Source organism: Polyodon spathula, chromosome 13 (genome assembly GCF_017654505.1).
Source record: "Polyodon spathula isolate WHYD16114869_AA chromosome 13, ASM1765450v1, whole genome shotgun sequence".
NCBI classification, from domain to species: Eukaryota; Metazoa; Chordata; class Actinopteri; order Acipenseriformes; family Polyodontidae; genus Polyodon; species Polyodon spathula.
Window position 1 is genome coordinate 15,400,050 of NC_054546.1, and position 144,179 is coordinate 15,544,228.

Here is a 144,179-nt window from a genome sequence, read left to right on the forward strand (position 1 = left end):
ACGAACACTATAAATATTGCACTATGTGGTGAGAATCTGATTGGTTTAAAATGATGTAATGATGTATAATTTATTTAAAGTGTAGAATACTGCATGAACATTCTTAAAGACCTGGGTCAGTTTTGCTGGTGAATGTTGGTGAACAAACCACGTTCCATAATTTTGGAATAAACTGCAGAGTGCATTGAATTTTACAATATCAAAAGTTATTTAACTCCCTGTTATGATAAATACAGTATAAATACAGCATCCAGCACATGCTAAAAGAAGGAAGTGGAAAAATTGTAGCCATTACATTTAAATTATTATTTTTGTATGTGTTGTTTTTTCAGTTCATGCAAAGTTGGATTTGGCACAAACCTTGAATCCATTGTTTGAAAAGGGAAACAAACTGAGGTTAGGAAAGCATAACAACACTTGACATTTCAACCAGGTTAGAGAAGGTTCACAGGGTCATGACTGGGCCAGTTTATCAGTAACAGCATGTTAATATGCAGCTGTCTCTGATAACCTCACATTATCAAAACAATATTGTGTCTCATGTATTTTATTTGACTGTGCTGTTACAATGCTGCTGAGACTTTCATTGTGTCTTGTAGGAGGGATTGTCTTTACTGTCTATAGATCACACATCCAGTACATTTCCTGTGCACCAGTTTAGTTAGTCACATGTACAGTGTACAATCAGTTTCTGTCTGTGCATATAACACAGAGATCGAGAACTACCAGGATCATTATTTTGTGATATGAGCATTTCCATCTTTAATATTTACAGTGAGACACATTTGTAATCATTTACTATTTGGGAAATATTGTAGTTATGATTTTCTTGGGGCACGATGACATGTGGAATTATAGAACATGTGTGTGGTTCTTCATCAGTGTGCTTGTTATTCTAGTTTAATGAATCTGCTGCCGTGTGCCTTCATCCTTCTGCTTCCTGTGAGTGTTTGCAAAAGGACTGACATCAATAAATATTATTTTCTAGGGTGAAGGTAAACTGATTCTGGGCATGATAGAAATGTTCTGTGATTCAGTGCTTAATGTATGGATCACTAGCAACATTAATATAGTCTGACTTCACATTCGGGTGCAGTGGTGGTTCCTGGGTTCAAAGTAGGATAAGGAAAACATTTTCTAAAGTTGTGTTGTAGTGCAAATCCAATGCAGTTTACCCAGGTGCCCAAATTTGAATGGCTATTTCTGTGGGGAGTGCTTACTACAGTATCTCATGCAGAACAGTAGTATCAAATGCACCACATAATGTGTGATTGCAGTATGAACATATGAACTTTGTATTTATGTTCAAAAATATTTATTTCATTAATTTCCAGACAAACAACTTGTATAGCTTAAATAAGTTGTAGTAGAATACAAAAAAAGACAGTACATTTCTAATGTATATTTGTCTCAGCTTAAATAGAATAGTTAATTTATAAAGAAATGCATCTATGAATCACAAGGATCCACATTTATAGTGCTTAAAGGAATAGTACAGAGGTTGTGCACATGTAATTTTTTTTTTACAAAAATAATAAAAGGGCTTATATATATATATATATCTATATATAGATATATTGTATTACAAATATACAAGTTAAATATAAAATATTCAAGATAACATATCAGTTTTGTCTAAAATTATTTAAGGCGGCACTATTTACAATTTCATTTCTACCATAATAGTTAACATTTTTTGCATTAGTTTTTATGCAGATTTAGTTAAAATTATCAATAAAACTGCTGAATTTGGTGGGGAGATTGTCCACTGGATAAATGGTTGGGCCTGTTTTCATTGTCGGGGGTCCGTTCAGGAGTGTCCAGCTACATTTCTTTGTTAGCTCCACTAAGAATATCTTGAGGAGGATCTTGGCAAACTCCTTGCCCACACAGCTCCTGGAGCCCCCGCCGAATGGGATGTACTTAAACCGGGAAGAATCTTCTGGAGAGCCGGTCATGAAGCGCTCCGGGTTAAACTCCTCTTTGTCAGGGAAAATATCAGCTACGTCATGCGTGTCACAAATACTGTAAATGACATTCCATCCTTTGGGGATTTGATAGCCCTGTTGACAAAAACAACAAAAACACACACACACAAGTTAGAGATTTTCAATTATGATTCAGCTCTTTACAGGTTTATTGTTTAGTGTTGCTGCACAAGTCAGTTGGTTGTAGTGTTCACTTAAGGAATTAAGCTTTAACAGTGTACATCAAATGTAAAAAAACAGAGCAGACAGTCGCTTTACAGAAGTGTGAAGGGATGTTGGCTCCCTGTTTAAGACCAAATGCTAAATTATTAAATGACAAGCATGAAATTGCCTGCAAATTGTCAGAGGTTATTGACTGCTGTTGCGAGTGACCCTGTGGACCTTTTTTTTTTTTTTTTTTTTTTAGTGTGTATCTTGAATAAATCTTTCTAGTCGTTCAGACAGGAGCTTAGTACATTGACGGCTGTTTAATATGGCCTGGGTTTCTTGAGAATATTATAACATGTTCTAGGTCTTGTGACCTAAAACACTGTCTAGTGAGCAAATAATAAAGCTGTAAGTGAAGCTAATTGACAAGAAGCTTATTTCTTTACGCTATATAGTGTGGCATGCATTAGCTTCTTCGATGCCAAATAAAGAAAGCACAAAATGACCCTTGAAGGTGTCCAAGTTGAATCAGCCAGCTCATGTACCTGTCTGGAAACCAAACCCTTATGTTAAAAGGTCTGTGATTCTCTCTTCAGTTAGAAACTTTTTTTTTTTTTGTAAAACTATTTTTCACTATAGACCGCCAGCAATTTGAATACTTGCAAAGCTGTGTTTATTCTGACATGCTACGACATAAAATGCAAGCTATGGATGTGTGGGTTTTTGGGGGTTTTTTGGTAACAATGAACACACAAGCAAAATTACTTTTAAAGTTTCAACTTACGTTTAACGTGAAAGTCTTAAGAGCCACCCGGAAAGCTCCTGGGACAGGGGGGCTTAGCCGCAGAGTCTCTTTGATGACACATCCCGTGTACTTAAGCTGTCCCAGCATTTCAATGTCCATTTGTTTATCTTGAGAGTTGCTCCCCAAAATTCCCTGGAAAAAAAGGATGAAATATTGTTTTAATGTATACTGTAGGTTTTAACCAGAACACATTTATATTACTATTTCAGTACACACTAGAGCAATAGTGATACCCTGTACATGAATACTATTCTAACGTTACCTTTGCGTGAAGCTCTTTTCTCACATTTTCAACCACCTCCTGGTGCAGACCAAGGAACATCACCAGAGATGTGGCAGCGCTGGCTGTAGTTTCGTGACCTCCAAAAAGCAATTCAGTTGCAGACTCCTTCAGCTCCTGTTAAAAGACAACGTTACAATGTTAATAAAGGTCCTTGTTAGTAATGACCGGATCTGCTTGCACAGATAATTGCGGCTAAGAGAAACTGCGAACTCGTTTTAGAGAAAGTGGTCTCGCGTTTACCTGCATGCTGAGCGGCTCTCCGTTTTTCTCACAGTTCTCAATCAACAGCTGAAGCGCATCTTTGTATTGGCTTTCTTCGTGACGCTTGGAAATCTTTGCTCGGATGTTTTCTTCGATTTTTGAATGGATAAAATTGCGAGCCTTCAGACCCTGTGAGATTAAATATTGGTACAATGTTTACATCACAGCCTTGCTTTTTAACATCTTAAAAGAGTGCAGGCTAGCAGCCGACACCACTCAAAATGCATTCACTGTACAGCAGCAACCGTTTTATTGATCAAAATGAATTACTCTGTATAAGCCGCTGAAAGGGACGTCAATAGGAAGAGAGAATAGGTTCCTAATCATTTCCTCAAACGCATCCACCAACTCATGCTCGTCTCTCTTGATCTGTTCTGGCTCAAAGCCGAGGAGGATCCTCATAGCGATGCGGAACATCAGTCGCTTCACCTCGGGGTAGACCAGAACGCAGGAGCAGTTCTCCTGCCACTCTGAAACCGCGCTTCTCACTTCTTCCTCGATCACTGGGATGTAATGTTGAAAGGAATCCGTGGAGAATGCCTTCATTATTACCTACAGAAAAAAATAGCAAAAACTGTTAATTTATCTGAGTGAAACAATGGAGCAATGATTGGATTTCAAAGTTCTCCTCTTTCAATACCCTGTGTATGAACAGAGGATTTTCTACTTGGAAGTAAAAATAAATAAATAAATAATCACAGCTAACGTGTGTTTTACGCACTGGGTTAAGAGAAAATACATTTGCATTTGTCAGGATGATGCATCGCCAATGTTACAGCATTTACCGCAGGTTTGAATAATTCATATAATAAAGTCGATGAAGAAGCTTGTTCCGTTTACCTTTTTCCTGTTTTTGTGCTGGGAGTCGTGTAGATTGGAGAGAGAACCGGAGCCCAAAATGGTCCTTACAGAGGCTGGCCACTGAACAGCAACAAGTTTATGTTCCCCCATTAAAATCTGCCTGACATTTTCAGCTCCCATAACCCGCACAGTGGGATTACCGAAGAGATGGGTTTTGTAGATGAAACCGTATTTCTGGCGTTTCATCTGTAAAAATTTTCGTCTCTGGGAAAAAAAAAAAAAAAAAAAAAAAAAAATATATATATATATATATATATATATGATCCCCAACTAACTACTAGTTAACATCGTAGCAGTTAAAACAACAAAAAACACCCATAACGTTTCTGTTATCAACACAGAACTGCCTGAAAGCAACACAGTACGCGTAATCTATTCAATTTTGTGGCGCAAGTGTACTTCTTTAAAATGACACTCAGACATTCCTATAGGTAGCCTTTGCAGATAATTTGTGCATTTCACTTTAACATTTCACATTTTATTAAATCAATTTTAAAAAAATGAGATGCCTTTACCTGTAAGACCATTTGGAGAGTCTCGCCAAGGAATGGTAACCCCATAGTACCTGGCGGAAGGGGACTCTGGCATTTAGGGTCCCGTCCACTCACGATATACATTTCCCATAGCTTAACAGCAGCTAGAAACAGCAAAACTGGAAGCACAAGCGTACAAAGAAAAGTTGCAAACAGTGTGTACCAAACCATTTTTTAAATAGGCGTAAGCGACTGCTGCAAGACAATAATGCCTTCTCACCCCCCTTTGCAAAAAGAAAGATACTCAAAGTATGTGCTCTCGGCTAGTGTGTTAGACCCCAAGGTTTATTCCTCCTTTTATACCCGTTTGCAGGTCTCGGCCCTCCTGTTACCTTGGTCAGATAAATTAGTTCACACAAAGTTCATCTTTAATTGTAGATTGTGCCATTCCACTTGCTCCGCCCACTGGAGCGACGCTGCCCAAAATCCTTACCATTTGTTATAAACGCATTCTAATACCACCTCCCGTTGAACCAGACAATCCTTAGATTTAACTCTGAAAAGGTGTTAATTTCCAAACACAATAGGAAGCATCTAGGGTTCTTTGTAGCAAATATTTCTGCAGTTTGCACTCAGTTCTTCGGCTTAAGTGTTAGTTCTAATGCCTGGGGCGGGCTTAATTTGATCTACGTTTTAATTATTTTTTAAGTGCTCTGAGGATTTTTTTACATTTAAACGCAGATTTGTTGGCAGTTTTTAAACTTCATTTTAAATGTTGGTTTAATTATCCTACTTCTGTGATTGCCGTGGGAGTCGATATGTACAGTTTACGTGTGTCAATCCAATAATTAGTTTAATTACTTTGTATTTATTTTTTGTATGTTAGGGGTGTGTGGGGGTGTAATTTATATATATATATATTATATATTATATATATATATATATATATATATATATATATATTATATATATATATATATATATTATATAAAGTTAGAGAGTAATTACAGTGCCTATAATTCAGTTTTGGAGACCTGCATGAAACTAACCTGATTGCGGCGCACTCTTAAAATGTACCTATACTGTACTGTAAACAGTATACCTGAAAAAGAAAAGTTAAGTCGAGAACTTTTAAACATGGGGCGTGACATGATGAAGATCGTCAACAGCTCTAAAATTAGAGTTTGTCCTGGCGGTAACCCCGGATTGCAACGAATCCTATGTCCCGGATAAACCACTAAAAAGTCAGGCAGAAGTGAATTCCTAAAATTATGATATCGTGCTTCCTGCAGGTTCAAACTGGGGTCAGTTTGTAAACTAAGGGAACATAGCGCAAGGTTATAGCAGAAGAAGTAAGCACCCCTGTCATTGCCACCCACTGCATTTTTATAGGTACCCTTTAGTGCAGCTATAATGTGGGGAACGCATGCAATGTTGAAAATCAACATTGAGAACAAGTAGAGCAGATGGAACACCGATCCGGCTCCACTTCACAGCAGCTTCACCTTCTGTTTTTTTTTTTTTCCTCTTTGTTAGTCCGTCAGGCGATACTTTTCAGCATCTGCAGGACATTTTGCCCTGCAGTTTACCTTTGATTCTTCTGCGGCCAGTCTGCGACACCCAACTATTGTATCGCTATTCAAAACATATGTTGTCTATAGTATTAAATGACCTTTATACATTTTTACGACTATCGTTAATCATTCTTTTTGTTGTGTTGATGAGCATTGATAGAGATACCGAGCGTAGACTCTCAGTAGGGTTCTGGTTTATTTAGGGTACTAATTCGGCTCACGTGGGGTGATCTTAGATGGAATCCGTTGTTGTTATATTTCATATTATATGTCGTTATTTTTTTTCTCGAATAGCGTTATATATATATATATATATATATATATATATATATATATATATATAGATATTATATGGGATATTATCTTGCGCTATTAACGGATATAATGGTGCTAACTGAGTTGATGGTGCTACCTGAAGTTCAAGTATAGTTCACTACACCGTACAGTATAAAGAAGGTAATTAAAATATTGTTTTTTTATTGCAGTTGAGAAGGATGTGCACGTGTACATTGTTACTGAAGAAAAGCTTTTAATGATGGATATGATTTGAATTATCTATGTATTTTCATGGAATGAAAGATTATCCCGGCAAAGCTTTACATTGCAAGTTGATTTCGGCGTGTGGCGACGCACATAGCTACTCTGGAGGATAGGTGTGTAAACACTCTTTCAGTCCACAACGTTTTAAATTCTGTGTGTGTGTGTGTGTGCGCTCTCTCTTCAGAGTGTGGTGGTGTCTGCCCCCGAGTATTGTCAGCGATTAGCGTTGGAAAGCGCCGCGTTGCCCCCAGGGTTGTTCCCATTCCCGAGCGCTGACCTTCTTGTAACCTAACACGGACCGTGACATCTGGGTGAACTCTGGAGGAAACCTCACCAAGTTCACTGTCCATCAAATAACGAGATACGGGAGCCTGCGCACCAATAATTAGATGGAGACCTTTATTATCTCCACAGCGATCTGTTCTACTCCTGTCAATCACACAAATCGAGTAACGATCAGAATTAAACCCACTTACAGTAATCTTGTAAATTGGGTCAGGAGACAAACAGCTTTTTCACTGGTCTGCAGATACAATTTTTAATTGACTGTAGAAGCCATGGAACATGTTGTTTGGTAGTGGTGGATCTCTCGAAACTAGACGAATTTAAAATGGTTTTGCACGAAACCGATAGAAGAAAAACGTTCATTTTAACTCGTCATTGGATTCTTTAGACATTTATAAAATACATACATAGACCTACTCTTGTGACTTGTATGTCCTATACCAGTAGCCATAAATATATTTCTGTAGAATCAGGACCCACTTGGAAACAAGATGAATACACCGTGGTGCACCTTTCCTCTGCTGTATTTCAAACAAAAATAAAGTATTAATTTAGTTCTGTTGCGGAGCCGTCGCTTAATTGTATGCATAAAGGTCTGGATTATTTTGAAGCGGCTTTGGGGATGCACTAATTAAAGTTAGTCATTGACACTTATACCCGCCGCCTACTGATTTACCAATGTTGACAATAAAGATTCACCTTAACTGCAAGGTCAGGAGGGCGTAGTCTTATGGTTCACAAAAGGGTCATCCTGCCAACAGAAGTCGCATCACACTAAAGGTGTAACCCTTTAATGTTTCTCTTTGGGAGAATCATTATGTTTTAAAAAATTTGGGCGCACATTTTTAAATTTAAGTTTGATAAACAGACTCAGAAATGTAGACACGCCAAATATAGGTGAGAGATAATCGGGTTACTATAATGAAACAAGCGCCTTCACTCGTAAGTAATTGGATGTTGATACATGCCTATAATTTAAATAACATGTTAAAACACACACACACACACACACACACACACACACGTTTTACATTTATTGATGTTGTCATTAAACTATAGCTGCAGAATAATTTTAATTTTTTTAAAACCTGTTCCCTGCAACAAAAAAACGACGCACGATCTCTGTTAAATTTAGCACAAAACGTGCGCATTTAAACCAGTATTGAACAAACTGTGTTTTCCTAAATGACAGCATGTTGTGTTAATTACACCACTCTTCTATAAATAATAACACTGAACCACTTTGCATTTTTTTGTTTCTTTTCATTTTTAATATTCACAAATACATCACAAAAACAGTGTTGACAATATAAAGTATTTTGACACAAACACCGTTGAAAAGACAATAAAACACTGAAGGACTGTTTATGCGAACACTATAAATGATGCAAGATTAATGCACAGATTTTTTTTATCCATACTGTAAATATTAAAGTCATGCAGATTTCACAATAAACGCCACAAGGAGGTATAGTTCAAAGTGCTAGCCTGTATAAGGTAAATGTTTCTTCCCTTTATTTCACACTCTTACGGTTAGTCACATTCTTAACAAAAGCTTAATAAGTTAAGTCTAACGACTGGAGACGCTTTTTTTTTTCAAAGGCCTAAAGTAACTATAATTTTAGACTGTATTCTTTGATCCTGTCATAACAGTTGCTCTAAATAATAATAAAAAGCTTATACGACAAAATTCTACTTCATATTTTATAGTACAGTACTACAAACAGCATCCCATATTTCTCTAATTTAATATATAGCCTATTTATATAAAATAATTTAAATGCTAAATAATAACAAGTTAATTCTGATGCCTTGCGTTTAATATTTACAAACACCACATTCTCGCTATGGTTTCTGAGATGCATTGTTTTCCTCGTGAGAGTTTAAGTAATTGAAACAAACATGGAGCCCATTCACCGGATGCACAATGGGGACCGTTTGCATTTTGGGATAAGTTGGTGTGGCGAGCTCCCATCTCGCTGTATTGAGTAATTCGACAGCTAGAATTTTCAATATGATCTGTGCCAGTTTTCTGCCTATACAGCTTCTGACCCCTCCACCGAAAGGGATGTAGTTGAATCGACCCGCCTTGCCCTCTTCCCTCTCGGCTCCAAAGCGGTCCGGGTCAAACAGTTCTGGGCTCTGGTAAACGGCAGCTGTTTCGTGGGTATCTCGGATACTATACATGACACTCCATCCTTTTGGAATCTGATATCCCTGTAAATCACACACACACACACACACACACACAAAATCGTTAACAACATAAGTCTCTTCTCATTTTCAGTAATTGCATTTTTTTTTTTAAATGCAGCACATCTTGTAATTTTTCATAATGATACGAATGGGTTGGTATTTATAAGGTGAAATCCACGTGCTTGTAAAATGCAAATATTTACATTAACTATGCATTTAAGTGTTTTATTTCTGTACATTGTCAATAGGGGGCGACATTAGTCACATACCTTACTGTTAACCCAACTTTAATGCCATGAAATAGTTTTGATTTTAACTTCATAAAGAACAAGTACAGTGTAAATACCTACAGACAAGGATGCCTAATACTTGACACTGCCTGAAGTATGTAAACTGTAAATGAAATATGTAATAATTATTTTTAAAAAAAAGGTAAAGCTGCCGCATCAGTAACTCTGTCTTCCACATTGTGTATTTTTCTTTTTCATAGCGTTAATCTTATTCAACCATTTACCAGTTGCTATACGATCGGTAATGCAAACCGTTTTGTTAAAAAGTAGCCTACATCTGAAGTAAGCAAAGTTAATAAACTTTATAAATTGAATCCAAGCATATTTATGGCTAATACTTTTGTGGAGTTTTGCATTTTTAAGTTTTAAGAATATTGCAAATACATTGTTAACTTAAACATGTCCAAATTAATCATGATATTGCCACCCAGAATTAAAGAGGCCACCTCGTTCTAGCCACACAGTAATCGCTTTGTTAATTTAGACGATATAAGCCTATCTAACAAGTTATCTTTGTGCACAAGCGAAACGGCTTGTAGTGATTTTAAATGATGGTTAAAGCGTTCTGAAAGCGGCGTCTTGTTTAACTGTGGTACTGCAAACATATTATGCCACCATACATCAGCAACTGCTTTTGAATATCGCGCCTCGATAATCTCGGGTTCAGGCTAGCTGCCTTCCCCTATTAATGTAATGCATTGCTCCACAAACCGTTATACGCACATTTTCCTGAATTCTTTCTTTGAAAAGTAAGATTTATCAAAGTCCACTGGAAGCACCCGGTGTTCACAGTATGTTACCGTATGCAGTAAACGTGTTAATAAGGTTTGCAATAATATCCATCAGGTCACGATCAGACAATACTTACGTCTAGCTCAAAGGTTTGCAGGGCTGTTCTGTAACCCCCAGACACCGGCGGGAGAGTCCTAAGCACTTCTTTAACCACGCAGTCCAGATAGTGCAATTCACTCAGTTTCTCCAAACTTAAATACGGTTGAAGACGGCGAGAATAGTGTCCCTCTTCCGCGGTAGCTGGCATGGTATCCGGTGGCCCGGTGGTGGTTTCTTCAAAACCTTTCCGAGGTTTAGTTTCCGTTGTTGGATTACATTCTCCGTGTGTACCTCGTTTTTCTGTTGACCCTTTGGTGAAGACGACAGTCGGCAGTCTGTTTTCCGTCTTTGTAAACCGCGCACGGCGCCCGTTAAGTCCCTGTGAGACCAGCTCGTGCTTGGCTTTCTCAGCGACAGAGGGGTGCCTCGTGAGCTGCAGGATCAGAGAGGTGCTAGCGCTCGCGGTGGTAGAGTAGGCTGCAAAGATAAGTTCAACAGCAGACTCCTGGGGATAAACAGACACAGTCAGTCTCTTGTAAAATGCAGAGGTTGCAAACCACAACTCCAATAAGGTAGTAATTATGTTACTGAGCAACCCTTACTTGGAAATATTCCAGAATGTCTTTGAGTCATCCGTGTCGGTTTAAGCGCCACATTACTAATTTACATTACAAAGTTTGTTCAGAAAACACAAATTGACTTTTTTTTTTTTTTACCTTTAACTCCTTTATGTTTAATTCGTTGCCATTTTCCTTAGCACTGCTCAGCATGTAATCAATTGCGTCATTGTGTTCCCCTGGTTGCTGTAGTTTTTCCGCAATGATTTTCTCCATACATTCGTGGAGTATATCTCGAGCTTTGATACCCTTTAATGAAGGAAAAAAGCACGTAAACGCACATGGAATTTAGTTTTCCCTTAATTATAATAAATAACTAAGCCAAAAAGGGAGCTTCATGGAAAGACATACTGTAATATGTATTTATAGACTAATATTCGCAGATATGTATATTGCCAATCCAAGCATTTTTACAGATCACTAATGGATGTAATTTTATTTATTTATTTCTTAAAACGATTTTTGAGTCACCTTTTTCATTGAGAGTTCTGCAACAAATTAATTAACATTTTACAGACGAACTTGGACACAGTTAGGTTGTATATATATATCATTTTTATCAACACTGACTGCAGATGGCAGATGGACTCTGTGACATATCATTTTTTACCCCAACGAACAGAAGTCGTGTGTTGAATGAGGTGTTCAGTAAACATACAATGTTACACACAAGCACCTAGTTAAATCAAATGTGGGCAACACAGCTGGTGGGGTGGTATTAGGACAAAACGGTTTAGTGCGTTATTATTTTGGTAACACCTGTGTTTTTTTTTTTTTTTTTTTTTTTTTTTTTTTGCGTCTAAAGTATAATCTAGAACAAATAAAATAATGATTATAATGCGTTTATAATCTGTTCCGTAAGATCTGTGTTTTATTACTAGCATTTGGCTTTACAGAATTCAACTGTAAAAAATGCTTCATGTTTTGTACAGTTTTCGTAAGTATGCTCGTGTAAGCAGTGGACTCTGTACTCCTGTAATACACGAGTGCATTTGATGCGTTATTTTAAAGATGCAATGTGTAACAATGTAATGCAGTAAGATAGGGGAGGAAACAGCGTTTGCACTTACTTTACGAAGCCCACTAAATGGCACGTCAAGAGGAAGGGAGAACAGGTTATCCATAAGCTGCTCAAAAGTCTTGGAAAGGTAGTCCAGATGATCGTCTTCCACATTGAGCCCCAATAGGACGCGGACTGCGATGCGAAAAGTGAGGGCTTTGGCAGAAGGGTATACGTTGATGGAGCCCCGATTTGCACACCAGCTTTCAACCTCTGTCCTGACAACACCCTGAATGCGGGGGATATACGCCTCCAGAGCCGCGTGGCTAAACACTTTGGCTAAAATCTAGAAGCAGGAATGATTAATTTGTAGTTTAGCAGATACTTATCAGACAAACAACATCCATCTAACTAATACATAACCGAGGAAAAAACAACTACTCATACGTGTAGCCTAGCTAATCCTAGCGTTTTGTACAATGCTTTCTACCATGTGACTTTACTATAAAAGTTTACCTCACATTTTATATAAATGTTACTCTAGAAAACAGTAGTAGCCTTCAATTAAAAAAGGATAGGTTTGATCATTAGCATTACGTTAAAATGCAATACATGCCATGTTATTGTAACTCCCGGTTTACCATCTAATTACTTTTTAATAAAGGAAACTACAGTATCACCAGGACGTGTGCACAGAATGTTTGTCAGAGCGAGTAACTACGCTTCCCAGTCCCCTCCCAGTCGTGTTCTGCAGTTAACTGTTGCGATTTTTCTTTTATGGTATTTTACGCATTCACTTGAGGTAAGACCATTTTGTTCTAGCGATTGAAATAAACTGTGTATAAACAACTAAATGCCCAACAAAAAAAAAAAAAACTAAAACGTAAATGCATCCTCACCTTTCTTTTCTGTGTGTGGAGATCCCCAATAGAGTTAACCAAAGTGTTAGCGCCAAGGATGATCCGAGTACTTTGGGGCCATTGTGTGCTCACTAAGTTATGTTCTCCCAGTAATATTTTACGGATGTTCTCGGCTCCCGTCACTCGGATAACAGGTTTGCCTAAGAGATGTGTCCTAAAGACTTTTCCGTACTTCTCCCTCCTGGAGATGTGAAAACTGGAACCCTGCCATAAAAAAAAAATACAGTAGATGAAAGATGTGTTAAATTCACGCTTACGCTGCGAATGACGTTCAGCTCCAATCCACTTTGGTTTGACATCACTACATCCTGAAAGCGATACGCCTTAGCAGGCAATAGAACCCAGCCAAGCAGGGCAAGACCGGTCTGGGGTTCAATAAACCCCACTTTTACGGTAATGCTCGTTCATTATGTATTTGATACACAATACTTTAACAACCACTCTGTAGTCTGCTTACTATTAAAACTGGGAGAAAAAAAAAAAAAACATACACGGGAGTAGCGCATTATATTTATTTGTATATCCGATGTTCAGTGGTATATATTAGAGTATGATCATATTGTATTAGTAATACTTAAAATACAATTGTTATAATTTAAATACACATAAACGCATATGTGTGCTGGTAACTGTACCAATATATAACACCATTTAATATTACAACATGTCTATCTCCATAGTTGTGTGCGCAATATAGAACCATATTGTGCAACACAATAATAGTTAAGTGTCAAAATTGACTAGACAGTATTACTCTTGCAAACGTCACATTACCTGCAGCAGCCAGTGAAACGTTTCTCCGAACAGTGGCCAACCCATGGAACCCTTCGGAAGAGGCAGTTTACACGTCCTGTCCCTTGTCATGCGCCAGCGAAAGGCCCAGAGTTGACGGGATACGGCAAGTAACAGCAGCACGGAGATTATAGACGTGAAGGCAGTGCCCAGCACCATGAAATAACTGACCTCAAGCAGGAACATTTTCAGCATCCGATGGGGTTTTCCAAACGCCAACTTATTTAAATCATGAACAATACAATTTGAAATCTTCAGATACAACTTTTTTTTTTTTTTTTTTTTTAAACAAATGTATTGGACAGTTGGGTTGTGATGGGTGTTTGTCCACTCTTCTGTTTAGTTTTTTTTTTCTGAGTTATTCTAAGTCCCTTTGAAGTCTAGAAATTAAATGGAAAATTGTGTTAAAGACAACATACACATGGCATGTTTTCCATTTAGAAATGATTGTATCGCTCTCTGTGTTAATTCTCAGTCTCAAAATAATTCAATTGAAATGCATTTCCTAATTGTGTGGGTATAATAGAAACGTTTCAGAACCAGTACTCAAACATGTTAAGGTTAAGGTTTGTATTGGATATGCACGGGTTAATTGCGGTTCAGTATTACATAAAACACAAATAATAAAATATGATCGGCAAGGTTAAGCGTGGTTTAAATCAGTTACACAGAAAGAATATAATTTCTATGCTATAAACGTGGGTTTAAGCCGTTCGTGTAATTCAAAGTGGAACAGCCTGCACATTCTCTTGCATGCTGATTTATTTTTTAAAGAATGGTAATGCATAATATTAAAATATAACAAGAATATACGATTAGAATCAGTAACTCCTGACTTTACATAGCTTTAAAGGTTGTTAGGAACTGACATTATCTGATTTAATAATTCTATGCATGGTAAATATTACGTAATTCTATTTAATCAACGAGTTAAAAATAAACGTCAGATTCTTAAAAGTGAATGTGAAAAATTTAAGAGACTTACTCTGCTTTGCGTGTAGAACCGTATCACTTATGACAGCCAATACTGCAGTGAAAGTCTCATTCCAAAAATCTGATCTTTTACTGCTTTCTGTCTTCTAGAGTGAGCGTTATATATGATCCACCTTCACAAATGACGTGGTTTTTGAATATGTAAATAGGTTGATGGATTGTGAGGATTCGAGCCAAATTTGGTGATCATATGTACTGTGATTGAGAGCGCGGGATGGAGAGGTTTTTGAGACAGATCACAAGAGCGCACGGATCGAATGGCAGCTCATTGAGAATACAGGTAACCAGCCAATAGCAGGAAATCCACGGAGTTCACCGCGCATTGCCATTCCCTCAGCCTATAATCCGACCTCGGTTATTCTTCTAAACGGATCACTGGCCAAATATGTATACAATATAAACGACACAAGCCTGTTTCACCGTAATAGAAGTCTATCATTGTTTAGGTGTGATTTTAAAAGTTTTTTTGTGTGTATCTTGGCTACATTTCTTTCCGCAATAAAACAAACAAAAAACAACGTAATTGCTAATTTAACAAAAATATAAAATAGGCTATTCGAATTATGTATTTATACTTAAAAAGCACTGTGATATTATTATTATTATTATTATTATTATTATTATTATTATTATTATTAATTCACAAATACTAGACTTATAATGCGTAGTTAGAATGAAACATTTAGTGTATACATTTTCCAAGAATTAGAGCATTACTATAAACATCTAATATTATTTTTAAATATTCAGTTAAGTACTTTGAGAATGTTCAAAAATAATTTCAAATACGAGTGGTGTTAACTATTACAATATACCAGTGTGGACAATGTATATAGCCTACAGCTCTGACCAAACGATTTCCATCACCTACAATTTTAGAATTGAGACATCATTAAAACAAACAAAACACACACACACTACATAAACATAATTTTGATGTTAAGTTCATGTAATCAAAGAAACTACAAAATGATATCGCAAAAGTCCACCAGAAGCCATAATAGTAGTACAGTATTTCTTGTTAGATTTCAAAATGTTAAAGGTCACATTTTTCAAACTACAACGCGGTATATGTAATTCAATATGTTAACGTAACATTATTCAACAGGTTTTATTAGACTTTATGAAGCAACATGAGTTAATTATTTTGGGTTGATGCAAAACTTTTTGGCCAATATATATATATATATATATATATATATATATATATATATATATATATATATATATATATATATATATATATATATATATATATATATATATATGCGCGCTCGCTAACGGCTTTATACCTTATGAATACCAAATCTTTAAAAACAAAAATCATAACTGCGGATCACAGAAGATCAGGCAAAGCCATGCTTCCAGTGATGCACCCTACGCAGTAACACATCAAAGCCTTGATTTAAATGATTCTACAGTCGTCTTGTTTCTCTTTTGTGGAATAGTCTTTAAGAGAAGTATTTTCCAGTGTTTCTGTCCACCCCCTGTAATCCAGGTGTTATGTGTCCGTTTACATTTAGGGCGCAGTGCACACCTGTCAAAGGTTGTTTTTTTTTTTAATGCCAGTATTTGGATGTGTCACCTCCATAAAACCCAACACAAACTCCCCAGAGGACTGCCACTCGCGAGTCGGCTCCGTTTTCATTCAAACTTTTGGAAGCTAGGCAATTAAAAAGCAATTAAATTATTGCATCTACTTAGTTTAAACGCGCCTTGGCATTCTGTGCTGGGTAGGCAAAGAAAATGCGTTTGGTTTGCTTGGTTCTTCTTTTACATTTACACATGTACATGTTTTAGAATGATCTGGAAATGGGTATCTTAAAAACAAAGAACTGTTTAATATACAGAACATAAACCCGTAACTTCAGACTTTTTGTGTTGTTCATTTTTGGTACATCTCTCTATGGCAGATGGTCGTTGTTGTTTTTACAAAGTGCTTCTGTAGTGTAGGTAAAAAAAAAAAAAAAAAAAAAAAAAAAAAAAACAAGAAAAAAAACACAGACAGAGTGACGTTACATCCACAGGATTCTTGGCTTCTATTTCCTCTGTCCCTTTACTCATCATTCAGATGCTAAGATTGTATTTCCCCCCAGAAAAATGTGTTCCAGACATAGCGATGTACAAGGACGATTAGAACAAAGTGCATTATTGTGAAATAAATGTATTATTAGCGTTTAATCTGGACTTTTTTTATTTTAAGAAAATAATAATTCTTCAGACTGGTATATATTACATAAATCCAGCCTACTAAGCTATTGATTTGTGACGTTTATGAATACAAATACATTGGGGAGTTCCTATTGTTGACTGCTGAAATATTGCTTTTTATCACATTTAGCGTATAAGGGGCATACATGGTCTTGTTGATTCATTCCTTTCTTTTTGTTTGTAGTCATGTGAGAAAGTTTAAAGACAGACAATCCTGTAGGTTTTTTTTTTTTTTTTTTTTGTGGCAGCTGATGTTATCTAAACGCACGGCAACCAGTTGCAAAAAAAACAAAAAACAAAACAAACAAAAAAACAAAAACAAAACAAAACAAAAAAAAAAACAGCTTATCCATGGCAAACACTGTTCTACAAATACTTAAGGCAATTCTAAAAATCATCAGGCTTTTAAATTAATTGAAACACTATACCGGAAACTCTGATGAGACAATCAACAGGGAAACAACTTCCTTAAACGCTACAAACGTAATTTTATCTTCAGTTTCGATATTTTTTATGTTAAATTAAATTTTACCCTGGTGTCATTCTGTGTGGGTGGGAGTCGAGGCCGAAATCATTAATACTATCAATACCCCGAAAAGAAAAAAGTCACAGCATGTTACAAAAACAGTAAAATAAATAAATACATTGAATACCGCTCTGTATTTAATAGTTAAGAACGTCAGCGCACTGTATTTATCTGGACAGGATTTTATACATGGAAACACACATTAGAAAAGGGATGTTATGAGCTGTTGTTTTGGATTTTGTTTGTTTTTCACTAAACTGAAAAATCCCCGTGGAGACTTCTGTAGTACCTGAAATTAAGGCTCTGTTTAACGTATAACACTCTTCGTTTTAAATATGCTTGTTTCAGAAGCAAGATCATTTAAAACAACACCCACCTTTTTCATTTTCTCCCGTCTTCCCCAGTGAAGGTGCTTATTCCCTGCACTGTTGTCGGTTTGCTATTGTTAACATTTACACAATTTTAAATATGATTTATTTGAATAAATTAACAAATACACACACGAACAAATACATACATACAAAAAAAACAACAACTTTTAGTTGTGTTAAAGAACAGTAAGTACTCCAATACCGCTGGTCACTCTATACCCATGGAAGAAATGCACCTTGTGGTAATGACAAGGAGTTCTTGGAAAGCCAGACTCAAGTTCTTCAGGGACCCGGCATCTTTCAGTTGCTTGCGGATGCGTGTTTACTACTTATATAAACACCTATGCGTTAGGCATACTGTTCTTTTGTTCACCTGTGGCACCGAAGTTTAAAAGGAATGTATTTTTTTCAGTATAGAATACAGGGGCGAAAAATGCGCACTGTATTAGCTTAAATCCCAATTCATTAGCATTGCTTATTTATCTTTTGGGGAGTGTTTGGGTTAGCTGTCCTCCAAAGTCGCTTATGCGAATCAAACGTTATGTACTCAGTTAGGATTTAACCTCTCCGGAACAGTCGAGTCGGAGTATAAGATTTACATAGACCGGAGAGTGGCTATAAAACAGTTATAGCTGAAGCCACAGCTTAACACAGTGAAGTAATGGCCACAAATCCAGTTGAATTAAAGTGGAATTAATATTATTCCTATTATGTTGCACTGGAATGCATTCTGAAAATCTGACCTTTTTATTTTTATAACTACACTATTTTAGAACAGAATTAAACACCTACATTAAATAGTTTTTGCAGTATTTGCTGTCATTCATTTTTAAATGCTACCTGACTTCTCATTGACTTGTCTCATACCATTACCAAGTTTATTTTAGTAATGCTTAATTAAACTGATTTTTGAGTGTTTACTGGTACTTTTATATATCACATAGTTGACACAAGACTCAACTATGACCCCGGTTTAAGACCCAATTTAAATCTACATAACACATTTTCAAGTACTTACAAAAAAGTTTGTTTTACATTATACAGGAAACTCTGGTAGAGGGGATCCATTTAAATAGGTTAACAACCTTCTTAAAGGTAGCTTTTTTTTTAAAGGGTATGAGATACAAAACGGTATACATATGTAGATAGCTCATAGCTCAAAGTTTCTTACAGTCAAACTACTCTTCAAACTGAAATAACAGCCGTCACAAAGTAAGTGCATTTGTCCCTGAAAACGATCTCAGAAATCAAAAATTTACTGATTATGAATATATTGGTCAATACATTTATTTTCATAACTGAATTGATCAATTTTTTTATAACATTTTATTTATTTTCCAGTATAAAGTACTGGTTAATTATTAACAGTTAAAACTGAAAAATCAAATCATATAATAACATTTCACGTAAAAGTTGAGCTTATGGTGCTATGAATTACGACTTTCCAGTGCTGATACATCTATACAAATGAGCAGAACCATTACTTGAACTGTAATTTGCCTTTTATAGTGAAGTTGTGTGCAGAGAATTAGAAAATTTTTACTGTACTGTGAAAACATTAGGTCTTATAAGACCTTTATCTAACAATGCTAAATGCTACTGTGTGATCATAATAGCTGGAATTCAATATGAAACATTTTCCATTTACTGGTATAGTAATACTATTTTATTACATGGGAGTTTTGAAAGCAATGACAGAGATGTGCAGTGTGTCTTTCAGGTGCATTTTGGTGCACCACTCGTCGATAACGTAGCCACAACTACGACAACAACTTGGTTGAATATTTTAGGTAATAAGCTAACTGTCATTATATCCATGCTTTTTTAAAAAAATATATATTATATTTTTAATATATTTTGAGATATACTAGAATATACCTGCACATTTTTTTCTGCCCTATGTTACACAGCCCTGTCAGTACCCCTCCCAGGTCCATAAAATTATGGAGAGGGGTACGACAAGAAGGGGACTTTGACAAAAGTGAATGTGAAATTCACACAATAATGGGGTTCGTCCATTAAGTCCTCCTTGTAGCTTTATATGAACTTATACCGAATAGATATTTATAATTGTACATAATGTGTTACGTACGTAATAGATTTATTTTTCACAAACTGTTTTACAACTCTTGTAAAAATGGCAGTTAGTTTCAGAAACAATAAAGCCAATTAGAAAATAACTTTATATTACTTCTTCTGTATTTTCCTTCTAAGGGCTGCATATACTACTACTAGTCTGCTGGGCTTTTAAAAACAGTTATTTCTTTTTAAAATCAGAATGGGAAGACCTAAAACACATGCACCCCAAAGCTGTTAAATTGAAATGTAAAGGCCACAGCACATGCAATCTGTTTCTTTATCTGAATTTAACATACAACAAATATTTTACAAACATTACTTAAAAAAAAATAAAAATAATAAAAAAAAAAAAATTATATACTTTGCATACCAAGTCTGTAATTAATGTATGCAAGCGCTGGTTTTGATTTTGGAACTAAAATCATTTTAATCATCAGCATTAAAAATGACAGCCATGCAACGGATCTGGAGTGCAATGTGGAATAACACTTGGCATAATATATGTATGTATGTGCATATATATATATATATATATATATATATATATATATATTATATATATATATATATATATATAAAATTGTAACTTACATTCCCACAAATACAAAATTCTTATTAAAATATATAAAATAGTAAATCTATAAAACAGAAATAAATGTCAAACTTTGATTTTCAGTACAGTCTACTTGTGCAAGCAAATCAGTAGCCAATGAAATGTTCGCTGACCTAAAGCCATGCTGCCCTCAAACTAGAGCTGCGTGAAATGTTTATATATACAGGAACAACAAATCCAGTCATATTCTGTAGTTAAACCCTGAATGGAGTGTTTTTATAAATATTTATTGAGATATCAGTCTCCTTTGTGACGTCATTATCCACAGCCAATCTTTTTGAAGTTACATTCCCAGTTTGCTTTAAAAACACCCTTTTCACAGTGATTACAATCATTGCACATTCACAATATACAAAACATTTCTCATCCATTAAAAATACATACAAAACATTTTACATCTGACATGTCTGTCTTCATTAAATGTTCTTTGTTGTAATATTTACAATATATTCAACAGTATTTTTAACAAAAAAAAATGTATTTACTGGTTGAAATGCTGGAAAGTAATTGGACCACAAATATAGAGAGATCATCAGCCTAGGTGTGTTGGGACATCCCATTCACTAAACTCCTCAGCTGCTTCACCACTGTCTCTATTAACTTCTGCTTGTCACGGTCATTTTTTCTGAACTGGGAAAAAATGTTGTTCTTTTTACTAGTGTCCTTCATTCTGCAAGAAACAAATAATAATGAGTCAGAGTTTAAGTAATGTGATTCTGTTTAAGGCACAGCTTGGTTGAGCTTGACACACACTGAACCAAGGCTCATTGGACAATGCTGCTATAGAGTTTTTCCACTTTGATTGTTAAACTTTCGATTCACAAATTATAAAAAAGTTGTGATGAAAACCAAAAAAGGACATGGAGGTATGTATTGATACTGCATTTAGAACAGAAATGCACAGAAGATTATTTTATTGTTTTCATTTATTTTAACATTGCATGTTCAAGAACAACTCAATACCTTTTTGTTTAGAATCTCAAAATAGGAAAACCAATTGGCAATGTGAACAAAGTCATTTTGTTAATTTATCCAAATGCTGCTGTTCAGGAACCACGCTAAGAATCGAAAGGGCTAAAGATGTTTTTTTAACTGCTATACACATTACACAGTTTGGTCTAAGCACAAGGCACAATGCCAACATTATCATATATAAAGCTCTCTCAATAGGAACCTGAAGAACTGATTTGGTCACGTCGCATCAAACACAAGTTTGTATGCAAATCAGTATTTGTGCTGAGGTGTTTTTAAACAAGCATGTTGCCATTTAAATGAATTTAGATTCAATTTGAAATAGTCTATATACTGTGGAATCTTTTTGCAAATATACTATTGAGCACAACATTCCTTCCTTTCTTTAGACTACATGGAATTCATGCATATTTGTCATCAGGACACAGGGTAACTGTCCTGGCTAAAACAGATAAATCTACTAGAGACACATATACACAGATTTTAAGGGAGTGGGTCTGTAGATTTCTCGCATATAAACATGTTAAACAGGGTAATTATGCATCTTTATGTGTGTTTCTTCTGCAATGTTATGACTGAAAGCTGTTTTTTTTCCTACTTGGCTGTTTTCTCATCAAGTAATTTAATTTAAAAAGATAAAAAAAGTAGTTCACCAACAGCAGTTCTGAATAGGTAGGCAATACAGCTCTTGAGTGTTTTATATACTGCAGCAGGCATTATATGTTATTTTTGTGGCATATATGGATGCGTCTCTTGTAATGGTATTTTTGTATTAATTTTTTTTATAAATACATGCTGTTTTAGCCAGACACACGTTGAAGTGATTCAAGCACACATGTTCTGCAGGGTCCTGATGAGTGTTGTATATGGTATTAGTGTTTGAACTGCAACTGCAACCTACTTTCGCAAAAAATATCTCATTTATCTTACTGGACAATACCCATTAAAAAAAACATGAACTACAATACCCCCTATAGACTCTGTAAAGCATGAGTTTGACAAAGGGCAATAAAAAAGGAAACTAAGTGATTTGCAATAGATGTTTTTAAGAGAATTCGTCACAGACAATGAACTCCACAGTGAGGTATGGTTATAAAAATAACATTAAAAGTACTTTATTCTAAGAACTTTATACAGTGAAAGGCATAATAATGGGGTACAGTCATGGCTCCCATTTGCCCCACAATGCTATTGTACTAGCACTAGTATTCTCGTTATAAGGTGGCGCACAAATAGTACGGTCTCATAACTATAGCTCCCGACTACAGCATTATAAAGGGGAAGCACTGCCAATGTAATCTAGATTCAGTACATATTACCTCGCAATTCTCACTTTCACTGTTTGTAAAAGCTGACCTATAGATTACTAAATGTATACATTTAGAACGCTCACTTTTCCAGCAATGCAAGGGCTGTGGAAGGATTCACGCGGAGGTATTTGGAAGTGGGCTGTCCGTAGTCTGCCAGGTATGTTGACCAATCCCAAACCATAAACAGATCAAGAAGCTGTAGGGGAAACAGTTACAAATCTTAACACTTAATCAAACATAACATTTACAAAAAGGTTATATTAAAAAGGAAAAGCTCGATATGTGCACACTCCTCCCCCCCCCCCCCCCCCCCCCCCCCCCCCCCACCCCCCCCCCCCCCCCCCCCCATGGGTCCCATTGTTTGAGGGTAGAGTGCACAAAAGAAAAGTAATGGGTTTCTTTTTATTAACTTGGTATAACCGCACTTTAAAAACAGTTCCTTATTTGTCAAGGAAATAAAAACATTTATTTTCAAAAGCGTTTAACATTATCCTAGGTTGCAGTCTATGTTATGTTTTCTGAGAGGGGGAGGGGGAGGGGGGGGGGGAGGGTATCCCTTTCAAGCCCTGTCTCCACATATATGATCATAAAGTGATCATAAAGCTTGCTAGTATCAGCTTCACTTATTCCATATACATTAAAAAAAAAACCAAAAAACTAAAAACATAAGGAACGTAATACATTTTAATCATAAATGAGTAAATAAAATCATGACAAAAAACAGGAAGTTACAGAAACAGGAACGAATCTGTACAATGACAGGATCCCAATTCAAGGACATCAAGGACCTGTTTGTATTTAAATATAATCAACTGTAATACCTTAATGGATGACCTGGTTATCTAGTGTTACCCCTGGCAAAAAAAAAAGTATTCCCTTACTACTAATTCTTAAAAAGCAAGGTAAATTCCCAGGAACAATCCAGGTCTTTGTCAGCCTATCTTAAGCATTTTGATCTGAAGCAGCAAAAAACAACATTTCTGCAGCAATTACCAGTGAGTAAACTCTCTCAAACTCCTCCTCTCGCTCAATTTAGGTTTCTTTGTGCTAATCTGAAAGCAATTTCCGTCAAAGGTGAGTATCATAGTAGAAAATGATTCTTAAATGTCTGTGCAAACAATTCATAATCCTCAAACTCCACAATTTGTTAGAAGTCTCAAAATGTCACTTCTTTTCGATGCCATCCTGTTACAAAATTGTTTCTCTCACCTGAGTTTTATGAATCATTACATGAAGTTATCCCGACACTTAATTGGCTAGGCAGTTAAAAGCATTATATAAGAATCAAAACTTGTCTGGTTTTCATTAAGACACTGAGAAAGACTTCCAGTCGAAACCTTTCTCAATTAATTTCTTTTAGCATCAGTACGTGTTCTACCAATGAGTGGTTTATAGCAGACATTTGGAATGCTATTTGTTGCACTATTGAACCTGGAAATTATAAAAATATTGTTGTATACCCAAAACACTTGTTGCATAATAACTACAAGCTCTACACAAACAACAACTTGGATGACAGTAATCTCCTCACACTTGCACTGTATGGATATGGATAACGCATATTTATTAGAGGGCACAGCGTGAAATATTGGAAGGTTTATTTTATTTTTATGTCATAAGTGAGAAACTGGTCTATCTCAAGTCTTTATCTGTTATCCAAAAGAAATATTGTTATGCTTCCCATCACATCTGGGGTAGGGTTGGGGATGGTTAGCACAAAGAAAGGGAGAAGACAAGATAATCATAAAAGTATTATTATTAAGCTGTCACGAAAAAAAAAACAACATGACCGGTGTAATGCAATTTAATCTTTTAATTACAGCTGCGATGGGTTAATCATTAAAAACGTTTTTGTGCTTTTTTTTTTTTTTTTTTTTTGAGTTCCCAATATCAACCTGAATGACAGCAAATACATTTTTACATGACTTTCATGACTAATCCTTTAAGTTAGTCTATGGATTTAGAGATGTACAGGTGAACAGGGTATCTTCAAGAATCTATGCAGTAAACAAGCATTTTTATTTTGTCAAATAGGTCATAAGTGCAATTCAAATTTCAGCTCTCAAACACCACAGTTCAAAGCAGTTGGCACTTCACCATATACACCTTTTTTGTTGTTGTTTAAAGATCATTGTATTAATTGCGGAAGATGATAGATAGATAGATAGATAGATGAGGCTGGACCCTTTCACTTAAGTGAGTGTAGGGGAAAAAATAAAATTACAACATAACTTGTACAGCCTTTCCTCTATTAGTTTCAAGTCCACTACTCCGGCCTTCAGAAATACATTTCAAACAATGAATTAACCCTTAATCTCCCAGTCACTCCTAAACCTAATTGTATGTGTCATTACCTTTCTGTAGGGTTCAATTTGCCTGATAAACGTGTCAAGACACTTGCTTCTTTAGACTGTTTCAAAAGTTAAATGCTGTTTTTTCCACTGCCTGCAGGCATAATTAACTGAAAGGCTCTTATTAAAATACATAGGATCTGGTCCACTAAGGGGAGGGAAAGAAAAGAAATCCCTAACTGACCTCTGGATAACCCAAGTAGAAGATTAGCCCATTTCCAAGCAAGCAGACAATCACACTTTTAAGCCAATTGCTCTCTCCTCTGCTATGCAGAAAGATCTTACAAAGGGTTAAAAACACTGTCATTGCCACTTCTCTACCTTTACGCCTAAGCCTGGCATTTCAAATGGATTTTCAATTGGGCAAATAGAAACAAGAGACGACTGAAAGCTTAAACCCGCAAGTGTCAAAAGTTGAAATGTAAACCCTTTGTGCAAATAGACAAGGTAAGAAATACTTCATTACAGGACAGGTACAATGCCGAATCCAATTATTTAATTTAAACTCTTAAAAGAAGGAAAGTAATACATGTTTGTTTTTAAAGAAAACTGTAGTACATTTCTGATCCCTTTTTTTGTTTCTGAAAACAACAGTTTACATCATAAAGCATCAAACAGAACAATGTTCACACTTGGACCTTCTATTTGGGCACATCAGGATAATTATTTATCAGGAGTGGAGTTGGGTTATTTGCTGGTCCCTGTTAGTCGTGCCCTTCCCCTATTGTCCCCTACTGAGAGCAGCAGTTATCTCTGAAATCAATGCATACAAACTCTTCAAAATGAGATGTTATACATTTATAACAGCTAAATAGACTAGCAACAAAAAATAAATGTACTTTACAGATCTGTGTCAAATACTAGAAATCCAACTACATCTTTTTACCCCCTTCCTTTAGCCATGCCTTTGCTTTGATCATAGGTGCAAACATTTACAGGATATGAAAGCCACCTGCTGAGGATGGAAGGCCAGGGACTAATTGGTAAATTCTTACTATTGCGGCCAATAAATCTTTGCTTTTGTAAGTGAAAAACAAAATAATTTAAACAAAAATATAAGCCAATGAATCCATAAAAATAATATAACCAAAATGAATATACAAACAGAAACAAGTTTTTTTTTTTTTTTTAAAATGTATTCTCTGCTTTCAAAACCTTTTAACAGAAACTACTTAGTCAGTAATGCTGTAAATCCAAAGACTGGCACTTTTTATTACCTTGTTTGTAATACATACAACGAGAGTTTCAAAAAGCTTTTTTGAAATGAGCAAATCAACTGGTAATGCTAATTGGTGAAAAAGCACTTCTCAGGGACTGTTTACAGTGACGGTAGAAACATTCTAGTCTGAGATGTTTAGCAAATTCCATTATTAATTTTAACAGCCAAGGACACAGAATACCTAAGGAAACGCTATAAGCAACAGACATAAGCAAGCATAGGCTTGCAAGATATTTATAGAGCACAAGAACGCAATACACAGAAGAAATATAGAAGTACAAAGTTAAAACCCAACAGCTGCATTGCATGTACCATTTAAAATCACAGAACTATAAACTACAACATTATAAAATACTATACAGACATAATCTTCTTGCTAAAGACACATAAAAATATAAGTGTTTATGTAAATTCCAATTAGCCATTGAAAATATTCTCAGTATAATGCATTTGAGAAAACACATTTGTTTAACTGTATTATAAGATTTTGTGATATATGTATGAGTGTTTTTTCAATCAATCTAAGCTTACTTGCTGTAACCAATATAAAGATAAAGATGAGCAGATCTTTCAATTGAGTTGGTCATAAGGTGCAAGTCTACTGAATGTGTCATGCAGTATCAAATTAAATGTTGCAGATGCTTTGTTACAGGTAGGATTGTAACAGCCATGTGTATAGGAGTTACATTTTAAATCAGGCTTTACTAACAGACCTATAATTATGGCTGTTAAAAGCAATAGTGTTATTGCTAGTATGACACTACCAAATTTTTACAAGGGGAAATGTATGTATGTATTTATGCGTGCGTGTGTATATATATATATATATATATATATATATATATATATATATATATATATATATATATATATATATATATTAGACACACACACACACAGTGCCTTGCAAAAGTATTCAGACCCCTGACCAATTCTCTCATATTACTGAATTACAAATGGTACACTGAAATTTCGTTCTGTTTGATATTTTATTTTTAAACACTGAAACTCAGAATCAATTAATGTAAGGTGACAGTGGTTTTATGTTGGGAAATATTTTTAAGAAAAATAAAAAACAGAAAAAGTATTCAACCCCTGTGCTGTGGAAGCTCCCAGTTTGCACCGATGAAAGAAATTGCCCTAACGAGGACACAATTACCTTACCATTGGCCTCCACCTGTAAACCATTAAAGTTGCTGTCACATTTTCTGGATAAAAACCCCACTGTTGAAGGATCATTGGTAAGTCTGTGAATCTGAAGAAAAATGAAGACCAAAGAGCATTCTACAGAAGTTAGAGATAAAGTAATACAAATGCATAGATTAGGGAAAGGGTACAAAATAATATCCAAGTGTTTGGATATCCCAGTGAGCACAGTTGGCTCAATAATCAGGAAGTGGAAGCTGCATCACACCACCCAGGCACTGCCAAGGAAAGTCCGTCACTCAAAACTCTGCGCTCAAACACGAAGGAGACTTGTGAAAGAAGCCACAGAGAGGCCAGCAATCACTTTGAAGGAGCTACAGAGTTCAGTGGCTGGGAGTGGAGTAATGGTGCACCAGTCAACCATATCAAGAGCTCTGCACAACACTGGCCTGTATGGGAGGGTTGCAAGAAAGAAGCCATTACTCAAAAAGTACCATCTGAAAGCACGTCTGGAGTTTGCCAGAAAACATGAGAGTGACCCAGCTGCGATGTGGGAAAAGGTTTTATGGTCAGATGAGACCAAGATAGAGCTTTTTGGTCAAAACTCAAAGCGCTATGTGTGGCGCAAACCTAACACTGCCCAGCCTCAAGACACACCATCCCTACAGTGAAGTATGGTGGTGGCAGCATCATGCTGTGGGGATGCTTCTCATCAGCAGGGACTGGGCATCTTGTTACAATTGAAGGAAGAATGGATGGAGCAAAATACAGGAAAATACTGCAAGAGAATCTGCTTCAGTCCGCTAAAAAACTGAAGCTTGGGAGGAAATTCACCTTTCAGCAGGACAATGCGAAGGCAACATTGGAGTGGCTCAAGAACAAAAAGGTGAATGTCCTACAGTGGCCCAGTCAAAGACCTGATCTCAATCCCATTGAGAATCTGTGGCACTAATTGAAAATTGCGGTCCACAAGCATCGTCCAACCAACCTGAACAACCTGGAGCAAATCTGCCAAGAAAAATGGGCCAAAATCACTCCGACACTGTGTGCACAGCTGGTACATACTTACCCCAAAAGACTTAAAGCTGTTATTGCAGCGAAAGGTGGCTCTACCAAATATTAATGTGTGGGGGTTGAATACTTTTGCAAGCAAGAAATTTCAGTTTTTTATTTTTCTTAAAAATATTTCCCAACATAAAACCAATGTCACCTTACAGTAATTGATTTTGAGTTTAAGTGTTTTAAAATAAAATATCGAACAGAACGAAATTTCAGTGTACCATTTGTAATTCAGTAATATGAGAGAATTGGTCAGGGGTCTGAGTACTTTTGCAAGGCACTGTGTTTTTGTGTGTGTATGTGTGTGTGTATATATATATATATATTTTAAAACACTTAAACTCAAAATCAGTTATTGTAAGGTGACATTGGTTTTATGTTGGGAAATATTAAGAAAAATACCCCCCCCCCCCCCCCCAACAAATAAAACCACCCCCCCCCACAAATTAATATATGGGGTTTTTATCCAGAAAATGTGACAGCAACTTTAATGGTTCACAGGTGTAGGCCAATGGTAAGGTAATGCTACTAGCTTTGCACATCTGGACACTGCAATTTTTGCCCATTCTTTGCAAAAGTGTTGGATGGGGACCTTTGGTGAACAGCAATTTTCAACTCATTCCACATATTCTCAATTGGATTGAGGTCCAGGCTTTGATTGGGCCACTCCAAGACACTGACCTTTTTGTTTTTAAGCCACTCCAGTGTGGCTTTGGCAGTATGTCTGGGGTCATTTTCCTGCTGGAAGATGAATCCTCTCCCAAGTCCCAGGTCTATTGCAGACTTCAGCAGATTTTCTTCCAGGATTTCTCTGTACTTTGCTACATCCATTTTGCCCTCTATCTTCACAAGCTTTCCAGGCCCTGATGCAGAGAAGCATCCCCATAGCATGATGCTGCCACCACAGTGCTTCACGGTAGGGATGGTGTTCTCAGGATGATGTGCGGTGTTACGCTTGCGCCAAACATAGCGTTTGGCATTAAGGCCAAAAAGCTCTATTTTGGTCTCATCAGACCATAGAGTCTTCCACTTGGTCTCAAAGTCTCCCACATGAGTGGCAAACTCTGGCCGAGATTTGATGTGAGTTTTTTTTTTTTCCAACAATGGCCTTCTTTTTGCCACTCTCCCATAAAGGCCAGTTTTGTGAAGCACCCAGGCTATTGTTGCCATATGCACAGTGTCTCCCAGCTCAGCCATGGAAGACTGTAACTCCTTTAGAGTTGCCATAGGCCTCTTGGTGGCCTCCCTGACTAGTGCCCTTCCCACCCGGATACTCAGTTTTTGAGAACCTGTTCTAGACAGATTCACAGTTGTTCCATATTCTCTCCATTTCTTAATAATGAACTTTACTGGGCTCCGGGGGATATTCAATGCCTTGGAAATGTTCTTGTATCCTACCGCTGATTGGTGCTTTTGAAGAACCTTATTCCGGATTTGCTTTGAATGTTCCTTCGTCTTGATGATGTAGTTTTTGTTAGGAAATGTACTAACCAACTGTGGGACCTCCCAGAGACAGGTGTATTTAACCTGAAATCATGTGAAACACCTTAATTGCACACAGGTGGACTCCATTCAACTAATTATGTGACTTCTAAAGACAATTGGTTGCACCAGAGCTTATTTAGGTGTGTCATGGCAAAGGAGGTGAATTCTTATGCAATCAATTATTTTCTGTTTTAGAACAATTTGTAGATTTTATTTTTCACTTTGACATTAAGGACTTTTTTTGTGTTGATCAGTAGCAAAAACTCCTTAAATCCACTTTGTTCCATGTTGTAACACAGTAAAATGTGGAAAAGTCCAAGGGGGGTGAATACTTTTGAGAGCCACTGTGTGTGTGTGTGTGTATATATATATATATATTATATATATTATATATATATAGATATATATATATAATATATATATATATATAAACATGTAAACCATGTTACAAGAGATTTGTAGACCATTCAATAATTTAATTTTATGGTTTTTAGTTATTCATACGTTTTTTTTTATTTTCTAGTGTTGTGACATTAAAAGTTAGACGCATAATGAAAGTTCCCTCTGATCTTCAAAAGAAACTGAGTAAATTCCACTATTCAAATGCATCCTTGCCCAGACTCTTATACTAATCAAATGAATCACATCTAATGTTGCTGAGACACATTGTGTGTTATTGTCTCATCTGCTTGCCTGTGTGTTTACAAGCAAGCTGGCCTACGTGATGGATGCTGCCACACTTGTGTGTCTGGAAACAATGTATCGATTGGTTGTTATTAAGAGGCGTGAACCTCTGATTGGCTGGCTGGCCATTATCTCTCCTTCCAGAGTTACTTTATCCATGTGCATGCAAGTCCAGCCAGCTTTCTGACTCATAAGCTGTGATCTCACTATATGCAGTCAATTTATTAAAGAAATTAAATTAAATTGAGAAGGACTATGTCTGAATCAAGAACCTACGTCAAACAGCACTCTCTTCATGCACAACATGGGATACTTTTTTATTTGGACTGACACTTTTATGGACTGCCACATTAGCAGATAATGTCAATGTCATTACGACTGCACAAAATTAGTACAAAAGTTCACTCTAGAAAAGAATTGAAAAAAGTTGAATGGGCTTCCTGGCACCTGGGAATTGTTTGTCCAGAGTTGAAGGTTTAAATGATTTGGGCCACTGTAGAAAGTCTTCCTGCTTGTCACGGTAAATTGCAAGGATCTATCGGCTTGATCTGTCGTGTTCCACTTGCGACCAGAGTTGCGCTTTCTGATGACAGTTTTCTGCAATTGTTTCCATTCTAGGAATACCCGGGTCAATGCAGCCACTGCTTGGAGGCACAAACTGGTTGCACAGATACCCACGATCATGCCCTTTGTGAAAATTGAAAATGTATTCATGTCTAATGGATCAGAGGACATGATACAAGATGACATGAACTTGCATAGCTAGTAGACTTGTTTTTATTTTTTAAATTTTACTTACATTCTCCAATTATTTGTCCAGTTAGAGTTTTAAGGGTGAACATTTATTGTAATTAAGGTGGAGCTTAAAAGTACTACACTTTTTTTTAAATACAAAATAAAAAAAAATTGCTTACTAGCAAGCGCTTCACCTTAACTTCGGAAAGTCCTTCATGATTTTTAGATATTCATTTCCATCACAGCGTGTCTTCATTCAGATGGGAACCTTATGTTTAATCCAGACAATTCACACTGCAGCATTTAAATTGAATCTGGTGTGGAGAATACTTTAATGTTGAGTTATACTTTTATCTACATTAGCTGGAGGGCGGGAGCACAGAAGGATCTTGCTTGGGAAACAATGAGGTGTAGTCAGTCAGGCACTCCCTTCTCTGCCTATTTCACTCAAATAACAGCATGGATTTAAGACTGACAGACTACTGCAGCCAATAAGGTGAAGGCTACAAGAGCTATCATTCACCATCAAGTGGGCTGCAGTAACTATTACTATTTCAATGCTCGTAAGAATGAAGCATGTTCTGGGAGCTTGTGAGTAGAGTTAGAGCAGAAATCAATCACTGTCAAATTACTGACCGTTGTTAAGGTCTGGCGTTGAAAAGAAGCTATTGTCTTAACAAATCATTATTCATTCTTCTCATACCCATTAAAAGAATATACTTTAAATATAATACAAACTTTGTCACAGTCCTTTTTTAAAATATAAACTGATCTTTTAAAAATGTTCTGTATTCATCACTGCACATGCAATTTACTTTAAACTCTTTGCATGTCATGTCAAAAAATTCCCCTAAGTACCACAGATTACATACATTTCTTTTGTGCGATTGCTGCATATTAGTTCAAAAGGTGTATTTATACCCTTTTCTTGTGTAGTTTAAGAAGTTTAACTCAGTTTGATTTGACTTTATTATGTTGTCAGAATCTGTTCTGCCAAACTGTGGTTGATTTTTGGTTTTAAGGTTTATTAAAATGGCAATTATAACGAAGAAGTTTAACTCAACATTAAAAAGCAAGAAATACCAAATTACAGGTTATAGTCTAAAAATGACTCCAGAAAATGCCCTGCTTACATGGTAAGATTCAACAATCACGCTGATATAACTAACATATGGTCATACTTTATATAAAAATCTCAGTGGCACTGTGTATTCTTTTACACTGGCAGTAACCAATGTTTTACTAATTTGCCCATGCAGTACAGCCAGATTTAAAACATCTTTGTTGACCCAACCAATGGCACTGGAGGAGCACTATCACCACCGTTTGCACCCCTAGTTGATATGTCAAAGTACCTGTGTCAAGATTCTGCTACTTGTTTATATAAAGAGTAATGTGAGTTACAAAATACCAACAAACGCTGCCAGTAAACTGTTTCTCCTACTTGCCAATAAAATGTAATGATGTGACATTATTACATCCAGCAAGCGCTTGAGCAGTTAAAGGACAGGATTTCAGAGAAACAAACAAAAGAACAGTACACGTGCTGTGCATATAATAGGCCAGGAGAGCTTTGTTTAACTGATGAAATCCCCAGCATCTGCTCTTCACATCTTTTATAGCAGCCAGGAGCCCTAGTTCAGGTGGTGTGATTTGTTGAGCGGTCAGTTTGTAAGTGTCTTTACTACTGCAAGTAACAACAGCCTTACATAACAGCAAGTAGCTTTCACAGGTGGTGGAAGCTTATGACTGAGCAGCTAAAACTAAAATAAAACCGTTCTAGCTGGATGTTGTTGCCTGACCATACCTATCTCAAGTATATTTTTGCCCACTCAGTCAACACAGTAAGGCCACAAGCAGCAATTTACATGGAACAGCATAAACATAAATTACGTGATGGAGCGAGAGAGAGAGAGAGAGCGAGCGAGCACTGACAAGGGGTGACACTCAATACCGTTTGCATAATCAAGTATCAGTACTTTCACTGTATGGAAACAAATCTGCCAAAGATTTCTCCTACTGGAAAAGATTTATCAGTTGTATTAGCTGCATGTAAAATGACATAACTGTGTTGAACAAACTAACTATATATGATCCATTATTTAAAAGTACAGTCACATGAACTATGATCAAGCAAAGGCTCACGAGTCTACTTTTAAACTGAAACTTTACCAGTGTAATTTAAATTTCTACCAGGTTTTGTAATTTAAATTGGATTCTTCATTAGAAAGAGCTATATAAGTGCAAATTGAATTGAATGTTATTTTAACAAGAACATAAATATGCAGAACCACAAAACTTTACAAGAAGGCTGGTGATAGTATCTGATATGCCAAGGGACTGAAACTTAAAAACAGAATATTTTACAGATTCCTGTTATTTAAAAAAATAATAATTAAAACTTTAAAATGACCAAAGCTCCACTTTTCATGAATTTTAATGAACAAATTAATTGCTTTAATTAACTCAAGACCCTTTTGTTTAGTTATCTTTCCTTATATCACAGTTTTTGTTGGTGCTTATTGAACAGACCTAATTCCTTCAATTACAACCAATTCACATCCTTTAGTGATGCACAAAATAGTTCTTTTTTTTATTAGTTACTGTAAACAAAAGATTTAACAGAAAACAAAGTTTTACATAACACTGGATATGATAATGCTTATGTAAAGCAGTACCAAGGGAAAAGGCACAGATTGTATTTTTAAGTGGATGTTTAGTTTTGCTATGGCTACTGTGTTCTTCAGTCCATTTGTAGCATTTTATATTTTAATGGATTATATATTATATTGTATATTACTACAATGTTTAGAAGACTGTGCCTCCTGTGCAACTCCAGGAAGGAAGTGACTCTCCATTAAGGGATTAAAAAGAAAGTTGCTTAAATGTATAGCTTGATAAAAAAAAACAAATACACCCCCATAACTTTAAAAGGAACACTAGATTGTAACAGGATGTTGGGCAAAATAGTCTCTTGATTTTGGGGGCCTACAAACATGTAAAGATACAATGGAGGCTAATGCTTGTTTACCAGAAATAAGGGCAGGGGAATTCCACAAGTGACTGTTTGTTCAGAGTGGGACATGAACCAGGTCCTTCACCTGTGCAACTCGAAATCTCGTACAAACACTACAAAGCAAGTAATATGCTGTGATTAGCTGAAAAACAATTAGTCTCCTTTCAGAAATACACATATATTTATTTCTTAACAAAAAGGAGGGAATATGAATTTGTACTTGGAAAAGATTGGGCAATGTTGTTTTTATTTTTTTCCCCACTGAATATCCTCATGTGCACGAGCTGCAATTTAACTGTGACTATTTTTGCTATATAGAAGTTATTTGTGTTACATATTTTGGCAAAACACCACCTCATTGGCATTGTACATAATACAAGAAGACCTGGTATAAAAAAAGCCTCCTTAATGTCAATAGATTTGCTTAATAACACTGCAACACTCAAGTCTTATGGGATCTTAATATGCTTGCTGGCATCCTAAAGCAAAGCTACTGGAGATTACATCTATAAATCGACTTACAGCTTTTAGCCAAAAGTTTTGCATCCGTATACTTAACGAAAAACCGACATAAATTGAAAAATGTGGCATCAAAATTTTAACATGAAATACTGTACTACTGTTATGTCTTCCGGTAGACTTTTGCAATATCATTTTGTAGTTTCTTTGACTACATTGTTAAATAAAATATCAAACATTTATTTATTTATTATTCTCTCTCAATTCTAAAATTCTAGGCAATGCAAAACTTGTGGCCATAGCTGTATATGTTACACAAAATATTACAGACTGGCCTGCTCTGTGGGGGGTTTGTAAGGATTACATGTAAAGGAAGCATCTAAACTTCTGTCAACCCATACAGGAAAAGATTTATGTGATAACACAGCGTTAGACAGCAAAAATGTGTAAAAGGGCAAATCTCTCTCCCTACTTTAACCATTACCGAACCTGAAAAGGGAATACATATTTATTAAAAAAGAAAGAAAAACAATTTAAAATTTCATCTACTAATACCTAAGCAAAGACAGGATTAGTAAAATACTGGTCTAGCAACGGCAAACTGAAAACTAGTAAAACACTTCTTATTCTACTCTTTGCATTGAATGGCAGACTTTTCCATCAACGTCTTCATACTTCAAAGTGAAAAAAAAAAGGGGGGGAGGGGGGAGAAAGTTGTTTTATTTCAGGACACTATCCTACAAGGACACTGAAAGCAAGGATCAAGATGAAATGCACACTGTCCAACCCCAACCATCAAAAAGCTTTGCCAAGGGAATTTGGATCTACTCTAGGAATGCTGTAATGGTTTAACGAATTGCTGAAACCTTAATTAGGATTAATCATATCCCACATACAGAGGCTGGCAACAGTATCAGATATGAGCTCTAATTGCTAAGAAAAAGGTGACTAATGTCCCTGTTAACTGATACTTTATTAAGTATAGATAGAAAAAACACTCATACACTACTTGGTTAAAACATCAATATGTATAAATAACATGTTTTAAAAAACTAAAAGGCTATATATTTAGTTTCTCTCCATAAAACTAAGGAACACTGGCACCACGGTTAGGGGAAGCAGCACAAGAAAGGGGAAAAAAAACTGAACTATTGTTGAGATAACTGGCTTCCATTAGTGATCAGGTGATTGGCAGAAAGATTGCGATCTTTCAATCTCGGGTCAGCTCCTTTTCAAAAAAGGGCAATCCCACTGATCCATCTTTTAGCTAGTCTCTCATCGAATCCCAAGCCTCCTGCCTTTTAGCTTTGATTCTGCTCAAGCTTTCCCTTGTATCGGCCTCTACCTGTCATCAGCTATTCCGGAAAGAACTGCGAGGTATAGAGAGTTTGACCCCAGGGCACAACCACGGTGAGTAGGTAAAACCTGACCACTGGGCCTACTTCCTTATCTTTCATACGCTCCAATGTATAGAGAAGTATCATATTCAAACTAGAAAACAGCACTGTGACCCCCTAAGAGAGATTTCTGAAAAGGCACTGTTTCCTTTCAAGCACGCTTGAAAAGAAATGTCATCCACTCCATTAAAAAAAAAAAACAAATGGATCAAATAGTAAGAATGAACCCCCGCTGAAGGCAGATGACTATATTAGCAATACACAGATCCCAGAGTGTTTCCAAAACACTGTCACCCACTACATTCAGCAAGTTATGTTTTATGTTTTTAAAACACTGTTGATTAATGTGAAAAATTGCTTGACCAAAGCCAAGTCATACAAAGAGGATCTTTGGATGCCTGCATATAAAGGAGGATGAGTATGTGTTACATGACATGAACGCAGCTGTAGATATGTGATTATGTGCACTGAAAAACGGCACTCTCTCTCTCTCTCTCTCTCTCTCTCTCTCTCTCTCTCTCTCTCTCTCTCTCTCTCTCTCTTTCTCTCTCCTCTCTCTCTCTCTCTCTCTCTCTCTCTCTCTCTCTCTCTCTCTCTCTCTCTCTCCTCTCTCTCTCTCTCTCTCTCTCTCTCTCTCTCTCTCTCTCTCTCTCTCTCCTCTCTCTCTCTCTCTCTCTCTCTCTCTCTCTCTCTCTCTCTCTCTCTCTCTCTCTCTCCAACCCAAAAACTACATTAGGTGGCATTTAATTTACTTAAGTTCCTCTGTCCTTCTCTTTCCCAATAAGTATATGCCATTGCTTAACAATAATGGATTGTCCATGCAGAAGTAAAACAATGAACAGTTATGCCATTGGACCAGGTCTAAGGAAGTTTGATTGAATAGTGCCATAAAGCAGCACCCCATATTTTGATTGAATCAACCACTAATAGTAACATGCCTGCACACTAACTTGCAGACAAATCATAGATGTGATATGCAACATCCTGCACGCAGTTATAAAAAAAAAAGTTGCAGATTTCACATAGGTCTTAACTTACAAACACATGTTAGCATTCTGTCTCTCATAAGTGAAAGTGTTAACAGCTCAGTGTGTGATTGGATGGGGGTAAAGGAGCAGCTTTCACAAAAGGAGATGCAGTATGGTTCCTGTAATGGTACATTGCTGCACAGTGTCAGTGGTGGCTTCTTGTTTGTTGCATAGCCTGACTAAGTAAAGTGGACTTTAAATTAGGTAGAATATACTGTAATTATGATGTGTGAGACAAATCCAAACCTCCCATCAGCAAGTCCAGATCACTGTGAAAATCTATCAGCTCAGATAATGGCTAAGACTATTTCAGCACAGGAAAAGTGGATAACGTGTCCGATAAGGAGGGGAAAATGTGCAGCCTGCAATTTTGGAATTTCCTTGAAAACGTTTTTGTTTTGAAATTGAGGTACTGCAGTAGAACTTTTCGACACTGTTCACAAAACTATACTCCATTAAACCTATAAATGAACCAGCTTAAAAGAAGCTTTGGTGGTTTTGATGTTTTTTTTCCCACCACCAGCCTGCATCACTTATCTGTAAAAAGTTCAAATCCTTACTTGTCTGAGGTCGACAAATGCTAACTGCAGAGTGTCCCCTTGGAATCCTGGCACTGGCTCGGAGCTAGCAAACACTGCAAGAAAAGATCACAAAAATAGGCAAATAAACCACCAGAAACCTCAGTACATGCCACTGCAAATAAAGACTGTTATATTTACACTGAGCCATATCGACTCAAGGAATAAGGCGGGGCTATACACTCAACGAGGTGCAATTCTTCCTCTTAAGTATTATTCTGAACTCATGTTTAACTAGAGCGCACCTTCATTAAAATAAGTTCACCAAGATTAACCTGTATAAAGTTTACAAGTCGTGATATGTTACATTCATGTGGGCTACACATTCTTTCACTACATTTGCCCTGCAGGAGAATGAATACAAAAGTTTTTGGAGGACACCAATTCCATGGCTGTCAACATATTTTTAAACATCTGCTTTTGTTACAGCATCTGCTCAATAAAAATCCCACCTCTAGCCAAACAGCAATTAAAGACAGACAGAGGGGTGGGAGTAAGCTTAACATGCAGACAACAGGTGGAATGCTCTAAGCACCACAATCTCTGTTTGACTGGAATGTCTGTTCTTGCCTTTTAACACGTTTTTGATGATGGAATTTTGCTGCTTTCAGAAAGTTTAAAACAGGGTCATCAAAGCATGACACATGAGAAGTTCACACTGGAAAATAGCTATGACTCACACAAAGTCTTAATGATCTTCTTAATTTCAACTTACCTGGTTGATAAAATGTATAGGACAAACATGAAAAGTGTGAAATATATTTAAAGTTGGGTTATTGGCCTTTATGTGGATGCTTGGAAACAAAGCATACAACTTATTTTTCTCCTTAATCAATCTTTCCCCAAAAGACAAACTATATTTTTCAACCAATACATTTCTTTCTGCCTCCAACCTCTCGGCTCTGCTTAAAGTGAAGCAGTTTTGAATAACAAACTGAAGTGATAGTAATGACAACCTTGTTATATAGAAATTATAGGCCTGTTTCAAGTCAAAAATGAGAGTCGGAGAGATTGTAAAGGCATAAATTACCACTGCAGCCTCAGAGGATACAACCTCCAAGACTGTTAGGTTATTAACATAACCCTGGTTCCCTAAAATAGAAATGTAACCATTAGCATGTGGGTATTTACCTCTTAAAGACCTGAAATCTGAATAAGATATATCAAAGCTGCTGGATGTAACAAACAACAGGCTGTAGTGCACAAACATGCGTAATTAGTAAAACTAATAAAGCAATTATTTTTAATATCACATATCATTTGTATAAACCACAACAGATGCGAAATATATAGCAGAAAAAGTAACAAGTAATTATCTGAAACAGCTTTCCTGCCAGATCAGTTCTTGAAAGAAAAAATGGCATTGAGGTCTGTGACCGCTGTGTTTTTATGTCCTCGGGGGCGGGCCATGACTGTGTCACAGGCTCGTCGAGCAGCTTTGATATAATTCAGGTTTTGGGTCTTTAGGAGGTAAAAACCCATACGCTAATGGTTACATTTCGTAGTTGAAAGGGAAGTGAAACTGTTACCAAAAGTAGGAGGTGGCAAGGTTAGCCACCTCCTGATCTAAATCAATTGTTAAACCTAAATCAATTGTAAAACCTTCATTAAAGTTCCCAATCATTGGTGCAACAATACTTAACATTTTTACATAAGGCATCCATAGGATATGTAATAAGGAACAAGAAATGTAACCTTTTTTTTAAATTTATTCATGTTGAGGAGCCATAAAGACTTACAAATTCAGTCAAGTGTTTCTCACATAAATTTAATTTTGAGGAGACTTGCTACAAAATAGCCAGAGTGACCCTCCACTTAGACTAGCTGGCAAACGTATGCCGTTTTAAAAAGCGTGGCTATGGAATTGCATAGCTGTAAATAAACTGGATGTATTGACCTTGCAATCCTCAGTAACATCGCTGTGCTTATAATCCCCCTTATGTTACAGTTAATGGTATTTTTCCCCATTACATGCTGTACCTCAGGGCATAAGGAACTAACTAGAGATTCTTCAGTTGACATAAATGAAAGTGCATCAGTTTAAAGACAATGCAGGAATATGAAAAGTAACTCAGAAGATGCTGCACTGATTTGGCTATCTAGAAAATGGTTCAAAATAGTCACTAAAACAATGTATATATGTTGTACTGATCACACCTGCTGAACTATGAGGTCATAAATGATTAACATCTTCAATCAGCTATAAATCAGTTTTCCAAAAAACACGTTTTTTGCCTTTTCAGCAGATCTGTTGAGCTCATCACTGAACTCTATTTAACCCCCTATTATTAAACCTGCCTTGAGGCCCTATTGGGCTAGTCAGGTACGAGTAGATTAAAGAAAGGATACTGGTCCAAAAGGGCACTCTCGGTCGCTTCTGTGCAATCGTGCCGAAAGACTTCAATAAACAGACAAAAACAGAATGGAAACAAGACCCCCACCCCATTTATTGGTTAATATTCTGTTCTTTTAAAACAAAACAAAAATAAACACATAGCATTAGATTTAGATTCATACAAATTTGATTCCTAGATTTACCATTGATCCATTTAACAACAGAAGTAAACTTTTATTTGTATGACTTGGATGCATGTGATCTTCTTCTTTTGGGGCTCCTTGTGAAACATTCATTCTTCCCAACACCCGCCCATCAATGAAAACTCTTGGCAGTTGCTAGGTTACAGTAAAATCATAATGGGCTTCAACAAAATAAACTAAGTTACATTCATTTACATAAACTATGCCAGGATCCAGGATATGAGGTATGATATTTATCCTCTTAGTTGTGTCATCGCTGGCATACCACTCTTCCATGCTTCGCTTGCTTACATGACTTATTAGATAACTATCATATCCAGTAGACTTTCTATTAATGTTAATGGCCATTTGACATCACTGTCATATGCTTTGATAGATCTTATTCAGGTTCTTCCAGTAACAAGGTGGAAACAAAAATGTGCTTCTGTGGTAGAGTACAGAGCATTCAGAAAGCACATGGCTAATCTGAATATAACACAATATTCAGCTCATACTAACACTCTGATACTTCCACACTGCAGAATGATGCTGAGCATCTGATATTATGGTAATGAACAGGTAATGCAGTGTTATTCTGAGTTTTTATTTTATTTAAAAGCAGTTCCTGAGTACAATCTTTGTTTTTGTGATTTAAAAGTTAATATTTTGCACTGTTTGGGCAGCCAGAACCTTGCACAAACTGCATGAGACAACATATCATAGTAAGAGACACTCTAAACACAATATATCAACTTATAGCTTTCACTTCCCCTCCTTTTATTAGTTACTATATTATCTTATCTTACTATCTTACTATATTAACTTTTAATAGAAAAAACAAACAAACATGTGAACATCTGAATAAAAATCATTTCAGCTATTGACTTTCCCAGTTCTACAAGATCAACTTTATAGGCTCTTAAGTCAAGGTGTATAACTATAGATGGCAGAGGAGCTCTTTTTATTAGTCATAGAATTAGAATCTTGTGAACATCTGGTGAGGTTCTAATACTGCTTCTCCACCTTCCTGTGTATAAATACACCCTTTCTTATGGGTCATTATTTGCATCAAGACCTGTCATAACATGGAAGGCAGACCAATGACACGAGAGTTTAAAGTTCATTCCATTAGTTTAGTTCACCAGCAGCAGCCAGGACTTGTATATATTTAAATATACTGTAGACAATTAAGTATGGATTTCCATTATTTGTTTGATACAAAAAGAGGTAGAACACTTCTTTTTGGAAGGAAAAACCTTTTGTATATCAGATGACAGCTTTTGTATTTAAGATAAGTTTGAACACACCATCATTCTAAATTGAGTAAATCCCACAAATGCATTTATCAATTACAGTAGGAAGCTACCTGCCATTTGTGAGTTATTTGTACACCCTGAGTGCTAATGGAAATGTCACTGTTCTGACCATTAATCCCGAAATGTCATAGACAAAAAGCCGGAGGAGGGCGATGAGATGCAGCATAAATCACAGCTAAAAGAGTGATGTGTGGAATGGCTCTCTGACAGACCTTGTGAATGAAATCCTGACATCAAAGCAAGCTCCAGGTTACTGCTGTTTTAATTGATAATGCATGTTTAGGGGACCTGTCCCACAATAAAGACGGGACAAAGGATTTCACTTCCACCAAAGAACAGTGGAAATGTAATGCTTAGTCTCACGTAAGGCTCACAGCAGATTCCAGACCCAATGCTCAATAACAGGGTGTCTGTGGTGTGCATTGCTCTTTACATTACAGAAGTGAATTACCGGATCAAGTAAAATGTCAAAACTTAGTGTTCTGATGTATATCATGTTACAGTAACCAGAAATGCACCCTGTAGCCATAGACTTGCCCCTTGGAGGTACTGTATTTGTAAATCAAACCCTCCATTTGCATAGATGTTGAGCCAAAAACATTTATACTAATAATACTGTCTGTTACTGGATACAACACTAATCTACAATAACAAGACACACCTAAACCATTGTTAAGAGTTGGTCTGCTCATTTTTCATAAAAACAAACAAAAGAGACAAAGACAAGCTCAAAGTTTTAACAAAACAATGCTAAACATCTTGAAACCTATACAACACGATCATTCTCGTCTATATATTACAAGTAATTATGTTTATATGAGTTTTTTAGTACCTTGTCTGGGCAGTTTTAATATAATTATTACTCTTTGTAATGTGTAAACTACAGAGACGGAGTAATCGTCTGGTATAGTTTTCAAGACGGTTTGCATTAGTGCCCTGTCCAAGCAATTTAATTGTAGTGTGAAATTATAAATCACTTTTTTTATTTTTTATTTAGTAATCGGCAATTATTTTCTCCCATTTTGGCATAGGCAATTATTTTTAGGCTCAGCTCACCGCTACCACCCCCACGCTGACTTGGAAGCGGCGAAGACGAACACATGCTGTCCTCCGAAGCGTGTGCCGTCAGCCGACCGCTTTTTTTCACACTGCAGACCCCCCCCCCATGCGGCTACCTCCAGGCTAAAGGACTTAATCACTTTAACTAAATATCTCTAAACTAAATTTCTCTGTGCCACAACACACAAGAAAAAACTATGCTGTACTGGAGCTGTTACATGTGGCAATTTATTTGAAGGAAATAAGAAGGTAAGAGTCCCATCATGGTGAAATGAATTCTTATTGAGAGCTGATCAACTGGAACGTTCATGAATTACAGCGGAAGCAAGGAGCAAAGTTTGGAGGATTGACAATAAAACACCTCCAGTCTTAACTGGTGTGGAATTTTTTTTTTATTACTTTTTTTTTTTTTCAGGACTGCCTTTTTTTCTTCAGAAAGTACCAAAACCTTAAACTGAACACCTCAATTCCTGATAAATTGTGCTTGCCAAGTGTCAAACTTAGGCTTTAAGATTGTAGTTTACAAGGTTCACTTTCAATCCATAGGTCTGACTTCTGTAAGAGGTTAAGAGAGTTCAAGGCCATTAGACTTAATATACAGATTAACAAGTCACAACTGCAACTTGAATGGTGTATCAGACTGTGCTTTTTCATTTTTAGATTGTAGCAATTTATTTCATATCATTGAAAGCTATAATTACATAGTCTGGTGGAAACCCACTAATAGCTAACAAGGTATTTGAAATTGTACACCCTGCTATAATAAATCACAGGCTTTTTCAGACTAGCGGGTCAGATCAAATTCTTTGAACTATGCTATGCTGGTAAACCATAATGCAAAGTATTCTATTAAAATTCTTCCATTTATGAGAAACTTTAATTTGTTGTGTTTAGAAATCAAAGGCTTTTTTTGTTGTTCTTATCACAGCATGTTTACATTTCTAATTAAGTGTGAAACCCTCCAGGCACACAACCTGTCTTTTCAGGCATTGCTAATATTTATATAAAGCCACACAATACAATACAGTATAACTGGGACATAGTGTAAGGGGAATGGCATCTGTGAATGAATGATTTGTAAAGATGAAGAAATAGATAATGAAAGTGAGTGATCTGTATCACTGATACAGCCAGAGGGAAACATGACTTCAATATAGCAGCCATTCAGGTCAGAGATCAAGGCCAAAGTCACCAACATATTTACACGCAGTGTTTATATTGCCCTCAATCTGATCCCCTCAAGAAACTTACTCATACTGAGCAGATAACTTGGTACTGTAAAAAACCTGTAATAATGAAGACTAAAGGAAACAACAGTCAACTCTAATTAATACAAATTTCAAGGGACCAGCAAAATAATTTGTCCAATCAGTCTAAGCCAAATGCACACTGTCAGTTTTTATTGAAGTTATAGTAACACTGAAATCAAATTTAATTTACAGTACAATGAAAAGTATTATATGTTTAAAAGTACTGTGCATTTTACTGAAAATACAGTTGTAAGCAAACTTTTAAAAAGCATACATTACAAATGCGCTGGAAATCTGCGTGTCCCATTATGACCACAGGGATTTTTTAACCATAAAAGCAAGGTGTCCTCAACATCATGGTATTGGAATTGTTGACGACTTGCATTCGCAAGTTGTTGTTCAATAGCCTATATTATTGTATCCCGGTTTTTCAGAATGGTTAACAAAGAGTTCATGGGAATGTTAAAATCTGCAGTAACATCTTTCCTTTTTTTGTATGGTGATGCATTATCCACTGCTTTCAACACATCCACTTTTGTCTGCAAGGATAATGCAAGTTCTATACACTGCTTCATGGAAACGGCACTATGGCAACTCAGACTGTATCTATGGCAACTTGAAATGCATCATAGGATCAGTACACCCAAACCAGCACTATAATACAGTACAGCAGCACTAATCAGGACACAAGTTAATACATTTCCCAATATCCTTTACCCTCAGCTGTTGGAACTAGGGTAATTAGTTTAACTACAATTTTTCTTTGCATAAACAGGACATTCGTGTTAAGTGAATTTGTTTTATAAGTAGTAATTTACAATAAGCAACTGCTAAATTTGTCTGGAACCATGTAGAAAATTCACAGTATCAGGACATTTGTTTAATCTGAGTTTGTTTTAATGAGAATTGACTGTATTAACAGGACTCACCTAGTTATGCACCATTTGTGTATATGCTGTCCCTTGTCCCAGTTTAGTACCTTGACACTGGACTGCAATACTAATAAACGTTATGGAACTGAGCAGTACTTTTTGTGCAACCCTGTTGATAATATTTAAATACTGGTTTTCATAGTTTCATAAGTGGCTCTCTTTTTTATTCATACATTACTAGTACTGTACATACAGCTGAAACAAAGAAATTCGATTTTTAAGTCATTTTAGTAAGGTGTGCACCCCACACAAAAGCCAAAACAGACTAATGTAATGTCATAATGTAAAGGTTTTCTAGCCCCAATAACAGATTCAACACCAAATTAACTGAGGTTGAAATCCATGGCTGAATTCCCTTAGGCTTAGCAAGTCCTACTTACATTCACACTGCATGACATCCAGGTTGAACTGCTGGATAGCCCCCATGCTTATCTGTTTCAACTTGCTGTCAAGCAGCATCTGCATCAAGGATGTAGACAGGTGCTTACAGGCCGACATGCATGCTGTTTGAGCTACTTTCCCCTAAAGGAAGATAAAAAAATATATACATGTATATCAGCTAATGTTCGTATTGTGCAATAAGCAGGGTTAACAGAAAACAGTGGATAGCTTAGGTAAAATCTACCTATTGGACTCCTTGAATGGGTATCAGCTTTCCCCATTACTGCATATCTTCTAACAATCTTCTATATCCAAGTCACATCCACAACATGACCACACAAGCAGATTTACACAAAAGCCGACAGTTCATAGTTAACTTTAAAGAAGAAAAAACGAACAAGGCTTATTGCTGTACAACAACAACAAAAAAAGCATGCATAAATATTTTCCCAAAAGGGAATACAGTTATGATAAACGTATATATGTCTGACTGGTTTTCCTATTTCCAAAAGGAAAGTGATTTAATGGCAGATAAGCAGGGGTCTGTGCTAGATTACCTTATCTTACACCACTTTTATGTATGTACAGGCACCTCCATATATCAAAATATCAAATTCTGAGACTCTCAGTAGCTAATGCTAAATCATTTTCTTTAGTTTCAGTTTCATCACAGTTGGATAAGCAGTTCTGTAAGTATGATGTATGTATGGGCCCCGCCACTCCATATTGCTGGGCTTACATATCCCCTGCAATGGAGAACAGCCAGGAAAATTGCTTTATTTGAGCAACTTAAGCATTGCTAATCATTTTTAAAACTTGGATAATGTGTTTTTATTTACAGTAATTCTAGCACATCACCACTTAAGAAACTTGATTAGCTTAACAGCATCACTTACTGTGATGAAGACAGAGTATATGCTGTTTTAAGACAATATAGAGTGGATAAAATTGTAAATGATTATTTTACTGATGAAAAAATGAATAATAAAAAGTACCGATACATTAGACATTTTTTATGAATGGAACGGGGGGGGGGGTTAAATAAAGGTATCCTGCCATCTTAATCAAGGCATTGTTTATTAGATTGTAAAAATGATATGGTCATGATTACCAGAACTTAATGTCAAGCCCAAACATATGTACATTTTACATATTTAAACGTATTTGGTTAAATATTTGACATATTTAAACCTAAAAAAAGCTGCTACTGCTCTCACATTTGATTGTAATATCACAATCCAAACACAGCTCTGGGAACTCTGCAGAGTCTTATACCTAGATGAGATTTCAGTATCTATATAAAGAAAAGTGGTGGCAAAACCAAAATTGACAGGAATAGATGAACTGCTGAATAGGAATGCAAGAAACAATGGAAAACCAGCATGCCTAAGAATCACCCAATCTCAATGGTAATTACATTGGGAGACATGCAGCTCTACTCCCCAAGCAGGACAATATCAATATGAAAGGGGAAAGGAAGTAAGAAAGAAAGAAATGGGCCACAGTTCATTTAATTACAGTGTAATAGGTCTCAGATACTTAATGGAAATGTCATTTTAATTTAATGGAACAAGATTTGCATTTTTAGTGTAATGTACTGCTCCGTCAAATCAGCTCCATGCTCTATGTGTTCTGCTACCATAATGTAATAACAGCATAAAGCTGATTAATAGGTTGTCAAGCCAAATTCTAACCTTCAATTTGTTTAAATGCAGACGTATACAGATTCTGATCAAAATACAAGTTGGATTTTCGCCTTACCTCTTAAAATAATGTCTAGGTTGCAGCTAAATCTGGCATGTAGGTATAGTTCGGAAGCAATACAAGATGACATGTCCTGTGCACTGCTGTATTAGGCAATAAATGACACTCGTAATGGGAAGTGTAGAGGTTGTCTGGCTTAAAAGTACACAGTAATTGCTCAATTATTTTTCACCATGTACTGATCTACAGGCTTATTGTGTTAATAAACAGATACAGACTGAAGAGCAGGTGCAGCAGTAGAATAATAACCTGAAACATAACGATTTCCCAAAACAAATGCAGACTACGTGGCACTGAACACACTTTAAATTTTTTATTACAAACCTAAATTAGTGTAATTTATTATGCACCCAACACAAAAAATACCAATCCTTTCTACCCAACACAATAAACACACATATCCAACATAAAGCAGTTTCTGAAATGCACTTCACATAAATCTAACATAAAAAAAACCATGGCAACAAAATACCAGATATATTAGGTTGCACAGATCATTCAATTTTGTGTCTGTAGTTCAGGAATTAACTTGATGCTTGGAGAAGCTAAGAAAATCTGCAGAGACCCTTTTGGTTGCATGGTTTATATAGTCAAAAGATATATGCTATTAAAGATACCAATGGATCCATGGGTTTAAAACTGACAGACATACGACAACTAAACGTTTGCACAGAAAAAAAAAAAAAAAAAAACACTATTCCAGAGTAAAAACATGTCCACATAATTCTTAATGGCTCTTTTACAAAACAACTGTTTATCTAGCTGTGGAACCCTGTGTGTGTAACAATAGCACGCCAATTTCAATAGCGCTGACAAATGTAGTATGGTACGTTTGACTTGTACAACAGAGATGGGAAAAGAAAAAAAAAAAGCAGACTATTTATTGAACCAAGTCAAATATTACCAAATATAAAATCAATGGGAGAAATAAACGTGAATGCTTTTAGAGAATTGTTTATTTGAATTGTATATGCTTAAGAAAGAGTCAGGCTGAAATATTTTATAATTATAAATACATAAGAAAGTTTACAAACGAGACGAGGCCATTCGGCCCATCTTGCTCGTTTGGTTGTTAGTAGCTTATTGATCCCAGAATCTCATCAACCAGCTTCTTGAAGGATCCCAGTATGTCAGCTTCAACATAGTTGTTCTGAATTAGAAAACCACTGGCTTTGTTGTTTTAACAAAAGACTAACTTACTAATGAAAATACAAAACACTTTTACAGCACATTTCTTTGGATTGTCTCGGCTTTCATTTGATACACTACTTGGGGCTAACGTTCAATTATATACAGAGTCCAAGTAAAGAAATAGTGTAGAAGTGACCTCTCCATACACAAAACCACCTGCTAACATGCATCTGCTCTTTACCCCTGATACCAGAATAAGTGAAAAGAAGAAACCCCTTAGTAAACAACTTATATTTCAAAAGAGGATGTGCTGACATACAAAATCCTTTCTAGGAGTACCCAAAAGCTTTTTCAGTTTAAGAACAATTGCAACAAAGATACATTTAGCTCCCAGGAAATTCCTAAAGGGTCAACCATATGCATCCTTTCAGTTCACTTTTTTTGAAGCTGCTTTCTTAATCCACACTAGTTGCTTGAAAAGGAGCTTTCATCATTCAGGGGAATGTCAGTCAATATGATTTATGGACTGCATTCAACAAAGTCAAAGCTTACAGAATGAGAAATATGACTACAATCTGCTAATTTGTTTTGCATTGATCCACTTAAAAGAGTCAAAGACCTGCTGTCAGGCTGAGACCGGCAACACAATTAACCTGCTAGTGACAGATCCATCCATCCTCCCTACCAGGCTGTGCCAATCAAAGAGAGCATGATGTGACATTTGGTGGGATCACTAAGAGAGGCCGTTCTTTGACTAACCTATATGGACTTTTGATTGACATACTTTCAATATAGCTTGTGGAGATGAGTAGCCATTTGCCCACTAGTGCCTTACAGCCAGCTGTGAATTAAGACTTTTCCTGCCAATCACATGAACAATGAACTACAGTAACACCAATACCCGCCCCCCCCCCAGCTACAAGCAGGAGGAAAAAACTAAAAAAACACTAAGAAAATCCACTCCAGGTTACAATTAACCACCAATACAAAACCTAGACCTTGCTGAAACCTTTTATTTATCGATTTATTTTTGTGTTGAAGTTCTCAACATCACACCAAACGCAAGATTGTCCTAATTCATAGAATCCAATGTAACATATGATTAGGGCTTGAAGTTTTCGGGTTTTATTTTTGATCACGATTCTGTTTCCTAATTAAACTCAGAAAAAGCTGTTCATTACAATTTTACTGTCATATCTTGAGTGAGCCTGAGTCTGTTTCACTTAATTTTTTATTTTAAACATATGTGACAGTTACTTTAATTGCTCATCGCTGATCCTAATTGCATTTCATTCTCTCCTAGTTTATCGTTCTGCTTTTGTTATTTTCACTTGTTTAACAGAGTGGTCCTGACAGGTTTTCTTTTCAGCATAAAATACCCAGTACTGATATACTGTACACTGATAGCAAGTCGATCATTTAAAATCTCCTTGCTTTGTAGCAAATAAAAAAAATATCTTAAACCAAGTCTTTAACTAGTAGTTTTCTCTTTATTAGGATGCAGAGCTTAACTACTAAGTAACACTGAAAGGGTAGAGATTTGGAAAATAAAAACCAAAAAGCTCAAGCCCTACATATGATACATTTTTATGGAATAGTCGGCAAGTTAACAGCAGTAGCTCAGGGCTACAAAGCCATACAAATACTATGTTTGCTGAAAAAATGGACTTCCCCTAGCCATTTATTAATTAAAACTGACGTGGCTAGAGCAAAATAAAAAGTGGGGAGACAAAAAAGTTCTTATGACCCATTAGTTTTGTATAAACTCTTCAGCATCTAACCAAGGTTTTAGTGCTATGGAACATGTCTTAACTTGGGCTATCAGATTCCTTTGACTTTTAAGTTTATGTAAGTTGTAGCCCAATTGTGAGACTTAATGGCTGTAGTTAACAGCTTATCCTTTAAACCATTTCAACGTAAGTTTTCCAGTATCTGTCTTGTTATGTATAAAACCACAGTCCACTGCAGTTTCAAAGAGAAAAGGGGGTTTCAGTGAAATATACAAGTAGTCTGAAAACAATTCAAAGCTTTGCTAAACCAGAGATTTCTTCAACTAATACTCAACAGAAAGACAATGCAAATAGTTTGGCATTTGACAGTATACACTGTAAATCAGTTAATTGCACTTAGCATTTCAAAAGCTTACAATGCAATAAAAAAAACAATAAAATAAAATACAAGTCCCATTCTTAGTCAGACACTGTAATGCAAGCCAAATTAAATCATTTCTTCTGACACCACCACCTTCAATACAAGGATAGTAATTATTAAAACCCTAGCTACATAGAATTAAAATGATTCACACACTCATCTCTTTAACACTTTTTGGTGCACAGTATCTCACCTCTGTATTAGATAGCCTGCTGCATGTTGAATATGATTAGCCAAAGTGAACTACTGCTCTAATGAATATGCTGACCTATAACTGTGAAAAACCCTGCTGAATCCTTAACAAAGTGTGTCACTGCTGCACTGACCCACTCTCTGTTTGAACCTGGAATAGACAATAAGCCTGTAGGCAGTTCATAGTATTGAAAGGTGCATGCTTTGTTTGTGTTTTATTTGTTTTTATTTTTTATTTTTTATTTTAATTTTATTTTATTTGTAATAGTTACTTACCGACATTGCTGCATGGTCATTGTTGTTATTCTGAGTTGAACCCAAGCAAGGAAATCAAAAATCAAATGTAAACAGGGAAAGAAAGTACAGCAATAATAAATGGAAAGAAAGGAATTTAAGAACCAAAGACAGATTTTAAGTGCAAGTAAGCCTACATACTACTACCACGCACAATAATTTCAAACAGACAGGGGCTCATTTATCAAGGTTCTTTGCTCTCTTTTGTGAAAGGAAACCACTGTTAATGTTACAAAACTAGTTGTATTACACTTTGTATTTTCCCTTCCATTCACAACAAACGGTACAAATTGAACGTTATGACATAAAGACCTTGATAAACCTGTCTCCTTTGAGCCTAACCGTTATCAAGAAAACCCATCCTGTGGATAAGAACAGGAAGTATTTATTATGATAAGTAACAGAGGTCCATTTTTAAACATAAATATTTTCAAGATTAGGAGGTAGTTAACACTGCTTAATACTTTAAGACTTTCTTTCCTCTGCTTATCTAAGGAGTTACATCTGAAAATAGGATCAGAAGTATAGTGTAATGTAGTCTAAATAGAATAATTGTCTTTTTCCCCTGTTGGGGATTCTTTTAACTGGATTAAATGCCACCTATGCAGTTAATTGAAACACTCTGCTGGCTAGATAGCTTTGGATACCTTCCATTGGAATTAGAAATGGCTCACAGGGAAAACTACTGCTACTGTTGAACTCACTTTTTAATGGCAAACAAAACATTTAAAATCAGGAACAAGTAAAAGAAAGAGCAAGAAATGTTTTAAAGTAAAAGATATCAAGAAAGCTATTAAAAAGCAACAAAAGCAAAACAGGTTAATATTTTTTAGATGACAGTAAAAACTTTATATACTCACAGGCAAGTGTGTGAAAACTTGAAATGTGCTTCTAAGGAAATTTATGAGATCCATTAGATATCCACTTGCTCGTCCATCAGACTCTGACATGGTCCACTCATAGTCAGCTAGCTGAATAAACTCATCAATCTTTTGGTTCAATTTAGTATATATCTCTCCTTCTGCAGCATGCCTGGCATCCTAAATATAATTGGTATTTATTCACTAGTGCAATGTTGTGCATCATAGCAGGCTAAATGCATATTCTATCAAGAAGAAATCAAGATTAGTTGACCTGCCACCAAGCTCTATTACGAGCAGCAGGATGATTTATAATATCTGAATGGCAACCACAAACTCACAAACTCTGATTACAGAACTAATGAATAATAGGTCGTAAAAATTATAATATATATAATATATATATATATATATATATAATATATATATATATATAGTATATATATATATTATATATATATATATTTTAGTAAAATCATATATTTATATTCAGTGTACACAGTTATAGTGTACACTATTTGTAGTCAATCATTATTAAGTCATAATAGGGTAACCAAATGAAAAAGTTATATGTGGTCAATACCAATTGTTTGCGATATTGGTTAAACTGTCATGATCCTCATAAGTTACTTGATGAGGAGCATTTTTAAACATCCTTCAATTATTGAGGCTTTTTAGTAAAAGAAAAATACTGTAGTTTTCACCTAAAACCTAAAAATACAGCTAACTTTGATGCCACACTCCTTATACAGAATGCCATACTTTGTGTGTTGCTGTACAGTCTGGGTGAGCAGGACAATTTGTTATATAACTTTAGGTGAACACAAGAAAGCTTATTTTCTGCAAATGTAAGCGCTTGTCCAAAGGTGAAAACCAAGTCAAGGTAAGTGCTGCAGATCGTACTTGAATACCCAAGTACAAGGCTACTGAATATTAATCTTCCAGCTACAAGATTTCACACACAAATGGAGAATATTGTGGCCCTTCAGTTACGAGTATGGTACTATTATCTAAAATATTAATAGTAATACCAGACCAGAGAAATGTTCGCTTGCAATTGTTCATATTACGTGTAACCTTTACCAGCCGTACCCACTGTTGCACCCAAGAATGTTTCTTAAAGACTTTGGGTGATTGTTCCTTGCATACCTTGAATGTGGAAAGCCCATAAAGTCTTGTAGTGTGTATGGTTTCCGGTGAAACGTTTGTGATGTTTGTTATAAAGTCTTCCAGGTATTTACAGGCTTGCTCCAGGTGTGTTGTGTTTATGATGATCTGTACAAGCTACAAAACATTAAAAAACAACATCCCGTGAATCCCCCCTTCTTCCTTCCAGCCCTGATAGCTGGCTTTAAAGCCAACACCCACAGATTTACTTACAGAGATTAGCTGTATTGCAGGAAATGGCACTTAATGTTAATTGGTATCTGTAATGTGGTAGAAACAAACAATACTGTCAGATTGAAACCGGGAGTTAGAGAGGGGCTGAGATAGATGGGTTTTGTGGAAATGCATATATATATATATATATATATATATATATATATATATATATATATATATATATATATATATATATATATATATATATATATATATACACATACATACACACACACACACACAGTACTGTGCAAATGTTTTAGGCAGGTGTGATGCTGTAAAGTTAGAATGCTTTCAAAAATAGACATGTTAACAGTTTATATTTATCAATTAACAAAATGCAAAGTGAGTGAACAGAAGAAAAATCTACATCAAATCAATATTTAATGTGACCACCCTTTGCCTTCAAAACAGCATAAATTCTTCTAGGTACACTTGCACAAAGTTAGGGATTTTAGTCAGGTGTGTGATTAAACAATTATGCCAAACAGGTGCTAATGATCATCAATTCAATATGTAGGTTGAAATACAATCATTAACTGAAACCGAAACAGCTGTGTAGGAGGAATAAAACTGGATGAGGAACAGCCAAACTCAGCTAACAAGGTGAGGTTGCTGAAGATAGTTTACTGTCAAAAGTCATACACCATGGCAAGACTGAGCACAGCAACAAGACACAAGGTAGTTATACCGCATCAGCAAGGTCTCTCCCAGGCAGAAATTTCAAGGCCGATAGGGGTTTCCAGATGTGCTGTTCACGCTCTTTTGAAGAAGCACAAAGAAACGGGCAACGTTGAGGACCGTAGACGCAGTGGTCGGCCAAGGAAACTTACTGCAGCAGATGAAAGACACATCATGCTTACTTCCCTTCGCAATCGGAAGATGTCCAGCAATGCCATCAGCCCAGAATTGGCAGAAAACAGTGGGACCCTGGTACACCCATCTACTGTCCGGAGAAGTCTGGTAAGAAGTGGACTTCATGGAAGACTTGCGGCCAAAAAGCCATACCTCCGACGTGGAAAAAAGGCCAAGCGACTCAACTATGCACGAAAACACAGGAACTGGGGTGCAGAAAAATGGCAGCAGGTGCTCTGGACTGATGAGTCAAAATTTGAAATATCTGGCTGTAGCAGAAGGCAGTTTGTTCGCCGAAGGGCTGGACAGCGGTACACGCATGAGTGTCTACAGGCAACAGTGAAGCATGGTGGAGGTTCCTTGCAAGTTTGGGCTGCATTTCTGCAAATGAAGTTGGGGATTTGGTCAGAATTAATGGTCTCCTCAATGCTGAGAAGTACAGGCAGATACTTATCCATCATGCAATACCATCAGGGAGGCATCTGATTGGCCCCAAATTTATTCTGCAGTATGACAATGGCCCCAAACATACAGCCAAAGTCATTAAGAAATATCTTCTGCGTAAAGAAGAACAAGGAGTCCAGGAAGTGATGGTATGGCCCCCACAGAGCCCTGATCTCAACATCATTGAGTCTGTCTGGGATTACATGAAGAGAGAGAAGCAACTGAGGCTGCCTAAATCCACAGAAGAACTGTGGTTAGTTCTCCAAGATGTTTGGGCCAACCTACCTGCCGAGTTCTTTCAAAAACTGTGTGCAAGTGTACCTAGAAGACTTGATGCTGTTTTGAAGGCAAAGGGTAGTCACACCAAATACTGATTTGATGTAGAGTTTTCTTCTGTTCACTCACTTTGCATTTTGCAGCTTGCTGACCCATTTGTCTCAGTCTCTTTGCGTCTCATGCCGATGTCTACAGCCACCACGGAGCCTCAGATTTCACAGCATCTTGAGTTCAGCCACAGTTTAATGTTGGCACATTCAATCAAACAATCAACCTGGCTCAGCATGACTGACGTACAGTCCTAGCTGAGTCCTGTTTTTCTTTTTCTGTTATAAAATTAAACACCGGGCTTGTTCTGTTCACAATACTGTATTCACGCAGTGGGTTCCTTCTACGTTTCCAATATAGTTATTAGTCTGTAGTTGTGAATGAATGATTGCTAAACAGATCCAATTCAGAATACCACGATTGAAGTTGTTTTTACTACCCACGTGTTTATCATTTTATGCAAAATTAACAAATAGACATTATTCATCTGGTATCAAGACATTGTGTTGCTTAAATATATATAAACCCTAAGACCTACCACTGCAAATATAAAAGTAAAACATACCTCTGTCAAACCTATATGTGGCTTTTTAATCAGATTTTGCAAACAGCTACTTAAAGTCCTGGTCAACAGAAGATTTGTGGATTTCCGAAGCATGTCATCTATTTCAGTTGAACTGAAAATGAAAATACAAGTAAAATGTAGATAAGGTCTTTACTATTGTGTAAAAACTGTGAATACAAAATACAATATAACAGTTTTCAAAAATATAAAGCATAAACAATAAGCCTAGCAATCAAACAGCACAGCATTGAGTAACTTTTTCATATTCAACGCTACACAGTAATATTTACTTTTCTCTTTTCTCCATCTCACTTTAGAATCTTGCATTCATTCAAACAGATTTCATCAATGACAATTTAAATTCACACACACTAAATATACATTATATGGAATATTTAAAAAGGAATTAAACTGGCTACAATGCACCAGACACTTCACTACTTTAAACAGTTTATTGAATTTCAATATTTGTACTTTAATTCATTCTGACCACCACATAAAAGAAATGTTCTCAATAAAAATAACACTTATCTAAAAACAGTCAGAACATAGTCAATCTTAAGTGGTAAGTGTCCAAAATTCGGAAGAAAGTAATTGTTGCATGGTATATTTTTGTGACACTTGGAGTTACACAGGACTCCTGAAGCCTTACAATGGGCGAAAGCGAGACATTTAGTCATTAGCCAAAGGCACTTTACCGGTAAATGCCCGAAATAAAGCGTCATCATGTTTATTACATACATTTGCTGTTTTGCTTTGTAAATGTTGACATTTCAGACACTTACCGTAACATACATACATATCTTATATATATGTATGTATATACACACACACACACACACACACATATATATATATATATATATATATATATATATATATATATATATATATATATATATATATATATATATATATATATATATATATATATACACACACACACACATACATATATTCTTTAGCATCTCATCGATCAATATGAATTAATCATGCAGTCTTCCAGGAAAATGTATACAGGGAACAATTAATGCCCTTTCAAATAACCCATTAAAAAAGAATCTGATCCGGAGCCATATTCACCAATTATTTACCACTGCCCAAAGCCAAAAAAGAAAATAAGATGTTATGTATATTCACAATAGTTCTCGCTAGTTCTTTAACATGTAATGGTGCAAACTTAGCTTGGTGGTAAATGCTTTGTGAATATGGCCCCATAACTTTAAATGTTAAAGGAGTATGCAGCTTTAAATGTAACTTTCTTTTTTTCTTCGTATTGTCCTTCTATTCTATGATTCTTGTAGCGTTTACTCAAATGCTGGCTATGCTAAAGTGCTTTCACCTGAGTTCAAGAGCTCAAGTAAGAGCCAGGGCCATCTAGTGATCTGCCACTCTGGATGAAGTTTCACTTAGGTTTTTTTTTTTTTTTTTCTGGCAATACACTGCTCTGCACTAGATTGCTTAGATTACAGCTATAGCCAAGTGTTTACCATTACCTGGAATTTTAAGATCGAGACAATTAGAAAAATACATACATACATGTACACACACATAAATAAAACCTGTATTAAACATAAATTTGATATTGTATTTCAGTAGCACAGTATTTGATTTTCAAATGTTACATTTTTCAGTTTTTTCATTAAGTATATGGAAAACTGCAAAGCGGTATGCAATTTAATATGTTAACGTAAAATTATTCAGCAGGTTTCATTCGACTTTATGAAGCAAAATGTGTTTATTCCATAGGGTGATGCAAAATGTTTGGCCAAAACCTGTAGGTAGATTACAGATGTAATCTCCTGTAGTTTTTCTTTGTTTCATCAGGATGCCAACCAGCATATTAAGATTCCATAAGACTTTACTTGAGAGTTACAGTGTTAAGCAAATCTTTTGCCATTAAGAAGGCTTTTTTTATACCAAGTCTTCTTGTATTATGTGCCATGCCAGTGAGGTGGTGTTTTGCTAAAATATGCAACACAAATAGCTTCTATATAGGAAAATTAGTCCAAATTCACTTGCAGCTCACACATGAGAGGAAACTTTTGGCCACAGCTGTACATTATTAGATCTGTTTATGACAGGCAACTAGGCCGTAGAGCAGTTCCTGAACTCCTAGTCAAAGCACCTTAGTACAATAAATAAAAAAAATACATAAAATCACAATGAGTAATTGCAACAAGAACCAGACAGAATGAATGCAAATGTCATAAAAACAAAAAGGGAACAGTACAAATACAACTAAGAAAATGTGATTTGAAGCTACTTGCTCAAATTTAAACTTGTTTAGTTCCGCTTTTAATCTTTATAACGCTGGTTCTCTAGAGGTACAAGTACATTCTTTACGACGTATGCAAAGAGAGCACAACATACACCTATGATACAAAACAGCATTAAGAAGGACATTGTCTTGTCTTGAATTTCCTCTTGGGGGTATTGTGTATTTTTTTTAAATGTATAAGCTGACAGTTCTGTTAGTATTTGCATTATGATGCTGGCGTTTGTTGGTTTTGCAGATAGGAGTGGTGTGTGTGAAATCAGGTGTTTATTGGGGGAGGGGAGGGGCAGCTTTGGTAAACATTTAGATAGGAGGTCAAGAGGATAGTCATTATCAAGTGTAAATTGAACACAGAATCAATTAGGAACGTGTGAAGTAACAGTCATTTGCATTAATTAAAGGGTGGGCCCAGAACCAGGAGGTGTAAAAACCTTCCAGATTTTTTGCTAACAAGACTAAGCTCTAACTGCTCATTTATTTACACGGACGACTTCATTTGTAATGTATATCTTTACCTTGCAAGTAACTTAGTTATATAATGTATTTCATAATTCCAATTTAGTGATTTAAAAAGCAAAAACTGAAATACAAATTTGAACTCCAAAAAGCTTGTTCAAGAAGTAAAGATTTGCAAATTGTTGAAGTTTTCTTTCTTGATAACTTTAAGCATGTTGTGAATGTTCAGTTTTATACCTCTGGGTTCATAAATTATGATAAAATAACAAAACAATCTTTTTATACCCCCATGGTACATATGGTATAAAAAGTCGAAAATAAATATATTTTGGGAATTTACAAAAACATACATTTTTTTAGTTGCACTTTAATACAGACACAGTGGTAATAAATGGCAATAAATAAATAAATAAATAAATCTTGGTTGTGAGGTGACAAATACGACAAAATTACCTGGTTGTAAATGGGTAACACACACAGCAAAGCTGTTTACTGGCAGAACAATTAAATTGAGTAAACAGTATACAGGACAGGTCAGGGCAAAAGTCAGGCACCATAGAAAAAAAAAATATATAAATATGTATTTATTTTTTATTTTTTTCCAGATTGAAAAATGAAGCATTGGTGACACAGTGACTACTGCATTGACTAGATACATCCTTCATGCCTTTTAGGCACTTGAAGTCTGCTGTGGACATCATCCGTCCAAGGACTCTGCAAACAAAAGCTGAATGTGAACTCCAGTCATCCTGCCAACCAGTGGCCTGGCAACAACAGAACGGTGCTCAATTCAACTATCTTGTGCATTGGATGGATAAGTGCTATTTCTCTTACAGTGTTTGGCTTTTGGCTCATCCTCCCACAGAAGAAAGCAAGAGTCCTGAAAATCACCCAGACGGGTGTATGCAGCTAGCCTGCCTGGGAAAGGGTCTGCAGTGCCAAGAACAACAGCACAGAATGAGCCTTATAAAAAAGACACTGCAGAAGCCCTGGAGATTAAAAAGAACAAATACTAGCTGAAGAATTTGGAACGCTGAAGGAAATGGAACCAAACCTTCCAAACAACCAACCAATTCTGATAGCACATGATGGCTTGCTCTACTCCAAAATTTATGACCAAGTGTTACAGACTTGACTTTGAAACGTTTTTTTAAACATAACACAGTATTGAGTGAATTTTTTGGTTTCAGTATTTTAATGTTTTGGATGAGAAGGTAATCAAGGTAAAACTTCTACATATATTCAACACTAGCTGTACATCTTAATAGAATAACATGTTGCTGCTGTGTCCTCTTTGCTAGACTCCAAGTATTTGAAACACACAGGTTCAGTAAAGACTCCATGTTTCCTACTCAACTTGCTCTACAGTGACTGATTGTCACTGCACCTATGGCAGGTAAAGGCTGTCAATTTATATATCAATGTACGGAAGGATATCGTTACAGTGGGGCTAGTATTTCTCCACATACAGTATGTCTATACTACAGGGTATCAGGTGTAGCAAGTATATTGTTAGAAACGTAATCCTCTGCCACGACTAAGTGTAAAATTAGAGCTACCGGTATCATGAATAAGTTAGAGCAGCTTTTTGTGATTATAATTTAAGGGAGGCAAGGTAAGCAGACTTATTGAACTGTAATTAAGAGGGTGTATATGAATGTATAAAACACTTTTGCCTGTAATAAAAACTTTAATTGTTTTGGAATACAGAATTGTTTAAATATCTTTGTATCTATGTGGAGTAGTATCCTCAAACCTGGTAGAAGTTGTGACCTAGTACGAAGGTCATAGATCATGTTTTATTACAGCATGTCAATTAATAAATCACACTGAGAGGAAGTGGTGTGTAATTTAGTAGGTGGGTAAGGTGGGACTGCATTTCTTCAAAGTCTATCAAAAATATAGTACCAGGGTGAAAGGTTGAAAACCAACATATGTTTAAGAACATCCTGAGAAAAACGATAAATCAGATACAATTAGACACTTAATTTACAGTTCAAATTTCTTCTGCAGGTGCAGTCGGCATTGTAAATGGGCTTCCACCTTGATGGGTAAGTGTAAATGTGGCTATAAACTGCACTGTGCTCATTTAAAATAGGTCCCTGCTTGGACATTTTTCTCAAGTTTGTTGCTGTAAAAGGAAAGAAAACGAAATTAATCTTTATTATTTACCTGCGATGAAGTGACTCTGAAAACTTAAGGCTCGCATAAATGAACTCTTTCACTTGAATGTAGACCTGAGGCACTGACTGAGACATTGGAAGTTTCTTTGGGAATTGTTGCTGTAAACAAAGAAATGGAATTGTGATTAAATTACAGAATTAGTTCAAAACTCAATCCCCAAAACCAACATGCTAATAAAAGGTATTACCCACATTATAAAGCATATAATTTATGACAGATAAACTAAACTAGGCAAGGGATTCCAGTTTCGTTTAAATGTCTGCAAAACTAAAGTTTACTTCTTTTTTTCTTACGATTTTACGACTGTTTAAAACAGTGAACATATCTTTCATAATTTTAATTTCCAACCAACTTGCAAGCAATAAATAAAACTCCAAAAATCCTACATTTCAACCAAGTATGTACAGTAACTTTAAGCACAAGCTTTTCCAACCTCTAATCCTGCATGTTCTGAAGGATTTTTAAAACTTGTAGTACAAACCTTTTCAATTTCTGCATCATGGAATGGAAATCTGCTGATGACCGTTTTGTATTCTTCTTCGTTATCTACAGGAATAGGGCTATAGTTGTCTGACTCAGATATTTCCCTGGGGGGAAAAAAAAACAAAAAACAGCAAAACAAAACTGGGCATTACTTCAAAATATGCAATCTGTATAAAGTGAGACACTGAGTAAATCGAATGTGCAGAAACAAAAGTACGAGTGCTCACCTTGTTTTCATACGATACACGATGCAATACTATACACCTGTTTCACGTTAGTATTACATTGAAGCCAGCAAGGTACAATTGAACTAACACACCAATGCATGTTTGTGCCAGAGGCAAGTATTTATAAGAACAATGTTATTACAGTAAAGCAAAATTCATTTAATCTTTTAACAAGATGTTCTCAATAAGACTTTCTTTTCTTTGTTACTCATACAAGAAGTAAAAGGAGTGTGCAGCTAAATGTAAAGTGCTTTTGCTAGGAGATTTTCATCTATGACATTACCATGGCAAGGTATATACAAGGTCAGTCTACATGCAAAGCCTTATTATAATAAGCATCGCCTCTATGCATTCCCAGCTGCCTGTCAATCAGAATCTTTGTGGACTGTTCCACACCAATAGCTTTTATATTAATAAATAGAGCTGAAGATTTGGGGCCATGTTACCCTGGTAACATGGTTTGCTTGACACTGAAGCTCTGCTTGAGTTCTATGCATGAGGGGCCAATGCAAACCTCCCAATAGGGTTGGTAGCTTGGCGTTTGAGGGCTTAAAGTTACACAGAGGTATTACTGGAATGCCTGGCGGGTGGTGCGACCAAAAGTCTCAAAGGTGGTATGACATTTTAAAAGAATGGAGAAAATGGCAAAAGGAACCAGAGAAAGCCTTTTCTTTTTAAAGTTTTTTTTGTTTTTTTTTAAGCAGGCACAAACCTGAAAACACCAGCCCATTTCTTAAGGAGAGTTTCATTATATTGATCCCTTATTTCAAAAAGAAGGTCAAAGAGTCTGTTCACTGGAAACCCGTAGCCCTGGAAAAGATTTCAACATCAGTACATTTTACACAGCATATGCAAAACAGGTTTAAGTCCAAGTGCACTCTTAGTTTCCAAATATCATATAGACCATAATAAATCATGTACGAGAAATCACTTGCATACAGATATCATCCCCATGCATAAACATACAGAGCAATTGTAAACTTTTAAAAAACAAAACAAACAATACTCTTTATATAAGAACTGCCCCTGAGTACAAGATCTTTTTTGTGATTTATAATAAGTTAATGCATTGTGTTCACATAGTCTCTTGTATTAACAGATATCATTTTGCACAGTTTACCAACTCCCCCCCAGCTGACATCAAGTATTTATTTAGTTTTTTTTTAATTGAGATACAATCTGTGCAGTGTACAGTTTTTTTTTTTTTGCAGTAACAAGTACAGAGCCATGTTGTTAAACTATGATTTACCCATCTCAAACAAACACTTATTTACTATTATGATCATGTTTATTTAGTTTTATTAGGTAGCAATGGTTTTACCTGAAGAGTATCTGCAAATACAACAATGAGATTCTTCAGCTCCAGCACAAGATCAGGATCAGTGCAATAGGACTGAGGGGGGTAAACAACATACAACAAGGATATATCTGATTAAATTAAACACAACCTAAAAAAAAAAGATAATTCCTTAGTTACTGCAAATAAAATCCAAGTTCTAGCAGTTATGAGTGCTTTGAAAATGACAGTGACCCTAAATACAGTAGAATTGTATTACTTGTTTTATCCATGATGTGCATTGGTGAATAGAGCTACTGATTATTACATGTGGTGTGGTTTCCCTTTTCTCCAAAAAGCTGAAATTCCTTAAGATAGGATAAACAGCGGGAGACTTTTAAGAGTTTCCGCAGCCCTTGGTCTTATCGTGAAGTGCATTCCCCAGCCTGATGGAAGCATGTTGTAAGCAAGCCCTGGCACAGGACCCACAGGGTTAAAGCCTATTATATCCAACAGAAGTATGCTAGCATTAGCCAGATTAAAACTATAAGACCTGGGTCTTAATGCTGCAGTAAAAAAGAGAAGAAAGCAAGAAAACAACCAATAAATTAAAACTGCTTTTTGTAGGGTTTTAATACATATATATATATCAACAATAAAAAGAAGCAGAGTGACATTTATACAGAGACCCAAAGCTGCCTTGTTACCCCCTACCTTTCTTGGCAACTTGGCAGAGTCCATAAATCACCACTGTGAGCTACACTGAGACATGCAGCAGCAGTCTAATCCTTAGACCACACATGTTACAACAATAACTCTGGATAAGTGTGTTTTGTGCTCTATGCAGAAGCTCTGTTACCATCACGTCCAAACAAGGCAGAAATTGTGCTGGGGCCTGACCCCCCCCAACGCCTCTGCGTGGTCTGTGTGGTTAAAAGGTCGCTTGAAGAGATGTGATAAGTTTGTAATCTCCTTAGGCTAAAACTCTCTACACAGCTTTGACAAACTGCTATACAAAGAACTCAAATAAAGAAGCCCTCAGCATACTTTTTAAAGCAGTCTGAGAAGCAAGCTACCTAGCAAATTACCTGTATTGCATGACATTAAGGATTCTACTTCAAGCTTAAACTGAAAGTTGCACATATTAGACTACTTCAGTCAACATCCTAACACAGGAAGTTTTAAATCCTACTGCAAATTAGCCAGTTCATAGTTCAGACCTCAAACAGAGAGTGAGATTTTAATCTTTTGCATTTATTCCTCAACTGGTCATCAGGGATTTTTGGAAAAGTCCCAGGTCAGTGAAATATACACCGAAATATGTCAAATGTAAAACAATAAGGCAATATGATCTTATTTATTTAAATTATGGAATTTAAGAGATCAAGTCCTATTGGTTTCCAGTGGGGCCGAGCATCTCCCAGAAGATGAACAGCGGAAACGTCTTAACGCTTATAAACTATAAGATCTGCAGTACAATTTCTGCTAATTCAGGCAACTGTACGTTTTTACAAGAAATGCTTTTGAATGATATGATGATGCTACTGTGTTGCTAATACCTTAATTTGGTCTTTTTCTGGTGGAGGTTAGTTTGGAAACAGGGCATTTGGATTGACAATTAGGAACTATTTACTGGTGGTGCTTTCAATGCTGAACTATTCAATCTGATCTAATGAAGAGGTCAGTTGGGACTAATGAGGACAGATTGCAACAACAACAGCAGATTAACTCTGCATATTCTAAACTGCTGGACTAAGACCAGGTTTGGAGGGCCCAGTCAATTGTAAATCACTGAAGGATTATGCAAATAGCCCACGGCTGTGTCTCACAGCCTTATTCCACTGGGAAAAACAAAAGCTTGGCAGGCCTGCTCCCTAATCTAAGTAACTTTTAATTACAAAAAGCCAGAGCAGTGGAGGTGTCATTTTGCAGTTTGACACAAACCCACTGTAAAAAAATAAACACCCACACCCTTTCTTCGAATAAGGCGATTAAAAATGTACCCTTACTTACCGAGTGGGTTCGCAGCACAGCAATTATTTTGGAGAGTGCCATGTTCCAAAGTTCACCAATGTATGCTCTGGTTACCAACCCCTGGGTTGCATGCAAAATGTGATCCTCCACCACAAAAAACCTAAAATAAACAATTCACAAAGAAGTAAAGATTTCCACTTTTCTAACCAAACACAGATGGACGTTTATTGAGAGCTTTGTATGATGTCTGTAGAACTTGACTTTTTTGGTGTGAAAACTTACCCCACAATCTGGTTAAAATACTTTCTATATCCTTCAACAGTTTCATGCTGTAATGAAAAGAAAATAGAAATCAGTTTCTTATGAATGATCGACGTTTTTAAATAATAAAAGTCAGCATACAAACAACTTACCATGCTTGACTGCGGCTGCAAGACTAATCTTGCTTGTTTTCTTCTTTGTTTTCTGTAATAGTTTTCAAATGTTTCTCTGTCACCCTGAAATATATGATGACGCAAAAGAGTTTCACATTTTTCACAAAATAAATTACATTTCAGTGTAAATCTGGCCATTGATTCTGAGGCATTGTAGCTTTAATAGACCAAACAGTAATATTACAGAGCAGCTTGGTTTGTGATCCAAGAAATTGATAGGGAGAAATACAGCTATAGCCAAAAGCTTTGCATCGCATAGAATTTTAGGATCAAGACATAATTTAAAAAAAAATAAATAAATAAATAAATAAAAACACACACAGAGTAGAGTCAATTATCCGATCTTTGGTCAACCGTAGTGTCCAATCAAACAAACGTACTTGTATCACGTAATGAATTACGCGTTTGGTTTTACCCACATAGCTTCTGATGCTAAAATGGCTACGAGACCTATGGACCAGCAGACTAAGGCAAATGAAAGTTACAGAATTATTCAGACCATCAAAATCTTAGACGGAGCATTGTGTGCTTTCAATTGTTGCAGTTAAGCAAATTAAAACAAACAGTCACCTCGTTCTTGATTTTTCTTCTATTTCGTCAGTAAGGGCTGGAGATCCTGTCTATGTTATTGAGCAGCTTAGAACTTTTAATTTATTAATTTCAAGCGCACGTTATTAAAATGCCTTAACAACAAGTATCAAAGTCTAGAAACATTTTACTGAATTGCTAAGGTTTAATGATTCCTCAAGTTCTGCAATGTGTCAAAGTTGTACTGAATTGTATTTTCTGATGATTTTCAAGTTTGGTATATGGTACATTTAATTACAGTATTTCATTACATTAACTGTAAGTGTTAAAGTTTTACTGAATTGCATTAATGTAATGATTTGTAAAGCTTTGTAATTTTGTATGCTTAATGTGATATAATAGGTTATTAGCTATACATCATCAGTAGGTACTTGTGTATGTTAACTTTATTCTATAATTAAAGGTTCAGTAATTGTTATTAATACCTGTTCGATTATCAATACAAAAGATTATGCAAACTAGTATCGGTCCCAATTAGTTTGGATAATTGACTCTTTAGGTCACATTTTTAAATGACAGTTTTTTGTTAAATATATGGAAAACTACAAAGCAGTATGTAATTCAATATGTGTCCATAGCTGTATATGCTCCATCTAACTTTAACCTCACAGCTACTCCACAGAACTTGGCAGCTAGAGGTAGCCACTATAGTTCCATCAACTGATATTGTCCTTCAGTTTGGTCAGAATTCTTTTTCCCCCAGCAGAAGTTTAAAGTGGCCAAATCAATGTATTATTCACCCTGTATTTACAAGCTGGTAATCAATGAACACTCTCTTGATTTCTAACTGTACAATATATCCATAGCTAATTTGTGATATTCTGCAGCATTGAAATGCACTGAATACATATTTCTTTTCAAATTCCCATTCAAATACATTACACATTAATTACTTATACCAAATAATGATGTAATGCATAAAAAAACAAAACTTTTCAAAAGTTTTTCAAAGCACTAAGTTTTAATACCCCTCCCCTCCATGCCAACTGAGATGATCCAGCATAGTGCCCCCTGCAGGGAGAGGAGGGGCAGGTGAAGCCACAGGCAGGATTGTTCCAAAAATCCCCATGTGGTTCGACTGCTCATGCCACCCCCTGATCCACAGTCAGCCCCATGTGGTGGCAAGCAATGCTCAGTTAAGTACAGAAATCTGAGTGACTGCTTGATGCAGGTTTTTAAAATACTCACTCACTTCTGGATCCCAAGGGTCAAACCACTGCCATTGCACGGTGTTAAACATCAAATTCACTCTCTCACACACAATATATTTCCTATCATTGTACAACATTTGGACTTATGCTTTTCTAACTGCTGCCGGTACCCAGAAGCTTGACCGGAATCTCCATTTACAGTGTTCATGGTTTTCATTAATGAAACACCATGCCTGTTCTTTATACTCTAAAAAGCTTAAGTGACATCCTCAAACTGGTGAATGCAACACAATTTGTACGCGAGACGAGTACAGCAGCTTAGCTTTTTTATGTTTTGTTTTCACTGCAATAGGTTATTTATGGGTTCAATAGTATGTTCAATTTACTTTCAGCATGGCTTACAGTGAAACATTGCATTTTAAGTGATCATTATACAATACAAAGCTACTATTAAATAGTTGTGCATTTTCAGAATTAAGGAGAATTAGATTATAATGACGATAAACGATACATGTTTGCAGTGATATTTTCTAACCTGTCTTATGTTACCATTGTTGTGCAATTTGTAACATACTACAGTTTTAACTGCTTAGCCTACAATCAATACAATATTAAGCAACTGAAATTCATATGTAGCAGCACGTTTAAAGCAACATACACAGTACAAATAATAAACTTACCAAAACTGTATAAATATGAAGACATCTAAATACAGGTGAGAAATCAACCAGATCTTGGGCAGTCAACACCTGCAAAACAATGATGCAATATTCCTTTCATTTAGTTGTGCAGTATATAGTTCGCCAATTGACAGCAGTCATTGTTTACCTAGGTATTTGGTTTTCATTAAAATAACTGCTCTTAAAACAGGAAAAAATTGTTTGTATATATTTTACAAGATTTATTATTAAACATCATCCGATTAGATGTGTGCCATAAAAAAATTGGCTTTGTGGCAAGTTTCAAGGTGGAGGAAGCTTGTGTCAGCTGAAACTAATGCTATATACCAAATAATATGTAAGTGTAAAAGTGTTGCAGCTTTAGTTTGTATGCTTTAAATTAATTGCACATGGGGTAATATTCCTGGTGAATGGATTCAAATAAAATCTCAAACACATCTTGATGCTTTATGTTTTAAAAAAAAAAAAAAAAAAAAACGATGTACAGCACTAGGACCTCAAATGTAATTAACGATACTGATTTAAAATCAACCAAAAAAAAAGTTAACCTCATCATCATGTTCTTCCTCTTCATCTACTCCCACTTCTGATTCTACTCCACTCTCTGGACTGGATGCTTTGCCATTCAGCATGTAGAGAGGCTTCCCATAGCCCACGTTGGCTTGCTTCTGTACAGCACTGTTAAATGTTCTATGCTGCTGTGCCTAGTACAATTGTGGGTCAATATATATATTATATATATATATAAAATAAAAGCTTGTATTCAATAATTAATTGATAAATAAAATAAATAAATAAACACACACATTCACGAAAGTTCTAATAAGAATTATCCCTGAAAAGCAGAATAGAATTGTCATATCCAGAAAGAAAATATTTCTTTCTCCGTAACAAAACCTGAAAAAAATTGATCTAAATTTCTGTTTATACTGAAATAAAAACCTGAAGTTGTCTTGAGTCACTCAACTGAAAATGCTATCTCTGAATACTCTGTGAAAAGTAACGATTATTAAAAATGTACATGATAGTTTAAACGATAAATAACCCTTTACACAAAAGGTTTAAATGGTTTACAGCATTATGAATTACAAATAACGCACACCAAAACATAACAGTTGTTATTTCATCATGGACCTGATCCAAAATAAAGGTCTGTCCTCAACACTCTGTAATGGAATTATTTGGTTTGCTCTTTGGAACTGTGGAACTAATTAAAACTATCATGCATACCAATAGTGCCATTGTCATTCATGATTTATTTTAATCAGATCCAAACAACAAACAGAAAGGAATCAATTAATGCAAGTGACAGACACCTATTTTGGATAAGGCCCTCGTGGGGTTGTAGTGACTCAGGTTTTGCTCTTGTGGTTTATCAAGTCACCGGAACGCTTCAAAGGATTTGTGTGCAAATAATATCCTAACTGTTATTATGCTGCTAGTGAACCAGCACATTAAAGTCACAAGAAAGAAAAGTTAAGATTTTGCCCTGGAGTGCGATCTCACCTGCTTCATTGCCGTTTCACCTATCTTATCAGAGTGCTTCCGGATACTTTCCAGGAAATCTTTCAGGTCAGACATGGATATTTCTTTGATTTCCTCCCGCAGTTTGGGAAGAGTTTCAGCCATAATCTGACAGAACCGGTATTTGCTAACTCGAGGAATATAGATATTTTCAAGCTGTTCCATCGTTTTCAAAGCAGCATAGTATCTGAAACAAATGCATTTTTAAACTATAATAAACAATATATAATGTCTGCTATGTAGTGTGTAAAGATATTATATACATTTAGAACAATAATAAATGTTATATGTTAATATGTACAGTTGACCTGTCTTATAGTACCTTTTCACTTAATGCAGTGTTTACAAGAATCACTTATCTTTGCTGTATTGTCTACATTGCAGCAATATATTTTACAACATCATATCATTTGTTTTGATATTTTTTATTCATCACAGGTCATAAGTCACCTGCAGGATACATTTCTCAATTTATAATCTGGCGTGTTCACCGGGAGGAAGAGATTTTCTTTCATAAACATTGCGGTGAATTTAGATCAGGTTGCCTCCTGCAACAATACTCGTTTTTTTGTTCATATAATCCAAGCACCAGCACTGTATCAGAAGAGACGCATGATCTGGACACAGAATTTTGAAAAGAGAAATTATCATTTTTTCTGCTGAACATTTTGAAGTGTATTCCCCAGTTTACTTATGATAAAATCATTTCCTAACACTTACTAACTAATATCTTTTTCCAGTCTCTAAAAAAGCAGAATATCTGAAGCGATATGGATTCAGAACTTACCACTATGGTTGTACAACTGCAATTTTAATTTCTGCCCCCCTCTATAACCGAATTACGAAAGGAAAATGTCTCTATACAAAACTACAGTTGCAGAGGGGACAGAAATTACAGTTGCAAACCAATAATAGCAAGTTTTCAAACCACTTCAGAAATTCAGATGTGTTCTTTTCAACCACCGATTCAGATCAGAACTTTAAAAGGGACATTAGCTTACTAAGTCTGATAAATAATAATCTAAAACAACAATAGACAAGAATAAGATGACAGATCAAAAATAGTAAGATATTAATCAGGTAAGAATTTAAATAACAGATTTCCATAAACCTTAAAATAATCGCCTGTCTCCAATATGCACCGGGTCTGCTGGCAAATATTGTAAATAAACGGCGAGTCTCTATTAAACGCCAAGTCTCTGTCATTGCCATTGATGCTGAGGAAGATGGAGGAGCTTGAGCGTAATGAACTGCTAATAAGTGACTCTCAGGATTAATACATAATAATAATAATAATAATAATAAACTTAATTTAAGGTAGGCCTACATGTAATCCATAGTTTTATGTTAATGAAAGTTTTGATAATTTTAAGCGTGCTGAAATTAGGCTAAACCTCTTGGTGTATTTTAATGTGTTTTGTTGTATTAGCAATGTACAAGTTTGAGATTAAACAATCAATCAGTTATTGGTGAGAATTACAAATTGCTTTTATTGTTCATTAATCTTTTTTTAGAAATATGTATTATTAACAACAACAACGGTAGCTCCAATTCCGTTTTTAAATACAAATTTGTACTTCTGCTTGTTCATTTTCCAGTGTTTTGCATACCGTATCCTTGTTAACCAGTGCATATAAAAAGAACGTAACAATATTTTGCTTTATACTTGGGGGTGCACAATATAATGTAATTTTCTTATAAAACAAAACTGTTACTTAGTTCCCACTGACACACAACCTTTTAACAAAGTTGCTGGAATGTTTAAATCGAGTTACGATGTTGCTACAAGGTTGTGTTGCTACAAGGTTCTCAATGACCGCATGAAGCATGTGAAGCTAGTGATCTAATATAAACTTCGGTCTCAAATAAATCGTTGGCTCTGTTGGCAAATGCTCTAAACAAACGGCAAAGGCATTTAATTTGAGTTTTACGGTATATAGTTAGAAGAGCAGGTAATACTTATTGAAAACATTTTAGGAATTAATAACAAACAAAATGGCTTGCTTCTGTCAGATCATTTTTATTATGCGCCAGACCATTACAATAGCACACAAAGTATTCGCAATGTATTTTTTATTTTTTTTGCATAGAAATACAAGCACACTTAAGCCACTGGTATATTTTGTGTGCAGTATGGAATAGCCTTTTAACTATGCATTTCAGAAAACTTTGTGGAGATACCGGGAGGTGTTGGGAGCTACTAAACATTTTACATCATTACATGGCTTCCCAGACAACAGGATTAAGGTTGCATGGCTACTCAGTTTTTTAAAGGAATGCACAAATCTCTGCAACTGCATAACCCAAAGAACTCAAATGCATGAGCATAAGAAGATTCAAAAGCAAATTAAAAGACCTTTCATCCCTGTCGGCATTAAATGTAATTCACTCAATAGTTTTTTTTTTAAATATATAATGCCAGTGCAGCATGTTTCTACAGATAGGTTATGCCCTTATCTCACTGCACAAAAGAGCAATGCCCAAAGTGATAAAGCTTCATGGGGGATAAACCCATAATAGCATCAAAATCATATGAAAGGTTTTATTCAAATTATACAGATCAGCTTATCAGAGCAGAGTTTGTTCATCTGGAGGGTTCTGACTGGTGTTTCTGAGATCAGCATTAATATAATCCAGCTCAAATCCATTCTGAAGCCCTGTACTAATTATACATATCTGCAGCTCAAGACCTTGCCCTTTTAACATCTGTTCTGATAAAACACTGGGGCCTTTTGAATTTGAAGGTCAGCCGCAGGTCTGCATAATTTTTGCATACAATTTTATGCCATAATCAATATGTTTTCTTTCACTTTTGAATTCCATGTAAATCGGATTACTCCAATAAAAAGGCTGCTTGTAATAGAGATTGTTAACAAATACAAATCCATAAACTTAAGTGCATGAAGTGTTTGAAGTCAAAATACAATTACAAAAAATCACCAGAGTGCTGAAGTTCAAATATTTTATTCAGAGGAGTATTATGTATTAAATTCAGAAGACAGAGAAAAACAACAACAAGACATGACTGGTGACCTAATTAGCACTATAAAAAGATAAGCAATGTTCTGAATAAAAACATATCAGATTTGTCAGGAGTACTGCAAACAGTGTGCCTTTTTTATTTTCATTGTTTATATTTTTTGCACAGGGCAGCTTATTTCTCCTGTTTATTTGTTTCAAAACACACCAAGCCAACATGCCAGTATATGTAGAATTTACAGTGGTAACAATGACCCTGCAGGAGCTTTGCAACAGTAATTCTAACTATAGCTATAGAAACACATATATCCCTCGCCACGGCTGTAAACACAAAACTGTATGGAACTTGAGTATATATTTAAAAGATACAAGCATTTCCAGGAGATCTTTATATCAGTTCCACTCAGTGAATAAATAGGTGTGTCTCTGCTGCGACTTGCAGCAATGGGTTTACAAAAAGATGTGGACATTTGACTTAAACACTGTATATGTAAAACTATAATAAATGAATTTTATTCATGGACATTTAGAAACTCCAATATAGGTTAATAAAACTCAGGTCTGACCTCTCAGGATAGATCTTAAAGCACACAATCCATACCTGCAGTAGGTACTGGAGTATTTTTTGGGCAACAGAACAGGTAGGATGTTTTTAAAAAAAAAAAAAAAAAAAACTCAAATATATTGAAAATATTGAAATGAATAAATATCAAGGGCTAACAACCAGAAGCCAAACCGTCTAAGCTGTAGCATGTGGGAACAGGTGCTTACGTTCCTTGTGTGCTTGTTATTAGTTAAGCGGGGTAACAGGAAATGATCCCAGATCCTGTTCAACTAACTAGCTTCTGATAAAGGTGCTGATATTCAGATGCCTGAAAGCACACAATTCCCACATGCAAGCACTGTGAAGCAGAAGGGATAAAGTACTGGAAAACCGAGATAAAAGATCTGAAGAAGCACATGCAGCTACCCACGTATATTTACAGCCTATGTGGTTTACTATACAGGTATACTTGTGTAAGACCATTGACAAGAAAGAAACACTACGTAACTTATTTTACAGGGGGATGCTGTCTCGTATTTCTGAATTCCAGATCAAAGTGGTCTATATTTTTATCATTCATTACTGAATATTTCCAGGTTTTGAAGTTAAGTTATACAGGTTACTGAATTACAGCTACAACAACTAAAAAAAAACAAAAACTTTTGACCACAAAGTGCACAAATACTACAACACCTGGGTTTATGGAAAGAAAAAAAGAAAAAAAAAGTTGACAGTTATCTACACCTCCACAATGTGCGGGGTTATAATGTACACAGGAGTGGCAGAGGCTTGCTATGCACATACCAACAGCAGACAGTTCTGCTGCGCAAATCAGTGGAGTAGGACAATGTAGGAGACCCAGGAGTAGTTTACATTTCTACTTAAGTTGTTGTTGTTGTCTGTGGTGTGGTGTCTAATCAGACAAAAGCAGTAATAATAAACAATTCTCTACTAGATATGCAGTTAGTTCACTGGTTAAGTTTTAATCTATGTTTTTATGTTATTTTTCTGACATATAAAAATGTAAACCAAAGAATGAAAGGTTACTCAATCCATGTGCAGTTTTACATAACAATCTTATAAATGACTGGGTATGAAGTCAATCTATATACTGCCTAATCATGAAAACCATTAACGTGGAGTGATTTAGTCTGTTATTATAAGTTCCCTGTGTAAAACTGCTAACTGTTTTAATCGAACAAGCTGCATACAATAAGCAGAGCTGTGGTACTACGTAGCAAGATAGCTCTTACTGAACAGTGTGTTACAAAGAAAGAACTTTCAAGATGGCGGAAACACAGCACTAGCACTGTTTTTGGACGAATTTATGGAAGATTGTGCAGAAAATCTACTGTTTAAATGCCTCTATAGCCAACACCAGGTCTTTAGCGACAGTGAATTCAAATACATGCAGTCCTGTATGGATTGAAAACTATGTTGAGAGCATTGTTCCTCAGTACTGTGATTGTTGAATATTGCATGTTTTATTTACAGGTGGCTACAGTGCAGTTAAGATATTATATGTAAGTATTGTTGTACAGCAAAATCAAATTTAAAAAACTGTCTTAAAAATAGAACAATTATTTTTTTCAACAATTACTCAACCCAGTAACATTTTTATACATCAAATAAAAAATTTAATTTTCAACAATTTTTTGATTACATCTGTGAATGATTCTAGCCGTTCATTTCTTTGTTTGCACCCTCAAGTATTTCCATGAGCTCCTGCACCTGCCTTTTCTGTTCCTCTGCAAAGTCTTACAATTGAGGTACTACTATTTGTTTTGTTTTTTCTCTCCAATATGATTGAAGTCTTGTAGTACATATATCATTTTGTATTTAATTTGCTCTTGGTTAGATAGAAATGTAAGACTGCAAAAGTACCTAATTTTAGTAAAGTTCTGTTATTCTAACATCCCCTTTCTGCCATGAAAAAAAGGGTTTAAAGTTTTCAGTGTGTGGTCTACTGGTTAAAAAAAACAGGCTTGTAACCAGGAGGTCCCCAATTCAAATCCCAGCTCAGCCACTGACTCATTGTGTGACTCTGAGTAAATCACTTAACCTCCTTGTGCTCCGTCTTTCGGGTGAGATGCTGTAAGTGACTCTGCAACTTACACATAGTTCACACACCCTAAAACACTTTGTGATGGTGGTCCACTATTAAAGGCGTTATATAAAGATTTATTATTATTATTATTATACTGCTGTGCTTTTCCAGCCAAGATACGCTGTGAAGCCTAATAATCTTACATAAATAGCAAATGAAAAAAAAAAAAAAAAAACAACAGCGCTACATATAGTTCACCTTTAACATACCGCTATTTGTCCATTATTTTTCTTTTTAAATGCAGTTATGAAAATATTCCTTAATGTGAAGACGACTGAGCTAGCAATAACAAGCTGAGCGTTTTGAATGCTGCATGCAGTGCTGCAGATTCAAGGAAAATAGTCAAATAATTACGCTGTTAATTTAAATAAACTATCAGATTTTTTTTTTTTTTTTTTTTAAATATGTTTTTTTTATATGATAATATATGGGAAATTACACTACAGCAGCCGCACTGGTATTGCCACGCCCACCGAGAAAGCTCCTCAGAATGTTAGCTAATGTTACGAAGCACTCTCTGCGTGCAGGTCGTTCAGTGGAAAGCGCCACGTAACACTCTGGAGCGCGCTGCCTATTGAACGCAACCCTGGTCAACATACTGAAATGTACAGAATTTAAATTTTACTTAAAATGTTCTGGGGCAAACATTCAAATAGTCAAACAAACATATTGAAATTTAATCGTGGGCAAAAATGATTACGTCCATGTTTGTTGCCATAATTATAAATTACTGTATCAAAAAATATTAATACATTTAAAAAAAAAAAAAAAATGTATAAATCATTTTGTTTTAAACTTCAGTCCAATCGATGTTATAATATTCACAAAGGCGCTGTGGTACTTTTAACACACATACAGTAACACATTTTAAAAACACACCCTAAAAACGCATCCGCAACTTTACTCAGCCACCTGCCTTCATCATTGTGAAGACTCTCTAAACGCTGTCTACTGGATTAAGAATTTTCTTTAGGCTTATTCAGTTTTCTTTTAAATGCACTGCACTTGTCAAACACGTTAGAAAATATTAAATCGCAAAATGTCCAACAAGCAGGTCTTAAATAGACAATGTCCAGGGACAGTCATTAGTGCACAGCAGCGACACAGAATAATGAAGAAATGCATTACACTAATTGCCTCAACTTGGTTGAAGCCTGTGACAGCCCTCAGGTGTACCGCAGTACCGTGAAGGGGGGCATACAAAGGTCAGTTGTCTTGCTGTTTGAGTGGTAAATCTGTTTATAATGTGTAATGATTGATTAAGCAGATATTAATGAACTAGGAAGGGATAATTATTTCCTCATTCTAGCTTTAGTCTTTTTTTATATTATTTCAGAAAGCCACCTAAAAGCCACCTATTTTCTTTGTTTTTGTCATTTCATTTTCATGAAATCTTGTACAAATTTTATATTAACAAAAGAAAACAAATAACTGTGTTACTTATACATATGTTGTTTAAATTGTCTAAAATATCTGCTCACTTTATTATATAACTAAGAGGTTACTTAATAATACAACAATTCTGAAGTGGTAAAGGTGTCTCACCTTTTGGAATCCAACTGTTCTTTCAGCTTGCTGTACATTTCTAGAACTGCACAGAAGAAAGAAAAAACACACATTTGCTGTTAACATGGCTAAAAGACTACAGCATTTCCAATTAGATACTCATCAAATACAGCCTTAAACCATTCATTTTTTGTACAGATGTAGCATGTACAGTAACACATTGAACATACAAGACATATAGCAACGGATGTAATAGATTTAAAGTCATTCAGCAGTGTATTTTTCAACAGGAGTGAATTTTATTAACACAAACTATCATATCCCACATTTACGTCAAAATATCTATTTACGCAAACACGCAGATTAATGACTCATTATATAAATGTACATGTATGAGAGAGGGGAGATGGGGCTGGTAGGGTGTTTTCATATTGAAATGTGTAGTCATCACAGGTCACATAAATGCGGTTCTGAATGTGTTATATATACAAATATTTGGGAACTTGAAACTGCAGCCTAAATATTTCAAGACTATCTTTAAAGTAGCTTCCAGAAGTTGAAATTAACAAATACACTTGTAGCTCTCTGTATTGTACTAATAATAATGTAATAATTTATGCCAATATGAAAACACCAAATACCTGTATTTTTCTAAATTCTTCTTCTTTATTGTTTTAAAAAGAAGAAGATTGGATCTGTTATTAGAGGTCTAGTTGTTTGTTAGAATACCAAACATTTTCAGTAACTTTTTTTTTTTTTTTTTTTTTTTTTAAATCAAAGTTAAAAACAGCATTTAAAATCTTTTTTTGATCGACAATTCGTTGGGCAAGTTGTAATGCATGTTTATTTTTTCCTATTAAACTATTATGCTTGTATTTGTCTCCGTCAGACTCAAAACTTTACATATTTTCTTAAGTCAAAAATTGCAAGTTTATATTTAACTAAAGTGTACAGTGAGTTTTAATTATTATTACTATAATTTTTTTTTTCTTTTTTATGTCTCTCACCAGGAATACATAACTGAAGTTTTTCAACAGTGGTTGCAATATTTCTCTGCTGGACCCTGCATCGGATCACCTCTTCAGTTTGGGCCATCACCTTACATAACAAAAGGTCAAACACTGTTAATCCACAATTTTAATGAGCAATCTTGTATTTCCTATATATTTATTTAAAATTAAACAAAAACTATTATTATTATTAATAATAATAATAATAACAACAATAATAATAATATTATTAAATAGAAATTTATACCTCTTTTCCAGCATCCTGGAGTCTACGATTGGTACCGGTCACTTGAACCTTAAAAAATAATATCACTTTTGTTAGACAAAAATGCACATAAGTCCCTGTTGTAACTGCTCACCCCTGTAATCAGATCATACTTCATGAGGAGTCAAGAACAAAGAGATGCAAATTCAAATGAAATCTGCAGCGGGAACTTGAACTTCTGATCACAGCTTTTTCTAACAGATTCTGTGACAAACTTCTCAATTTTACTTGGGATTTTTGAACTTTACTTGTTCCTCCAGGTCTGCCAAACAATTCAAATCACTGACCCAATTGACCACTGGTCCCCTCTTGATAACCTCAGTAAGCTCTATACACAATTCTTCGTACAACACAAAATCCGATTGCATTTTCTGGTAATTAAACATTCATTTCTGCTGAATACAAACACTGGGTGGTTAATTAACCTCCAAAACACAGCAGCATTTTAATGCCACAGGTGCAGGCACAGCTCAACCTCAGACTTTCCCACATATTAAGTGACTTATTAGGTCATCATAATAAGCAAATTTTGTTTTATTAAAAATCTCATTAATTTTCAAACAAAGATGCTCAGTGACTTCATTGATGCTGTAGCTGGTCCTTGTTATCTGAATATCCTTTAAATAATGCTCGTCTAATTACAACCTTGGGTGAACTACTCTTGTACCAGTCAGTGCACATATTCTACTCTCAGAAGTGTAAAGGGAACTAAAGAGAATTGGCATATGCCTGAACTTTAAAAAACTGTTTTTTAAAAACACTAACAAATGAATCGAAGGGTATATATGATCCTTGTTTTCTGCAAATTCCCCAGGTATTTCCACAGAATGATGGATTGCGTTCTATACTTCCAGAACTATGGCAAATTGGTATATTAATTTTCTGAGGTTCAAAATTACAAAATGTATTTTTTACATAATCCATACAAAATTAAAAAAAAAAAAAAAGACACGACAGACATACTAATGCTCTCTCTCTCTCTCTCTCTCTCTCTCTCTCTCTCTCTCTCTCTCTCTCTCTCTCTCTCTCTCTCCTCTCTCTCTCTCTCTCTCTCTCTCTCTCTCTCTCTCTCTCTCTCTCTCTCCTCTCTCTCTCTCTCTCTCTCTCTCTCTATATATCCTCCCTCCTCTATATATATATATTTGTGAGTGGACACATGCATTCCATCTGCATCTTTTGTGTGTATTTCAGTCTCACCAATATAAATGCTAATACAGGCAGTTTCTCACCGGGATCATTACGCCTTAAAACAGGGGTCACTCAAAGCTGAAGGGTAGATTGGACACTCACTCAGAGGGGGGGAGAAAACCTGTATAACATGATACTACTTCTACTCAGGGTATTCTTTGCTTAGAGTATTAAGAAACAGGATTAAGAGGCGAGGCTGAAGAAAGACAGGGCACAATGCAGTCCCACCCCAGCATGAAAGGTATGCTTAGCTCTGAAGTCTGCAGATTTGTAATTCAATGGGGGGGGGAAGCCTCAAAAAGCGCTATATTGACCTCTGAATGCAAGTACACATCATCTGCTTTCCGTTTTTAAGCCATTTAAAGCATTCTAACAATGACCGGCAAAGGCAATCACACACTAACCAACAACATGCTTGATTAAAGCACTGATTTCCAATATCAAAACAAACAAAAAGAAACAGACAAAAGACTAAATCAGTGGTACTAGCTTTCCCTCTGTTCCACATCCACTGGAAGTTCTGAAACATCCATTTGATCACCTACATTTAATTTTACATAGAAAAAAAATATATATATATATATATTTTTTTAATAAAGCCCCCAGATACAGTACTACTACAGCAATTACATCATTCCGCAGTAGTTGTCATTTTGCAGAAGTGTACTGCTGTGCCATTAAAACCTCAGAATTGTAGTATATTTATTTCAGCAGTAAGTAAACTTTACATAAAGACTACACTAGGATAACTAATTCAATAAACCCAGTGTCTATACTGCATAATAAACAGAAATGTACATAGAATAAAATATTTGAATAGTTTATGTTTTAGTGAGTTACCTATCATATTCCTTTCTATGAATGTTAAATGGGTCAGGAGTACAATGTTGTGAACAGGGAAATGCCAGGGAATGACCCAGGAGCAAACACATATTCAACAGGATGCATTTATGTGTTCAACAAAGTACAGTATTAAGTAAGTTGAAAAATACTGTGTCATCCATCCTATTTACGATGTCCTATTTATTGCATGGATTTCTTACCATTAGCTTTTCTGCATCTGCTCTCACTTTCAAGAGTTCAGTAATGGCATCCACGAAACCCTGATGGTGAAAATTGCACATTTTCTCGATGTCCCGGTCATGGTTACGGATGCGAGCATCGAGTTTCTCCATAAACCTCTTGTGTGCGTTGGGTTGGTCATCATATACAGATCTGAAATACAGAGAACCAATTAAAAATAATGATCACTTAGACTACTGTGCTGCAGATGTCAGAGAAACCGGTAATTCTAATATTTCCACTACTATACAACTCTATCGATAAACTACTGTTTCCTAATACCTTTTGAAATGGTCTGTTTACAGCTTGACCATTAAATTAGCTTGACAAAACAATACAGCACGGTATCATCTGTATAGCTTTGTGTTTGAAATACATGTATTTTCAAAACAGAAGTCTAAAACACAAACAAACGGGGGCTCCCGAGTGGCACATCCAGTAAAGGCGCTCTGTGTGGAGTGCAGGATGTGCCCTATAGCCTGGAGATCACTGGTTTGAGCCCAGGTGATGCCATCGCCGATCGTTGCCGAGAGTTCCCAGGGGGCAGCGTACAATTGGCAGAGCGTCGCCCGGGTGGGGAGGGTTCAGGTTGGCAGGGTAATCCTCGGTTCACCGCGCACCAGCACCTCCTGTGGCTGATAGGGCGCCTGTAGGTCTGCTGTAGAAGCCACTCAGATCTGTGTTGTCCTCCGGCACTATGGGACTGGTGGCTTTGCAGTAGACCTACAGAGTGAAAAAAGACCGGACACGTTTCGGAGGACACGTGTGTCTGCCGCCATTTCCCGAGTTGGTGTGTCTGCCGCCATTTCCCGAGTTGGCGTGGGAGTTGCAGCAGTGAACCGGGACAAGAATAATAAATTTTTTTTTTTTCCAAACGAACCACGATAAAACCTGTGTAAATTTAAGATATGCCAATGATACTAATATATATTATATAATTAGCTCAATAGAGCCACGGTCATGATAAATATAATGTATATTAATAGATATATATATATTATAATATAATATATATATTAGCTCAAAGATCCAGCTGTCCTATAACAAGCAAAAAAACCAACAGATATGAATAGGGAACGGACTGCGAAAAATAAGAGCCAATACATTAGTAAAACTTAAAAGAAACTAAGTCAAGTAACAAACATTTCAGCTTTTGCCGCCTTCATTATACACTGATGATAGCACAAGACGAAACATTTATCTACTCAACTTTATTTTTAATTGAATGTACGAGCTGAAACTTGTATCTACTCGTCCTAGTTTCATTTAGTTTTACAGCAATATTCAACACTGACACACTTAACATATTGAAATATATATTCTGCTGTTTTTTTAAAAAAAAGATATATTGCTCTTCCATGTGGGATAGAGAGAGTGCTTGTAACATCCACTGTTCTAAGGCAAGCCCCAGTGGCCTAATGATCAACATTCCACATTTCCTCTCCGGGGACAGTCTAGCGGGTCCTGCAAGGGATCACTCACCACTAAGGGCAGGAAAGCACTGGCCTTTCCCAATTTGTCTCAGGATCTTCACACAGCTCATAGTCCATAACTGCCGTTTCAGTAATCCCCACAAAAAACAATTAGAACAAATGACCAAGAACTGCAGCAATGAAAGTGTACAAATTCTGCACTTTACATAAAGCACATGTCACAACTATTCCCACTGCTTGTCTTTTACAAACTTGCGCAACTTGATGTGTGGCATCGTGCACCAATCACTAAATAAAAAAATAAAAAAATAGAACAATTTTCATATATTTAAGAATGTGACTCCCATGTTGAAAATATAAACTCATCCAAAGTTCCCAGTAGAAATCACTAACAAAAATCACAATTTGGAAGGAATGAAGAAAACAAAATAAGGCTTTTTGTGAATGTTTACATTTAGTTGATCTTCCAAGGGTAATGGAATGGCTTCAAAGAGGAAGGGGATGTAAGTAAACTGGTAAGCCAACAAGGTCTGTTTTTGTAATGTATTAGGACCTACATTTTTGCTCTGACAAAGCCATAAAAGAGAAAGAAATGGTTGGCTTGCCATAACAATCCCTAGCCATCACTTAACTACCTAACTAAAGTAGTTTAGTGTGCAATATGAGTATGTGTTCCACAGATCGAATGATTCTTGGCGATCGATCTCCCTCTTGACTTGCAAGGCTGCTGTATAAAGGGAACAGAGTACCCTGGACTGGATGGCCTGACAGTCCATTCCCAGGGTCAGGTGGAAGTTGGACATCTAGAAAGGGAACGGAGCTACGGTACACAAAATCATTGACCCGGATGGGAAGCAGTGTGGCATCCGTGGATTGCGGAATGGAGGAACGGGTGCGCTAGTTAACTTTGGGGTCATGGTTGAAGGTATTTAAGGGGATGTAGTGATGTAATCTGTTCCTTTGTGAATGGTTAAAAACTGTTAACTACATGGAGAACTGTGCTGTGATAATTGTGAATGTTTGTTTTGTTGTTACCAAATACCTTTCTTTGTTATTTAGACAACTAACACGACCTGGAGCTGTCGCCAAATGCAAGCACTAAACCCGGATCAACATCACTGCACTTTGTTTCACCAAGGGCTGTATATTCACAACAAGCACTAGAGCATGCACTGTGGAATTGTGTTTGTGTCTGTGTTACGTGTGGGTGAATAAGAACGGATTGTTTATTATTTGGGAACTAACCGTGAATTTAAACAGTGCAATACACGCCGCTGTATTGCCTGTTAACATTGCTTATTATTTACTGCTTTTACGCCATCAGGCAATTGGATTACAAATAATTAAGCGCAAGTAACCGTTGCACCTGGATTATCATTGTCTGTCTGATTATTGATCACCTGCACCTGTACACTGTTAACCACTCTGCCACAGTATGTCATCTTTTTAAATATAACGATAACAAAATTAAAAAGATGTTAACTTTAAGCACTGCAAAGTTAACAGAGGACAAGATGTTGTGGCATTGTTACCAAAAAGTTGCTTGAGCCTCACTGCTGGCACTGCCCTGGTACAGCCTTGGCAGGACTATCAGTCTTGACTCAATTCCATGTAGGAGCAGATAAGGTTTCTCCCAGTAATATTTTCAATATATAAACCAGAAACAGAAAGGAAAAAACATTACCCAGTGAAGTTTAAAAAAAAAAAAAAGACCAACCTACCTGGGCAACTTTAAAAGAGTGGGTTATAGCAAATTAACAGTTTTAAGGTGGTCTTAGTGAAAGGCATTAAATGCAGAACTGTTAGTTACAACACACATAGTGTGGGTTGCATTAAAAGGAAATCTGGCAAGTAGGTAAAGTTATCTTGCATCTACTCTAGCACTTTGAACTCTTTACTGAAATGTCTATCAATCCCCACGGGTAATTATTTGGTTCAAAGTTTTATTGAAAATGAGCAGGTGTTACTTGTCTTATTTCCGTGTTGACTCATAGAATTACTCTGGAGGTATAAATATCCAGATTCTCCAATGTTAGTAGACCTTTTAAAAATCAGCTAGGATGACACAGTCTACTGTATTCTCTGAGAAAAACTGGGCATCGGGAACAGCAAAGCCTTTAAAAAGCCATAGTACTGCAACAAACACACGTTGAAGCTGTATAATACCATATAACAACTGTAAACAGACCTCACAAAAAGGTACAAATATTAAAAAATAAAGTCAGCATAACATGTTGCAACATAATTGGAAGATCAAAATGGGTGGGGTTGGGGGTGATCAAAAGCATGCCCGTAGACAACAGTTCTTGGCTGCGTAAAGTCTATTTTTACAGGAGGATGAGCAGAACAACATCTTTTGTTGCAAATAAAGGGAGAGAAAACTGGTTTTCCTATTTGAAAGAGCAAAAGCTCTCTCAAAGCTGGATGTTTCAGTCTGATTGAACACCAGGTTTGGCGACAGACTTGGTTCAATGATTGCCTGCTGCGCAGTAATTCTCTAGGTTACAATATGAGCGCATTTAACAAAGGAGGTGGTGACACTGAGCCAATATGTACAAAAATAAAACTGTTGTATTGTTTGGCTCTTTAAGGTGCTATTGTTTACTATGGAATCAATAGTAGTCTGTTGTTATGTAGCCTAAATAGTTTTAAATCTGCCTAACTATGCATCCAGTATATGTCTGCTTTGTTCTCATTTTTCTGAACTTCATTTGAAATATAGCCTGTAGTAAAAGGTATCTCCAAGTTGGTATGGCCATGTCACATCCGATTTGAATCTAAAACCTTGTATTTCAACCATGGTACATTTAATTTTGACAGCCCCTCTTTGAACTAGTCAAGTGACTTATAAAACGTTCCTTTTGTGGTGTTGGAATAGTTGCTTGTTTCACATAAAAACAAATCTGGCAACACAATCCTATTTTAAAAGAACTACAGCTGGGTTGAAGCCATGATAATACATGGTAAGTTTAGCTTCACTGTGATCTCATCCAAACTGCACAAATGACATCTCTCATACAATAAGAAAAACCCTACGCAAGGCAGTACTAATGTTTGGAGCTCCTTACAGTGTATCTACTGTAGACTACTGTACCACCAGGTCTTTTTTTTTTATATGGGGTAACACTTACATATTGGGGCGATTAAAAAAAAAAAAGATGATGATTTTCTTCTTGTGGTCTCCCGTACAAGATGAACAGCAATGTTATTGAGATCTTTCTTTTAAGGATAAAGATCGCCACCTAGTGTTGACATTGACATTTATACTTAATTTGTCACCAGGCTATACCTTTCAGTGTGAACTTATTTACACAACTGAGCTTAATCATATATCTTTTTGTACAGGTAACCTACACTAAAGACGCACTGGAAAAACCTGGACTGGATCAAACTGCTGTGCAATGAAAGTCCTGAAATATTCCCTGCTAAAACCCAAATAGGGATAGAAAGACAGTGTTATGTTAGAAAAAAAAAATCTTTATTTCCAGTATAGGTAACTGGAAGAGCGTTCTTCAGGATTTAGAGATTCTGTCAAAAGCCTGTGTGCCAGTGTCAAATATGTATATGTTCTATACCCTTTATGTTCACTTTTTAAAAATTATTATTATAATAATATTATTATAAATAGTAGTAATAGCATTTGCAGCAGTGTAATATAATTAATATTATTTCTGTGTTGTGGTTTTATGCATTTGGTTGCAGTTTCAAATTCCTCAACAGATGCAATATTTGCCCTGGGCTTTAATTAATAACATTAGCATGCAAAACTGTTGAGACTAAAAAACCTCCTGAAGTGACTAAGAATATCCACTTCATCTCCTTATATTTAGTTTAATACTTCCATAGCCCCTTCCTATTTTCTCATTGCATGAAACTGTTTTCTAAGGTCCCTTCTGATGCCTGATACCATGAAAAGTCCTTGTACTATACCTCATTACAGTACCTTATAATCCTATTCGCTTTCTGTACATATCGCTGGGCCAATAGGTAACACTGTGGGCCATTATTTTACAAAATTGAATAAAAAGAAAAAAAACTTTCTAAATTGTGTGTGTGTGTGTGTGTATATATATATATATATATATATATATAATATATATATATATATATATATATATATATATAATAATATATATATATAAACTTTACAGGTTACCAAGAACAAATACAAATGAAAAAAAAAACATGTTCTGTGGTTCCACAGCCTCTGGTAAAAACAATAAAAAATACTGCTGTCAAAAACCACCTAATGCCACAAGAGGGCACCATACAATGTATAATAACAATGTACAGCTACGGAAAAACGTTTTGCATTACCCTATAGAATTACCATTTTAGTCAAATGAAACCTGCTGTATAATGTTACGGTAACATAATGAATTGCAAACCACTTTGTAGCTTTCCATATACTGACAAGAATTGAGAAATGTGACATTTCAAAATCTAACATGATATACTACTATTATAGGTTCGAGTACACTTTTGCGATATCATTTTGCATTTTCTTTTATTACGTAATGTTAAATAAATGAATAATAAATGATGTTCATAACTTTTTTTTATTATTATGTCTATTGTAAGACTTAAATATAGATGTGCAACATAAATGCTGGTACGGTTATACTTATTTTGCACTTAGAGCCCTATGATTTGTGCAGACATGAAAGTGAAATAACTAAAAAGTTCTTAATATTTAAAATAGGGATATACAAATCAGTGTTACCAATGTTATACAGAGATTTGTTACAGTACATCTGTCTCCAATATCTGAAACTCAAAGGTCATTCTTTATAATTTTAAGTTTCAGAATTTATAAATTATTCAGTACTGGCATGCACCAAAGTCAAAATGTACTATATGCTTACATGCTTCATAAACTACATATTTTATATTACTACAGTAAATATGTTTATAATACAGTATCAGAAAATCAAAAGCCCAATTTTGCAACCCCTTTCAGGTAAGTATATATCATAGCATTTTGTTGGTTCATAAATGCATGCACACTAAACTTCAACAGTTTTTTGGGGACGACTAACAGACACTTGGCATAAAACAAAGGGTTGTAATTATTATTTGAATTGGGACCATTCTCTAACAAACCTCCAACACCACAGATATAGAAACATGTCAGTTATAAATGGGATTAACATATATAAAATCTCCTGTAATTATCAAGCCATCCGTTTACATAACTCAGACAACCGCCGTGTTGTACTGATACAATCATACTGTACTAACATGTAGTTATTGTGACCGACATCATGAGCAGCCTTTAATAGACTTTTTACAGTCGTTAATGAAGGAAAAGTTAATTACAGTATACTTTAAAAGCAAACATTGCTATGGAAATGAAAAAAATAAAAACAATTGTAAAACAGTAGCTTAATTATCAACAACTTCCCTTTCATTTTTTTAAAAATTTTATTTAAGATACAGATTGATTGTTTTGAATTTGTCAAAGAGCTTCTTAACAGTAAAAGTAAATTAGTAGTGTGCACTAAATATACAATAGCCTAACAAAACAACCACATTAGAATCAGAATCAGCCAACAAAGATTTGATGAAAAAAGCCAAACTAAACACGACACAACTAGGGCTAACCTTTCGAAAATGTACACAGTATGTAAGCACTCCACACAATAAACATAAGGGCCAAAATGGCATGGTTATAGTATATCACATCTTTATAAAGGTTCAAATCAAAAATCAGTCCTGTAATAACTGTAAGGAGGTCTAGGACAAAAGACCATTCAAAACAGAAGAGTGCTAGAGCACTCTAGGACAAACAACTCAACTCAAATGTCAACACAACAGTCCAGTTAACCTTGAGTATGCCCTCATTTGCTTTTACTTATCCTGTAATATGACTTCTACACAGTCTTGATTCTTTAACCATTTTGGGAAAATACAAAGATTACAAATATTGTAAATAGTATTGTATTCCCCCCCCCCCCCCCTTAAGGCTGTACATCATAAGCATTTTGCTTTTTGCTGTACTGCAGAATTGCAACAACTGCCAGCACACCTGACCCATTTGTTTTATGTTTACATTTTACAATACAAAAAGACAGTACAACATAAAACACATTTTACTGTATCAACATGACTCTAGTGCCCTAGTTATACAGTAAGAGCGCAGTAGAGTATTTTAATAATACCGTTTCATTAACTTGAATAAACTGGGGCATTCAAATAGAAAATAACATTAGCTGCAGTTAACATATACAGTAAATCAAAGTATAATGTCTCAAAAGCATCGCTTGCAATCATCTTTACTTTATCTGAAGTACACTAAACAGCAACTGCCTCTATGTTGTTTTTACTTTACTGTAAGAACATAAGAAAGTTTACAAACGAGAGGAGGCCATTTGGCCCATCTTGCTCGTTTGGTTGTTAGTAGCTTATTGATCCCAAAATCTCATCAAGCAGCTTCTTGAAGGATCCCAGGGTGTCAGCTTCAACAACATTACTGGGGAGTTGATTCCAGACCCTCACAATTCTCTGTGTAAAAAAGTGCCTCCTATTTTCTGTTCTGAATGCCCCTTTTTCTAAACTCCATTTGTGACCCCTGGTCCTTGTTTCTTTTTTCAGGCTGAAAAAGTCCCTTGGGTCGACACTGTCAATACCTTTTAGAATTTTGAATGCTTGAATTAGGTCGCCACGTAGTCTTCTTTGTTCAAAACTGAACAGATTCAATTCTTTTAGCCTGTCTGCATATGACATGCCTTTTAAGCCCGGAATAATTCTGGTCGCTCTTCTTTGCACTCTTTCTAGAGCAGCAATATCTTTTTTATAGCGAGGTGACCAGAACTGCACACAATATTCAAGATGAGGTCTTACTAGTGCATTGTACAGTTTTCACATTACTTCCCTTGATTTAAATTTAACACTTTTCACAATGTATTCAAGCATCTTGTTAGCCATTTTTATAGCTTCCCCACATTGTCTAGATGAAGACATTTCTGAGTCAACAAAAACTCCTAGGTCTTTTTCATAGATTCCTTCTCCAATTTCAGTATCTCCCATATGATATTTATAATATACATTTTTATTTCCTGCGTGCAGTACCTTACACTTTTCTCTATTAAATGTCATTTGCCATGTGTCTGCCCAGTTCTGAATCTTGTCTAGATCATTTTGAATGACCTTTGCTGCTGCAACAGTGTTTAAAAGCAAATTTAACAAGTTTGCTTACTATACCAGAATCTAAATCATTAATGAAGATTAGGGTTAGCAGAGGACCTAATACTGATCCCTGTGGTACACCACTGGTTACCACACTCCATTCTGAGGTTTTTCCTCTAATCAGTACTTTCTGTTTTCTACATGTTAACCACTCCCTAATCCATGTACATGTGTTTCCTTGAATCCCAACTGCGTTCAGTTTGAGAATTAATCTTTTGTGCGGGACTTTGTCAAAAGCTTTCTGGAAATCTAAATAAACCATGTCATATGCTTTGCAATTATCCATTGTCAATGTTGCATCCTCAAAAAAATCAAGCAAGTTGGTTAGACACAATCTCCCTTTCCTAAAACCATGTTGACTGTCTCCCAGGACCCTGTTACCATATAGGTAATTTTCCATTTTGGATCTTATTATAGTTTCCATAAGTTTGCATATAATAGAAGTCAGGCTTACTGGTCTGTAGTTACCTGGTTCAGTTTTGTTTCCCTTTTTGTGGATCGGTATTACATTTGCAATTTTCCAGTCTGTCGGTACCACCCCTGTGTCAAGAGACTGCTGCATGATCTTGGTTAGCGGTTTGTAAATTACTTCTTTCATTTCTTTGAGTACTACTGGGAGGATCTCATCCAGCCCAGGGGATTTGTTTATTTTAAGAGCTCCTAGTCCCTTTAACACTTCTGCCTCAGTTATGCTAAAGTTATTTAAAACTGGATAGGAACTGGATGACATGTGGGGCATGTTGTCAGTATCTTCCTTTGTAAAAACTTGTGAAAAGTAATCATTTAATATATTTGCTATTTTTTTTCTTCATCTACGATTTTGCCATTTGTATCTCTTAAACATTTAATCTCCTCTTTGAATGTTCTCTTGCTGTTGTAATATTGGAAAAACATTTTGGAATTGGTTTTAGCTCCCTTAGCAGTGTTCATTTCTATTTCTCTCTTGGCCTTTCTAACTTCCTTTTTGACTTGCGTTTGCAGTTCTGTGTACTCTTTCTGCATACTTTCTTTTTGGTCCTTTTTTAATGCTCTGTAAAGTGCCTTTTTTCGCTGAATATTTTTTAAAATTGATCTATTAAACCATTTTGGCAATTTAGTTTTACATTTAGATTTGTCTACTTTAGGGATGTAATTGTTTTGCGCCTCTAGTACTACATTTTTGAAGAACAACCATCCTTCTTCTGTGGGTGTTTTCTCTATTTTACTCCAATTTACTTCTGTTAGTCTCTGTTTCATACCTTCATAGTTTGCTTTTCTAAAATTTTAAACCTTAGCTTTAGTCATTACTTTTGGGGATTTAAAAAACACTTCAAATGAGACCATGTTGTGGTCTGAGTTTGCCAGTGGCCTCTGTTTTAGTTACTCTATCTTCGTTATTTGAAAAGACTAAATCAAGGCATGCCCCCCCCTCTAGTCGGTGCCTTGACAAATTGTGTTAGGAAGCAGTCATTTGTCATTTCCACCATTTCTATTTCATCCTTCGTGCTACCCACCGGGTTTTCCCATTTTATTTGGGGGAAGTTGAAATCCCCCATTAGTATGGCTTCTCCTTTGCTACACGCATTTCTAATGTCATTGTATAACAGATGATTTTGCTCACCGTCTGAATCTGGCGGTCTATAGCATGCTCCTATTATTATGCCCTTTGAATTTTTGTCCGTTATTCTGACCCATATTGATTTGGTTTTATTTTCTTTGTCCAGGTTTAACACCTGGGCTTCAAGACTGTTTCTTATGTATAGCGCTACCCCTCCTCCTCTTCTGTCCTGCCTGTCTTTCCTATACAGTGTATACCCACAAATATTATATTCATCCCCATCACTCTCAGACAACATCGTTTCTGTAACACCTATCACATCATAGTTACCTGTTAGTGCAGTAGCTTCAAGTTCTAGAATTTTGTTTCTGATACTTCTAGCATTTAGATAAATACATTTAATGGCTGTCTTACCTGAGTTGTTGTTCTTGTTTTGATGCGGTCTCCCTTCTGTTTTTTGTTGATTTCTCCCCCCCTTCCTTTCTAGTTTAAATGCTTCTGAACCTGCACTCAGACAATTAAAATCACCCTACTTAATTTCTCCACACATCTTTACTAATAAACCATAAAATGAATTTTGCCTGACTAATTTTGTGATGCCCTCAGGGGGTCTGCCTGGCTCCCAGACTTCTGTTAAGTTAATCTGAAATCCACTGATTTCCAGTTGTATCGAGGGTGATTTCACATACTGTACAATAAGCCACTTATTTAGTGGAGTCCACAGCACACACAGGAAAATGAATGATCCGTGCAAGGACCCATCATGGGGGGGGGGGGGGGGGGGGGGGGGGGGAGGGAGGGGGGTGGGGGGGGGTCAGGATTATATTGGGACTCACTATTCATTGCTGTCTGCTCACAGGTTTCAGATCTAAAGTCCAAAAGCCACAGCCTTGTACAGGCTGAAGCACTGTGCAGTTAATTAGTGTAATAAAGACTCCCTCAAAAGCTATTCCACCATTAAACACATATAATAAAAGGAATACAACAAGGTGGTTTCTAAGCTCTTACAAAACAAGCTTTCAAAGCTACTGTAGATAACAGTGTCCTAATAAGTTTTTGTAAGCCAATTTAAGACAGAGGATTAGATACACAAGCACATCTAAAAGCAATTAACATGCAAACCACCATAAGACTGAAATTTATTATAGAGTTTATGGCTTTGTTTCTACAATGGACACATAAAATGAGGCAAGACATTTAAATAAGCTTTAAATTATTAACTTTTCACTCCAAAACAAGAATAATGCTGGAAAGCAGTGATTTACAACTTGCTTCACACAGATGGAGGTCTACTGCCTTGGATATCGATTCAGCATTATAGAGCACACAATAAGTACACAATAACCCAATTGTGACAAGAACGAACTATTCAGTTTACAGCTCACATTCTTTGAACGTATACTGTAAATGGAATTAAATGTATAATCCAGTACCCAGCGCTTGATTAAAAAAAAAAAATAAATAAATTTAAACAAAAAGCCTATATTAAGTCTACGGATATTAATTCAGATAGATCCACAAGGTGGTTTGTTTCGCCAGGAAACGAAATCGTGAAATTTTGAGACGGGTAAGTAAAACCTGCCCGCGGGGTTTTGGGGCGTTGCAATAAGGTTTACGCCCATATTACTCAGGCACCGTAAAAGCCACCTACCTGGTTCATGTTTAAAAGTACAGACTCTGGGCTTTCCAAAAACGATTTCAATGTGTGTATGTGGTACTCTACGTGGTACTCTATGTGGTAACTACGATCGACAGAAGTTAAGCCTCTCATCATGTCACAGAGTTCACAGCTTAGGTTTCGATTGAGTTAATTCTCTGTCATTGTAGCAACTAGACTGAATGGAACGGTATCGTTGGAAAGCTTAGAGGCTCAGCTCCCCCCATGTTCATTTTGAAGTTCAATGGTGAAGTGTGTGTGTTTTTTTTTTTTTTTAGCCATCAAGGTTTACAACATATATAGCAGTGACCAAACATGATTTTGGGAAATGTATTATTTTTTTGTTTGTTTTTTTTTTTTACATATATCCTCATCTCTAACACATATAGTGTGCCTGATCCTGTTACAACTTCCATCATACTATGAAAGGAAATTGTGGCCTTTCACTTAATATGTTACATGCAGTACACACTATCCAGTAGTTACATTTACATAAAAGAAAACAAAGGACAACAGGCGGAAATAGGGCTGAGTGTAAATAATTTTAAAAAAAAGTTTAAAAAAAAAGAAATGAAGCGTTGGTTTAAATGAAAAACACCTTTTTCTTCTGCTGCAGCAAAAACTTCATGTCACCCAATGGCAAAAGCAATGCACAGCGCTCTGTATCACAGGGATGAACAGCTGTTAGGTCTCCCGAAAGCAACTTATTTTAATGCAACACCAGTGTAAATGATGATGCAGTAAAATATAAACAGTTTTTTTTTATATGCAAAAGTGCCCTTTCTTTTGCCACCCCCCCCCCTAAAATTTTAGAATCCCCCATTGGCTGAGATAGGGGAAAAATCCCCCCAGCACACAAAAATTAAATTCAAGCCAATTAAATAAAAACTGAAACTGCTTGGTTGGATAAGTGTCCACTCCCCCTTGTAACAGCAATCCTAAATTAGCTCAGGTGTAACCAATCGCCTTCAAAATCACACACTAAGTTAAGTGGCCTCCACTTGTGTTAAATTGTAGTGATTCACAAGATTTCCGGATAAATTCAGCAGTTCCTGTAGGTTCCTTCTGCTGGGTAGTGCATTTCAAAGCAAAGACTCAACCATGAGCACCAAGGCGCTGTCCAAAGAACTCCAGGACAAAGTTGTTGAAAGGCACAGATCAGGGGATTGTATAAAAAAAATACCAAAGGCCTTGAATATCCCTTGGAGCACGGTCAAGACAATTATTAAGAAGTGGAAGGTGTATGGAACCACCAAGACCCTGCCTAGATCAGGCCATCCCTTCAAACTGGATGACCGAGCAAGAAGGAAACTGATCAGAGAGGCTACCAAGAGGCCAATGGCAACTTTGCAAGTGCTACTGGCTTTTATGGCCAAGACTGGTCAAAGTGTGAGTGTGCCAACAATATCCCAAACACTCCACAAATCTGGCCTGTATGGTAGGGTGGCAAGAAGGAAGCCATTACTCAAGAAAGCCCACCTTGAATCCCGTTTGAAGTATGCAAAAACACTCAGGAGATTCTGTAGCCATGTGGCAAAAATTTTTGTGGTCTGACTAAACTAAAATGGAACTTTTTGTCCTAAATGCAAAGCGTTATGTTTGGCGCAAACCCAACACAGCGCATCACTCAAAGAACACCATCGTAACTGTGAAGCATGGTGGTGGCAGCATCATGTTATGGGGATGTTTCTCATTGGGAGGGACTGGGGCAATTGTCAGGATAGAAGGGAAAATGAAAGAAGCAAAAGTATAGAGAAGTCCTTGAGGAAAACCTGCTGCCCTCTGCAAGAAAGCTGAAACTGGGACGGACGTTCACCTTTCAGCATGACAATGACCCAAAGCACACAGACAAAAGCTACACTGCAGTGGCTAAGAAACAAAAAGGCAAATGTCCTTGAGTGGCCCAGTCAGAGCCCCTGACCTAAATCCAATTGAAAATTTGTGCAAAGTTGGTAGAGACCAATCCAAAAAGACTCACAGCTGTAATTGCTGCCAAAGGTGCTTCCACCAAGTATTAACTCAGGGGGGGTGGAGATTTATCCAATTATGATCTTTCAGTTTTGTATTTTTAATATATAATTTTTTTCTAAATAAAAACTTTTATCCCCTTAACAGTGTTGAATATGGTGTGCAGATAAGTGGGAAAAAAAAATCCTCTGAGGCACTGACACAACAAAATGTTAAAAAAGTTCAAGTGGGTGTAGCTGTTGTTTCTACAACTATAGGATGCATCGTTTTTCCATATACATACACTTGAAAACGTGGCTTTTCACTTGATAACAATGTTCGGTTAATAACAACTTTTTGCTGGGAACTGAGAGGTTGCTAATAACCGGCACCTACTCAATGTGTGTGTGTGTGTGTGTGTGTGTGTCATATATTATATATATATATATATATATATATATATATATATATATATATATATATATATATATATATATACACACATATACACACACACACTTTTTTTTTTTAATATTCCTATTCACAAATAGAGTTCTACATAAGGCCAAAATGTGTGCATTAATATAACAAACAATTGAACCAGCTTGGATTGTGATGTTTCGAATGTCAGAAGTGACAAAAAGAAAAGCACACTAAATAATAAAGCATTATAGTGCACAGAGAGGTATGGTAAATCATATTATAAAAAACATGGTCAGCAATTGTAAATGCATAGTATAACCATAGGAAAGCCACCAATTTGTAATGCCTTTTTTTTTTTTTGACTAATTACAGTAATATATTCAGAATGTCTGAAGCATCTATAACACAGTAATAGCCATTATCTATTTCTCTGAATAGCACTGTCAAAATGTCCACTAGGGGGCTCCCTAATATTATTTGTTGATAGCAACAGGTCAATTGAAAGGCAATGTGGTTCCAAAAGCTTGCTTTATCATTCAAAGCTATTTTTATTTCTTTGTGTCTGCTTCACACCTTATCTGTACATGGAACATTAACTTTTATTGTATTCATTTGCAAACTACATGTCTGGCTCTTCAGACAGTATATTGTATGCTCTGACATAGAAACTAGACAAGCCTGATATAAAAAAAAAAAAAAAGTGCATAATAATTTGTGATCTTGATAGACAAGACCTTTATTGTTAATTTTGTCAAAACAAAAAAGTCAGTGTAAAAACTCCAATTGATCACGTTAGTACACTTTAACTTTGATCACATAGAGGTTGATTCAATAAAGTGTTTTCTATTGGTTGATCTACAAAGGGGGGTTCTTGTTACAATATGCTGTTGATTCTACGAATGAGTGATTATAGTTTACAATGCCTTGTGTTAGAGGTAACTGTATCAATGCACTTTCCAGTCATCTAATCATCAATATCAATTATAGGAATATATCCAGAAATAGCATATTAACAAATTCGAGTACACAAAAAACGTATTAGCTACTAGTAGAAGCAGACGATTGACAAGCGTTCAGTCACTGTTAAACCCTGCACGCTCATGTGAAAGAGATTGGCAAATTAAACGCAAAGGCCACTAATTAATCCTACAATGCTTGTAACAGCAAAATTCTACAGTAAATGTATTCTGTTTGAATTTTTCGCCAATTTTGTTTCCTTGTTTTCAGCTAATGTTAACAGACTCCCCCACTTGAGTTCCCCTGTAATGACTGCACACAGCCACTGATCTATGGGTGCGTTCATAAACTCAATCTCAGGGTGTTCCAGATGTTCTACCCGTGCCGACCTCCAATAGAGATTATGTGTGTGAGTGTGTGTTTGTTTGAAAAAAAGATATAACTATGATGTACACAAAAGGTTTAAATCATTACACTTCTGACAAAAGCAATTCTTCTGCTGTTTAGAAAGAAAAAACTGTGTGAAATATATATATATATATCACACACAGAGCAGATACCGGTTATTAGCAACCTCTCGGTTCCCAGCAAAAAGTTATTATTAACCGAACGTTATCATCAAGTGAAAAGCCACGTTTTCAAGTGTATGTATATGGAAAAACGATGCATACTATAGTTGTAGAAACAGCGCACTGAAATACACGTCTTGATTCACTACAGTGTTAAAAAATAAACATGAAGAACACCAAATATCAGAACAACTTTTTACTAATACTACACGGATGTGTAAAACAAAAAAGTATACACAGTACTGTATTGTACACGTTGTACTACAACAATGTACTATCAATATCCTTAAAAACAACAGTAAACAAACTTGGTATACAGTACTTACATTTAATACAGAAGCATCATTTTAAAAGTAGTTGTCCAATGTTGTTTGATTTTTACTATTCCCCACCTCCAGCTGTAAATCACTCTCAATTTTGTGTGCAGCTTCGTAGCCAATTTCAAAATGCGTGATACAACAGATTTTGAGATGCCAAACTTTTCTGCTACCTGTACTTGTTTAGCACTGGGTTCACGTAGTGCCTCCAAAGTTGTCGTTAAGCGGCAGACAGTTGCTAATATCCAAAACCCAAACAGTTTGGAAAAATGTTAGAACTTTACATACTTCAAATTCATTAGGATATGTCCTTACAATGCTGAATGAAACCAATTCAAATCCAGGTGCTTCCTGTAAACGTATGCATAAGAATTTGTTTTACTACCTCGGCAGCTAACAGAATAATAATAATTACACTGCTCAACTTATATTTGAGCATCAAAAGAAACTTTTATATTTCGATAAAACTCACTAAATGTGATCGAAAAATGACAAACTCTGTTTTAGAGCAGGTGCAATGACTTTTTATTGTGCTGACATCACGAAGATGCTGCAAAATGATCTATTGATCTTGGGCAGGTGTTGTGACTCTTGGGCTCCCAGTTCGTGGCCTGTCATTGACAGTGTGTGTCTGGTTACTGTCTTGCCAGCTTTGAAATTGCTGGCTGTGAGCACCCAAAACAGCGAGCCACAGTACACTGCCCTAGTCCGGCCTCCAACATGCCAATTGCATTTCGTCAATGTCCATCATTTATATACCTTATTTTTTTCTTAAGTTTATTTTGATGCTCGATGTATATATATTTTAACAGAAGGAACCGTACTGTATCATTATTAACCCCATTTGATTTCCGTAGTTTTTGTACTGGTAAGGATATCAAAACTATTGAATTCTTAAGCCTACAGTGTTTGCACAGCATCCTGCACACAGAACAATTAATGGATAAATAATGCATTTTATATTGATTGGCATAGCAGTGCCCATTATGCACTGAAACTATTAATTTCAATGTTATTCCGAAAAAATGTTTAACACTGAAGTTGAAATAAAATCAAGCTTGCTGGTAGAACGTCCAAAGCATTGCTGTATCGTATTAAAGAGAGTAGTACTGAGCAATAAAACTGATCTGATAAAAGTGGCAAAAGACATAACCCACACCTGGGTAAAAACATTGGCTAGTCAATAAAAATAAAAAAATCTAGAAGCTGTCATAAGTCAGCACTTATGATTAAGACTTCTTTTAAAATAGTATTGCTCATTTTAATACTGGACTAATGGTAAATATGTAAACACATTAAATTATTATACATACATATATATATATATATATATATATATAAGTCTACACCCCCTTTGAAAATTTTCACCTTTTGTTGCCTTATTGCAGTGGTTCCCAAACTTTTTTTTGTTGCGGCCCCCTTCAGATATATTATTTTTTGCCACGCCCCCTTCCCCCCTAGTAAACATTACAATATTAAAATAAATATGACTTTTCTAAAATAACACATTGTGACGTCATGTGTAAAATTAAAGCAGTAGCTTTGTGGTCAAATTCAGCATTTATTAGCACAGGAAAAACAAACAATTAAGGACCACATCAAAGCAAAACAAAATAACAAATGCTAAATTCCAGTCTACCTCTGGCTCTCACTGAGACAACCTCTCTATCACTCACTCGCTCTCCCACTGCGCTCATGCATTCACTCCTATTGACCTCTTCACATTAAACCTCGTCCACCTTCATCCACCTTCACCAATCCCGGGCATGGCATTCGGACAATGTTATAATATATATTTTGAAGATGGATTCACTTTATTACAATCACTATTCGTAACTGTATTAACAGCAATACATAGTCACTTATTCTCGTTCTCCATTCCACATTTAAATGAGAAAGGACATGAAGGACTTAAAAGCCCATTTAATTGTTTCACAACCAAACCATGTAAATTAAACTGATTGTACTATTGTTATTAGTAGTATTGTCATTACAGTATACCTTTTATTTATATCACGGTTCGGTTTTACTAGTAGTAAAACACCCTTGGTGCTTAATCTACAACCACTGAAACACTTTTAAATCATGCAAGTCCTTAATTTCACATTTGATAAAAGCGGAATAAAGAAAACGAGGGTGCAACATTTTAATAGTCTATTAATGTTAATGCAGTTACGAATTGTAATTGTAATATTTGTCCAGCGTATTTTTATTTTTTTTTTGTTTGTAACGTTATAAAAAATGTATTTCATAAAATGTTGCACCCCTGTTTTCTGCATGGAACAAAACCCATAAATTAAACTAAAACTTTAGCCAAGACCCCATCCTATTTATAAACTATCTAAATGTATTTTTTTTTTTTTGTGAACAAAATGTAAAAAGCCTGCTGCACTTTGTAGGAACAACTGGCATGATTAGCCCCATAACTTTCAAATCAAGGACAGCTGGGCTGGACCATAGAATCGCTGAGTTACGATAGGTCTGAAACAACACAAACTATGTGGACAGGGATTGGTCAGATTTCACAGGGGGTTGGTCAGATTAAACATGATCCCTGCCTTGGTAGTTGATCAGTCAATCACCCTGGAGGCGGGCCCACCGAGTCTGCCACTTACCGTGGAGCTTTTACAACCATCAGGAAGTCAGAAAAAAGTATTTTACAGTCAGGTATTAGCACCCCCTTAATAACCTCATCGCGCGCCCCACAGTTTGGAAACCACTGTCTTATAGGGAAACCACTGACAACTTCCAAGTGAAAAAAATATTCTAGAAATTTGTAGAAAATGAATTAAAAATAAAAATTTAAATAGCTTTGTTGGATAAGTGTCCACCCCCCTTGTAATAGCAATCGTAAATTAGCTCAGGTGTAACCAATCGCCTTCAAAATCACACACCAAGTTAAGCAGCCTCCACCTGTGTTAAATTGTAGTGATTACATGATTTCAGGATAAATTCAGCAGTTCCTGTAGGTTCCCTCTGCTGGATAGTGCATTTCAAAAGCAAAGACTCAACCATGAGCATCAAGGCACTTTCAAAAGGAGCAGTAGTTGTCTGGAGTAAAGACTGCTATACAAAAGAAGTCCAACAACTTTCCAACACTAATTTCTACACTAAGAACTGCAAAGATCTCACTCACTTTTTATAGGCCACTGTCATTTCCACTACTAATGATGCAATCTCACATAGTTTGTAACACACATCTTCACCTAATCTAATAGTGGAAAACCCCCGTTGCAGTCGTTTTTACTTCCAAAAAACCACTACCCAAACACTCCAGGCCGCCCAATTGTATCAGCCTGTTCCTATCCAACAGAACTGATCTCCAAATTTCTTCATGAAATCTTCAAACCCCTTATTGAATCACTGCCTTCCTATGTTAAAGACTCTACATATTTTCTCAAACATAATTTCAAAGAACAGCACCCTTGTGATAACATTATTCTTTTTGCAACGGACATTAAAAGTCTGCACACTGTTATACCAAATAATGAAGGGCTAATTGCAATAAAACACTTTCTTGAGGAACGGATAGTGAAAGAACCTCCAACAGATATCCTTCTGAGACCAACTGAACTTGAGCTCGCATTGAATTGTTTTTCCTTTGATGGTGATTTTTACACTCAAGTAAGGGGTGTTAGTTAGTTAGCATGGGAACTAAAATGGGACCATCATATGCTTGCCTTTTTGTGGGATCGGTTAAAAACAAATTTTTACAGCAATACAATGGAAACACACCTAAACTACATCTTAGGTACACTGACGATATCTTTGGAATTTCCACCAACTCCAGTAAGGATTTAAAACAGTTCATTCAGTCAGTAACACATTTCCACCCAGCCCTGCATTTCACACTGAACATCAGAAACAGGCAATAGTTTATCTTTCTTAAACATTTCCATCACTGTTTTGAATTCCACCATTAACACCACTGACTACTACAAACCAACTGATTCGCATTCATATCTGCAGTATGACTCCTCACACCCTAAGGCTTGCTGTGACTCGATTCCTTATTCAGAACTGTTAAGACTCCGACGTATTTGCAACGACGATCAAGACTGCTTCACCAAAAGCGAGGAAATGTGTGCTTTTGGAAATTGTGGCTTTCCGGACAAGATCATCACTGAAGCTAAATCTCACATTTCAAATATAACTAGAAAGAATATGTTATATAATAACAATATACAACACAGAGATGATAGAATCCCTCTGGTCCTCACTTTCCACCCTACCAACAGAAAGATACAGACAATTGTGCAAAGAAACTTTACAATCTTACAAGACCCATCTACAGCGTCTATTTTCAAGACTCCCCCCTTGATGTCATATAGAAGAGACAAGAATACAAGAGAATATGTGGAACACAGTGCTACTCGTCCTTCTGGGGAACCTTTGAAAAGGCACATATCCATGTAATAGACCACGATGTAATACCTGTAAATACATTAATTCTGAAACAGAGCTTAGAGGTATTACATCTTCATTCAGCATTCATGAACATTTTACATGTACATCTAAAGGAATAGTCCACTGCATTATCTGCAAGAAATGCAACCAATTGTATATTGGGGAAACTAAAAGGCGTTTAACAGACCGGTTTGTAGAACACTTAAGAAGCATTCGCATCGGGTCTCTCGATTATAGTTCCCTACACTAGTGATTCATGAAATATTTCTACAGTAAATACAGTACCGGTGTTCAAACTGTAAACAACTTATGTTTCTGTCTCTCTCTTTTGATACAGTATCTGAAGAAAAGCTGTGCTGGCACTTTATAACAGATTTTTATAACTACATAAATATTAGGCCTATTACGTGGTTATCTTTCCTAATGTATTTACTTTTGCATCACACACACAATGTTAGCAGCAGTGCATCAGGCTGTGCTTTCTTCCTATTCTGATATGTTGCCACTGAAAATGATCAAAGCATATTACAGTTATTGGCTTGTAGTGCTGTTTGAATATTTGTTTATTTAGCTGAAAACTGTATACTCATTACCACACAGTATTACTCTAAAGTGGAGGAGAAAAAGTTAACTGTCCAAAAGAACGTGTGTCATTTATTTCAGATATCATTTAGCACTGTTCTTTTTTTATTATCATGGTAAAATTTCACATATTTCAAACAGTGTTTGTTTGTATATTCAAATATTAAAAAAAATTAAAAAAAATTTACATTAATCGTTGCCCTTTGTTTAAATGTACTGGCTTTGTTTTCCTGTATGTGCAAATCCTGTGAATTGTTCTCACTAATAGTATTCTGTTTCAGTGAGCAGGAAAGGGCTGAGAACAATTTTTCAGTTAACATTGCTTCCTATAGCCGGGGTCAATACTCCCATGTAGTGACACTGCCGCTATCATCGAGCACGAGGTAAAGCTGGGTACAACACGGCCGCTGCTTAATACACATCCTCTGCTCAGGAACGCAAGCTGTTAATCAGCAGCCCCACATTTGCAATAGGTTTCCTCCTTCCTGTTTTTAGTTTGCAGACCAAAAGGATGTACCTTCCTGCCAACCCCCCTGCTGCTGTGGAATGAGATAAACCAGGGACCTAAGGGACCTGAAACAATACCATGTCTCATCAATGAATCTCACAAACTCTAGGCCAGATAGATAAACCGGTTCAAAGTCTGTATAGTGACTCTATAGTGACACCTCAACATGTCTATATTAAATTTAATTCTTGGACGCATCAAAAGTATGCATTTAATTGGATATGTTGCCTAATGTGTCAGCTGTACTCAAAGTACAGGTATTATTTTCACTATGAAAAAAGCTTACTACAGTACAGAACACCGACTGGCTAAACAACGTAACGAATCCCCCCCCCCCCCCCCCATTAGCATTTCTAAAATTAAAAAATAAAAAGTAATATAAAAGCACATTTTTTTTTTTTTTTTTTTGATGATCAGCTGAATATGTAAATACAGCAGCTTTCAAGACTGCAAAGGTAGAAATGGAAGCTAAGGCAGTTCACCTTTTTAAGATCCAGGAGAGGTTATCTAATTGATCTAAAGAGTGGCAGACCTAAACACCACAGTATTGATCCTGCAAAAAAAAAAAAAAAAAAAAAAAAAAGAGACTTTCAAGTACCAAGTTTGAGTAGCAAGGTTATTCAAATGAAACATTTCAAAGTGCATGCAAGCATCTTTAGTATATTTCTGTCTTTTTTAAAAAAAAAAAAAAAAAAAAAAGAAAAACACAATGGGGGTGTTTTCATGCGTGGTTATTTACACGTGATGTCGCAATGTGCATGCACGTTTGGGAGAACAATTCGACAGGATCCGGTTTGTGACCAGAGTAGGGCAGGGTAAATCTCATTTACTCGTGAGTATGATGTAAAACATGGGAAATACACACCCATTTTCACATGGAAATCCACATTTCACGTGAAAATGTCCACTGCTCCCAATCCAGACAGCCTTTGGAGCATACGTGGAAGCTGTCTTGCACAGATTTTTATACTCATACATCTCTGCTGGTTTACAGCCATGGTGATCCGCAGTACAGTGCCGATAGGAAGTATTCACCCCCATTGAACGTTTTCAGTTTGTTGTGTTACAACCTGAAATCTTGATGCATTTAAATGGGATTTTTTTTCCCTTTGATTTATGCAACCTACTCAACACTTTCAATGTGTGAAAAAATGGGGAGGGGGGACGGGGGGACAAATCAATTAAATAAAAACTGAAAAGTCTTTGTTATGTAAGTATTCACCCCCTTTGCTATGACACTCCTAAATAAGCTCAGGTGCAACCAACTGCCTTTAGAATTCACAAAATAAGTTAAATGGTGTGCAATAAAAGTGGTTCACATGATTTTAGATTAAATACACCTGTCTCTGTAAGGTCCCACAGTTGGGTAGTGCATTCAAAGCAAATATACTACCATAAAGAACAAGTAGCTTTCAAAATAAAGATGTGGAAAGGCACAGATTAGGGGAGTGATATAAAAATATTTCAAAGGCACTGAACATCCCTTGGAGCACAGTCAAGTTGATCATTAAGAAGAGGAAGGTATACAGCACCACCCAGAATCTGCTTAGAGCAGACCGTCCTCCCAAATGGAAAAGTGGCAAGAAGGAAGCAATTTCTGAAAAAACACCCATATAAAAATCCTGCTTGGAATTTGCAAAAAGGCATGTGGGAGACTCTGAAAAGATGTGGCAAAAGATTCTGTGGTCCGATGAAACATAAATTGAACTATTTGGCCTAAATGCAAAGCGCTATGTCTGGCGCATCATCCAGGTAACACCATCCCTACTGTGAAGCATGGTGGTCGCAGCATCATGCTATGGGGATGCTTTTCATCGGCATGGGAAGCTTGTCAGGGTAGAGGGCAAACTGGATGGAGCTAAATACAGGCAAATCCTTGAGGAAAACCTGCTTCAGTCTGCAAAAGATCTAAGACTGGGACGGGGATTCACCTTTCAGCAGGACAATGATCCCAAGCACACAGCCAAAGCGACATTGGAGTGGCTTAAAAACAAGAAAGTGAATGTCCTTGAGTGGCCCAGTCAAAGCCTGGACCTGAATCTGACTGAGAATCTGTGGCAAGACTTGAAGATTACTGTCCACCAACGATACCCATCTGACTAGACAGAGCTTGAACAATTTTGCCAAGAAGAATGTGGGAATATTGCACGATCCAGATGTGCAAACCTGGTAGAGACTTAACCCAAAAGACACAGCTGTAATTGTTGCCAAAGGTGGTGCTACCAAGTATTGACAGGGGGGTGAATACTTACCTAACCAAGACATTTCAGTTTTTTTTTTTTTCATTAACTGTTTCACAATAAAAATTCTCCTGCCTCTTCAAAGGGTTGAGTAGGTTGTGTAAATCAAAGGAAAAAAATCCAATTTAAATGCATCAAGATTTTAGGTTGTAACACATCAAACTGTGAATACGTCCAAGGGGGGTGAATACTTACTGTAGACACTGTAGCTGGGTTGGCCAGTTTCATTACATATCTCGGTGTTAAATATTTTCTTTTTTCTTTAATTAGTACGTCGTGTGCTAAATTAGTCAAAATATTATTCACTACTGACGATATGCCACCCCACCAATGGACATTTAAAAAACTATTTGGGCAAGAGCAGTAACACACATTACTAAACAACCAGGCAAAATCACAGCTTTTTTACATGAGCTTAACACTGTGCTTTAGAATTTGAATATGAATTTCCAGGCGAGATTCTCTCGCGTACCTGTTCTCTGCGCATGAAAACCACATTTTCCCGAGCTCTGTGAAAACAGCATAAGAATCAGCATTTCCGCAAGGAAAAAACGCAGCCTGTCACTGTGACCTGTTACTAAATATTTTACTGGTTAACACACAAAATTAACCTGTTATGCCCACTCTACACATACACGTATTCAAAATTACACATAGAAAAAATCCTTTCACATTCATAGTTTGAATTAAACATAAAGCAAAACAGTTAAATCGTTTGTTTTTAAACGTTATTGATATTTTAGCATACATTATCGCTAAACTGGTGACTTGGCATGTCATTTTGTGCCATGTGATAAACAACTTTCAGCTGAGTAATCAGTTTGCTGTCTGATGATTGACTTGCTTTATCACAGTGCTTTTTCATGGTAGCTTGCTGCTTCAGTGCAAGTATAGCTAAAATATGGTCAACGCCCTTGGTGTGTGCTGTCAGGGAAGAAACTTGCATATTAACCAAGCCTTTAGTAAATATATTTTTATGTGCAGCTTTTATGCAAAACTAGCAAAATATTTTGTCAGCGCTATCAACATTTTCGTGTCGTACCCACACAAAAAAATGTTCCCCACTCAGGGTTGCACGATCTCTTTATTTTCTTACTTGTTGAAGGCTTTGTAGTAGTTTCGATGTCTTCTGGCTCTTCAGGCACATCCAGTTCTGTTTCTTCACAAGCCGCTGTACTGAAGCAGCATTTTTTAAAGATGTCCCTATTAATCTCTGACTTGACATATCAGCTCACAACCATAGACATATGTTTATCCTTACAACTGGCAGAGTACGGGCTGACGTAAACAGGCATGCATGCGCCAAGACAGCAACTGCCTATGAGCGTGTTAAGAAGCGAGCCACTTAGAGTGAGAATTTTTTTGCTGTCTCTCACACACGGTCAACGAGCTTTTGAAACTGACTCTAACCGGTATTTACAGGTTAATGAAAATGCTGGAGAATGCTACACGTGGCTAACTTGCATATCGACCTCCTCCTTTCCCCTTCATTTGCATGGCGTCAGGTGAAAAGAGGTTATTCAAGTAAAATAAACTGAGCCAATGGAAACCTGAACTGTATAGGGCCATTTTTCATTTGGCTCGAGCACAATGTCTCGAGTAAAATGAGAACACTCATGGAAACTTCCCCTTTGTTAAGGATTTAAACAACACAGAGATTTACGTTCACCACCATTTGGATCAACTGCACAGACCCCAGTGTTTTATACACTTCAGATGTGCCAGGTACTGCATTCAGAAGTGACACTTTGTCAACACTGCGCTCCCATCAATTTTCTTTGGGTCCTGTTTATTATGTACTTCCTTCGTTTTGCCTTCCAAGCATTTAGCTTCAACTGAATGTTTACATTCCCAAAGGTGGGTTTCGCTGCCGTAAAAGCAGCTTGCCATTACAGGACATCACTCTACTACCCAACCCCTCCCCCAACAGCTCTCATATTCACTAGCATGTCATTGACCAATAATTCTTGTTGAAACCCACACATTTTATTGCAGTATTAAGTTACTAAATGTATTTTTCAATGTTAAGCCTTGCAGGCAGATATCAGATCACTCAGTCAGAATCAGTCTGGGGTTGCTTTGCGCAGAGATTTGGCATCATTTGTAGCAAGCATGCTCCCTTCAGACTGGCTAAAATTAACGGTGGAGGCGCCCCATAGGTTTCTTCAATTACCCTCTATAAAGGGTACAGAGCACAGAGCTTTAAGAATACAACAGATTGCCACACTCACAAAAAACACCTGAGTGCAAATGCCTGTTCATATTGAAAAATTACACTTAAGTGAGCATTCCTAAAACTAGTGTCACAAAAACCTCAATTTATCTTGTTTGATATGCATGATCAAACTTGACCTATAGCAGAGAAAGAGAAAAAGGCTGTGTACCTATGAAGCCAGTATCTAATCCGAAATGCAAAAACTCACATGACCCCAACCATCTCGAAGTCAAAGTGAAGCTTGCCATTTGATTTTGCCAGAGGAGTTTCTATAACCCTGAAAATATTAAATAGCAAGCTACAGTAATATGGCATAATAGATATTAGCAGTTGTAAAACCAGCAGCAGATATAGAAGCAACCTCTTTAACAAAAATAAAACTGAACCCATTAAAATGGTTTATAGCTAATCAAAAAACAAATCGTACCTCTGTGCACTTCCATTCACTTTGTAGAGCAAATGTGCTGTTTTGTAAGATGCACATGTTTAAGCAAATATCATCATATATACATGCTATAGAAATTATCTGGTTCTATATTAGGTTAAAGGCGGCACTCTGTTTGCATGCTAACTTTAAGGTAGTCTGTCAAAGACTGTCACCGGCTGAAAAGCATAACAATGATTCAAGGAGGTGGCTGGTTTTCCTGGTGACACGATAAAAAGGTGTTGAAGAGCCGGGGACAATCTCACCCTCAAGATGAAATAACCTTGGAAATGCAAGTCAACTTGACAACTTTTATAACAACAAGGCTCAAAGTTAACGTATATTTGGTAGCATTTTGCTACCCAAAATGCTTAATTTGCTACTAGTTTTTTTTTATGCAGTAGCATTTTTCTGATACCTTACGCTGCAGTTTATATGACCGACCCTGAGTGAACATAAATTACCGGTATTAGTTTTATAAACACGTACATTATCTTTCATAAAAGCTGGAAACCACTGCTAATACAGCTTCTCGATTTGTAGAGGACTGAGGTTTGTACCGTCCCATGTAGATACGTGGACTATGGAACAATGGTCAAAGGTGCTTTGGACTGTTGATGGATGGACAATGACACACCTGTACCTTCTGCCAGTTCTGTTGTTAATTCAACATCTGTCTTCTATCTTAACCTACTGGCAACTTAAACCTGTTCCCAGTGGGGGTTCAAATAATCGATGACAGGTTACGGCAAACCAATCTATTAAAATCTGTACCCATATGCATGGATCAGTTCTGCTGTCTGCAGCAAACTTGAGATTATTTTCTGTGCTCAACGCCAGCGTCTTGCAACAATCTGGGAACTATTTGTAATATCTGAAGTAAAAAAAAACAAAAAACAAAAAAAAAGTTTGTTTGTTTTACTGATTAACTGTACTGGTAAGTTTGCAACTTGCTTAGAATTTGAAAGTGTAACAATTTGTATTTTCACGAATACTGCAATGCCGGTTATTGTGATTATTATTGTTAATGTTATTCTACTGGCGATTGAGCAGTAGTTTATTATGTATCATGCATGTTGTTGAGCAAAGTGTATTTGATTTATGACGGTGCATTGCTGTATTTACATTAGGGCACATCCCTTAATGAAGGTTTTGTTATAATGAGGGTTTTGTTACAGCCTGTGTTTGGTAATCCTCCAAGAGAAGGGGTAATGCTAATGTTCAGTCTTTACTGGTAATGGTTAGGGAACTACTAGAGAATAATAATGACAATGATAATAACGTGTAAACAATAGAATAGTTTAACGATCGTGTTTGTAAACAAAGACGGTATTCGTGCAGGTTAAACAAATACATATAAATGAGAAGAAATGTGTAATGTAAAACATATGAATGTTTATTGTAAAAGTTTATTTTGTATTAAATTATTTCAGGTATAACCGGTTATTGAACAATTAAATTACTATTCAATGCAGTGTCTTTTGTTGCGTCAGGTTGCGTCATAACATCATTCTGTTTATGAAATTAACAGAATTGGAATATACAACGGGGTACTAAGCCATTCTCTGTGTCTGCTTGGTTTCTTGTCACAAACTGACAAAGAATGCTTTTAAAAAGAGTAAAGTAAATACTGGTCAAGGGGTTTATCATCACCATCGCTGAATAAATCCTTTGGCGGCAGGGATGTCTTTCAAGAGGGTACAAACCAGATGGTTTTGAATGTTTTGACACCTTGGACAGAAAACAATCACCTCATATATACAGCCGACAGGGGGGAATAAAAAGCGGACCAATTGAGAACACTGGGCCATCTCGGAACGAGAACAGCCAATGGGAAAAGACTCAGGCTCAGCCTCAAATAAACTATCCAATCACCGGGGTGAAGAGAGGAGTAGAAACAGACAGCACGACTTTCAATCGGGGCTCCTGACCCACAGAACAAGTGTTCACAATCTGAAGACCTGACGCCTGCGATCGGCTTAAACAGAGATACCGTTTTCGAAAACTCTGATACGGGATAACAACCCCAGTGTTTAACTTGGTGCTGGAGTTCGCAGCATAAGACGTCTAGAATCCTAAAAGTACTCGGAATCAAATATCTAACTTAGCCCCCCGACTGATCACAGGAGGAATAGTTGGACATATAATTTGAAGTTGACAGAGATAGAAACATATTCAGTCTTTTATTAAGTTGGCAGTGCCCTAGTTTCTGGTGGAATATCCCACACATAAACAGACGAAGAGTGCACATATTGGTGTAGAAATTTATGTTTCAGTGGAATAGCTAAATAGTTAATGACTCTTGTTTTTGCAAAAACATTTCTTTCGTCCCCTGGTGTGGAGACACAACGCGAGGAAGGCAGACCCCGGAACCTGGACCTTTCCTTGCCAGCAGGAGAGCCTTTAAACACCTATTTTGGATGACATACGGATCAGGTGAAAAGGAGCAAAAGTCTGTAGTGTTTTTATCCTCTTATGAACTCAAGAATATGCTGACCTTAAAGTAAAATTAACAGTTTTGTTTGAGGTAGAATGTAAGAAAAGTATTACTGCTTTCAATTCATGCTTTGAGTTAATGAACACTATAGTAATTGTTTTGTTGTATGTGACTCATACAAATTGATGTGGGTTTTACAAGGAAATTACCATTCTGCGTTTAAAGCTAGAATCCAAATCAGCTGTCTCGATATTAGATCATTCATAAGGTTGTCTGGACACAAAGAGTGTTTTTATCTCGCAAGAGTAAAAATTGACTTCTGACTCAAAACATATATATGAGACTGATTTAACGATGCTTTGACTATCAGATATTAACGAAAGTAAATATTTGTGTTACTAATTAACTGTCGTCTTAAATAACTGTCAGAAATGTGGTTGCAACCTCTAAAGGAATCTCCCATAGATTGCTCTGGATCTCTAATCAGCTATCGGGAGTGGGTGTCGTTTATACTTTCCTTTCTATACCGTTTAGTTTAGATAATTCTTCATTTCTGTATTACTTTAGCTTAGTTGTTGCACCTTTAATTTTGAATAAAACTGTTCCTTTGTATTCACTAGAAGTTGTGTCCAGTCTGATTATTTCAATAGACGTGGGTCCTACATGATTTTGAATTCAAACAAGGTATTATATGATTATAACTTAAGAGTCCAAATACAAATCTATCTTGAACACTCCTTAGGAGGAAACAGTAGTATTAGGTGGTCAGTCGTGAGCTTGTCTTGTGAATGTCAGTCCTTGCATGTACAACCTGTTAGTCATTTGCAATCTGAGTGAAATACCCATTAGTAAAATAAATATGTATACCTGTGAACACTAGCAAGTTGTTGTTTCCTGTGTTCTAAATACCTCTGTGTTCTTGAGAGAATAATGTGATTGTGGCTGGGGGTAAGCTCGGACCGTCACCCTGTTACACACCATAACATTAACTCAAAATAGTCATATATATATATATATATATATATATATATATATATATATATATATATATATATATATATATATATAATATATATCTATTATATATATATATATAAAATATATATATTTCATATCAAGGTTTACTGTACATATACTGCAGTTAAAGAAACATATGTTACAAATCAAGGATTACTGTACATTCCACTCTGACTGCAGGTTATTGTTCCATAAAAATAAAATAAAAGCATCAATAAATAAAATTTGCCACATTTTAGGGCTGCTTTTCAGTCACATATGTGAATGCGCAAAGGTGCCTTAAACCACAAATGTGAACTGGGTTGCAGACCTATATATGCAGCGGCCCTGAGCCATGAAAGTAGTGTGAACGGGGTCTATGTTTGTTTATTAACCAACTTGCTACCACAACCCACAGCAGCAGTTATCTGTCCTTCACCTCTAGTTTTAGTGATATCTAAATCTTTTACCATTCTGTTGATGCCGTATCATAACGATGCAACAGTTACAGGATATTAAACAATGAACCAGGTGCTACAATCCAACTGGGACCTGTAAATGTATTTCCGTTTGCCCAGTTAGCGTTTCATCACATTGTCAGTAATTCTGGGAAGCCGGTATGACAAATATTAAATAAATGTGTCTGACATGACAGAAATGGCATGAAGCCTATTTGATATTAATGTTTTAAGTTGATGAATTTACAAAAAAATATTAAGGGGCAATGTTCTCGCATGCTCAGTAGGTGGGTTTAAAAAATGTAATTGCCAGTAAATGCAGAGGATAAGGTTTTATGGAGCATTCATTCAAAACACTCCATCAAAAATAAACTTCTCTCTTCTTTTCTTGGTGGTAACTATGATCAACCTACAACTGCCAGGATAAGTCACAGCTGGATTTTATTAGAGTATTTTACAGCAATGGAGAATCAACCACCTACAGTATGAATGCTTAGCCCAGAGAAAACAAAAATAGGTTACTGATGCAATCCTGGGAGATTCCTTCGAGCTGTAAAATGCTCCAATATAACCCAGCTGTGGTTTATGTCGGCAGGGTACACTGTAGCCTTGAACACTTGCTGATTTCTAACTGCTCCATACCAGGAGTGGAAAATACACTAATTAGACACTCTATAGGCTCATGCAATCAGGTTTGTCTGTCAACAACAGTGAACTTCAAAAAATAAAAGTGAATGATTAAGTACACCTTGACTTACTTCAATCAGCCAGACTTGCAATGAGAAGTCATTCCAATAAGGGTCCAAGTCTAGGAGTCATTCTCTTACATTAGATGTACGAACTAAGTCGACAGTAAAAACATATCAGTCAACAGATTGGTAAGGAATTGTTTTTTCTACAGTGACTCAAACTGACAGAGGCGACTAACCTATGTCGACTGCATTCCTTCAACGGTAAGTGCAGCATAGCAAAGAGTGCAAAAGGCACCCAGCAGTTTTTTTTGCTTTGTTTACATAGTCAACAAGAACAAATTTCCATCCAAAGTCAAATAAAGTACACGTTAACTTGTGTGGATGTTTCATATGTGTAAATCTGACATCTACGAAGTGCAGGCAATACATATTAAATACTATTTACTGAAAATATTTTGTAATCTCTATTCTTTAATATCCTCTTCAGTGGCACTAGCACTTGGTAGACAGCTGACCTCTTAAGAGCTCAGTATCGCCACTGTCAATTCCTGTATCTATCAATCAAGCATGTAACAAATTAAGCCCACAGTGAAACCTGTAATAGGCTAAACTACTATGCAACACAAACTGTATTAAATCCCATTATAGGAAAACAACCACTCTCCTTAGAACATGATTATTCTAGCCTTTGATTTTCCTTTTTATTACAACAAGAACTTGCGTGAATGTCCACACCAAGTGTATATGACATATGTGCATCTACTATATCCCTGTGGCCTGGGATGTACACCCCACAGATGTCACAAAATCAACACATTATAGAGCATTCTGGAGCACTGTGTTTCAGTAAACAATACAAAAGTGTACTGAATTGCTCCCAGAGTGTCTGAGCCACAAGATAAATTGGGCAAATACGCAGCACTGGGTCATCATTCAAAACCACTGCATACAAAAAGCAAACTGACATTTAACAGCATGTCTGTGGAGCCTGTCTATAAAAATCAGGGCAGTCTTGTAATCATGACCTACTTCACAGATAGGAGGACACAAGTAACTTACTTTTCAGTAGACGGAATACAAAATCCTGACTGCTTACATAATTTTTTTTTTCCCCTCCCAGTCAAAAAGACTTAGGCTACACCTTTATTCACCATCTTTAAAACAACTATTTTTCTGTAATGTTTGAGATAGAAAACAATTATAGAAAAATACTTTAAGATGAAGCTTGCCTCCAGTTGTCATAATTACTGTATGTTGGCCATCAACCGTAGTCAGAAATCCAGACTCCTAGTTCGTACGGTTAACACACAACTAAAGCTAACTGATCCATAGTGTACACAGTAGCACTTGCGCCTGTAAACAACCCACTGTCACTTTTGTATAATGAAAATAAGGCTATTTCTTATTATATTTAATTACTCCCTTTACATTCACGATTAGAACCACAATTAATACCAAAACTCATTGTACTATGCCTGAAATTCCTACTTTGTATTTAATATAGGCTAATTTGCAATCCTTAAATCAAAATGGACCAAAATATAATTGTTTGATAATCTAGTTGTAATTGCATGCCAACTACTCTCTTCTCGAGTAATATAAATCTGTACTAGTCGATGTTTTGATACAAAGTTCCAGGAAGAAGAAAAAAAAAAAAAATCAGGGAGTTTGAATCTCTCTTAAATATTGATATTACTGCCATATGTTATTAAGGCTACACCCTTAGTAAAATAAAAACTGATGGTATTTTTGGTTATTTTTGCAATAATAATAATAATAATAATAATAATAATAATTATTATTATTATTATTATTATTATTATTATTATTATTATTTATAATAGCAAATACACACTCAGTTTCAGTAGTGAAATAACTATGGTACGTTTTTAAACCCTTGTTCTTTTTGTGATAAAGTTTTGAATTTCTAGTATTGTACACCTTAATCAGTAATCGCTTTCATGACAGCATCACCTTACTTACAATGGAACAACCTTGAGATGGTAAAACACCCAGCCACACCCACCGATAATACAATGACAGTTTCTGGAAGAAATACGCCTTAAGTGAACAGTGGAGGGTGTGCACTTTCATACGGTTAATGTCTTTATAACAGTTCAACTATGAATAAGATATGTTCTTTTGGTTTCAGTAAATAACCAACGAATTCCTGGCCCCTACACTGAATGCTAAAAAAAAAAAAAAAAGTCAATACGTGCCTATAGAATTTAAGGTAGTAATATATCGAACTCTGCGGTGAATATATTCGTATTCAAGAAATGCGTTTTAAGTGTGTTTTTAAAGTGTTTTATATGGTTATAAAAAACATGTTTATATGTGGTGTGTTTATCTTTGTATTATCGATATATTTCAAACTAGGAAGTAGCATTCGGGCTGCAGCGATACATCTACTGACTGGAACACCGTACTACCACACCATCACCTAACAAAGGCCTGTTGTAAGACATTTTTTCAAAGAGATAAACGAAAACCACAACAGCAATTTAACAAAGACGGGTCTCAGAATGTGTTTCTCTCCCTACCGAAGCGTGGGACCGACGCAGGCAGTGTCTGTGCTTTCAATTTCCTGCAGGATGCGTTCATGTTCGGTGAGAGACTCGAGGACTTCGCTCTCCGCCATGTTTGTTGTGTTCTCAGAGGCGAAGTGACTCTGCGGGGAATCAAGCTGTTGCCTTTCGCCGATAGGCGGGGTAAGCGAGCAAAAGCTGCACAGAACATTCTGCAGGTGTCTTTCAATATAGACAGACCTGAAAGCTGAGTGCTATATTGGCTAAAAAAAAAAACTATATTACTAGGGTACTAATAATGCAATACTACTACTATTAATAACAACGATATCTCTTTAGGTAGCTCAATATTAACAACGATATCTCTTTAGTTAGCTCATTAATAGTGTTCTGACTGGTTAAAATGACTGATTTCCAGTAATATGTAAGGTATAAGTCCGAGTATGGATTATTTATGTATTGGTGTGTTGCTGTATTAAAATCAACAAATACAACATATTATTGATATTACAGTCTGTTTATATTCTCTAACATCAGCTTAAATTACTAGCTGTATGGGGGGTAAATATAGCCTAATATTGTGTCTCCAAAAATGTTTCAGCGGCACCAAAATAAAGTTTTAAGTACACGAATAAATAGAAACCATGAATTCCCGCAAAGAAAGTGAAACCATGCAGGCCTTTTGCTCCGATCTCTGAGGAACGCCTGCATTCCGGCTATCAATGTTTAATCATTACTTCACGCAAGAGGCGTGTGTCGTCTTTAATCTAGAAACTACTCTAAAAATGTATTGAATTCAAACAGATTTGAAAAATGATAATAGTCATAAAATGCCGTAATCTATTGTATGGTTTCCAAACAACTTCATTTCCAGTCTCCAATCTTAAAGATGCTTACCTTAAAGTTGTTCCCAATGGAAGCTCCAGATACTCAAGTTCAGAAAAAATATTTCCATATATCAAATCTTCTCGATTTTGCTTATCCAAAACATTCGGTGGCGACAAACCCACTACATTTGCGCTGTCCATTGCTGAGTTTCAGATTAATGTATGTGCGCTTCAATCTAAACCTTAGTCTGCACCGTCAGCAAAACATCGGCTATAGCAAAACAAAGACCTTGTGATCACATACAGGACTTTGAGTCCAAGAAAGCTTAATTTATTGCGCTTTTTTTTGTTAAATATTGTCAGGATTAAAACTTTGAGAATTTCACTTTAAGGTTTTTGCACGAGAAGATCCCTTTCATTTAGGGTACAACTTTAAAACCTGACCAAAATTCAGAAGACAAAACATTAATGGTACCATTGGAAACGTCAGGTAAAGTGTCTAATATGGAAAATAAGGCTTTTTAGATACTGTTTGCACAAGCACTAGTTATTTGCATTTAATTTTATAATCAAAACAGTATACACGTTTTGTATATGACTATTGAACAAATAAGACTATACCTTTGCTTCTTTATAAACGTTTACAACAGCGAATGTACACAATTCCAGTTGTTCATGCTGTTTTCGCCATGGGTACGTGTTTACCATTATTTATTTATTTGTCGTTATTAACCATGTTCTTGCAGTAGGGCACGCTTTACCATAGCTCTCTGCAGGTCTTTATAATGCTTTCCCTATGGTCTATTACAATTTACTATACATAAATTATTCTTTCAGAAAGACTAGACCTACTACTTTAATGTTTAATGAACTTCGTCATTATTAATCCCTATATTTACTTCTTTTTTTCATTTTGAAAATCCACATCTCACACGGCTATTAGTTCTAATGATAAAAACTAAAAGTCGCTTGATAGGTTATACAAGGAAACAATTCTGGAGCACAAGAACACTTAGAAAGTTGATGGATTGTGAAAGACGAAGTATTTTGCTGACATTCTCTCGTTAAGTGCCGCTTATCTGGCGGATACAGCGCATGGGCTGACAATGAATCAGTTAAAACATCAACGAGAAACAAGAACAAAGCATGATCATCCACCATCGCTGTTCCAAAGCAGGCTGTCCCTGTTTACTGTTCAAATCTTATACCTTTAACCCTTAAGTTTTTGGCTTCTGCTAACATGATAAATCAAGTGTTTAAGACAATTAAATTAAATCTTATGCAACAACATATTTAAATATGTATTCATTGTAATGAATATTTGTGTAAAACAGGTGCATTTAAAGTATATTATCAACTATACTAACAGCTATAATAAAATACAATGTGTTTAAAAGCAGTTGCATAAACTTTATGTTAACATTTAAACATTTGATTTTACAGTATAGGGAGTTGGAAATTACACACCTGTCTACTTAATAATTGTGTATAGGTCTACAGTAAACAACTTGTCAAGCGAATACAGCATGGCAAATCTCTTCCATACAATTGCAAAATAAAATAGAAAATATCACGGAAATTAAAATATAAGTGGGCTATATTTGGTTTGATGGCAGATTGCAGGTAGTGAATATGTTTGACCTAGGTTATTTGGACCTCATTCATAGCGGGTATTTCTTACAGCTGGCAGCAGTTTTACAGGAGCACCAAGGCTAAACACTAATTATTTCCCTGTTATAGATGGTGTTCACTGCTGATTCATCAGCAAGGAAGTGACCTCTGCTAAACTGCAGGCTGCATGGGCGGGACGTTCTTCAGCACAGTTCTGGATAAAATAACCTCTAATTGTTTTATTGTTCTGAAATACACAGCTGGTAATCACTATGTTTCCTGTTTTTTGGAAAATGCAGAGCTTATTAAGACCATCCCAGACTTTCTATATTGGCGAGATACAAAAACACACACCACAGACCAATCAAAGCAAACTGGTACTTGGCAGTAAGATTCTATATAAGCCTATGCTATTAACATTGTCCACCAGTTGTCTCAAGAGTCTCTCCATTGTCCTGATAACATGGAAAACAAATGCATCCGTTTCATCGGGACACACACTCCCTCTTAACAGATGGCGTCCTTCAGTTAAAAAAATGCATTCACAAGTAGAAGCATAAAGTGGCCAGGTGACCTTACATACTCAAAAGAGTTATGCGTAGTTCATTACTGTTAACCATTTGGTGAACTTTAGTTCCATGTCAATAAGTATTACATAGCTATGCCCTGCATGAGTCTATCTATCATTAGACTGCCATTTGAGCTCATATTTCGTGGGTATGCCGAATATGTTTGAGACTTGGTGGTTTTCTACTTCAATTGGATTTTCAAAATCTCCTTTTTGTTTAACTACTCTAACCTGAAGACAGTCAAAGGAATTCTGACTAGAATGAAGTATTCATCGTTTATGAATTATACCGATGAGAATGTTGTACCTAATGACCGGTGACGATGCCCCAATTCACTGTTTAATTGCCTCCCATTAATGGTAAAGGCTATGTCGCTCAGAACACACATTACATTTATGGCGGTTTATGGCGATAGAAATGTGTAAAAAGCATTACACTGGATACATTGGGGATTACATTATGTTGCTCCTAAACCAGTAGATGTTCCTTCTATATTCTTTCAAACGTGCATCTGCTTTGCGAGAATATATTGTTGACCTTGCTGTTTGTGGTGGCACGGTTACGCGGTGGTCTTATTAAAATAGGTGCAATTGATTTACTTGTAAAGAACGTATTTTAAATGACATCCAAACTTTTTTTTTTTTTTTTTTTTTTTTTTTTTTAAATTGCTTTCATTTAGTACAGAACTTGGATGAAGAAATGCGATGTTTTCTTTGGAACATTATTTTTAAAATGAGTTTGCCAGAGTTCGTTGTTTTTGCACTGCCATTTATATTTATAGTGACAGAGTAGGTTTAGTATTAGGTACACAAATGTAAAAGTGCAACAAAAAAAAAAAAGCCAAAGAACATGCAGAAAAGTGAACAAATTCTAAATCAATGCACATCAATCAAATAACACACCTAAAAATAAACCAAGAAAAACTAAACAAAAATCACACCGATATAATAGTTTGCTGCGAATTTGGCAGGGGTGCAGTACCAGCCCCGACCACCAGGAGGTACAGCCTTCAAGAAGAACTGTAGTCAAATAAAAGTAGATTTAAACGGCACATACATACCACACACGAGTTTACAATATTTAGGTGGAAAATAAACAAGAAAAAAAAGTTAGAAGCACAATTTCAGTAAAATACAACAACAATCACACAATTCAATAGACTGAACTGTGGGAGGAATCGCAAGAACAGCGCAGTGGACTTTAAAATCAACCAGCAATTACAAAGGAAGTGTTAAAAAAAAACCTCTTGGTTTGTAAAGCATTTCACTGCCAACAAAACAACGCAAGGAGATTGTCTCACTATGACCAATCCCTTTTCTATACGGCCAGAAACCAAACAGAATCAATATTCTCTTTCCATTTACTTCAATACACGCCTCAATCTCGCTCGTCCTTGCTGTTCCTCTTTCACTAGGTTGCAGTCCCAAAAATCACTCTCAAGTCTCTCCAACAAAGCACCTATATAGCGAAAAGACAAACAAGGACATTATCTGCAAATTACATGATTTAAGATATAAACCAGATAATGTACGCTGTTAATTCTTTCTACTTAAACTGACTAAAAAGGTATCAGGTGCGTCACTTAGAAGCAATGACGTAACCGCAGCAGATGAAAGGTAAGCTACTTTAAAACACCATCAATCTATTCTAAATGACAACAGCATTCAGCTATTGCATAGTTAATTAAACAATACATTATCAACATCTTCAAAGTGCCATATGTGCAATCGTGGATTTCTTAAAGCAGTCCCAAAACTAGTTAAATATACAAAGTAGGGAATATATGACTACAATACACATCTGTTACCCAAGCAAATGAATAGTAAAAGAGAAATACTGTCATTAAAGTACAAAGCTGAAAGATATTTCAAAGAAACCCCCTTCCCAACCTAAAAACAATCAGACCAATAGCAGAGGCATAGATTGGTTGACAGTTATACAAAACTAATGACTGGATCCAACTCAAGTATTAGCTATTTATTTATTGCTACAGTAATTTTAGAAAATGGCTAACAATTGAATTTGAAAAGATAAAACTGACCATTTGAATGAACAATAGAATGAACATTCTCTAACATGTCGTGTTCTCAACACAACAGCTACATTTAAGTATAAAGCAACTAAATGTGATTTTAATGATGCTACTATAATTATTATCACGTTATGGATATGTATTTATTGTTGCACACTACCCTGAGTCAGGTAATACAAAGTGTGCATTAGTTCACAAATATATAGATATTTAGTTATAAAAAAATAGAATTGAGAATAGAATTATATAACGTATTACAGTTTTTTTTTTTTTTATGAGAGGAATACAACAAAGCATAAAACTAGCTTTTTTGATTGTTACAATTGTTATATTGCTCCCAGAAAAGTTGACCTAATTCTCTTTGTTTAAGAAGTCCTATATAAACGTGTGGTATTTATGCTACTAATTCTATAGCTACCACTTTTCCTTTCTTTAAAACATATACCATACCTGTTTAAAAAAGCACATTTTCAAAGAGCCAACGGACCTTTTGTTGTGATCAAAATCAAAACGCTAGACAGTTTTGATAGCCTAAGTTGGTTTAACGGGACAAGGCTGTTTCGTTTGCTGGTGTTTGCAGTGAATTGAGTTCAGAGTTGATTGTGTTCCCTGTCACTCAGGAGATTAGATAGTTTGGTTAGGCTCCTACTGGCAATGTGTAAGAGACTCTGTATTTATTGACCGTCTGGAATAAATATCAAAGCTTTCAAACATACCTGACCTGTAAATAAAGATCTTATTATTTTTGCTATCTCGGTATCTTGACTAGCACGCTGTTTGTATAATAACATTTTATTTTGATTGACTGCAGCTTCACTTTGGGGTAGCTTTACTATGTTTGCCCAGCAGGGGGCGCTTAGGGGGACGTGGTCTTCGTCAGTCTGTAAAAGTTGATATCTGAGAAATACTTTATTAACAATACTTCGACAACAACAACAACAACAACAACAACTACTACTACTACTACTACTACTACTACTACTACTACTACTACTACTAATAATAATAATAATAATAATAATAATAATAATAATAATAATTAAATAGGTTAAACTGAGTAACGTCAAGCACAGCGTAAGGGTACAGCTCAGAGAATCATGGTAAAGCATATTAAAGTGAAATTTCTATCATTAGAGTCCTGGATATGAAATGCCAACTAAGTATGTACAGTTGTGACCTTGTATATATTATAGATGTCGAGGAGACTCTTTGCATAACAAACAATCGAGTGTGTGTTTCATACCGCAGGTGTCATTATTATTATTGTTGCGTTAGTAGTCGTCGTAGTCGTAGTGGTAATAGTGGTGGTAGTAATGAGAATACAAATAAGCAATGTATTTTGGTTAATGAATAGAGTATCATCCGTAAAAAAAAATGGTAATGAGTCTATCTAACCCTAACCCTAACACTCAATGGTAATATATATGTATATAATAATCCCTTATAAAAGAATAGTACAGTGTTATAAAGCACAGCGAAAGCATGGTAAAGCATATTTAAAAAAGCATGGCAAGCTATGGTAAATGCAGTATAACTATGGGAAAGGCATAGTAAAACTGCAAAAATACCATGCACAAATACTGGTAAAGTTTTCAAAAGGACACTAAGAAGACAATAAGATAGGTTCCAAACATTGATCAACATTTGAAGCGTCTGTTAGTATTGTTATATCACAATTATAGGCCAATGGCTTCTTTAGGCCTGCCAGTTCAGGTTAGATTTCAAGAAACAAACTAGGACACAGTGTCTATTTGTTATTTCAAATCCCCTTCTCCACTAACAAAAGACATCAAAGAATTTCAAGCCCTGAAAGGTTTTTATATGGTTTTTGTCATGTGTGTCAAACGGCAGGGTAATAAAAAGGTACTTCAAGTACTTTTAATGCTCCTTCTCTGATTAATTGCGACACAGTAAAAGGACTCTCTGCAGAGCAAACCGTTTTATCCACTATAAAGTGGCGTTTAAAAGAGGAGGGGAAGAAAGCCTAAAAAAACAGTCGTACATAAAAAACAGATTTCAATCATTAATTAGTCTGGTAATAGCAAAGGGAGTCTAATCCAAATATTGAACTCAGAAATAATCTCAGCATTTAGGATGATCAGAAGGAAATTTACGGAGCTCTCTGTGAGTTGCTGTACAATGCTGTTCTTGTGTTCTGACTTTTCAGACAGCTCTTTATTGGCAATAGGACTACATTTTCAACATAAATAAGTTTTGCCCTGTTAGAACAGGGAGAAATGTTTGACTTGTGTGAGTAATGGTAATTGGTTACTGTTGTGCCAAGCTCATGGATTACCTCACCAAGGAAAAGAATAATGGATTACAAATTAAAGTAATTTACACTAAGAAAGAAGAACCGTGTTTTGTCAAATAAATGTATCTATTTAAAAAGAGATAATTAATTTAAAGCACTAATTGAATAAGAAGAGTAAGCATATACAGGGATTGGACAACAACAAAAAATAACTGAATACACTGCAATGCAAGTTGCATGCCACACATGTAATCTGTAATATATAAAAGCTGCATATCCCTGCTGCAATTACAGATTGTAGGTGCTCGGAGGGCAGATGCTTCCGTATCCAAATTATGTTTCACAAGGAACCTCATAAAAACTGGGGAACGGACTTTGCTTAACATTTCCAATGCCAACTTCCCTGAAGGAATTAGAGGTAGTAATAATTGAAGAATAGTCACATACCATTGTGAAAAACTACAACACCATGCAATCTAAATCATTACTTAATCTTCAATAGATTACTTACTAGAAAATGGTTCAAAATATTTAGCATGTGAATCACTCACCCTAGTACCCCCATAACCTGACCTTCTTTGCTTATTGCTTGCACTTAGAATTTTGAGGAATTTTATGAATTGCAGTCTATGGTCAATGCCAGCAGAATCACTAAAGGGAAATCGACAACAAGTTTTTCCTATCATAGTACTAAAAAAAACTGGAGTGCTTGAAATCTGTAATGCTTGAGTACTTGAATCCTTCCTTCCTGGATGCCACTGGTGGCCTGTGACAAAGTGCCCGCCCCCGTGTGTATTTTCTGTATATGTTGTGTGTGGTGTGTTGAATGTTGGTGTATAGGCATTGGTACACGGGATATAAACGGGTCTGTGTTTCTCGTGTGTTTAAAAATGTATAATTGTATTTAGGCACGGGATTGTACAGCACTTCACGTGCAAGTAAAAAGTAATATGTGAGCATGGGGAATTGCACTTTATTAATTCACGTGCAGTTGTACCGCAACTCCAATTGAATGATTGATTAGAAGTCGAATCTCGGTACAACTGCATAAAAACAGCATGTTTTCACCCACTCTGGGTTGTGTGTTCGGTGAGTGGAGAACGGTATAGGAGATGGAGGTAATAATTGTAAAAATAATAAGTAGTTAAATCTGCTCACAGTGTTTTGTCTGTATAGTTCGTTTTGTTTGTCTTTTTATTTTGGCGACGAGTGCCGTGTCCTGTGTCTTGTTTGTCTTTGCAACCTTTTATTTTCTGCTTGTATAATTTATTAAATGCTGAGTGAAAGCATTCCCTCAGCTCCACCAAACTCCATATACCTCTCTGTCGTTTATTTCCTGGATCTGGTCTGACGCCACCCACTCCAGCCGTCTTTGTGACATGGCCCTACAGCCTTTTGACACAACTATAGTAGGTGTTTTCTTTTAGACCAACTTATGGACATCGAATGAATACTTATGACTATTTGTACCTCAACTGAACATACAAATAAATAATTCAAATGTGCACATCAGAACAAGAAAATAATATTCTCTGACCAATTCAATTGTATTACTTATAATGGTCAACATTAAACACTTCCTCTCATTATAGCACTGGGGGCCCTGCCTACAGAGAAAATACGAGTTCAAAAGGAGCCTAGTGTGATTTTACGTTTCAAGAAATAAAGTTTTGTTTCCTCTTTCCTGGACAACCCAGTATATTTAACCTGGGTTGATATTTTTTATTTAAGTTTTTAGTGGTTTTATAGAAGGCCTTATTTATTCTGTCCTTTGCCTGTAACAAGGCTTAAGAGCCTCTATTTCAATTGTTTGCTCAACAGAAACAGAAACATTTTTTTTCTGCCAACTAAATACAAATAATGATTCAGAACCCACTGACAAACTTTTTTTTTTTTTTTTATCACCGTCTGTCTGAAAGCTAAATTGTTGAAAAATGTTGTGAATGGCTCCAACTGTGCCAACTGGTGATTTACTAGTTAATCGCGAAAGGAGAAGTGAAACTCAACTGCTGAAATTGTACAAAGTGTTCGAAACCAATGCTCCAGTAAAGCCAACAGACAGATCTGCCATCTTCAGATATGTTTTGTTTTTGTACAAGAGAAGACATGCAATAAAATGATAGCAAATCCTAAGGGCCCATTCTTTTGATGAGGTGGGTGCACAAAGGGCTCTGTCTTAATCCAATCTGATCAGATGATGAAGCCATAAACAAACTACCACTGTGAGAAAGTGATAAACAGAACTTCCTCCAGCATGCTGCCTCAGATAACACTTTCCATCGGCTGCAAAAAAAAAAGTCAAGGTCGCTAAAGAAATAAATACAAAAGGCACTTTGAAAATACAACACCTGCAAAACAGAGAAGTTTTAAGAAATACTGTGTATTGCAAAATGCTTAGATAAACAATGCACATCACCCTAATGGTTTAATACATTTTAAAACCATTTTACAGACTATTGGAGTGTCAGTCTCACTCCAATAGTCTACTAGATGAGTAGTAGACTATGGCACAGACAGCATAGGAAGTTATTACTGTAAACACCAGGAATAATCTATAACAGTGTAGTTTAAAAATGTTCATATCAAGAACTGAAGTAATGAATATATATGAAAAGCAAGCAGCATTGTGTACTGTATCTGGATCTAAAATGAAGCAAATCAGTCACAAGAAATAACCATTTCAGGTTTGAAGTAAGGTATTTGATAAACAGACAAACACCGTGTTAAATCATCAGGTTGCATAGATGGAATTAAGTTTACAGTTGGTATGCAGACAGACAATGCTGTTTGTAATTGTTCTAATTGCAGAAGAACATTCCATAAGAACATAAGAAAATTTACAAACAAAAGGAGGCTATTTAGCTTATCAATGCTCATCTGGTTCCTAGTAACTGATTGATCTAAAATCTTTGCTAAGTTGGGTCTTAAAGGATCTAACCAATTTTACCTCAACAACATGACCAGGTAGCCCATTCCATATCCTCACCACTTTCAGTGTGAAGAAGTATCTTCTCTACCTCTGCCCTAAACTCAACTTCATTTCAACTGTGTCCACTGGTCCTGGTTTCTGTACTGCACTTAAAGTTTGGTTAGATTGAACAATGTCAACTCCTTTTATGATTTTAAAGACTTATCCTCTCTAATTCTTCTTTGTTCCGGGCTAAATAGATGCAGTCAATGTCAATCTATCTTCATAGCTCATTCCTTTAAGCCCTAGGATTAGTCTGGTTGCTCTTTGTTGGACTCTCTCTAGGGGTTCAATATACTTTTGATGCTGTGGGGAGCAGAATTGGACATAGTATTCCAAATGTGATTGCAACAGTGCTTTTTATAAGAAGTTATTCAGCAAAAAACATATACACACATGTATTTCTTTATATCGCACCTTTCATAGTGGGTCATCATCACAAAGCACTTTACAAGATAAGGGTGTGTGAACTATACATCAGCTGCAGAGTCAATTACAGCAACATCTCACCTGAAAGACAGAGCACAAGGAGGTTAAGTGACTTGCTCATGGCCACACAATGAGTCAGTGGTTGAGTTGGGATTTCAACCAGGGAGCTCCGGGTTACAAGCTCAGTTCTTTAACCACTGGACCACACAGCCTCCTTATGCATTTATTAATGTATTACCTTGGCTCAAAATGGTCCTTTATCTATAGTGCTGTCCTTAGATACGGTTAACCGCAAAATGACCATGCACAATTACCAATTTTAAGTTTTAGAAGGAAATAGCTATGAAAAGGGCTTTTTGCACACAAACCAATCTTTGTTTGTTGGGACAAAACCTTGAGTGATGTGAGTCAACAGGGTGAAAAGTTTACTGTGAGTCCTTCACTTAAGGTGTTATTTGAAAACTGCTAAAGTATTTGTGAAGCACTTGACAGTAGAAATGCATGAATGGATCCGTGACCAACAAGCCCACTGGTCTTAAAAGCTAGGAAGGCTTGTTTTGAATATAGATCCCTCAGTTGATGCAACTGAGACAGGGATTAGACCTGGTTATTTTAAAGAAGCAACACCGGCTTTGTTCACTCAACATTCGGACAGAAGAAAGCATCACTTAGACTTCAAGCTTTTCATTTTTACTTGACTTTCTTTTTCTTTTTTAACATTTCATCTTTCAAAGAATCGATGGACATGGCTTCAAGTGGGTACAAACTTTGCAGCCATGTTTTTCTGAATAATATAAATCAGGCTTAGGTGAAGAATCCCATGGATGGAAATAAGACTAATTGCATAGCGGTTTAATCCATCCCTGGTTTTGCTAGAAGTTTAATGAGACACACTTGAACGTGCTACCTACACACTGTGGCTAATCAAGCTCATAGTAAAACCTGGAATGGGTGAAACTGCTATGCAGGAGCAATTGTGAGGCCTGTGATTACTGTAGTAAATGTGTATTTTTTTCCATTATTATTCTACATACATTAGGTTTTACCACCAAATATTCTTCAATGGCAATGCAATGGTAGCAAGTAGCAAGTAGCAATGGTACCAATTCTGCTACAAAGGTACAAGGCCGTGACCAGCAGTAGAAAGATGCTTTGGTGATAACATTTCCATATTTTGACATTTAGAATGTTTTTTTTTTGTTTGTTTTTGTTTTAGGGATTTTACTAGGTCCGTGGGCCACTTTGCTTTCAAATTACCTCGAAGCCTATCTCTTCTCATTAGACAATAAACTTTTCTTGTGAGGCTGCTGTGGCCTGGCCCATATCTTTCACAGTGTATGCTAATCACCCTTCTGCAGCAGACGAAGGACAGAAGGGTGCATAACAGTATAGATCCCTGTGTGTTAGATTTCAGAGAAGAAGCACATGCATTCGTTTAATTAACAGCCAAACAGTGTGGAGGTGTGGGCATTTTTGGTGGTAAAGCTGTTATATACTTGAAGGTGAAATAGCTTCCGGTCAACGTATCCATTTCAATGTATTTTCACGACAAACTTCTGTGAACAACTGATACCAGCTGTAATCAGAGCAATCAAAACAGATCGCAGCAGATGACTGAAATTAACTGTTTCCTCCGAACTGTTACAGTGATAACAAATTGCTTAACTGAATTACCCCGCCTTTATCTTTCCCTTGGGGCTACCACTCCCAAAATGAACCAAAGAGAAGCGCCCGCTACTCAAATGCAATAGCCCATTCCGTTCCATCAGCTCATTTAGGAAATAACAAATACTGCACACTAGAGTCCGGATACTGTTTCACATACTGATATCAAACCATGATGCATTACAACTGCATATTGGTTCTTACCATTGTTATACCAAAAATAGGAAAATGTGACCATTGTGGTACCAGTCTACCAATGACATTTCCATCCCATTGCAGCTGCTCTATGCTTGCGATACAGTTAACCCTCAGTAAGCGGAGTACCATGGCATTGCCACTGTAGTGTCATTGGTGCATTTTTACTCAAGATAATTTGGTAAGTGAAGGCACGTTATGTATTATAAGTATGACAGATGGATTCCCAGCGATTACCTGAAGTGGATTCTGCCTGGCACATAATCCAATATCATAATGTTTCATTTAATTTGTGACTAGACAATTGATTTAACTGTATACATGAGAGCTTACTAACAGTGTCAGGGTGCAGCACTCAAAAGAGGTCCCCCTCCTCTCATTTATTGTTCTCCTATACAACTTTTTCGTGCAAGAGGTTAAAATCAAAGGAAGGGACCCTTTTAGGTGCTGCACCATGACACACGCTAGTAAGCTGTTTGCAATATGAAATTAATTGCTTTATCAATCAAGCACTTTTGCATGAAACAAATCTTATCTTTGGACAGAACAGACCATGAGGTGTTTACTGGGAGAAAAAAGTATCTGCAAATTTTATTTCAATTGAGTAGGTGGGGCTTTGAAAAGTCACATTGTCACATTATTTGATTGGAATGAAAAAGGCAGTTCTGTCCTGGGAAAGAAGCTCAAAGCCAGGTTACAGCAGATTGTGAAAAAATATATAATTACTCAATATTGGAGCAACAGAACCCAGATATATCTGTAATATTTTCCATGTGAGAGATGTAAATGAGATAGCTAGATCAGTGTTTTGAATTAACAGTCAGCAGTACCGCAGTTTCTTCATTGCGATTGTGATCTTTCCGAGATGCTCATATTGCTGAGGTATGTACCAGAAGGCGCAAAGATAAAGCGGAATGAAGGAAGCAGGGCGATGTGTCTGAGTGGATAAAAAAGCATTTTGGTTTCAGGGTGAATCAGCAGTTTGGTTCCTCACAACTGAAGAAAGATCTCCTCAGGGATTACACCATGCAAACCTTGCAGCAACTCAAGCACTGGTTTAATCCTCAGCTAAGAATACTGAGTTTCGATGCCCACTAGAAACCACAGGGGAGTTTTTAGGTGTTGTTTTCTGAAAGGGGTAAAAATAGTTAAGGTTTTCAAAACATTTGGTAACACTTGACATTAAGTGTCTCTTATTAATGTGTGTTTAGTTTTTTTTTTTTTCTCCACATAATTACAATGTTATAATGCATTTATAAACCCTGTTTTGGATTTATTAACTCCAAGTCTTAAAAATAATTGGAACGAGGTTCAATCTGTTTTAAAGACACTTTTAAAGATGTTACTGTAGTAATGATTAGCAAATGAGATTAGGTTTTATTTAGTTTTATTACATTTTTTCAGTTTATAAATAGGTTATATATTTGGTTACAATTAACACAAAATGAACAAAATGAATGTGTCTTTAAGAGTTCATGACTCCCGTTTTCCCCATACTGGCATTACACTAGCACTTGCATTCTTGTTGGAAGGCTGAACACAAACTGACTCTTAGCTATGACTCCTGAATAGTGTTAGAAAGGGGAACAGTGTGGTTGTTTCTGTTTTGTATAGTTCTCTATTGTTGTTTCAGCATAGATAATTATTTAGCAAGCTGACTAGCTAATGCACTGTTACAATCATACTGAACTACTTATGCAAGGACTCCTGAACCATGGATTTCTGAAGTGAGGTGGTTTTAGAAATGATAACAAAAAAATGCCTTCTCTGCAACCATGGCTACCATGAGGAAATAAATGGAAGACATTTTTTAACCACTTTTTTTTTTTTTTATAACTTTTTTTAAAAACAAATTTATATATAAAAACCCCAGCAACTATATTTTTTTAAAGCAAGAGGGATACTTTATTTTCTCAAAATGCCACAGAATTTCATGGCATTTCCATCAAAGAAAAAATCTTGGAATCTGCCATATGGAATTCACCTGAAATTGCTGGTATTGTTCAGTGTATAATGTTTGCAGGAAATAAGTGTTCACAAGTATTGTAGTCCTGACTGTTTGTATTTTAGAATGACAGACACTAGCCAAGTATGTGCAAGGTTTAATGTGCAAGGTATGCCCCTTGCTACAGCTAAACAAAACTGGGAGCTGGAATAAGGATTCATGTGAACCAACATGGTTAAAATATATAGAATAATGTCATTGACATTCACACAGGAATCACATTGCATTTCAAGAACTGAATATAATTGTAAGAAATACAACAGCAAATTACCTGCCCATTGCATAGTATTGCTTTCTTTTTTCCCCCCAAAACTCTTCAGTGAATGCAAGTAAAACATTCCTGAAATCCTCTGAAGAGAGTTTCCTTGCATTTACATCTTTGTTATTTCAGTCTTCAAAGGAAGCAAAACAAATTAGCAGGCATTGTTCAGACCCTCTAGCTCTCCCGATAATATTATTTGTGGAAACCTACATGTAAGAATAACTTCCTCAGTGAAAAAGTGGCTTTTGGAAGCACATATTCTTGTGAACAGAAAATAATGCATTCTCTACTGTACATTTTCACAATCTGGACACCTGAATGACGACTTTGCACACTGCTGGTAAATTCCCTTCTTGGCTTCCGGAAACAGGAAAAAAATGAAATGATTCACATACATGGAATGTTCTTGTTTCAACTTTATCGAACAATAAAAATGTATTAAAAACAGGATATGTTAATCCTGCTAAATTGTTCCTTGTTTGACCTTATATTCTTATGATCTTATATTCTATTTACATGCATTCTTTGAAAGTACTGTGTGCATGACAGTTTAATTTAACATCACCTTTATAACACACAACCCTTGAAAAATATAATGCTTCTAAAACTACAATAAGGCATGTTGCTACCAAAGAATGAAAAAAAAGGTTTTAAAAGAGTTTGCTGTTTGCATTTTCCTTTTGAGATTTATGTTCCCAGTATTTTGAATTTTGTTTTTAAAAAATCCTTAGAAAAGCAATCACAAAACCAAATAGCAAAAAATAAACTAAAATAAACTAAAATAAATGGGGTCAATGTTGCTAACTCTACTAAAACATTTTTAAAGGACAAAATCAACATGATTTACAAAACTCCTGCTGAAATATCTTCCCAATTAATTCAAATGAAATCTCACAATAAAAGAAAACCTAATTTTTGACATGTCTACATTTGCTTAACATTTATTTTGCCTTGTATTGTACACACACTTTATAACCAGCCCTTACTTGTTTAACTCGGATACTTACTTCCAGGAGTGAAAATAAAGTGCATTACTCATTTGATGAAATATTTACTTTAACAATTTTTAGAGTGTACACTTTTTAGCTTTATGGTTTGAATCAACACTCAACATTTGCCTCTCTTACAGTTATTAGAGCAGAGCCTCTTGGAAAGCCATTATTGTACATCAAACTAGCAGGTGGCATTTTGTTTGTTTAACCTTTGGGTCAGTGCTTTTAGACTCCTGACTTAAAGGGGCAGTGTCAACCTCCACTAGGCCTTAACTTGGCTAAAATAAAAGGGGAAGCTTTGTGAATGGCTTACAATAATGCTCCCCCCATTTATTGGCAAATGTCCCATCAGTATCTTGTATAGCCTTCACATCCAATGTTTTCACTGACCTCCATGTTTTCATTCTATCTGGCTTCTTTGTCCCCACAGCAAGCTTGATGCACTTGCTACTTGTAGCAAGACCCTGTGCCTCCCTCCCATAGACCACAATGCAAAACAGTATTGGACCCATCATCGTCATAGGTGTAGTAAGCAGCGATAGTCTAGTCTCTGCAGAAGAGGCTTGTTGACAACATTTCAAGCCTGCTGTCACAAATAATGGTTATGAAGATAGTATTATTATTTGACAGTGGGGTGTATTGAATTGATCTGTATAGTGTCAGATCGTCATACCATCTCTACTAAAATCGTTCAGTTTTCTATGACAACCAACACAGTGCAAGTCCGTTTCTTCAGTGTCTTTCTTCCAAAGCTCTTTTCAATGTTTTTTTTTCTTTTGATTTGACATCTGTAAAGATCTGCCATGGTGAAGTAAATAGACCCCAGTGTCTTTTAAATTCATGAAAGTGGGTGTTAGTCTCAAATTAAATTTTAACTCAGGCTTTTAAATAAAAAATATTTTTTTTAAATCACTTTAAAATACAAGTATATTAACAAAATGATATGATAAGGAAAATAACTTTGGAGTAAGGAGCTCCATCCTCTAAGTGCTAAGTGCGGTAAGTGCATGTCGTAAATATGAGTTTACACAGGTAATGTACCTGTATTGTAAAGTGCCTTTTAAATTAACAAAAAGATACATATTGAAAACATATTGCAATATATAATCTATACCATTGTATTTGAACCATCTGAAAATCCTGGATTAAAATATAGAAAATCACAAGAATTCACCACAAGAATGGGCACCCAGAGCTAATGTTTTGAGTGCTAATAAAAGGTTTAATCTGTAAATGATCATTCCAGTACTTCATTTTCTAATGTGCTCAATATCCATATAGTTATAAGGATATTAAACTAAAACAGAAACTCGTTGTTTAAATACTATCATGATAAAAATGCCATTCTAATTATACTCTGGTAGGACTATAACATATTAAATGTAGCTTTATGACATAGTTCGGGAGACGCTGTAGAAGGCACTCACCTGCTCTTCTCTCTTTCTCTTTCTCAGCCAGCTATCCCAAAACCATGCTGTTCTGTCCTTTCTGATCATATTCGACCGGGAAAGGAAGCGGCCGCATTTTCCGAATATCCGTTTCCGGGTGGGGATGACTCAGCAGATCTGTCTTCCCAGCTGCTCACAATAGCTGGCACTGTGCTTGTCTCACCGGTTTCTGGGCGGGGTTTTGCACAGGGCTGAGGATCCCCTCTGGCTGTACCAACTGTCAATCTCTCTCTCTTCCCTATTTAAGCTGTGCACTATTTCCTGCTCTTGTCTTTTGTTTTGTGTTGGGCCTTCTCCCTCCTCCGCTTCTTCTTCCTTCACTGCATTATCCGCACAGGGCTTCCTCTGGAAAGAAGTGAGTCTCACTCCCCCGGCCGGGCCTGGCTTCGCCGCTCAGGTTCCTCGTAGGTCAGAGGGGACCCCCGGCCACACCTGTTCTTTCACAGCTCGTGCGCTTTAGCCTCAGCGACGCTCTTATCTATACGCCTTTCTCCTAACTCTCTCCCCTTTTCCTCCAGGTCGCACGGGCATCCAGCGGGTGCCTGGCCCTCAGTTTGGGGCTCACATCTGATGGAGGTCAGTTCTATGGACGAAACCTGTCTATCCATGTCATCCCCTACTCTCCACAACGGCTCAAGTAGCTAGCTGACCTCCAAGCAGTAGGGGACCTGTCCTGCTGTTCGACTTTGTCAGTAACATTCTGTCGCCCAAGTCCCACAAGCACTCCATTCCCCTTCAGCCTTTGCAGGTGTCCCGTGAAAATAAAAAAAAAAATATATATATATATATATATATATATATATATATATATATATATATATATATATGTGACCGGGTGGTTAAAAGCAAGTGTTTTTTTATATATCGGCCAAATGCAGGACTATCCCTTTAAGGCACCGAGTTAAAAGAGAGTACATCAGAACAGTTTCAGCAGAGCGTGAATATCTCTGGATGGAGAAAGAGCTGTGTTGAAGCACCTTTTGCGCGAATTTTCTGGGAAACCTGAAAAGAGAAATAGCGGGGGTGTATACTTTCACATAATAAAGAGGCCGCCACCACCCTCTTGCTCTGTATAAGATTGTTCACCTATCTTTAAAACAAAACCCTATTTCTATCTTTACCTGCTCTATTCATTTGTACCCTTCCCTTGTGTTACCTCTCTCTAAAATCCTTCTTTCTTACTAATTTTGGTGAATAAACCGAGACCCTGAAAAGAACCCCAGACCCTGTGTGTTTTTAACAGACTGTTTCTTGTTCATTTGGAGGAGACCTGTCCTGCTGTTTGACTTTGTCAGTAACATTCTGTCACCCAAGTCCCACAAGCACTCCATTCCCCTTCACCCTTTGCAGGTGTCCCGTGAATGTAATATATATATATATATATATATATATATATATATATATATATATATATATATATATATATATATATACTATATATATACTGGTCCACCAATTTTCGTTCACAAAAAAAATATATAGCCGGTTTACGTCCTGATAGGGAAATATATATATATATATATATATATATATATATATATATATATATATATATATATATATATCAGTATAATTGAAAACCTTGAATCATCATACAAGATGTAGGCTTCCAACTTTCCTTATTATTAAGCAAACTTCACAAGAAGGAGAATATTTACACTAGCAGCAGAAATCAATAGCCACCCTAACAACACCACCATCAATCATAAAAGACTAGCTGATGGCTGGTAATCAATAAGCTTTTAACTAGCAAATTGGAACACTTTGCCTAAGTAACCTATAGTCGGTATATTATTACCACATACAGTTAACTAAGTTTATGAATAATGAGATAATAGTTTAAGTCTGAAATGGTTAGCAGGGGTTTTCTAAGTCATATTTCATTTTTTTTTTTTTTTTTTTTATTCCATTGGTATATTAATCAGCTTTCAAAAGACAAAAGGGAATATTAAAATTGAAATGTTCAGAAAGCAGGAGGAAAGGCCAGTTCGAAATGTTTTCTGCTCTTCTTGTGTTCTTCTGTCTAGGTGGACTCTGCCTTGCGCGGGACTGTTTAATTCTGTTTGAGGTGTTATGTTAAAGCAGTATGCTATCATAGAGCTGATGGTACAACTATGGGGGCCCCATTGATTCCTGAGGGTAGGCAGTATTCACAAAAGACTGTGATAGGGGCCATATCCAATAAATGTGCTAAGTGTTTATGTAATGAACAGAAAGATACAGAAGTCAGAGGACTAGTCTTTATGGATGTGACCCTGGCAGCCCCTTCCAGTCAGCAATATAATCCCTAACCCAACATTATTGCCCCAACATTGTCCAGCTGAAACCCCACAACTCTGGAACTCGTGGTTTTTGTCACGGTTGAGAATCTGTCACGGTTTGTTGTCATACTGAACCCAGTATATAATAATGTGGGACAGGCTTCATTTTAGGGGAACGTTTTTAGTTTATTATCTCTTTATCACCGACTTTAACAAATATTAACAAATGATCTTCGTATTTTTAAAAGGCACTTTTTAAAGATGTTACTGTAGTCATTTTTTAAAGAATGAGATTAGGCTTTACTTTTTACGAATTACTTTTGTATTCTTTTATTTTATTATTTTATAAATTTGGTACAACATTGAAACTAACTTTTAACACAAAAAGCAAGATTTATTAACATGTTACTAAACTAATTGTTTATAGTTAATAAACGGAAAAGTGCCCTTTAGAACAAAGCCGGCAAAATGTTTTTTTTTTTTTTTGTTTGTTTGTTTGTTTTGTGTTAGAAATTAAACAAAATACATTCAAAATAACGATTGGTCTGGTCATTAAAAAAGTAGACAATGATTAACATCCAAGGACAATATTTTTCTAAGTGTTTTTATTTTATTGTATTTATTTATTTTTAATCTCAAATATTTGCAGCAAAGGACATGTTTTTTCCCCCTGTAAAGCTATTATCTGAAGAATCTATCCCTCACTTAATGAAGATAAATTCTTGACGTCTTTATTACTTTCTGGAATTGGCTGCAAAAACGAGGCCATTAAAACACAACCCGCTTTTCTTCCCGGGCTGTATATGCCCAGGAAACTTGAATAATAAAACTGAGGAACATGGGTGCATGGCTTCCCGTGGAACAAATAATATAAACATAGCAGTTTCGTTGCGATTAATCAAAACGATCGTGATGGACGTTAGTTAATATGTTGTTATAATCGAACTGAGGAATTTACCTGCAGCGGTTGTTGACCTTGAATAAACTGGCACCATTATCTTTTGTTAGGCTGATAAATTAGTAGGAGTGTTTGTCTTGATAGAGATCTGTACCTGTTTCTAAAACTTCTGTCATGAGCCAAACTCCTAAACAACTGACGTGTGGCACATGGACAAGTCCATTATCCAGTAGAACGAGTCGCTATAAACCTACAGCTCACGGCAATGCACTACCTACTTTGTTTATCAATTTAAAAGAACGCCATATCTATTATCCGCTGAACAATTACTTTTGAAAAGATGACAAACTGATACGCAGATTGCGTAAACTGTTTAGTTTTGCATTAAAACCTATATCCAGCTTTAGAGAGAGAATGTCCAGTGATTAGACGGATTAAAGCACGAGGTTGTTTCATGCTCGGCCGCTCATCCCGAACTAATGTCCACAGGGCAGGTTTTTAATTGACATCACAAATGTATCAACAAACACTTAAGCGTGAAATTGACCGAATCACATTTTGTGTGCCTTTTCTTTTGTCTGCATTAGTGATGGGTGATAATAATGTTAGGGGCCTGAAATAGATATAGTCAGGTGCTGAATGAAAAGTGGTTTCCTGCCGCTGGCGTTAAATATAATAAAAGTATTAACTAATGATTGATAAAATACGTTTATTTATCTATTTATTTATTTATTTTATTTTATTTTATTTTATTTTATTTTTTGCTACATATGCTTGGAACAGGTACTATTTTATGACATCAAAATCAAACTTCTTTATCGATGAAAAATAAAAAATATATATTTTTTGCAAAACTGACAACATATTTATTCTGCACTGTCAGAAAATAGAACATTGCATGTTAATCGGGTTTTCCAAATATATTAACATTGGAGTAAAGCGTTAACCCTCAACTTTGTAATTTCTAAATATTAAATTGCATACAGCTGTTGGATCTTATGAAAATTCAACACTGTGGCAATGTCACTGTCATCCCATTGATTTACATTGATATACTGGCTAATTCAATGACTAGCCAAGAGGCTTTGAAATAATCCTGCATGCAGGGTTATAGCACTTTAATTCATTGGTCCCTTGCTTTACAGAACTCCTAGTGATTTTATTATGAATCCTTAGATTTAATATTGAAAATGAACCAAAGTTTGAAGCAAGGTGAAAGTCATCATTATTAATCATCTTCAACAGGGCTGTCACAGCTGTCGTAGATATATAATTTAAAACTATGGATATTCAAACTAAGAGGTATATATTTCTTTTTTTTTTCATTAAAACAAGATCACTTGCTTGCACTAAATGACAATCATTTGAATTACTTAGCAAGCGAGACCATTTGTGTCAATTATGGTTCGAACCCTTGTATCATCATTGCTTATTGTTTAAATACATGCAAATACAATACATAATATGAGCAAGTAATGCTCATAGCTAAATGGTGTTTTAGTGGTTTTAAGGAACTTAAATGAGATCCGATAATTGACAAGTGGAGCAAAAAAACCCTTTAGCTTCAATTAAACAATCAACAGCCTCCTTACATTAGCACTGTGATCTAACACTGAGCTCCTCCATGCAATCGGGTCAATATTTGATTAGGAGTTGTCACAGAAACCACTTCCTCTGTGCACCTAGGCAAGCTTCAGGGAATCATTTCTAAATCATTGATTCAATTAGTCCTGTGTGATTTTCAAGCAGTGGAAATGCTACAATAATGCAGATTCCATAGGCAGCTAAGGAAAAAGTAAGCCCCTGTTTTAGTGTGCATTCTGTTTTAGTATTTGCTTTGCAATTAGACTCAATGCACATTGAGATATGGTATTTTAAAAGTATTCAGCCACCACTTTAAATGATTATAGGATTTTCTACTTGAGTTGCCAATTTAGATAATTCTATATAAAAAAAAAAGTACCTGGGCAAACAGAGACCAAATGAACAGCACATGTTGTCATGAATAGTTCTGTGGAAATGCCCTGCCATTGTATCAATTAATCAGTAATCTGATCAACAGTTCCTCTATTAATCAAAATATGACATTTATGATATTTCTGGTGGCATGAAGGATGATTTCTTTAAAAACTATAAAGGAAAAAACCCATTTGAGTACCATCAATGCATTGCTTCCTAAGCAGGTTGTAAGGCAAATAAAATAGTTCTTGGTCAGTATTACAATTAGTATTGTGACTTCTGCATAGATAACTATTTGTCATGCTTACTTATTAGCAAATATTTGTGGGTATTTCTGGGAGGTTGGGAAACATATCAGCGTTGCACAAACTTCAAAGCCCAATTTTTCACCTATCATCTTCAGTACACAGCACAACACCAATATGTTTCCCCAGCTCACTTTCTCACAACCTATTCTAAAGAGTCTTTTCAGAAAATCTTTTTCTTTTGCTGGAATAGTAAACATACCTAATAATAAGAGATGCATACAATTAAATTATCGATATATGTGACTAATGGGTGTAAACAAATATCAAACTATGTGATGAAATAGAAATTTCAGCTGAACATCTGTATCTGTGAAAATGCAGTCATTTAATATCACTCTCGATACTGTAACCACCTACTCTAGGTCCTTCTTGCTTAATACTCTGAGTCATTACACAATAGAAAAATCAAACCCCCATTATTAGTTTTAGAAGTGTTCTGGATATCGTAGGCCATTGAACTGAATGACTGAAAATACTAGTGCATGAAATAAAAGATTAATCACACACTGGCATGCCTAAATCATTACAGGTCCCCCAATCATTAACATTTTTTTTTTGCTCACAAAAACTCTTCAGTGTTTGCCTTTCTGCTAAATGATAACCTTTTTCAAGTTGAATCTCCTGATAATAGAGTCAAAGACAAGCACAGAATTGTGTGGTAAAGGTCATATACATGCTGATCTGACAGGAAATAACCCGCTTGCAAGCAATCAAAGATGCTGGGCTTCCAAGTTTTTTTTGTTTTGTTTTGTTTTGTTTTGTTTTTTGTAGGAAGCTGTTAGCCTGCAAAGCATATTTTTATGTAGTTTGGCAATGAGACATGTGTATCTGTCTTTCTTTGAGATATAAATAAAATAACCTGATATTTCAATTCTCTGCTGAATGGCTATCATCCATTTTTAAGGGCAGTATGTTTTCAATTGTCAGATTTCACTTCCCACTTACACTTACAATCCTCAACTGAAGTTCTCAATGTTAGGCTATTATAAACTGATCAGTGTCTATTGGTTAGTCTAGAAACTATGGGCTACATTAACAAAGCTATTTACTCCAGTACAGTTAGAAAGTTGCTTTTTAATTATTATTTTTAAAATCAGAGGCTTGTCCTCGCTACAACACAACACAGGCCATAGTTAATACTTTGTGCAAGCATGCAAACACAGAGTTTAATTAGGAATCATTTTTTATATGTAAAAGACATTAGGTTTGTAAGATTTTTTTTATTTTATTTCAGTATTGGCAATCCTGTGTATATTACGATATTGTGTTCTTTCTTTCAGCCCTCTGCAAGTTAATTTTGATCGTACTGCTGTTTAACTATCAACTGGAGATTGGCCAGGGTGTCCCCAGAAACTTATGGAAACATAAATATTTAAGATATGAAGAGGGGCTTTCGTTGTTGTGATGAGAGACAGGGCTTGTCAATTGTGATGTGGATGTGAAAAATCTATCCGGAATTTCTTTCTTTGTATTAAATGGCTTGTATCAGAGTCTGTATCATATGGAAATGGCATCATAGATTAGCTATATTAGTTAATAAAACTGATTTTATGTTTTGTTGAAAGATGCAAGCTGATGTTCACCCCCATTCAATAATAGAAAGCTGTGGCAACTGCCCTGACTTGTGGGGTGAATGTGTGTGTGTGTGTGTGTGTGTGTGTGTGTGTGTGTGTGTGTGTGTGTGTGTGTGTGTGTGTGTGTGAGTGTGTAATAATATAATTATTAATATTTATTGAAATTAAGTATATTAAAAAATAAATAGGTACATTGAAAGAAACTTTTTACGAAGAAATAATTTTGTTTTATCAACACACAACACAATACTTTTGAGAACAAGAAACTGTATTTTAAAAATTACTAATTAAAAAAAAAATGTGACAGAACGCACACAAATATTTCTACTAAAACTATTTGAGGATTCCAAATGGAAAGCTCGGGCCAAGAAATGAGATGAGAATGTGTTTTGGAAGTGCAAAGTGCATATTTACTTCTATCCACTGTAATAAAGAAACCAATGTTTTTAGTGGAATTTTCTCCGAATTGAGCCAATTATTAATGGCAATCCTTGAGTAATTTGGCTCACTGTCAGGCAGGACTGTAAAGATCAATGTGTTGCGTGATATGCAATTACAATATATACTACACGGCATACACCGATTTTAACTATAACTTTGTTTATGTGTGGTCACCTTTTTGCATCTTAAAAATAAAGATCGACATACTATTGTTATAGTGTGTGTCAAAACGTTTTGCTTTCTAGTCCAGCGCACGGAAGGCTTGAATTTGGTTAGATGACACAGTGCCCAGTCTATATCTTTTTAAATTTTAGAGAATTAAACTACAGTACAATTGTTGCGGAGGACACTTTTTTTTATCAAAATAATGGTGTCTGTTTAGGCCTATATAATTATCATATATTTTATAGAATTTCCCTATTAAAATCCATCAATTAAAATTAAACAAACTACCGAAACTAAAAGTTTAAAAAAAGCATGTTTATTGTGTTTCGATTTGATGATTGACACTTCACATTCAAAACGTTATTATCAATTTACAATAGCCTTAAGTCCCCATTTTGTATATGTATCATAATGTTATGTTCTTCACTTATATGACCTTCCAATAAAAAATTACAAGTACCCAACTAAATGCATTTTTTTAAAAATGTGAATTAACCCACTTTGTGATCACATGCGACGTGGTGCAAATATTTTCATGAAATCTGACATCAAGAGTCTATTTGGGGGAAAAAAACTTGATATTTAGTCAGGGAGTATGGCAGAAAAACAATAAGAAGCAGGCTAAGAGCCTCTTGGTGTTCAATAATGCTCTAAGTGGCTGGAGAGCTGATTGTTTGCAGTTGAACCGGCGTTGTGCTAGATGAAAACTGTTTGTTAAACTTGTATTTGAAAAAGAAACTACAGGGGTCACTTGCTGTCTGTTTAATCCATGGAGAAATATTTTGATAACTTAGTTCTCCCCCATTATCCCTGTACAAGATAACTCTTGATAAACGAATGCCAGTATATAAAGCAACCTCATGTCCTTGAAAAAAATGGCCTCGATTAGTCTGCCACTGCCCCAGCTGCAAGTAAGATTAAGTACAGGAAGGTTATTTTATAATGAAAATGTTACTGCTTTTGTACGCGTTGTATAATATGGACTATATAAAACATGAAGCATTTTAAACACACGTTATTTTCTTTGCACTGTCATGTTTATTTTACTTACCTTTTCAAACTATCCAGTTCATTTAAAAAATGTAACCAGTACCTATATTTTCAAGCTATTACAATACACCTCGTTGTGGTTAACATCTGTTGCATAACATTTAAGTCTTAAACATTTGGTTTCATGGTGGAAAACCGTTTAAGCCGATTATGAAATAAACTGATTTACTCGCTGTTGTTTTTTGTTCAAGTTTTGCAATGAATACTGGATGTACCCCTCAAAAAACTATTTTAGAAAATAGGTTTATGATCAAAGTAATTTTCAAAAGCTATTTCGAATATAATTATTATGAACGAACGTTATATATATAATATTGTATATACTATCTATATTATAGATATATATATCATATATATATTATATATATAATAATATATATATATATATATATATATAATATATATATATATTAATATATATATAGATATATATATATATTATAGATATATATAATAGTTATATAATAAACAGCAAAACAGTAATTATAGTATTAGGTCTATATTTGGGTGAAAATTACAATACGAATGCTAATTTTAACTTTTTATGTAGGGTAATTTATTAATCAATATATTGTAATATTATACATTCTGAAGCGTTGTCATTAAGAAATATTTACAGAAATGAGTCCTTGTTGTATTATATTTTGATACACGGGCCAACAAGTGTGCATTATTTCTTTGGTAACAGGAAAAACGAATTGCTTATGTTACAGAACCCTCAAGAAACAAATAAACCTCCTGGGTTGTTTAATTGAAGCTTTTAAACATCTAACTTGTATTTATTTTGCAATATATTTGATAATGAACCCCATGTTGCATTGATAAATACATTGTAATGTATTATATAAAGGACATCAATTAGAACATTAAAACTATGCAGAGTTTATTAGAAACTCAAAAAGTATTTTCCATTGTTGTGTTGTGTATCATTTAACAAATAGTTATTTACAGCACTTCTGAGAAAATTTGACCTTAAAAAAACAAACAAAACCAAAACAAAACACACACATATAACAAAATAGGTATGCTTACATTAAAACACATTCAATTAAGTCATCCCTAGTAAAGAACGTTATAATGCATATCGTACAATATTTATTTCGGTGAAAAATGCTATAAAAAGACACTGTACTAAAACATATTCTTGAATTAAATAGATCTCATTGAACTTCTTTGTTGGTCATATGATATACTAATGTTATTGTGAGATCCCTCAAATATAAATACATATATACATCAACTACTTAGCCACGCACTTATCGTTGTATTACCTTTTTATATAGGGCCCTGTTTAAACGCTGGAAGGGGCTTACAGCTCTTCTTCCAGCGCGTAAATATAGCGCGTAAATCAATGCGAGAATTGGGCCCATAGTGCGATAGCTAAGTGGGTTTTAATTGCATGCAGTCTTTCATTGTACATTTAATGAAAATGCCTGTCGTCCTCAATGTCCACTTCTTGTTCCGAATCTTCTGAAATGTCGGATTCGATTTCCTCTTGAGATGCCGGCGATGATGAACAGTGGGATCTGCTAAGAGTTCTTTCTTTGTTTTTCTGTTCGGGATTCAAAGAGATGTCCTGCCTCTGATCGCAACGGCTTTCAGAATTCTCGCATTCTTCCTTTTTGGTTGCTTGAGGGTTTTCCTAATAATGAGTTAAAACTAAAAATTAGCTCAATGTGTACATTCATTTTTATTTACATATTTTGTTTGTCGTAATAATTATATCCACGTCGCTATATGTGTTATATTACTGAAATAATATATAAATACCTTATATGTATATTCTGTAACATGTATATTATTTCATATGTAGCTTGGTCAAAAACCAAGAAATCTGAAATACATTGCAGTCGCCTATATTACTATGTATTTTTCATATCGATATATAACTGGAAATTGTTTCATCAACGTGCAAGAAGGTGTGCAAGCGATATACTATATCCGAGTAAGCCGAACAGTGAACCAACAAGACTCGTTCGTTTAACGGTGTTCTTATCTGGCAGACATTAATTTGATTAAAAACATATGGGTTTACAATACAATTAGCGTTCAGGTTAATGTGCAGCGAGTGTGGCGCTCCAGAAATAATGCGACCCAACCGCTGCATTAGCAGCTTTTAGCATCAGTGCCGCCTGGATAGCTCATCCTGGATTCCAGCATGACTATTTGTTTTTTCAATCGAGGTGAAGAGGCTTACAGCCTTTCAAATTACTTTTGCACACAAACCGGAATACACGATGATGAAATGAAATGATGTTGAACGACTTTCCATAGGAACAGAACTATCTCTGAATACCTGCTTCAGGCGTCGCCATTTTGCTCTGCGATTCTGAAACCAAGTCTTTACCTAAAAAGAGCAAAAAAAAAAAAAAAAAAAAAAAAAAAGAAAGAAAAAAACAACAAAAAAAAACAAACAAAAAAACACAATTAATATATTATTCTGTTTCGTAATATAAAATAAGTAAGCGCCTACTTCTTCAGACATATTTTACACATGTCCATTAAAGATACATTTAGGTGACTAAGAATATGTTTTAGAGAGCTAATGTTTATAGAGAATTTATCTATCTATCTATCTATCTATCTATCTATCTATCTATCTATCTATCTATCTATCTATCTATATATGCTAGCAATACAATTGTTTAAATATAGCGCTAATGAAAGTTGCTTATACCTGTCTTTCGCTTAGCTGTAACATCTTTGCGAGTCTTTTTCGTTCAGGCGGTGAGAGATACTTCTGTGTCTCAAATTTCTTTTCCAGCTCAATAGTTTGATCGTTTGAAAATCGAACCTGCCCGCCCTTTCTTTTGTGCAGAGGCCTTTGAATAAAGGGAGTCCACAGAAGAGGCTTTCCTGTAGGGAATAACAAAAAGACAAAGTCAGAACACAGACAATAAATAACGCTTGAATTCCACAACCATCGCATATTACTTAATAGGTACAAACAATATGTTTTAGGTTGTGCACTGTATTATTGACCTGACGCATAATTTATTAAAACATTGTGTTTTAGTAAATGTATTTATATTCGTTTTAGCGCATCATTGTGTAAATATGCTGTACGGTTTTCACTTCTACAAGATAAACTCAAAAACCAAAACGTGAAACACTAACCATATTAATAGGTCTAGTGGAAACTTGTACAGTAAAGTTTACCACCGTCAGTCAATTATTTTAGGCACTTAACTCTGCTATCATAGACTTGGTTTAGGAAATAGTAAATCATTATTTATTTTTTTCACTCAAAACACATTCATTTCGTTTGAGGTTTGCAAAGAAAACCACTGAGAGACCCACTAAAGCTATGGCTACATTTCCGCCAATGTGTTTCCTGTTGGTCTATCTCGTAAGTGGCATTTGTTTCCTTCTGTTCCTTTAACGCAGTCATTCAAGGAAGCCGAGAGACAGCAAATAGACAGTTAAGCAAAAAAAAAAAAAAAAAAAAAAGAAAAGAAAAAAAAAGAAACTAAAAAAAAAAAGTAATGAGTCAGACTGAGATTTTCACCCATTCAAACTGTGCGTTATTTAAATTGTGCTCTGTAACATAAATTAAGCCTAAATGTATTATTATTATTATTATTATTATTATTATTATTATTATTATTAGTAGTAGTAGTAGTAGTAGTAGTAGGTGTAATTAGTGTTTATCTTGTACGGAACCCCTGATGTGCCGGAAAGGTTTGCAACAATAATGTTGTGCGTGTGTTATGGCTAACATTAAGAACGATAAGTGGTTTATCTTGTGGTATCGTACAGGGCCTATGCCACTTCCCCCATATAAGATGGAAAGTATGCACCGCCACAGAATTATATGTGAAGAAGAATTACCGCAAGCTAAATCCTATAATCTACAATTAACCATAAAACAGAAAATACAGGCAGTCTCTCCTTGATTACGAAAACAGTCGTGTGTGCCAATGTGAAGGCTAAGAAACAACTTTACTATCGCGACTTTCATTTCAGTGTATTAAGATGTATCTTTGCTTGCGTCAATCTGTGGTTAGTTTGCAGCTGAACGCCTTGAAAAATAGGAAGCAACTGGTTATTTTAGCTGCTGTAAAGTCACATCCCACACAGAGGAAATGAACAATATTAGAAGAACAGATCCCGGCTATCAGAAGTCGAGTGTTTCCTGAATATGTCTGTATTGAGGATGTCGATAAAATAATCAGCAGTGTGCACGACTCCCGGGGAAGAGCCTGCTTGAAGCAGCCAGGAAAACATTTAACAGCTTCTGAGACCAGATTTACTCCTATCGGGAACTCAAGGTTTCCTGTATGAACGGAAAGGGGTCAGCCTTTGTGAGCACAGACTGTTAGCCCTCCAGAGCAGCAAGCAGGGGGATTATAACAAATGGTTGACTATCACTGCTGAAAATCGCACTATTTAAACAGACATTTTCTGCTGGTCTTTAATTTATTTACCAATTAGGCTATCATACCAGAAAGTGAAATCAGGGCAGTAGTCTTTGGTGTTCTTAATAACGTCAAACAATACAAATAATAATAATAATAATAATAATAATAATAATAATAAATAATAATAATAATAATAATAATAATAATAATAATAATGCATTCATTATGAAGAGGCCTAGTAAAATCCATATACGATATTGCGATTTGGCAGATGTGGGCCAGACATACTACATATATAAAAAAAAAACGTTTATTGGACTTTATTGTAAGCTATTAAAAGCTTGATTTGCGCTTAAATTTGTTTTCTAGCTATGCACTGTGACCGTTTTTATTAATAGAAATGAGGGTTTAATGATGCATGAAACGCACCGTTTCAATCACTGAAGTCATTCTTATGTGATGTAAACTGCTAGTCAACAACTGAGCTATTATAGTATAGGCCTAGTAAAGAATTATACAAATTGCAATGAAATCCAAAATGAATTGTACAGTTGCGTTACTTGTGTGCGTGGTAGACTGCTTTTGTCCTTTTTAAAACATGCTGTGCAGATTGTGCAACAATGTATATATCCTATAGGCTACTATTGGTCAATTTAACAAGCAACTACAGTAACCGTTTGTAGATCTTTACAGTATTCTATATAGTTTAATAAAAGTTATTCACAGAAATTACAATAAGTGTATGTTTTGCACATATAGATGGACGTGATTTAAGACAACGCTGTACTGTTTTATTCTATGGGCAATTACATACTAGTTCAAGTTGTTACTTTCTGGTGAATTAAATCAAAAGTTACACTTACCAAGGGGATCATGTCTGATTAATGCCTGTGCGTAATCGCCCATTGTCCGGTGAAAAGGGTAGAATGAGCCGGCAAACGCGCCAGTGTTATAGGTAGCT

General features: G+C 35.9%; 4 protein-coding genes across 5 annotated transcripts in view; all 4 read right to left on the reverse strand.

The window, feature by feature from the left end:
- Positions 1-1,561: 1,561 nt before the first annotated feature.
- Positions 1,562-5,333, reverse strand: LOC121325435 (cytochrome P450 26A1-like). The gene is made up of 7 exons (XM_041267903.1): positions 4,861-5,333; positions 4,325-4,549; positions 3,755-4,036; positions 3,464-3,613; positions 3,203-3,337; positions 2,920-3,072; positions 1,562-2,063 (listed from the first exon to the last, which is right to left on the reverse strand). The coding sequence occupies exons 1-7, from the start codon at positions 5,047-5,049 to the stop codon at positions 1,719-1,721; spliced, it is 1,479 nt and encodes a 492-aa protein (XP_041123837.1). The 5' UTR covers positions 5,050-5,333; the 3' UTR covers positions 1,562-1,718.
- A 3,167-nt stretch (positions 5,334-8,500) lies between these two features.
- LOC121325408 (cytochrome P450 26B1-like) lies at positions 8,501-15,092 on the reverse strand. Its single transcript, XM_041267861.1, has 7 exons — positions 14,849-15,092; positions 13,846-14,243; positions 13,051-13,275; positions 12,222-12,497; positions 11,251-11,400; positions 10,572-11,039; positions 8,501-9,434 (listed from the first exon to the last, which is right to left on the reverse strand). The coding sequence occupies exons 2-7, from the start codon at positions 14,056-14,058 to the stop codon at positions 9,063-9,065; spliced, it is 1,704 nt and encodes a 567-aa protein (XP_041123795.1). The 5' UTR covers positions 14,059-14,243; positions 14,849-15,092; the 3' UTR covers positions 8,501-9,062.
- A 5,770-nt stretch (positions 15,093-20,862) lies between these two features.
- LOC121325733 (exocyst complex component 6) lies at positions 20,863-113,099 on the reverse strand. 2 transcript variants are annotated; one of them, XM_041268644.1, is made up of 23 exons: positions 112,960-113,099; positions 79,411-79,582; positions 77,162-77,209; positions 76,912-77,002; positions 75,944-75,989; positions 68,751-68,955; positions 67,793-67,948; positions 67,245-67,313; positions 64,805-64,888; positions 64,674-64,720; positions 64,431-64,551; positions 62,463-62,534; positions 61,854-61,951; positions 60,913-61,018; positions 60,420-60,529; positions 55,514-55,625; positions 53,092-53,226; positions 51,943-52,122; positions 51,065-51,094; positions 45,550-45,691; positions 38,078-38,151; positions 23,022-23,134; positions 20,863-21,326 (listed from the first exon to the last, which is right to left on the reverse strand). In XM_041268644.1, exons 1-23 carry the CDS (start codon positions 113,055-113,057, stop codon positions 21,194-21,196), a joined length of 2,442 nt encoding a protein of 813 aa, XP_041124578.1. In that variant the 5' UTR covers positions 113,058-113,099; the 3' UTR covers positions 20,863-21,193. The 2 variants fall into 2 exon arrangements, with proteins under 2 accessions (XP_041124578.1, XP_041124577.1); XM_041268643.1 differs by lacking the exon at positions 51,065-51,094 and having other exon boundaries at positions 112,960-113,076.
- Positions 113,100-139,723: 26,624 nt separating this feature from the next.
- The window catches only part of LOC121325213 (hematopoietically-expressed homeobox protein hhex-like), a 4,913-nt gene continuing 457 nt past the window's right edge, over positions 139,724-144,179 (reverse strand). The window contains exons 1-4 of the mRNA XM_041267583.1: positions 144,082-144,179; positions 141,535-141,713; positions 141,154-141,204; positions 139,724-140,499 (exon numbers count right to left, since the gene is read on the reverse strand). The exon at positions 144,082-144,179 is cut by the window's right edge and continues 457 nt beyond it. Coding sequence (XP_041123517.1) covers positions 140,278-140,499; positions 141,154-141,204; positions 141,535-141,713; positions 144,082-144,179 — 550 coding nt within the window. The 3' untranslated portion in view covers positions 139,724-140,277. The remainder of the gene's footprint in view (positions 140,500-141,153; positions 141,205-141,534; positions 141,714-144,081) is intronic.

What these genes read in the sequence shown, in the direction of transcription:
- LOC121325435 (XM_041267903.1), bottom strand. Translation starts at nt 5,049, where the DNA reads ATGGTTTGGTACACACTGTTTGCAACTTTTCTTTGTACGCTTGTGCTT. An exon ending in AGCACAAAAACAGGAAAAAG is followed by an intron (nt 4,037 to 4,324) that starts GTAAACGGAACA and finishes TTTTTTCTGTAG; the next exon opens with GTAATAATGAAGGCATTCTC. An exon ending in GAGAGCCGCTCAGCATGCAG is followed by an intron (nt 3,338 to 3,463) that starts GTAAACGCGAGA and finishes GTCTTTTAACAG; the next exon opens with GAGCTGAAGGAGTCTGCAAC.
- LOC121325733 (XM_041268644.1), bottom strand. Translation starts at nt 113,057, where the DNA reads ATGGCGGAGAGCGAAGTCCTCGAGTCTCTCACCGAACATGAACGCATC. An exon ending in ACTTCAGTTATGTATTCCTG is followed by an intron (nt 75,990 to 76,911) that starts GTGAGAGACATA and finishes TCTTCTGTGCAG; the next exon opens with TTCTAGAAATGTACAGCAAG. An exon ending in GAACAGTTGGATTCCAAAAG is followed by an intron (nt 68,956 to 75,943) that starts GTGAGACACCTT and finishes CATTTGTTTCAG; the next exon opens with ATACTATGCTGCTTTGAAAA.
- LOC121325408 (XM_041267861.1), bottom strand. Translation starts at nt 14,058, where the DNA reads ATGCTGAAAATGTTCCTGCTTGAGGTCAGTTATTTCATGGTGCTGGGC. An exon ending in CGTTTCACTGGCTGCTGCAG is followed by an intron (nt 13,276 to 13,845) that starts GTAATGTGACGT and finishes TTTTTATGGCAG; the next exon opens with GGTTCCAGTTTTCACATCTC. An exon ending in TGCAAACCTTTGAGCTAGAC is followed by an intron (nt 9,435 to 10,571) that starts GTAAGTATTGTC and finishes TGTGATTTACAG; the next exon opens with GGATATCAGATTCCAAAAGG.